Source organism: Amia ocellicauda, chromosome 5 (genome assembly GCF_036373705.1).
Source record: "Amia ocellicauda isolate fAmiCal2 chromosome 5, fAmiCal2.hap1, whole genome shotgun sequence".
NCBI lineage: Eukaryota > Metazoa > Chordata > Actinopteri > Amiiformes > Amiidae > Amia > Amia ocellicauda.
Genome location: NC_089854.1, coordinates 43,224,422 through 43,346,906, shown reverse-complemented (window position 1 = coordinate 43,346,906; position 122,485 = coordinate 43,224,422). Strand labels below are relative to the sequence as shown.

At 38.8% G+C, this 122,485-nt stretch overlaps 1 protein-coding gene and 2 long non-coding RNA genes across 4 annotated transcripts; 1 reads left to right on the top strand and 2 right to left on the bottom strand.

The window, feature by feature from the left end:
* Nucleotides 1-6,317: 6,317 nt before the first annotated feature.
* On the bottom strand, nt 6,318-79,317 carry shisal1a (shisa like 1a). 2 transcript variants are annotated; one of them, XM_066705326.1, is made up of 5 exons: nt 79,082-79,317; nt 58,997-59,177; nt 47,694-47,907; nt 38,689-38,982; nt 6,318-13,201 (listed from the first exon to the last, which is right to left on the bottom strand). In XM_066705326.1, coding segments are annotated over exons 2-5 (576 nt in total). In that variant the 5' UTR covers nt 59,064-59,177; nt 79,082-79,317; the 3' UTR covers nt 6,318-13,200. The 2 variants fall into 2 exon arrangements, with proteins under 2 accessions (XP_066561423.1, XP_066561422.1); XM_066705325.1 differs by lacking the exon at nt 6,318-13,201 and having other exon boundaries at nt 38,685-38,982.
* Nucleotides 79,318-101,790: 22,473 nt separating this feature from the next.
* LOC136750603 (uncharacterized) lies at nt 101,791-102,634 on the top strand. The gene is made up of 3 exons (XR_010816909.1): nt 101,791-101,875; nt 101,988-102,080; nt 102,160-102,634. It is a non-coding gene; the product is annotated as an uncharacterized LOC136750603 (long non-coding RNA).
* Nucleotides 102,635-104,376: 1,742 nt separating this feature from the next.
* On the bottom strand, nt 104,377-104,915 carry LOC136750338 (uncharacterized). The gene is made up of 2 exons (XR_010816859.1): nt 104,637-104,915; nt 104,377-104,417 (listed from the first exon to the last, which is right to left on the bottom strand). It is a non-coding gene; the product is annotated as an uncharacterized LOC136750338 (long non-coding RNA).
* Nucleotides 104,916-122,485: the final 17,570 nt, after the last annotated feature.

Sequence of the window (122,485 nt, the reverse complement as noted above, 5' to 3'; positions counted from 1 at the left end):
CTCCAACAGTCACCTTCCTTCCCTCGGTTTAATAGTCATTGCACTGCCTTGTCTTTTGCGGTGGAATAAAATGAGTTGGAGTAAGTGTGTGTGTGAGGAGGGGATTGGGTTCCAGTTTTGTGCTAAAGGGAGGAACTTCATGTTGGTCTGGACTGTACCCAGGCACTTCCAAAGGCAAGATCTGGGTGCATTTGTACCTAGAACCATAGGTGGAAACATTCGGAAATGATCAGCATCACCCCCCAATCAGTCTGCTTGATATTGACAATCCTCAGCACTTATATTTCCATTCATGTTGATACCTGACATCTATTTTTGCATGAATACCACCTCACCTGGGCTCTCCAGTCTGGGAAGTCTTGGGGTTCAGCCGATGGCTCGTGACATTGTGGAAACGCACACGCTCCCTTTGCATTCAGGACGTAAAGAGCAGCAGGATCCACAAATCTAAAGCAAAAGAGGCGGCCATTAAAGCTGCTGAAATCTGACATGCCCCTAGCGGAAAGCACGCAAGCAGGCAGGAAATAATGAAGAATCTGAAAGCACACAATGAAGCCTGACAGGGAAGCCTATCAGTTTGGAGCTAAACCTCTTGCAGATAATAGCCTGTCCAATATTGAGTTCCAAGCTTCTTTTTTAAGTGTGCGCATTTATATATATATATATATATATATATTGATCGTGCGCAGAGAGGCAAGCATCGATTAGACTTAGCTCCTCTGAGAAAAACTGTTTCCGACAAAGGCGACAGGACTGAACTTTCCTCAGGATAGGAGGAAATGAAACAGTCATTTACACTTTGTTCCTAGGAAAGATCTTTTTGCCAGTGTCATTTAAGCAGTGGTGTCCATGTATTTGGCGATTAATTAGTATGGACAAATGAAGGCCGAGGGGCAAAAGCCATGATTACAAAATAGCAAACCGAATATAGTCATAAAAAAACAAAAAACAATTGCCTCACTCTTTGTGTGTGTGTGTGTGTGTGTGTTAGACATTGACCTTCTTCAACTTCCTCAATATAACCCCCATCTTTTCTTTTCTGCTATCCTTTCTTTCTCCACTGCTGTGCTTTCAATCTACCTGCTGTTTAAGTAATTGCACTTTGAGGAGATTTATGTACCAGTCTATATCTACCTCCCTGGCTTGTTTTTAGCATTTGTTCAGAAGATATAATTCACTTCGTACTACAGAGATGGCTATATTAGAACACTCACCCATGACATGAGAAACAATGAAAGCATTGAAAGAAACCCAAAACAATGATATCTGTTTTACCATTGTAACACTAAGTTTATGAATGAGTGAGTCTTCAGCCCTTGTCTTTTGCAACTATGAAGTTTCCTTCCATCATTCATAGCTTTTTGAACACATTGTGGCTTGCAAATGACTCAAAGTGGTAGTCAGACACACATATACATTTACAACTCTTTCAGTTTTGCTACCAAATGGTAAATCTGAATATTATTCCCAGGCTTCGTTATCCTTGTAATCGATACACGTTACTTTTTCTGTGCGGCTTTGAGAAATCACAGGTCCACTTTAATTAACAAAGTTAATTCACTTGCCTGTCAGAAAGAAAGACTAAGTGGTTTCAATGGGGTGAGTTATTAATACAAACTATATTTTTCTAACATGAGCTTTTCATATGCTTGGGCATGGCTATTCACTTGCATGCTTTAGAAATGTGTTTTTGTGTGATATGACTTTGAGTCACCAGTGACCTTGGGATGAAGAAAGCATTTATTATACTGACCTATTATGTAATTGCAAGCCCTTGTAACAGAGGAAGGGCTGAAATAGTCTTCTAAATACAATGGATTAAGTCATGGCTGTATAATGTCTGAGAAAGTATGCATTAACAGTGCCACTTACCGTGAGACATGTTGTTCTCTATATAGTCAATACAATTGCTTTTCAGACATCACACATGATGCCATCACTGTTACCTTCACACGCAAACTACACAGGTCCCAGTGGAGTTGGTCATGAAGCAAGCACACTAAGGGTTTGAATGAAAATATAAAGAAACTACCTGCCGTGTTTTTCTCACATGTGAAAAGCTCTAGGCTGATGTCATTAGTGCGAGTCCCTCACTGACCTGAGAGGATCGGCTCGCACCTGCGCCTCTGATGTCATGGCTGTCTGCCTTCTTCACAGACACGCCCACGGTAAGACATCAGAGAGGCACGGAGCCGCCTGCGCTGCTGTCCAACAGGGGGCGCCAATGAGAGGCCAGTGCGCTCATTAGAGGCTAATGAGGACGAGCTCGACCCGGGGAAAGAGGGGCGGCTCTCTCTGCTGGCATGGTTGCCCAGCGGGCTGAGCTTAACTTCTAACCCAAAGGACTTGCTGCTTAGAGTCCTAAAACGTTTTCACAGTACTGTATATATATCTAGCACACCAAGGATATGAAGTAAATAATATTAGTGAAACGAAAATTAACAACAAGGGTCAATTGCAACGAACTTGCAGAGTTACTACAAAGCTACAGTAATTGCAGCTTTTAGAGCGCCGGTGGTGACATGCTTACATGATGATAATCGTGTTAAAATGCAAATGCCATATAACAGCACAATATAATGCTACATTTGTGTTAGTAGCATGGTCAATCATTTTTTCATAATTATTTTTTGTTTGAATAATGTACCTTGAATTCTATAGTGGCTTAATATTTCAGTAACACTTCACAAAAAATAAATGGTTACATTTGTATCTGTTAGTAATCTGTAGTTGATCAACATAATTTGTTACAAGAACGTTTTGAGATCACAGTAGCAAAAGTCCTAGACCAAATTAAATCTTTGACCTACCCACAGATTTGAAAACCCCAAACTTGTTCCATATTTATGGTTTAATGTATGATCAGAAGCCACCACCTGCAACATGTAACTAAAAACACAACAGAGCATGTCATTTGTGGGTAGGTCAAAGTTTTCATTTGGTCTGCAGTCAGATTTTTTGAGACGTTCCTGCCACTATTTTTAAAACGTATCCATTATGTTTAACCTCCAAAGCTGCATTTTAAGGTTTCTCTCTGGCCTAGATTTCTGCGAGCGAGTGTGTGTTTGTGTGTGCTTCTGCGTGTGCACTTGGTATTCCTATTTTGGCGGGGCACCTTCTCATTGCAGAGACAGCACAGCGGGAGCTCCTGTCACCTCCCAGCTCCTAACGATGTGTCAGACCTCATGCTTGCTGCGTCTGAGTGTCAGCTGCAGCTGTGTGATACAGCGGAGAAAGGCCAGCTCTACATCCACTGTCAGGATCAAACAGGCTTTTTCTGGAAACCCAGAGGAAATGACTGTATGTCTATATATTTATCTGCTTTGAAAATTTAAATAAAACCTTTTTCTAATCTTGTTGGAATTACTCCTTTGACCCTGTTCAAAGACTGCAAAGTACTGTGTGTGTCTGCTGCGAAAGAAAAACAAGATCTTTGGAGGGTGTTAAACACACACACAAACACACACTCACTCATCGCTACATTTTCAGTGACCTGTGCAAGCTGAGCCAGGACAAATCAAATTTTGAACTGAGAATAAAGCAGCAGTTTTGTAGAAGAATGGGTGGTCTCACTCTGTCTATGATGTCTCCAGGTTACACCGGCAGAGCGGTACACTGGGTGGCATCTTGTGAAACTAGTCTCACCTCGTCACTCATCCTACCAGGCCAGGAAAGTCTTCATCACAACTGTGGCAGAGACAGTCCTGGAAGAGAGGCCTGGGGGTGGTGGGGGTGGTGAAGAGAGACAGCACCCAAGATTATTTACACATGCACAACAAATCCAGAGAGGAAAATGACAGGGTGAGAAAAAATTCTGAATGGTGTTGCCAACAGATATATATTATATGTCAAAAATAGTTTACCAAAAGGCAGTATGGTGTCACTATCAGGAAATGCTGATGCCTCATAACAAAGCTGTCAGCAGGCGCCTGTGTGCTCTTATGAACTTGGCCCTTCCCCTGCCACTATTTTGCTTTAATGATCCACTTAGCCATGCAATTTCAAACAATCCCCCTACAGTCTATTACTGGAAAACCAACGGCTGCCCCTTTCCAGGTGTTGGTTTGGATTTTGGCTGCTTTTCTCCTTCTTTGTTTTCTTTGCAGGGAAGAGGCAGAAGCAGTCAAGCCCTCCCGTGACCTGAGACACTGCCGGCACCAGACGGCACCACCTGCTGGGGCTAGGAAGCAAGTGAAGAATAGCAGACTTCCCCAGTGCTTCTGTGTGCCCTATGGTGCCCCTGTTCAGGGAGAGAGACAGAGTGAGTGTGTGTGGGGGTGTTTGATAAGGAATCAAAACAAAATCTTAAACCATCTTAAAAGTTACATATGGTCCTGAAGGCCCACAAGGTCTTATGGTCTTTACTTAATTGCAATAAAGTGTACATTAGAAAAGCTTTCATTCGAACAAGCAGTGATGAATGTTTGATGACATGCCATTTTTGTTTTCAATGTGAAATAGTTTGCAAAAGGTTAACTGAAGATTCTCATGAACTATTTGTAATTCACAGTCTTCTAAGAACTTGTTGAATGATTTCCTAGAAGGGTAAATTAAGCCTTCAATAATACTGCCTTCAAGGAAACGGAAGTTAAATGTAAATGTGATCTTTATCTTTTTCAGTACTATTCAAGGCCTTCTCCACATTTACAAGATGCTTTATATAGGACCACTTACATATCTGCTACCTATCCTAGAGATGACAATCTATTTCCTGTGCACATTTATTTCTTCTGAAGTTCAGTTTCAGATCATGTATTTCTATGCCAGTTGATGTTTCCCAACAGACTTGTTTCAAACTTACTTGGCAGCACAAGGCTCAGTCAGTTGTGGGAGTTCTTTGCTTCCATAGACCTGGTTATGTACTTCTGCCACAGCACTTCATTCAGCAGCAGAGTGAGATTTAAATACATGGTGATCAATGTGCAATGGTGCAAAACCTTAGTCTCTGTGTCCTTTAGTCAACTTATCCAGACATATTCTTCTTCTCCTTCTAAAATCTTAAATCCTAGGCATACGTTACTGATCATATTCATTGTTCCCAGAAATAAAAAAAGGTCCTGAACAAAAGGCTGTGCACATGTTTTGATGTGATAATAAAGTGGGGAAGAAATCCTTGTGCGTGAGTGGCAGCTGCGAGTGACTCTGACAGCATTGTGGCTCTGGAGACGGGGCTGTTATCAGCACCCGCTCCCCACTGACTTCTTTCACATTCAGCTGGGGACAGTTCAATGTGACAGCGCCGAACTCAAGGTGGCAATATAAGCAGGGAGATTAAAAAGCTTTGTCTCGACTCGGCCTCTGCATGGTCTTGCTCTTCCTGCCTGAGCTACCCACGCTGACGGTTTGAGCTTTTGTCTTCCTCCCAATGTGTGTGACGGTTCCCACTGCGTGTGCCATTAGGACCGTGTGACAGGCTGCCACATTTATCTCCACGAGACATATGGTCCTTGATGGAAGAGTAGCACAGCTCTGATCCACCTGGGAAGCAATTCTTCAGGTTTCACACGGAACCTTAAATTACCTGTCTAAGTCAGCGACACTCATACGCCCGGGCCTGGAGAGATGCAGGATTTATTAGGCAAAGTCAGATGCGCAAAAGGGCTGAAGACCTGGACACAAGTGGGTAGAAAATACCAATTACTTCAGTCGTGGGTTTGATTAAGTCAGTAGGAGCCTGGGTGGTATGAACAGCCACAGACCCCATGGCTCTCCAACTGCTCTAAGACCTGTGCAGTGGCATTCACAAGTTGCCATTATTATTTCAACTATGTGATTGAGACAGGGAATTGTGCCAATTTACTCTTTTTCTTTTTGGACTGCATGCTGTTTCATTACATCATCGTCCCACTCTTCTACCATTTTGTAGATTAAATCAAAGTGGGATGCGATTTCTACTGCCCTTACGGCCAACTCAGGTCTTCATAGATCACAGTGTCTTTCAGTTTTAATCCAGCTCTGCTCTGTATTACACAATTGAACCAGTTAAACATATTGCCCTAGGTCTTAAGGCTTTGGTGACTTAAAAAGCTCTATATAACCCTACTGGGCTGTGACTCCACATGATCAGAGTTGGCCATCACTGTTTTAAAAAATGTATATAAGTCTTGTTCCTTTTCCTAAGGTATAATATCAATCATATCTAATACCAGACTTGTTTCACTATCACTCTGAATCCCATAGCCTTCAGATTGAAGCATAATTTTATCACAAAATCTATTTTGTCCCACCGGCTAAATTATTTTATTTGATCTCTCCTACGATATATTTAGACATTGTTTCACATTACTCTTTTTCAGAAAGACGCAAAGACAATGAAACACACTGGAAAAGATAGATCTTTATTTCTCCCTGTTGTAACAATACAAAGTTTACAAGTGCAATTACAGTTAAACTCAAACTGTACATTCTATCTAGTAGTAAAACATATACAGTCTCAGGTGCATATTAACATTGCACCTGAACTGATATACCAGCCACTACAAAGCTATCGGGTTCAGGTGTAGATAAGCTGTAAGGCATCTGTTAGCATTGCAACCTCGCTATCAATACAATGTGCTCCCTTCCCTTATTATAAGGCAAGGTCAATAACTGACTACCTCGATGAGTGACTAGGAATGATAGAAAAGATCTTGCTAAAATACACCAATTTATACTCTACCAAGGATTGGAGAGAAAAGGATGTTAACAAGATAATGTTAACTTTTCCAACTCTTCCAATCGAAGCTGTTCACTGTTAAGGTTAAGAGAGTATGTATAGTTATGTAAATGTGCTTCTCACACACACGTCACTGCGTGCTGGCTGACCATCTTGCACAATTTCTTTATCTTTATATTCTATTGACTTCACCCTGCACTACAAGGCCAATCTCATGTTTCTTTAATGATCATGGGGGGAAAAACGAACAAAAAGAGATCTTTCAAGGTATTCTTACACTGCCCTTCCACCAATACTATAAAAGTAACCGTTTATAATAACTTGCTGCTTATTGATGTTATTAATACTTTATAAGTGCTTAATAAGTTATAGAATACTAATGGAGTCTAGCAGATACATTATCACTATATAATAATGACCCATTCTACATGTTATGTGTATTGTCATATTTAAAATTATTACCAAATAATGCATGTGTATGGCTTCGTTAATACTCTATAATTATGTTGTGGAGTATCTATTACATGTTAATAACACATCAATAAACAGCAACCAGATTGTGTTACCACATCAAACCACGTCGACAGGACCCTCTAAGAAACTAATTCATAACAGTAATATAAAAAATGACTTACCATGAAATAAGTCAAATACAACCCCATGGTGTAATATTTAATCCCCTTGCAGCTTTGCTATAATAAAGACAGCAGAACCCTCTCCTCTCACTTTCTGCCCAGCCCTCAAGTAGGCAGGTTACACTGAGAGTTTCTCAGTTTCAGCTGATGCATATTGCTTTAAATGGAAAGGCATTTATCCCCAGATCCTCTGTATACAATAGTGTCCTGTATACCATGTGGATTGAGAGCCTATTAAACAGTCTTGTAGCAGCTACTTGCAATTCAGAATGGCCCTACTTTTACTTCTGTTCTTGATGTCAATGGGGAGAAAGTGTTTCCATAGTTCACTGTTGGATTTCTCGTCCTTTCTGGTCTTTTGTTTCAATGAGTAAAACCACAACCCCCCCTCCCTTTACATCCACCTTCTCTGCAGCTCAGAACACACAGTAATTGTAGGTTATTTATCTTCTCTAGTCAAGTCTCCGGCATTAAAATCTGCTTGTGCAGCTGAATCTCTCCTTTATTCCAGCTAATGACCAGTTGTTCTGTCAAAACTGTCCTCACACGCTATGACTTAAGAGACAGCGCCAGCGCCTGTGCAGTACATGCACGTACAAGGCCGGTCAGCACACTCATTAGAGAGACCACGCTGCCTCAGCATACTAATGCACAGGTGAGTTGATTCAGCAGAAACGATAATAAAGAAAAAAGAAAGCACTGTACCTGAATCAGATGGGGAAAGTTAAAACATTTTGAATTCCAAAGCGATCAATAGCCAGAACTGCGGGACTGAAGCCGAGTGAGCAAACCCAGGAATCCTGCACGTTTTGTTATTGCCGAAATATAAACCGAAATGGCTGTTTGTTCAAATGAGACGAAGACACTCTAGTGCCTGTTCCCATGTTCCATATATTTACATAATTTTTCGTATATATATATATATATATATATATATATATATATATATATATGAAACACATTTTGGATCCATTATAATAATACTCTTGTAAATGATTTTTCCTTTCAGCTTTTAACCCTAACCCTAACCCTAACGCTAACCCTTACCCTTTACAAAATGGAGCTGATTGTCTCTACCGATACCGGAGATCAATTCATTTTATCTCAATTTCCCCTGATTGTAATCATCCCTGTGGCTCCCGCAAGAAGAGGCACATAATCACACGGTAAAATTAATTTCCATTCAGCAAGGATTGACCTGGAATAAGTGATGTGGTTTAATCTACACAGCAATCAATTGAAACTGCACAATTTATTTATAAAAAAAACACTCAAGCTCTGAAAGATCTCCTGTATTGTATAAGCACTACGGCAAAGATTGAACTGTACCTATTTATCTTTCCTTCATTTAGCTAAAATCCATTAGCAAATGAATGTCTGTGGAGCAAAGCACTGAATACTAATTTAAAAAACATACTTTCAATTTAATTCTGGTAAATTCGGTTAATTTTGAGGGATCATTACACAAAGGGGAAAAAAATCAGTAATTATATACTGTATGTGAGGGCATTTGGGGGAAATGGGCTTACTAACCCAGAACATAATATGAAGTATATTGACATGTTAGTGAGAAAACAGCCTGGGTGAAGTTACCAGGAAATGCGTGCTGCTATTGAAGCTTTGGAGTTACAGCAAAAGCATAAGAATGCTTCTCAGCCTCCTTGTGGTATCAGCTAAATGTTTCGTTTTATGGATGTGTCCGTTTCTAATGAATTCACCTGAGTGCTGCGCAGTGGAAGTTTTTCTGCAGGCTGGCAGATTTTTCTTACTTATCTCAGCAGGTGTGTTCTTGACATTCACGGTCCGAAACTCAGTACTGAGACAACACCCTATGGCCACAGCAGTGCCGGACTTCTTACCTAACTGGTTTTACAAATACAGCTTCTGCATGGGTTCTTCCTGAACCTAGTGTAGCGGACAGACCATGTGATTTCTTCTGTTCCTATTTTGTGCCACTTAATAATTGCATTTATTTATGTATTTGTTAATTTTTTTATTTATTTTTTTGTAGTTCCACACACCCTCATGAGAAGTCTTCATCAGAACATTCGCTTCCTCTTTGTCTCTTGATAAAACTACCTGGCCTGCAGAATATGTCAAAGATGACTTTCATAAAAAATAAAAAATAAAGACAATAACAACAAACAATGCAAGCAAATGTGTTTTTCATTTTCTCCCCTCCCTTCTGTTTTTTTCTGTTTTATTCACAAGTGAAAAACAATTGCAAAAAATATGCTTAATTAGGTTTTCAGCTTTTCTAGCTGCTAAATATGCAGCTAGATATTAACAGTAGAAACAATTCAGCCTGCTTGTGCATTATGCTAAGGAACTGTTGTCAGTTGTATAAAACCTATTATGTATTGAGTTAAGTTCTACATTCAGCTGCTTTTTCCTTCAGTAGTGCAATAGCTTTGTTGTGTTTAAGGTTCTTTGTGCAACACTCTTAAGCTTAAGGAACACAATAGGACAATGAACAAGTTGTTTTAGCCAATGGGACCCTGACTAACAGACTTCCACATGTCTAGGTGTTGCCTGTAGCCAGACACTCACTGTCAATCAAGAGTGTAACTCAGTTCAGGTGGATCTGATATGATTTCGGGAAGAAGAGGCTCAGTTTGCCATCATAATTCTGTCTTGACTGTTGCAACTGGCACTGCATTGCATCTGTGAAACATTGCAAAGACAATTTGTGTTTTAAAATCAATTCAATATGTCAAAGATGTCATAGAAACAAGGCCACGACCTCATTAAAAATACGTTCCCCAAAACATTTATTTTCCAGTTCTGCTTAATTCAATTAAGTGCAGTTTTGTTAATTTTGATTTCATTAAATTATCATATACATAATATACTCAATGACAGGCCAGGATAGCCATATACCATGTAACTGAACAATACTAATGAGAGAACTTTTGCAATTACATGATAACTAGAGTCAATACTGTAATACTTTTGAAGCTACCCAATCAATCTTGTGGATTTTGAAAAGCTGTTTTTAAAGCAGAAACTCATATACATTTATGGCAAGTCAAATTGTCATTTAGAAATATATGGAAATACAATCTAAGATAGCTTAAATTCAATTTGTGAAGTGTTATATGTTTTGTATCGACTTCCTGTATATTTCAAGATATCCCAAATAAAACAGGAAGTCAGTTTGAGATCTTTTGAAATGCATTTGAGATCTAGGGCCGGATTAAATCAAAACTACCACCCGCTAATAGAAAACTACAGAACTATACTCAGTTGCGGCTGCATTTTTAGTAAGATGCCACTTTCTTCTAATCATAAATGTAACTGCTTGAATGTAGAGGTTTGTAGTTTGCTATTAGCGGGTGGGTCAAAGTTTTGATTTAATCCGGCCCCTAGTTTAAAGCTCCAGTTTGAGATATTTTGGAATGGAGCTTTAAATGGGATCTCACATTATAATTGTCATTTTGAGATATGTTGAAATACAATTAGAGATATCTTGAAATTGAGTTAGTTTGAGATATCTGAAATTCAATTTAAGATCGCTTAAACTGTATTTCGAGATATCTCTACATGACAATTTGGCTTGCCATACTCCATTTGATGGTTCATCCAGGAAACTCCATAATATATCTAGGGGCAAATCATTTACTACCTGCAAACTGACTAACTGGTGTGTTCCTCCTTCCCATTGCAGATTGTTCATTATTCCTATTCAGTTCCTGTATATCACCCCTTCAGGGAATTCCCCACTGCCAATTAGAGCATGTGCTTCCCAAAGTATTCTGTCCTGGGGCTTATTAACACTAATGACAGGGGACTCTCCTTCCCAGGTGCAATGCAAGTCTCTTCAGCCGGCACCTTCACCTATAATTTTGTCCCAGTTGTACAGTGACACAAGGGAGGGCAAAGTTGGAGAACACTCACTGCTTCTGACAGCGGTAATGCATGTTTACATCAGTAACGACAAAGAAAGCCTTTTTCGCTGGATTTCTGAAGTCTGAGCTTCTGTGCACTCTTTGGTGGAGTCACAAAAGACTCTTGTCCCTCTTAAGCTCCACTCTTCCCAGCATTCATCCACCTTTACTGCTGTCTTTGCTGCTACACACATTCTACATCAGTCTTTGGGTACAACATTTTGAAATGGGAAATAAATCAATGTGTGTGGAATTCAATCATAATAATAATAATAATAATAATAATAATAATAATAATAATAATAATAATAATAATAATAATAATGCAATTCAATTAACATTTTCAAAGCATTTGTGTTCTTTTGAGGATCGTTCAGATGTAAGAGAACAATGGTTTCTATGCTGTGATTTCTATACCTCAACTTGTTGTGAAGTCTTCCTATACTATGTGTTCTAAAATTTGATTATTTGAACATGTATTTGTACAGCATTGTTACTCGGCAGCACCTATATAGAGAAACATAAGCCTTCTACTATAGGAGAAAAGTCAGTGTTCTGATAGGCTAAGAATAACAACATTATTTTTCAGTCCCATATGTATACATTAGTGATTAGAAAACGTGTACGCATACCACCATGTTTATACAAGGTGCACGCCAGCAATCAAATGGTGGTTTTACTACACTACATTGCAGCAAAATGATACGCCATTCACAGAGGCGGCTGCAACAGTAAGGACTATACCAACCCATTACTCTAAGAAATATTAACATTTTCAGTAGTTAACACATTTCATTTCAAACTTTACATTACAGGGTTTGAAGACACACTCATCTCCAACAGAAATAATTTTGCAAGAAAGAGTAATGTATATCTATATTCCAATGATTGTATTCAAAGTGTGGGAGGATCCTCCTGATGTGCCTTGAATATCTGTTGAAAAAAACAAACCAAAAAAAACAGTTCCTCCTACAATTGTTATTTCTGAGTTTTCCCCATCTTGGGACTTTGATTGGCATACCTTTGCCCATAGGATACATGCAACCATGGCAACCACAAGGCAGACGAGTTGTAAAATTAAAGTACTGCCTAATCAGAGTTGATTTAGTTGCCCAACTAGGTAACGGACAAGAATTACTTCTGTATTAGAAATATATCAAGGGATGGCGCAACATCATGTGCGGTAGTGAACAAAGAGGGTGAAACTCCAAAACAAAACAAGAATAGCACAAGAAACAAAACAAACCAAAATCTTCATGGCTGTTAGGCTGTAGTTACGGCCTACCGAGTGAGGGAGTCAGACACCATTATAACTCCTGCGTTAGATTCTCTAAATCTATTGCTTACTTGAATGTTTCATCCTGAATTTTAGTTTCTTTATGTGGTTCCCTGACCAGTTCACATGAAAGAAACAAATAAATAAATAATAACATCTCTAATAAAAGTAAGAAAACAAACAAATGTGCTCCACAGCAGTGCAAATTAAAAAACAAAACAAACAAATGAAAAATGCATGTAAGGGTAATACAACTTGTTTTCTTCTTCTCCTAGAATAGAAGTGAAAGAGTGCCCTCTCTTGGGGGTGGCCCCAGGTGTGGCCCCAGGACGAGAGCTGGGGAGCTGGTATTCGCTACATTTCTATCATTGACTAAAGGTGCCCAAGAGGGGGTCAGGCTGTTCTGTTGTTTTAAAGACCTTTGGGCTGTAGTATCCTGATATTCCCATTAGAAAAAAGAGCACAGGAGACTTGTTCCTCTCTCTAGGCTTTCCAAGCATTTCATAGCCAGTGTCTCCACAGGAGTGTCCCTGCGGTCGTGTGCCAATGGGTTGTGGGCACCAGCAGCTGGCACTGAAGGCCAGGTGAGTTCATGCCAGCTGCTGTAGTCTCCAGACCCATCCCCACCTGTGGTCCTTTTTTCAGTCCAGAGACGGGTGTCCATGCCGCTGGGCCAAACTGCGATCCCGTTTAATTTAGTTTCATTACTTTCTTTCTGTCTTCTTTCCTTTTGTTCTGGTTTCATTTTCTGTAAATCAAATAAACACAATAAGCAAATAACAAACACTGTGCACCAATCTGCATGTCCTCTTATGACACATCTGTTCAGACAATTAAAACATTTTTGAGCTAATCTTCAGGTAGCAGATTCTGACCATAATCAAATAATAATAACAACAACACTGCTACCACTACTGCTACTTCAGCTATTATATTAACACATTGTAAATTAAACTTATTCATCTAAAATAATGTTTTAGCATCTGTCTAGGTTCTCTGTGGTACTTTAAAATGACAGTGTGAGTGTTTAATGACTCCTAAACACTGGCACAAAGCAGCTGGCGGATCTCAGCGTGACCAGCCCTGAATCTGCACCAGAAGATTTAGGAGGCCTGCGATTGGCCACTTAAACTGACACGCCCACCTACATCATCCTGTTGCCATATATATTGGTAGCTCTGATTGGTGCTAACTGTTAATATATGACTTTTACTACGAATTAACATAATTTACTACAATATTTCTGAAATATTTTATTGATTTAAAGAAGATCAGGACTTTTTACACATAAGACCACAAGTTTTTTTTTTTTTTAAATAACACTAAATACCTATTTCAGGTTACAGTGGACTACTTGAGTTTGGTTTTTGTGGCCTTTGGGACAAAAATTAACAACAAACAAATAACAAAAGAAGCAACCAAAACCAACCAAAAATGCAGGGCATCCATTGACCTGTCTTCAGACGATTCGATTATAGTCAGATTTCGAAGTAACTAATTGCTTATATTATGAATGAGATGAAAGACATTATAGCAAATATATTGTCAAATATATGTTAATTAGACATGATTTTCAGGTACTACATCTCCACATTGGATTACATACCAGGGTTTCTATCCAATCAGAAATGAGATACTGTATGCCACTATCACTAAATAAGGAAATATAATGATGCCCTTCTTATTTCCTGAATAAGAGTACAGTGTGTACTGTACAGTTTCAACTTTGGTATCTAACCCAAACAGGTACATAAAGCTCCATAGTATAGTGCCACTCAATAGCTAACAATGGGTACAGCTTGGTGAGTAAATTAATTTTAATTATGTGCAAACATCCGCAGTGTCTCCACCCTCCACTCGCTGCCAACACCCAGTGCCAGGCTGGCTTTGTTATGACTGCCGTTTTAATTAACACTCGCCATATGGAAGCTAATTAGAAATGGCCCCCACTGGGGAGCCCAGAACAGTCTAACAAGTGGACATACCTGCATAATTCTCTACTGACAAGAGTTACAAGACTCTCAAACTGGGTGACAGATACATCACACCCGTTTTCAATGCATTCACAGATGGACTGTGATATTGTATTAGTATATATATGTGGACCTTTTCCTTTTTTTACTACTTACTACTTAATCTAATAGTGCTTAATGCAAGTGGGAAACAAACTGGATCCAAAGAACCATCCCTCAGCAGTGCTTTGATCATATTTTAAGATGTTTACCATTTATTGTAAAGATAAGATTTAATCTGTCAAATTAATAATTACAGGATAACCTCTACAGACATTTGTAGATTAGAAACTTTAAGATGGATCATATATAAATTAATAAAGTGCAAATTATATTTCCTCAAAGCATTTATTGGCATTGTGCTAATAAAACAGTTACACTGCACATGCTATGACAAAAGATCACAAATAGACTGAGTGAAGTGAAATTAATGGGTACTTCATTAATCAGATTATTTGATTTAACCAAACATATATTTAAGATTTCTTCAAGATCTTTAAATAATACCGGCTTGAAATACGCTGTTGATTCAAGGTGTGGTGCCTATAAACCATTTTTGCAGCCTGGGGGAAGGATTTATTGCATCTAATTAATCATGTAATCAGAACAATTAGGTGGTTAAAGACACTGCAGCCCCCAAGGACATGCGTGAGAGAGTACTGCAGCACAGAAGACATACATCCTCGAGCATTTCACAACAAGGCAGGAACACAAAGTTATACTAGTATTGTTTAATTTTTTCTTAGACAAAGCTTTAACCCCAGTAAGCTGCCTATTGAACACCCTTAGCATTGCATTCCAGGTAGTGAGAGGGGGTCAAATGGGCTGTCCAGTCCCAAGGCAGATGTATGGCACTGCCCGCATTGCCCAAAACACAAAGGCTCCGTTATGCCAGCGACAGTCTTGCACTTACATCACCGCACTGCTGTCACACTGTGAGCTGCCATTTAACAAGCCTCCTTGGTGACAGGAGCCCCTGGAACTCTTGTGCCTTGAAGCAGATGGGCCCTCGTTTGACTCCACGGCAGAAAGGATGGCCTCCATCAGCCCCGCCAAGCCCCACACCACCAGGAGGTGATGCTGCGTGGCACGGTGCCAGGCTGTGCCAAATGTTGCGCAAATCACAGGGAAAATGTATGACTGTGTTCTGCTACGAGGGCACTTCATAAACTACATGTGCGTAGACGATGGCCATATAGAAATTATGATCCTTATATTATTCCTTTCGCCATTATTTATCTACCCCATTTTTGTATTTTTAAAGTATATGAGATAGTATATTTTAGTCTGTCACCTATATATTTGGGTCAGTGACGAATAAGGATTTTAAAACATTTAAAATACAAATGAAAGCTCTCTCTACCTTCATTAGAATGTTATGTATATATTTCAAAAAGTTTTTATTCTGAAAATAATCACTTATACTTTTTTATTATAAATCATATGATTTCTAGTATCAAAAATGTCATACCGGATAACAATAATAGATTTGCAAATTATTTCACTTTAGTTTTTTGTTAGCATCTTAACAATCATATTCAGCCCAGAAAAAAATAAATCTGAGTTCATTTCACAAATATGGGCTTTTCTAGACACTAGTTTCTAGTTTTTTAGTCACTTCAAAAATTAGTGAATAGTGAAAAAAGCTGGGAAATATCTGATAATGCTATCTAGTAAAAATGATATGATTATTGTTGTATCCTTAACTCAAAGGATTATAGGATACAATGCATTAACATTTCAACAGATTAAAAAGTATATTGGATGTTTTGATATCATAACATTTTAAATGTATAGGAATTATGCTATTTTTGAACTTGGATTTATATATTCTCTAAAAACTTACAAATGGCTTCATGGCATCAACATAAATTAATACAAAACAATAATGACCATGTTGCCATCTCCTTTGTTATTTAAGGACATCCACACAGACAATAAAAGTATAAGCAAGTCACTCCAGATAACGAGTGACGTTGTTGGATAACAGAAAGTGATCATTTTCCGGTATGACAAAATACAAGTTTTAACTTATGAATCAGGCAAATATTTAACCATATATATAAATGTATTACTTTTACCTACAACTGTTCAATGTCATCTTTCACATTACATACACATTAAAAAAAAAAAATATATTATAAATGCTTTTTAAGTTTTGTCCCGTATGACACAGAATTTTGTGTGATCAAAAAAATCGAATTATCAACATTTCAGGAGAGACTTACTAAACTTTCTGCACAGCCTGGGGGTCCTTCATAAACTTCTGAACGATGTAATGTCCTGTCACATGGCTAGTGAAATGTTTTGTAGTTTTTTATGAGTTTTTGTAACATTTTTGAATTTTAATTTTAGGTGTGGACAGTTTTCCGGTATGACATTTTGGATGATTGGAGATAGCTCCTAAAATTGTAAATACTCTTGAAAAATACTCCTATCAGTGAATAAAGAGAGGAGTGTTGAGACATATTATGCCATTTTAATAAAACATAAATAAATGTAATATTTGTAATATACTTGGTTGGCTCTGGCTTCCCCGCGACCCTCGCCAGGATAAGCGGTTTTGAAAATGGATGGATGGATGGAATATGCTTGGGACACCAAAATACATGCGTCACGTAATTGACCCGTATATATGTGGATAGAGTGCGATCAAGCACAGTGTTGTCCTGGTTAAAGCTGTTGTCTGCAAATAAAAGCTGTTGGTCATTTCCCCGACATTTACCCTCTCTATTATTTGTTGTTTTGTTCGAGCACTTAAATCCTGTAGCAAAAGTCTAAACCAATACTATAGATATACTATACACCGATCAACCATAACATTATGACCACCTGCCTAATATTGTGTAGGTCCCCCTGTTGCCGCCAAAACAGCCCTGACCCGTCGAGGCATGGACTCCACTAGACCTCTGAAGGTGTGCTGTGGTATCTGGCACCAAGACGTTAGCAGCAGATCCTTTAAGTCCTGTAAGTTGCGAGGTGGGGCCTCTATGGATCGGACTTGTTTGTCCAGCACATCCCACAGATGCTCGATTGGATTGAGATCTGGGGAATTTGGAAGCCAAGTCAACACCTTGATTCATCAGACCAGGCCACCTTCTTCCATTGCTCCGTGGTCCAGTTCTGATGCTCACGTGCCCATTGTAGGCGCTTTAGTGGACAGGGATCAGCATGGGCACCCTGACTGGTCTGTGGCTACGCAGCCCCATACGCAACAAACTGCGATGCACTGTGTGTTCTGACACCTTTCTATCAGCACCAGCATTCAATTTTTCAGCAATTTGAGCTACAGTAGATTGTCTGTTGGATCGGACCACACGGGTCAGCCTTCGCTCCCCAGGTGCATCAGTGAGCCTTGGCCACCCATGACCCTGTCGCCGGTTCACTGCTTTTCCTTCCTTGGACCACTTTTGATAGGTACTGACCACTGCAGACTGGGAACACCCCACAAGAGCTGCAGTTTTGGAGATACTCTGACCCAGTCGTCTAGCCATCACAATTTGGCCCTTGTCAAAGTCGCTCAGATCCTTACGCTTGCCCATTTTTCCTGCTTCTAACACATCAACCTTGAGAACAAAATGTTCATTTGCTGCCTAATATATCCCACCCACTGACAGGTGCCATGATAACGAGATTATGAGTGTTATTCACTTCACCTGTCAGTGGTCATAATGTTATGGCTTATTGGTGTAAATATACTATATATATAGTATATATAGTATATATATATATTAGGGTTGCTTCGATTAATCGGGTCTATTAATCAACTAATGAATTAATCGACAATCAAAATTTTGGCGATTTTACGGTTAACACTAGAAGGCCAAAATTTCGAACTACCCACAATAGCCAAAACCGCTCATTTTAACCAATAGCTCTTTAAATGCTGTGGTATAATGAAAGGCAAATGACTGAATAAAACTAGCACAACTGGAGTAGGGTATTTAAATTGAAATATTAAATATTAAAATGTTTTTTTTTTCTAAACACGTACACTGCACAGTCAAAACTAATAAATGAAACAAGTGTTTATTTGCAGCGTAATCATTCTCAGTGTCCACTCAATCTGACTACAGTTGTAGTCGTAGTGAAGACACTTGTAATGCTATACAATGTGTGTGTTTTTCAAGCACATGAAAGACTGTAGACAGGTGAGGTACGCAGAGATTGCAACTTGATTTACGTTTATGCAGCTAAAATGCTGTAGGCATATTTTATACATATATTTAGGAAAAGCCAAGAATGGGTATGCACAGTGTATTCAGGAAAACAGAGAAATTCAAATTAAATCATTCAAACTAACAGCTCAGCGCTTCTAGGCTAGGATTAAATCAAAACTTTGACCCACCCGCTAATCAAAATCTACAGAACTGTACTGTACATTTTCAGTAAGATGCCAATTTCTTCTAATCAGAAATGTAACCGCTATGATGCACAGCTTCGTAGTTTGCTATTAGCAGGTGGGTCAAAGTTTTTATTTAATCCGGCCCCTAGGGTGAAATTTTAAAGGCGAGACGCAAGATATCACATCACGAGAGCTACAGTACAGTATCCATGCACAAACTGAAGGGTTACAAGCTGCTAATGGGTAAACTACAGTCTAGTTTTGGATTCAAACTGGATTCATATTTTAACATTGAAGACAAAGTAAAGGTTGTTTCATTTGCAAGCAATGCTTTTCTTACAAGGGCAGTGTTAGTAGTTTACAGTATAATTTGTGAGCAAAACATCTGTTTGCTGTAGCGATTATAATTTTGCTGATTATAATGATTTAGTATTTTTTTATAAATATACATTTCTATTTTTTTTACAATTTCCATTCAGTGTTGTTATACTGTAATATCAATGCCTAGTGTTTATTAAAGTATTGCTGTGTGGCACAACAACTTAAAAACTGTTTTAGATTATTTTAAGTGCACGATTAATCTACCGATTAATCAACTAATGGCCATTGATTAAACAATCAAATATTTTAATCGAGTGACAGCCCTAATATATATATATATATATGACATTATGTGGGGTTGGACACTGCTTCTCTGGCTCTCAAAGCTGGGCTCAAGAAACAGTATGCAGGAATATGGTACAAAAGATGTACTTTTCTTATAGTTACAGAGGAAATCAAATAAATGGAAACCAAACAAAATCACCTAGCCTCCTTTGAACTAAACATTTGAACAGGGTTCCTAAACTACACATATACTCAAACACAACACAGTGGCAGTCAGTCCAAATCACAATCCTTAATCCAAATCCAAGTTCATAAACACATCAGTTTCTCGCCCCACCCCCCTTTCATTATTATTAAGACCTACACACGCCATCTTCACCTCCTGTGATCTCAAATACACTTCACAATACAGAGTACAACATGCAATGCTTCCTGTGTCAAGCACTTCACGTGTCAAGAGGGCTCTATTCTACAAAGCCAGTTCTGTTAGTTACAAAACACCATGCTTTCTTTTGGAATGAACCACACATGAACTGCTAAAGATTATCTGACTCCTGCCTTAACCTTAGAATTTTTTCCCTCTCTGTTGTTTTTGGACTTCTGATTTTGTTTTCAGCACGGAAAATTGCATTTCCAGTACAGCCTAGCAGCCAATCCGGTGTACAAAAAAGGGCTAGCAAAATTAATCAGTGAGGGAAGATCTAATTAGGTAATGCATGTTTTTGTTTGGTGACTTCTGTTGCTATAGGGAAGCTCTGAACCTGGAGGTTTTCAGAACAAGTTCTCAGGCGCCGCAGCATGATAAGCTTCTGAATTTATGGCAATGAAACACTCCGGTCCTGTTTAAATCTACCCACAGAGCACTGCCTGATAAATAATGCAGCTCTGAACACTTTAAAGCAATATGTTTTAGAATTCGAGGAACAGCTGTGTTTACTGATGTATGTGGATAGTTTGATAGTCTCCAGAGTATAACAAAAGCAATATTATATTGTAGAAGCACAGCAATCTCATAGTTTATGGTCAGCATGGGTGGTGAAATGCAACATACAAACAGAGAAATGTTCCTCCATTTACTTTCCTGTCTCTCTGTCTTATTTGCTTTATAGGTGTCTTTATGTTCATACTTGTAACCTAAAACCATTGATTTAGAAGTCACTATTAAGCAAAAACAGCATTCTTTCATGGATCTGAAGAGCTGTCTTTGTATAGCCCTTTTTTCTGCAAAAGGGTTGGTAAATGCCTGGTATTTATCCACAGCTCTGTTATTTAACAGCTCTTCAGTGACAATGGGTTGGTCTTGTGAGAGAAAAATAGGTTCTTTTAGTACATCACTCTCTTTCTGTGTGAATAAAGGCAGAGTTCGATGGCCAGCCAGCTCTTTATGTTGTGATCAATGTCCAATCCAACATGCACTCCTTGATGATACTTAAATACGGCAATCAGAAAATAATATGAATTTCTAATCAGTTTCCAGAATATGTATTCCGAATGACATATGGCTGTGCCAAGGAACAGTTGGAGGAAGGACCTGTGCTGATATTATTGGATGGATGTTCTGGAGCGACAATAACTTAAGCTCAGCACCGAAGTATACGTTGGGGAAAAATACAGATCGAAGGCTCATTACTTAGGCTGAGAAAATGAGGTATTCAGCACCTGTACAGCTGCACCAACAAGGAGTGATGATAGATGACCAGTATGGGCAATTCATCACCTTTTTAAAAGCATTTTATCAGTGCAGATGGTAATTAAGCATTGTGTTTACCCCAGAAGCCAGAGGCACAGTGCAACAGCTGCAGCCTGTCTCTGAAGACCCCGGCAGTGTGAGCAAACTCAATAAAACAAAAATCTCATTGGACTAGTTACAAGTATTCCCGTCACTGTCCCATTTGTTACAGACTAAAGCATGTAGAGGTTTCGTCCCCCGTGCCTCATTTCCCAGGACACTTTAACTATGATCAATAACACGGCAGTCATCTTAGAAGGTGAAAGATGGTCATTCATCTATCAAATGCATGTCTCTGAATGGAGGTGCTACAAACTTGCTTTGAAGCAACACCTGCATTATGTCACTGACAGTGACCGACAGCATTCTGACTCTCACTGGTGATAGATACTGATAACCTCAAGGGGCCATAAGACCATTAAAGGAATTGGTTTGGGCAGAAAAAGACACATATAAGAAGAAAATTAGATTGACTATGATCTCTAATGTGATATCATGCAGCCCCTGGAAACTCTGTATTTGATTAAGTGAAACAAACAAATGGCTGTAGATCAAATATTATTTTTTTGCTTTAAGGTCTTTATCTAAAGCATGTATTTAAAGTATTCTGAATATTCTTTAGTCATTGTGTTATAATTTTGTGTCAGTCTCACTGCTGATGATGAACATCGAAAGCCTTGTTCTGACTGCTCTGAAGGTAGGTGTTGTCAGAAGCATTGCTCAGAATTGGCTTTCACATTCAACAGGACTTTTGGTCATTCTCGAACTGCAGGAAGGCTCTGTTGCCATGGACAACACAATCCTACAATGGAAAAGATGACTGGTCCTTGCACTTTCAGCTGAGTGATGTAATCTCGTCTCTTCACAGAAAACTGAGTATGCTCCATTGATCCTGCATACTCTATAGAGATCGCATTGGCTATAAATCCAAAACACATCTACATAAAAATAAAAGGTCCTTTAACTTTTCTCATAACCAAACCAAACCAAACACCATGGTTAGCCTTTTCTGTGACTCCATTAGTTTATTATTACCGTGTATTCTTGCTATGACTGTTGTCCCAACATTGAGCATAACAAACACCTAATATTATTGCTCAGGCTGACGAAAGAGAGGTTCCCAAGAAAATAATCCAAGTCCATTATAAGGCCCATCAAGGCTTCTTTATTCTGGAGTGTAAGTGAATGATCTCCATTATGCACCAGTAATTTCATTACCAGATACCTACTATTCCATATTCATTATAGACATAAAATTGCATTACAAGTCCCTTATTGCAATTTTACATTAGACTTCTCACTCATTAGGTTACAGTAATTCTTCTGACAAATAGATGCTGTTAAGGGAAAACTAAAACTCTGGAGTGCATTAATTTACTGCTGATTTCAAACTAAGCTAAGCTCCATTTCTGTAAACCTTCACTGTAAGTGTACATATTTCCTGTACAGTAAAGTGATTCCCAGTTAGCATGCAAAACCAACCTCAGAGACTTGGCTCAGTCCCTCTAAAGTGATTTTAACATGATGGCCAAAGCTCAGGTTATTCCATGAGGCAATACTTGTTCTCAAACTGTTTTTATTTCTGCACACTGCATGTTTTTAATCTCATACTGTGAATTATTTAAACTGTTCAAATACAGTCAAAGGAATGGCTTGGACAAAAATAAAATAGATATATCTTAAAGAACCATAAACATATAATAGAAGACTGCATGGCCCTAAGCAGATTCAATACTGGAAGAGACAACAGAATGGTTCGGTGTAGAATTAATCTCAATGCCAAAGTGGAAAGAAGAAAACAAATGAAGAAACCAAACCAGACGATCGACATCTTGAACCTCAGAAATCATCAAGCCGAGTACAAATTAGAATTGATGAACAGTTAGTGTACTTCATGACAAACAAGAAGAACTAGATGCATCACAGTTATGTGACTGTTCAAGCAACACCATGGAAATTGCAAGAGAATTTGGAGGAACAAGAATATCACAAGAAGATAAAAAGATCTCTCGAGAAACAAGAGAACAGGCAGAAAAGAAGAGGAATAGAATACAGTCAAGACTCCAAATGAAACGTCAATTACATTGAGCTGTGCAAAACCATAAGGAAACATATTACTGAGGATGTATGAAAGTTTTACAACAACCTAATTAAAGAAACCATCAAAAATAAAAAATCCTCAGAATAGGAAATTATAAAATCATTGCTCTGAAAAATTATGATGGCTCAACGATCAAAAACAGAGATGGGATTATCAGAAGAGTGGAAGAATTCAGTAAAGAAGATGAGGTCTCAGTGAACACAAGTGAAATACCAGTTGTGATTTCAGAAAAAGTTGAAAAGTACCTGGGGATGAAGGAATAACGGTGGAGATTCTAAAAGAAGCTGGATAAGAAGTAGAGAATATCTTTTCACAGTGTCTCAGAAATACACATACCAGATAAATGGGACAATGCAACATGACAATGACAATGTCATTCTCCTTCACAAGAAAGGAGGCAAAGAAGAGCTGAAGAACTATAGGCCCATTAGTCTACTTCCCATCTTAACAAAGTTTAATCTTCAAGGCACACTGGACTTTGCCCAACCAAGAAAACAAGCTGGATTCAGAAGTGGATATAATAAGTGGATACAATAAGTGGATAACATACAAGTTGTATGAGAAGTACTGGAAAGATGCAGAGAATATGAGCTTCCTCTGTGACTACAGGAAAGTACTTGATTCAATATATACAAACTCAGTCATCAGAGCTCTAGGAAATGAAAACATTGAGGAAACCTATATAACGCTTATTATATATATCTACAACAATGCCACAAGATTTGTAAAGGAGTGTGTCAAGAAGACACAATCTGTCCAAAACTCTTCACAGCTTCACAACTCTTGAAGAAGTGTTCAAGACTTCGTACTGGGAAGAAAAAGGAATCAAGTATAATAGAGATTATTTGAATAACTTACAAGAAAACTGTCCATGTTTTGTGGACGGTTAACTATCTGGTGCTGGACGCATCCGTAAGCGTCTATCCCCACTGAGGACATGATTCGCTTTCAGGAGCGGAGATGTGCGCTTGACTTGTAGAAAGACAGGGAAGAGATCAGATACATTGTGTCGGAAGATATAATCTCAAGTGCCGTGTGCGATCACGAAGAAATTGCAGTTTTATTAGCAGCATGGAGTGAAATCAGTGCAGTGCCGTGACTAGTTAAAAATAAACTTAAGGATAATGATAATTGGATCAGTAGCAGCCGATTTTATTAATATTTTATGAACAGCTGGGCGGTGTTTCAGGCCGTGGTTTTGTGAATGGTGTGCAGGACAATCCGCAGAGACAATCAGTATGAAGACGAAGACGATTATGTTAACGTGTGCCCATTTAGTTAAATTAATGAATAAATAAATACAGCAGATCTGGGTTTCCCTCTAAACACCATGACTGAGATGTGCACACTTTAGTTAAATTATAACCTGCTATATTGTAGTTGGATGATTAATTGTTAAACGTGTGTATTTTGTTTCAACTGTAACTTGCCCTGGTTAAGGACGTCTGATAAGTATATTATAAATACAGCAAAAAGTATTGTTCGCAGTTACAAATCTGCAGAAAGAGTAAAACGTTAAAGGAGTCACGCTGTGCCGTTTAAAATACATATATACTAGCACAAATGATGATGATAATAATAACAATACATATTTGCTATTTAGTATTATTGTTGCACATGGAAACATATTCTTATGGGAACATGCTTGTCTGAATATAATGTTGTCTATAAACGTTTAGCTCTTCCTAATATCTCTTAACAGAAACGTGTATTTATTATGCTGTTTACAATCATGTAAAGCAGAAAGAATAAAATAGACACACAAGTCCTCTCCACGTCAGGCTGTGTCGCTCGTAGTGTTGTTCTCTGTCTCTGTTTTTAACACAAACACAAACCAAACACACAGTCGCTGCTCCTCCCATCAGAGGGACGGACTTCACAGCGGCCCGGTTTTGCAGAAAAAGCTCTGGGACACGTCTGAGGATGGACACGTCTGGCACGACATGGCATGGCACGGACGCTTAAGCCAGTGGAACCGAGGCACTAGAAAACAACCACATAGAAGATGGGAAGATGACAGTAATAAAAGTTGCAAGTGTGACACTGAAAATCTGTAGATCAAAGCAGGTGGAAGCATCTTAGGGAGGCCTTCATCCAGCAGTGGATTGATATAGGCTGATGGTTATGATATACACTCACCTAAAGGATTATAAGGAACACCATACTAATACTGTGTTTGACCCCCTTTCGCCTTCAGAACTGCCTTAATTCTACGTGGCATTGATTCAACAAGGTGCTGAAAGCATTCTTTAGAAATGTTGGCCCATATTGTTAGGATAGCATCTTGCAGTTGATGGAGATTTGTGGGATGCACATCCAGGGCACGAAGCTCCCATTCCACCACATCCCAAAGATGCTCTATTGGGTTGAGATCTGGTGACTGTGGGGGCCAGTTTAGTATAGTGAACTCATTGTCATGTTCAAGAAACCAATTTGAAATGATTCGACCTTTGTGACATGGTGCATTATCCTGCTGGAAGTAGCCATCAGAGGATGGGTACATGGTGGTCATAAAGGGATGGACATGGTCAGAAACAATGCTCAGGTAGGCCGTGGCATTTAAACGATGCCCAATTGGCACTAAGGGGCCTAAAGTGTGCCAAGAAAACATCCTCCACACCATTACACCACCACCACCAGCCTGCACAGTGGTAACAAGGCATGATGGATCCATGTTCTCATTCTGTTTATGCCAAATTCTGACTTGTTGTAGCCTCTTTTTCCTATTTGTAGTGGAGATGAGTGGTACCCAGTGGGGTCTTCTGCTGTTGTAGCCCATCTGCCTCAAGGTTGTACGTGTTGTGGCTTCACAAATGCTTTGCTGCATACCTCGGTTGTAACGAGTGGTTATTTCAGTCAAAGTTGCTCTTCTATCAGCTTGAATCAGTCGGCCCATTCTCCTCTGACCTCTAGCATCAACAAGGAATTTTCGCCCACAGGACTGCCGCATACTGGATGTTTTTCCCTTTTCACACCATTCTTTGTAAACCCTAGAAATGGTTGTGCGTGAAAATCCCAGTAACTGAGCAGATTGTGAAATACTCAGACCGGCCCGTCTGGCACCAACAACCATGCCACGCTCAAAATTGCTTAAATCACCTTTCTTTCCCATTCAGACATTCAGTTTGGAGTTCAGGAGATTATCTTGACCAGGACCACACCCCTAAATGCATTGAAGCAACTGCCATGTGATTGGTTGGTTAGATAATTGCATTAATGAGAAATTGAACAGGTGTTCCTAATAATCCTTTAGGTGAGTGTATATACATACAAGTATATATAGTTTTTAACTATTTTTATCTATCTATCCATCTATCGCCTAGGCTATATGGTTAGGATTGCAACAATATTTAACAAATACATATGTAAAGCAGCAGTCATTCACTCAAAGATATCCAATCCTTTAATGGCTTACATCTAACTGTTTTGACAGGTATGGTGTATCCAGGGCTATGGGACTACCAGAATCACTCAAAAAGAGGAGCTGGGAAGAATACAGCTCATCAGTCAACCCAACAACACACGGCCAAGAGCTTGTGCCACACAGGCTACTGAGGCTTGACTGAAGCCAATACTGGATTCCCAATTCTGAAACAGGCTGTTTGGATACTGGTGTAGCACCGTAGTGCAGGTACAGCCATCTCTCCTCCTCTGAAGAGAAGGGAGGATAATGAAATAATTTGCAACCAATCAGTCAGGCACCCTCTCAGCCAGGGAGCGGCCGTTGATGCACACTCTATTTCGCATACCTGCCACCAATATTTCAGCCACTGTAACGATCTCACAAAGGTTTCTGCCAGGTTGGCAATGTATAGAGCCAGCAGGACTCACGTATCTTTCTTCAGTATGCATGTTCAAGGCTGAACTTGGCTCCTTGTCTTGCTCATTTGGACATGCTTATTAAGTATAAGAGCATCCTTATATGTAGAGTGCAAATTATCCAACAAAACATATGAAGTCTACATATACTACAAGAGGAAGGTTCAAATGTTTTAACACAGGTCTCAGCTGAAGTGCTGATCTTTTCACTTTTGAAATTTTGTTCTTGTCTGGTAACAAAGCAAGATCCACCCATCTCCTGAGGGAGTTCAGTAAATATTCTTAGACATTTGGGTTACTTTGGCAGGAGCCTACAAGAGTGAGTAAATGGCCAATTAAACATCCAATTATTGCAATTAAAGATAAAGCAAAATGCAACTGCTACTGACTTTGGATCACAACCCCAATTAAACTTCATTAGGTAGCACCAAAGGAAGATCACCTTGTAAGCCCAGCACTCAATTCTCATTATATCGTTCACTTTTGTGCCATTGAACAGGTGCATGAAGTGAGAAGTGAGTGAGGGAGGCTAGTAGGAGTGTGACTGTGGGTTAAAAAGGGCAGCTGAGAGCTGAGAGAGAAAAAAGAAGCAGAACACCAAACAAGGAAAAAGAAGGAATCTGAACCTGAGAGAGAGGGACAGAACGACCAAACAAAAGGAGCCTCTTACTCCGGCCCCCGATAGACTTCATTACTACCCTCATAAATATTCCACCAGTCCAACGACTCCTAAGGGAGGCCTGAGACATTAACCTCATGCTATTGACACAAAGAGACCCATGGACAATCAATAGAAACAATGTTTAGTTTAATGAGAGTGCTCTTACACACACAACTAACTTTTATTACTAAACGTAATAACTGAGAGGGCAATCTCTGGGGTTCAGCGAGGTTTACAATCTGAATTTCATTCTGTTTTAAGGGTAGAACAGCTTTGGCTATAGCACTTACAGGGACTTTCATTGAGGCCATGTTCTCATTAAATGCTCTGTATTATAAACAGACCAACTAACTGAGAGGAACATTCAGCAGTTGCTTGATGATGTATGGTACTTGCAGGGCCTCTGATTTTCAGCCTGCTATCTAAGGAATGCATGAAAAAACAAATTAAAATGCCTGGATGAACAATGTGTAAAATTGGCCAGGCATTTAACAATTTCTAAAATTGTTCAGATTGCACACAGGTGTGTCATGGAAAGATCCCACTGTGACAAACTTGTGTAGCAAGTGTAGCATCAATAACAATAAACACAAGGTAGAGGGAAGCATTCTGTATATTCATTCTTATAAAAACAGCACTAGAAAAAATGAGTATAGTGAGAGCTATAGATTTTAGTGTTCAATACTGAGATGGATGAACTGTAAATAATTCATAAGCAGAGCGTCACAGTAATTATTAACAATTGGATAGCCATCGTTTGAATATCCTGTACACATTTTCTCATCGATTTTTTAAACAGTTTTGATCTAAAGCACCAATTTTACCTCTTAACACTAATGGTCTTTAACATATAATAATAATAATAATAATAATAATAATAATAATAATAATAATAATAATAATAATAATAATAATAATAATTTTGTACAGACATTATTGGACATGAAAAAAAGTCATACATACTGGCACTATATGTTATTTGTTTTATACCATCCAAAATACCCAGGTATTATACAGGAAAACAGAAAATTATAAAAGTAACTGCATAAAAAAAAAATCATACAAATTCAGAGAGAAGCTGAAGTAAACGTTACACAGTATCACACAGCCATTCCCTGCAATATAAATGAGTCTGGGAGTGGAGACCGTTTTGCATAGCAGAGCACGATCAATTTACAAGACTTGGATGATGATTGGGTCCATGAGCATCAAGGGAAAACTAGATGAAAAGGCCTGGTTCTGGGGCTCCTGCAGGGAGAGCCTCCGGGAGACGAGAGACCGCAGCGCTGGAGAGACAGGACTCCGAGCAGGCAGCGGGCGCATCACCCCTGGGGGCTAAACACTGTGACTTCCACAGATACAGCCTCTTCAAAGGAGCCTTGCAATGGGAGATATTCCTTTTCTAAAAAAATGTAATAAAAGAGAACCAGCTTCCAAAAAAAAAAAAAAAAAAAAGCGAGAGACATGGGGGGCCAACAGGAGACCAGAATACAGGCTTTAAAATGTATTTAAATTAAATTAAAACAAAACAAAAACACACTGGTCTCATAAGAAATGTTTGCCCAAACTATAGTTGCAGTTTCATTAGAATCCTTCAGGAGCAAATTAAGATGACAGGCTTTGGGATTAAGTAATCACCAGGAATTATTAAATTATGCCAGATAATTATAAACTTGTCTTGATGTCGCCGAGGCTGAAAGGACCGTGCCTCTCTCAAAGTATGACAGAAGCCAAAAAGGCACGTAAATACACACACTTGCATACAGAGTACAGGGTACAGAGCTAATGATTTCCTCTTAGAGCCATTTTGAGTTCACCTTCAATCATATTTAGGCTGTAAAAAAATATATTAATCATGTTTTGGGATTTACATAAACAAATTACTGTCAAATGGTTTAGAAAATGCAATTACCAGCAATGAGTAGTGTTTTTTTTTCCCCAGGTTGCCTTTTTTTAATGGATGTTATTTATTCACCTCTAGCAATTTGGACAGTTCATTCTTGAAGCTGGTACTAAATAATCGCTTTGGTAATTTGTTATAAATTGTAATGCGGGAAATTTGTATCTGTTAAAATATTCATGTTTTGATGATGATGTTTTTTCTCCCTCATAAAACAAATGCCCTCTCCACAAAAAGGGATAAATTGGTTACTTTGCTGTTTATCACAGTATGTGTGAGTGTATAGAGGTGTATGAAGCTCAAGGATTAAACCTGTGAGTGAGTGAAAAAAGGGCTCCTTCTTGGCTGGGTAAAATTGTTGTGCCAACGTCTCATATTGCTAGTTGTTTTCATAGTGCATCTTAGGTATTGCACTGAGGAAAATCAAATATGTTGGTTTGTATTGCTTTAAATGGTTGTGTTTATTGCATTTGAACATTATCAAATCAAGTAAAGAGATTTGTACCACACCTAACCCTAACCCTGACCTTAAGCCTTTAACCATTCCAGATATTAAATCAATGTACTTCAATCAATCTCAAGGTGTACTTTTCAAGTCAGAAAAGAGTTCTGTTCTAAATTTTACCTTCTACACTGACAGTCTTAAACAAGTTTAAAAAAAAATAAAAAAAATACATAGATAATAAATAAATAAAACTGTGTACAGGCAACATTGGACATAAACAAGAGGCATACAAACCAGTACTGTATCTTATTTTTTATGACAGCCAAAAAAACTGCAGAAAAATAAATAAAGCAATAATACAAATTCAGAAAGAAGCAGAAGTAAATGTTACACAATATCACACGGACCTTCACTGAAATATAAATTAGTCGGGAGTGGAGACATTGTTTTGCATGGCAGAGCACGATCAATGTAGCTAGCTATAAACAGAGCTATCTAAACATTTATCATGGTATATCATGGTATTCCCATGGCTGGAAAATGCAGTAAAGCATGGTGAATTCATTTTGAAACTACAGGAAGCTAAAACAATAGTGAAGCCGTGTAAAAAGTGCTGAAGTGTTAAAGAAACCAAAGTGTCTGTGAAAACACAAGAGCTGCATGCTCAGCGTTGAATTACAACATGGGTGGAGACTTCATTGCAACAGGAAGGCAAATAAATAAATAAAATGAACACTGTCAGGTTTTACAGTACATGTATTGCAAAGGTAATGTGTTAGATTACATTTCTCCCAGCGTTTGGCAGTGGTAAATAGGTGCTTGTAGTTTTGAGTCTGTGACACTCGCAGATTTAATCTATTCTCTGATCCACAGTGATTCAGTAGAATCTCTGCTAAGAACCAACACCACCTGGAGGGAGTCTAGGCAGGGCAATTTCTGAACAAGTGTTTACAAAGATTTACTTATTTTTTCCATAAGGATGTAATTTATTAAATATGGCTTTCCAGCAATCCCCTTTCACGATTAATTATTTAACGACAAGCGTGCTTATTGCATGTGCATTTGTATAATTACACAGCTGCTCTTTGCTCAATGAAAAATGGAACCTTCATGTTAATATTTGAAAGCACCAATCTTGTTTGTAGCAACAAAATAAAACAAGCACACAAAACAAAACAGTAATGGGATTCCTCATTCTTAGATGCATGTTCAGATCCTGTCAGTTGTTTTAGCAGAATGATAAAATGCAACTTAATATAGTACTCCAATTTAGGCTCAGCACTGTCTTATTATACAATAGTTTTGTTGAGTTGTTTGCAAACCTTTGACACCATATTCGTTTTCAGCCAAGAAAAATCATTAGGCATAATATTGTCTTACTTCTCTGGAATTTTATATTTCTTCTGGGTTTGCTTTTTTCCTAACAACAAAATGTGTTTACTAGATTTCATTCCAAACCCACCCCCAAACTTCTCTAGCCTGCATTTCTTGAAATACAATGGCAATAAGATGAGAATTTATTTGCATTTTGAGGAGATGAACACCCCACGAATCTTTGAAAGGCCTATGACACTCACCTATGAAATCCAAATGAAACCTAGCATTGCATATGAAGGAAATCTTTGATTTGGTTTCCAATTCTTAATAAAGACAGAGTGAAATACGAGAGCTGCAGATATTTTAGGCAGAGCTTTATTGCATTGGAAAAGCAAGAAACTTTTTTATGAAGCCCAAATGCATGGCCTGTCTCCAGACTGTTACATTAAATATCAAATAATACTGTAGAACATCTTGTAATAAGAACAAGGATACGTGCCATGCTTCAGTTTCTGAAGTAGCCAAAACTACTGTCCAAAGACAAACATTGAATCATTCTGAGATGCTATTTGATCAAGCCAGTTGAGTAATCTAGACAGCAAGCCAGAAAGGAATCATGACATTCCCCATTCATCTGCCAGATGAGACGCACTTGGGCCTAAACCAATTCAAAACCTTAAATTGTTCTTTACCCAATCACGGTTTGATTTATTTATTGTCAGAATCCACCTGCTACTACTAACTAATTCATAATAAGAAAGGGTAGATGTTTTTCATTTGTAATTCGCAAGGTAGGTCAACATTTCCATTTGGTCTTGGCCAACTCCTTATGGTACTTGTTCATGGGATTATAAAACCTTCCTTACTGAATCTCACAAACCCTGCCAGTCAATTCAATCTGTATCTAGAACCTTCGGCCTTTCAGAGTTTTACCACAGAAGTCATTCCTGTGTGAAGTTCCACTTAAATTAACAGTGAAAATTCCAAGACCAGTCTGAATAGGCCAACCTCAAGGCCCCTACTGACAAGCTGTGGAAACAATGCTTTCAAACAAGAATAATCTGTACCTACCTAGGAGGCACAGTGGGTGGGAGCTAGCGCACATCCAGTAACAATGTCATATATCATGTACCACACAAAAAGGCTCTTTAAATATGCCACATATGAGTCTCTGGTTTATTTAGAGAAAGTTTTAAAGACTGATTCAAGAACTGGGTTAACCTGTCAGTGAAAGGAAACAAAAGCCCCCCAAGGAGCTCCAGTTTAGTGTGCAGTCTGTGGTGTAAATTAAGTGATTAATGTTTATCAGCCATACTGGAGGCAAGCTACACAGTTGAGGGCTTACAACAACACTATATGACAAGCGTGAAAAGTTTACAGGCAAGAGGAGATATGGATGTGGTGACAGAAGTAGGAGGGATACAGTAGCATATTCCCAGTCACAACTTAAAACATTATTTTTATTATTAGATTTGTATTTCTCTATATAAAGCCATGCCCTACTCAAATGAGTAGGCAAAAGCCTGATATCTTCCTTTGGGTATGTACACATTGTGTGTTAATAATACCAATGTAAAGTAAACTCCTCACAGTTATAGATAAAATGCAAGTACTAAACATGTATTTACATCACAAGCTTACTTACACTTAAGAAGAGAAGTATGTGATGTAATTACACATTAGATATACACTCACCTAAAGGATTATTAGGAACACCTGTTCAATTTCTCATTAATGCAATTATCTAATCAACCAATCACATGGCAGTTGCTTCAATGCATTTAGGGGTGTGGTCCTGGTCAAAACAATCTCCTGAACTCCAAACTGAATGTCTGAATGGGAAAGAAAGGTGATTTAAGCAATTTTGAGCGTGGCATGGTTGTTGCTGCCAGACGGGCCGGTCTGAGTATTTCACAATCTGCTCAGTTACTTGGATTTTCACGCACAACCATTTCTAGGGTTTACAAAGAATGGTGTGAAAAGGGAAAAACATCCAGTATGCGGCAGTCCTGTGGGCGAAAATGCCTTGTTGATGCTAGAGGTCAGAGGAGAATGGGCCGACTGATTCAAGCTGATAGAAGAGCAACTTTGACTGAAATAACCACTCGTTACAACCGAGGTATGCAGCAAAGCATTTGTGAAGCCACAACACGTACAACCTTGAGGCGGATGGGCTACAACAGCAGAAGACCCCACCGGGTACCACTCATCTCCACTACAAATGGGAAAAAGAGGCTACAATTTGCACAAGCTCACCAAAATTGGACAGTTGAAGACTGGAAAAATGTTGCCTGGTCTGATGAGTCTCGATTTCTGTTGAGACATTCAGATGGTAGAGTCAGAATTTGGCGTAAACAGAATGAGAACATGGATCCATCATGCCTTGTTACCACTGTGCAGGCTGGTGGTGGTGGTGTAATGGTGTGGGGGATGTTTCTTGGCACACTTTAGGCCCCTTAGTGCCAATTGGGCATCGTTTAAATGCCACGGCCTACCTGAGCATTGTTTCTGACCATGTCCATCCCTTTATGACCACCATGTACTCATCCTCTGATGGCTACTTCCAGCAGGATAATGCACCATGTCACAAAGGTCGAATCATTTCAAATTGGTTTCTTGAACATGACAATGAGTTCACTGTACTAAACTGGCCCCCACAGTCATCAGATCTCAACCCAATAGAGCATCTTTGGGATGTGGTGGAACGGGAGCTTCGTGCCCTGGATGTGCATCCCACAAATCTCCATCAACTGCAAGATGCCATCCTATCAATATGGGCCAAAATTTCTAAAGAATGCTTTCAGCACCTTGTTGAATCAATGCCACGTAGAATTAAGGCAGTTCTGAAGGCAAAAGGGGGTCAAACACAGTATTAGTATGGTGTTCCTAATAATCCTTTAGGTGAGTGTAGGTATTCATGTTAACTACGCACTTGTAAACACAATTGTTACAGTGTAAATACAGTGTAGTTATATTGTAGTTAATGATAATATATTATAACAGGTTTCCTAAGTTTGAATAGGAATGACAGAACTTTTCAACAGTATTTGAAATTCAATTTTATTTAAGTATAAGACATTTCACAAAACACCCCTTATAATAATGAGGTCCTGCAAAATGTTCAAGAACACTAAATATAAAAGCTACAAGAAGTGCAGTTCATTGGCTGTCAATTTCTAACCGAAGTATAACAGTTGTACATTTCAATTCACGCAGCCTTTCTTGTACATATTTGGTAAGCGAGGCATTCATAGAAACCTTCACTTCACAAAGTTTACATGATTAAAATAGAAAATGCAACAAAAAGCAGCAGGGCCAAGTTTAAGTTTTAAAGAAAAAGTAAGTGCCACAAAGAAGCAACAAACTGATCTCTTATTTTGTAACTAGTTATGTTTTAAATGGAAAAGTATTCATGTCTACCAGTGATTAATTTACAGTCTGAGAGCCTTCAGGACCTGACACATGTAGGAAGAGGGTCTGACCACAAGGCAGGGATACATGCCTGGCCAGAGGAAGTATTAGAATGAGTCACTATTATCATCGTAGCATCTTTAAAATTAGTCAGATGAACTGGAAAGTGTAGTGAAACATTTTGTTTGCACATAGCTTTACATAAAGTTCAAGACGTGGACTTCTACCTACCATTACCTCCCTCCAGACCTTTCTGGTTCTCCTGCGTCAGAAGACTCACTTTGCCTCTTCTCCGCTCCCCAGAGCCACTACTTTTCATTCCTGGCCCCTAAGGAGTGGAACAACCTTCCCACTGAGGTCGGGACAGCAAAGTCCCTGACCACCTTCCAGCGATTACTCAAGACAAATCTGTTCAGACTGTACATATAATACAGCAGATTATTCTCCTGAGCTGTTCAGTATTCTTGCTATTACGTACTTTATTTAATTATGCTTCCTTATGCCGTATATTTGTGAACTGTTAGTACTTCTGTTGTATTACTGCAATATTTCCTATTTCCCCTCTCCCACGTTTAGCACATAGATAGTCCTCAACAGTAGTATACACTTGTTAACTCATTGAACTAGGATGTATGCTTATTGTATTGCATATTGATGTAATAATGCATTTTTGTAATGCTTTAAAATGCTTATTGTGTAAACTAAGTTGCCAGAATGGTGACATAAATAAACTGTGTAATAATAATAATAATAAAAATAGCAATGATAATAATCAAGTTTTTCTTTTCCTTTTTTAAGATAAAAAAACAAAAGCAAAAAAATAATCTGTGCATTTGATCTGACAGTTCTCCAAGTTTTGACTTTCATCAGGCAATTGAAACCAAAATTACAGGTTATTAAGAACAGATGGATTTTTCTGCAATTCCCCCAAGAATTTATGATGTGATCCTTAATAAAAAATGTGTGGTCTGTAGCCAGTGATGAAATAGCTGCTTTTCAAACTCTCGAACCGAAGCACTTTAGAATGTATCTGAAAATTAACAACCTGCTTTCAAAGTAAATAGTACAAAATTGTATTATATCAATATTATTATTATTATTGTTGTTATTATTGTACCGTCACTTATAGTAGTGGCAAGAATTATAGAATGCATGGTAGATGTATAAGTGTACAGTTGGACAATTATTATTAACTTAATCTCTTCATATATATGGGCCCTAAAATGAAAAGCAAGCTGACAGGTTTTAATGTGGACCTGAGAGTTGTTTCATTTGAACAGGTTGCCATCTGCCCATCCTGCCCACCAAGGTGTTCTGAGCTCAGCAGTGACAGACTGCCTTTGAGATCTCCATTGAGAATTCTCCTGATAACTTGCAATATTCCTCATGGTCTACGTGCTTTAATTCTTATGGTTGTTATTATGTATTTTTGATATAGTGGGTGATGGATTAGGTGTTATATTGATAAGATAAACACGAAGACACACAATAACTACCATTTTCCTCTAGTCAAACACACTGGCTACTTCTTCACACAAAGACTCACATTGGGGTAAGGAAGAAATTGCTCAGCCAGTTGATTGAAGGAGATTTAGAAACAGCTGGAAGGTTTTTTGGAAATAAGAATACAGCAAATGAGTGAGATGGACTGAATATCTTTCCCTGGCTTGTTATGTTTCACAGGTTATTATATATATATATATATATATATATATATATATATATATATATATATATATATGTGCTCTGAGAGGTCGAAAAATGCAGGCACAATTCGTAATGGTCTCTCTTCACCAACACAATATAGCTTTCCATTTCTTTCTTTGTTTTATTCTTGTGCATCACTTTCTTTCTAAGAAGGTGATGTTTATTTCTTCTTTTTTTTAAGGCAGCAGCTTGTTAGCCAGACTGGAGAATGAGTCACACAAGCCTATTAGTAAACACTGGATCTAGCCTTCTTTCGAAGAAGACAAAAATTACCTGACAATAATCTGAACCCAGAGGAAAATACCCCAGAAATGTAATAATAAGCTTGTAATTGATGTGGATTATTGATATATATATATATATATATAATTTCCAATGTAATTTAATTTGTATCCTTAGGAGGAAATTATTTTTAATTGGATTCTAAAAGAAGGTGGTTGGTTTGTGAGCTTCCTTCATGCTTCATGGTGGCAATGTGATTGCATTGCCAAAGCCATTATACTGCCAGCATGATGCAATAACCAATATACTTGCAGTTCTGGGGGGTGGGCAGTGCCAGTGTCCTGGGCAGGTTGTCAGGGGCCCTCCTTGGTAACACTGAATTTGTCATTCGGAAGGTTTTCTTTCATGAAGGAGGCAACAATGTAATTTGTGCACAATGTTTTCATAAAATTAATTGTTACTTGGAGAAGGGGCAGCTTGCCTTCACAGTCCTGCCAAAACAGATGCCCCTGTTCCAGAAATGGAGAGAACATAACAGTCACTAAGCCATTTTACCCTGACAGGAGGCTTGAGCTCCTATCTTCTCTAGGCCAAACTTTGGTTCTGCCATGGTTTTGATTTTTTGTTGGTTTATTTCAGAAGCAAAATAATCCAGGGAATAAAGCTTGCTTCACAAAAAAGGAATACAATTGATCTAAAGCATTATTTTTCTCAGGTCTGGAAAGATGTAACATTGAAATGTGTTTAGACAGGATGCGTTAAAGGCATGATCCACTATCAACACATTAAAGTCTAAACACAGGCCTCCAAACTCTCCTTCTAGGACGTGACAGGTAGGTGGGACACAAAGGAGATGTGAGGAGATGGCAACAAACTATAAAAAGATGCAAATCTGAAATACTCGCCATGGTAACTTTTGCATAGCAACAAGATTATGGGCTGCACCTTGGCAATAGAACAGCAGACAGATGAAGGAATTAATGTGATGAACTTCTCAACCATAAGTGACTCCCTCATGCTTCCATAGACATTGCCAGGAATCAATTTCCCTACAGTCTTCTAGCTGTGCTCGTGGCATCACTCATCACATGTAAAGCCAGTCAATATAATTACGGTACTACTAATCTGAAAGACTGAGAGCTATTTACACTTCCATTTCAAGGGGTTAAAAAGGGACCATACTGATCCAGATTATGGTTAAATCATTATGAAATAAAAGAACAGGTATATAAAAAAGATGAGTAATTTATTACTCAAAATTAACATTGCAGTAAGGCGTGGCAGCATATAAAGAATGTGATGGGGAAATTGAAATACTGGAGTAATAGAAATCTTACAAAACAGGTACAGCATATTGCAGAGTTACTATACCTTTACCTATACAATAACGTGACAGATTCTCCCTCTTCTCTCCACTTCCCCATATTACTTTAACTAAACCCTGGACTTGCTTTAACAGTGATTAGACTCTATCCAGTGGCTCTCTGTATTCACTCACTTATCAGGTACCAAGTGGACCGAAGTTAATCGTAATGCAACCATGTGAGTGATATCAGAGAGACACCCCTGCCCTGACTACTGGCTCTGTTCAGATCAGCTCCCTGCATCTACCTCAGGAACACATCACAATTAAAAGAGCCATCTTGTTGCAAGCTGTGTCAAACCAGTCCTAGGAGAATACTCTCTAATAATCTTTAGTTATTGATCTCAAAGTCCTTCAGGGATGTCAAATGGACAGAGGGAGAGGCAGATTGGTCCTCCCCTTTCAAGCATATCCCAGGAAGTTTTTTCTCTAGACTGAATTCTTATTTGCATACTATAATGAACAATAAACTAAACGAATCGCCAAAGGACTCTGCTTCAAATGTGGGTGTGGGTGCTTTTGGCTTCAGCAATACTGCAAAGCATTTATTTACAATAGTTCTAATAAGAACAAAACAAAACATCATCGCTGTCTTACCAGGCTGTCGAGGTGTGGAAGGACATGAGCGTGGGACTTGGTGCTTCTGCCCTGAGGCTGTGTCTTGGCTGGGGGGCCTGAGGGAGCAGCTGTGGCAGTGGCTGGCTCTCCCCCTGTATGGGACTGTTCCACTGACTCCTCGCCTGCTTCAGCCAGCGGCCACCAAAGCCCCACTTGACCAGGTAATACCGACACAGTTCGTAGTTCATGGCAGAGTAGTACAGGAAGTCTAGGGCAAGCAGGACCATGACGAAGAAGCCATAGATCCAGACTCCCACCAGCGCTGTGTAGTTACTGCACAGAGAGAGAGAGAGATTTTGTTTTTAAACAATCAATGTATCAATTTATATTTTACAAAAGTGAATTTCCAACTGGAGTATCATCTCGAAAATCTTTACAATGACTCATGTTACAGCAGTGGCAAAATGACAGCGCAGGATCTGGTGCAAGAATTGTGTCGAGAAGATCAGCCTGTTAAAAATGAAGCAACACGAAGACAAAGAAAAACACCAAAGAGTGAATTTGTTGGAAAAAGGTTAAAAACAAGAAAAGAAGCATACAAAAATAGGCAACAAGTTGGGGGAAATATGAAAAGAACTGATGTATCCAAAGTTTATATTTCAACAGGGTGAGAATAAAGGATAACAATCCAATATATTCAGACGGTTTTGTGAAGATTTTCCAGACAGGGCGGAAGGGCTCATATGGACAGGCTGACCAAGGTGAGAACATCATAGTCAGCTTTCATCTCAAAAAGAAACCCTTTGAGGGTTTATGAAAATGTCAGAAATCAGCAAGAACACTAAACCCACAGCTAAAATGAGTCGTGAGTTTTCCTGTAAGGGCTGATTATCCCAGAGTTCAAACAGTTAGAGAACTATCTGAAAAGTTAACAAAGGCTTTCTTTAAAAAAAAAAAAATGCCCAGTGGTAAGGACAAAGACCCCACACAGACCGGTAGCCTTAGTATCCCACAATGTCAGACTAAATATTGATGTTGAATAAGTAAATGATGATCAGATATCTCAGAAAACCTAGGGACTACAAGAAGAAAATGAATATTAATGTAGAATATTAAACTATAAATACAGTTAATACAAATAAACTTAGATTCTGCAAAAAATTCACCTCAAACTGTGAGGCATTTTTAAATATTGATGTTTTGGGGGTTTATGTAATACTGCTTTGTGGAATACGACCTTTTCTTTATTTAAAGGAACTATATATTGTATGTATTGATTTATAAAAAATGTAGGATTGACAGTGAACTCCATGACATCCGATCCACAGACGGATTCTGATGGATGTTTTTTAGAACATGACCAGCTCTCTGTGCCTCCTGAAGCAACTACATATCACTTATAACCACGGAAAACAAACAAACTAGGATGTGACGCAAGAGTTGCGAGGCCAAAAGGACAAAAACATTGTAACAGGTGAACTATGAAAGATTTTAAGTAGCTTACTGTGAAATCTAACATACTAAACAAGGGATTGTCTTTTGTGTCAACCACAACAACCAATCCTTTCATCTTAAACATTTTTGCAACAATAGATTGAAATATTGGTACAAGAAAGACATTACCCAGAATGCAATGGTTTCCAGTACTGATGGCATTACATGTTCACAATTTATAAGTTAGAGAAAATGTAGTCCACAGATCCAAAATTCCTCCATTGATCCTTGTTCCGGATTGGTAGAGACACTGACAATATCATGTGCTAATTGCACTAGTAGTGAACAATCAACGGCATCAGACAAGGAGATTATTATTATTCCAGCTGACTAAAGGAGGGGGGTTTGTCCTTGTGACCAGATGTGTGTACAATTCAGAAATTAGAAGGCAGATAAATTAATCCAAATGTTATTGAAAGTTGTCATGTGATCCTACAAACTCCTTTAAAAGATAAATGAATTGCTTTCTGGCCTCTGCTTTGTTATCAGCACAGATCACTACAGAATAGTTTGACTATTTAACTATGAAATATCATTGAAAGCCAGTAGTGTACATTCTACCTAAAGCTCATGAATCTGTTATTAATCCGCAAGGATGGCTTACAGTCGGGGGTTGGTTCTATTTTGGAGCCTATTTCTAATTTGGTTGATTTTCATTTGAGACCCTGGTTAACACCTTGCCATCTTATTTGAGAAAAACTATTGTCTTTATAAATCAGATGTCTAATACAGAGAACCTGAACTCTGACATTGTACTTTTTACTCCAGATATTGTTAGCCATTATACATACAGCCTTTATATTACTATACCACATTCTTAGAGCTCAAGCTCTTCGATTGTTTTGTAATCAGAAATCTGTAAACAGATATGGCCTCTCTTGTAATTTAATTATTTTTGTAGGCTCTCTATTTTTTAGTTTTACAAGTAGAGGGTTCAGAGGGTTTGGCCACAGATTATGAAAATGTATTCATGGAATTCTTGGCAAGTCAAAATATATTTACCTCCCCCTTGTTTAGAGAGCGTGTTATTTTAGGAGAAGGTTTATTTTTGATATTTTTAGGATCTGGCATCTCTCAAGCACTACACGCACTGGATTAATTTCCCCCTTGAACACTATGGTTCCCACTATGGTCAAATTTGAACATGTCATGACTACTAAAGAAGTAAATTTCCTATTGGATACCCATAATGGTTTAATTTGTTCATTTTTCAATGAAACGTGAATATTAGAATACACAATTGATTACACATTACACATTGATTACTCTTCTTCTGTAATATATTGAATTACTTGCCCCTGTGGTTTACCATATGTTGGAAAAACAAAAAGACAATTATGTCTTCGAATCAATGAGTATAAGACACGGGATTTGAATTCTCCTCTTTGTCATTTTCAAATTGCCTCTTTCACAAATTACTTTCTGTGGTATTGAAAACATGGATCCAGAGGAGAAAATCTTGACCATTATCTTATACAAAGGGAACGTACATGGATCTACAAAAATAAATGAATTCATATTTTCATACTACTCGTAACAAAACATTTACTTGCATATTACTATGATTTATTATGTACTTTTCAATACTTTTCATTACTGCACATTTACTTTGATTTACATATTCTATCAGGATTGCTTAAACCAAGTAACTGGATTACTTGAATTTCTTATAAGCGATTCATTACGTTTTCTTTTTTTTTAAGTAACTTCACTTATAATATTAAACCATAACAAGTATTTGTTTTGTTTACTGAACATAAGATAAATAGATTTTATATCACTAGCAATTTCTAACAAATATTGTACATTGCTAAGAACTACTTGTAGAATGGAGAAGTTATCTTACTAGTTCTGAGTAATTTTATTTGTTAATTTAAGAACAAAGTATTTTTTTACTATACACTATACATTAATATAAGGTATTAATGAAGATTTGGGTTAATCTGTAAATATTATTGAAGCAAATTGGCTGTGTTGGTTTAATGTCATATTTTTTAGTATGCTGTCTATGCTGTCTATGTGTATTAATATTTCATTTTTTTTCCTGTTCTGAGGCCGATTGATTTCTGCACCTGATTGTCATTAATGGAGAACATTGCAGGTAGTATTTAAGGATGACAATGGGTGTGTGTGATCATGCAATGCACTGATGACAGTCGCAAAGCTGACTGCAGCATTTGTGCTAGAGTTAGTGAAAGAGCAACACACACAGAAAACTTACTTTTATTTCATAAACGATAGCAGAAGTACATAAAAACTATTTTAGGGCACCAGAACGTAAACCATTTTGATTCAGAATGCATGTCAAACAGTTTATCTTTAAAGTTCCTGTAAGGCAGAAAAATAACTGAAGATAGGAGGCAATGAATGAAGTAATGAATGAATAAATAACAAGTCCTAAAGCAAAGCTGAATGTCAGACTTTGCTTTTGGGAAAAGTCTATTGTGTTAGAATACTAAATACAGCGATCATAATGAGAAACCCCAGAGCTGAAATGAGGAGAAATGTTCATTTTCAAACTAAGCATTCTAGATAACTGTACAAGTGTGTTTTATGCTCCTAGTGGAACTTTATTTGCATATACGGTCGTTTGTGTTGGGTTTGTCCTGAATACTTTGAAATCCCCTTTTGAATCGCAAACAGGGAAATAATTTCCAAAATCATATCAATTCCCTCCAAAGGCCTCAATTAAAACACAGTTGTGGAAATGCACATATGTTCTCTGGAGAAATTTGATATTCCTCCAGAGCAGGTACAAGGAGAGATTAAGCCTGGACCAGCACAGAAGGAGAGAAGTGAATGTCATTGTGTAAAATCTGCTTAATTCCTCCTCACCTCACTTCACCCACACTGCATCTACCAGGTGATGTGACATGGTTAATTGTCCATCCCTCAGTCTGTTTCTACAAGTTGCCCTGGTAAGGGTGTCTGGTAATAAAACAATATATGTGTATATATTTGATCATACTTCAATGCTTGCATTAATGATTGCAAAGAGAGCGTCTACCATTAACTGACAGTCCTACAGGAGAGCTTCCCATTATGTTCAAATGAGAAATACCGTAAACAAATAGACACAGTGTTTGAACAAAGTACATTTTTACAGAGAGCTAAGTGAGTATGTGGTACCAGATGTGTTTTGAAATACTGATACAACAAAAAGTGTTTATTGGACAAAAAATAAATAAGACGATCTTACATTCCCTTTCACAGAAAAGTAAAGATCTAATGTCACTAACTGTAAATGCTTTGTGGCAGTGTTCTTCAAATCTGCTCATTGAGGGCCAGATCCTCTTCTGCTTTAATTCCACCTGAGCTCTTAATTAGTAAGTTGAACTAATTATTCACTTAACTGCAAAAAATGAAACCGCTTTCCTAGGTCTAATGCAGGCAATGGTTTAAATTGCCCTTAACAAGCCAGCTAACCCTTGAGGACTAGATCTGAAGAACACTACTTGTGTGATTTTTATTTTGGTGTAGTATCTGATACCAAGGCCACAGATTATTATATATATGTGGGCAGAATATTTATTCTGAGAATACATCTGTACCCAAGTGAGCATGCAGTTTATAGTACAGTTTTATGTATTTTTTATAAAAATGGTAGCGTTATTCTAGAAAATAGTGTTTCACACCCTTTTCCCTCGAGTTTCACAAGATGAATCAATCATTTGAAAGTGAGTGCTACGACACATCACTGGGGTCACATTACATTATAAGGTTTCTTGGATTAGGAGGCCCTTCAGCCAAACATATTAAGCGCAGGCAGTCTTGTGTGTGATTGTTTATAGGATCCGAGTACATTTCGGTGCAATGGCTGATTGTCTCCATGTGCAAGCAGGCCAAGCTAGAGAGGATTTGAATGGGAAACCTCAGAGTGCCAACTGAACGCAAACACTCACTCACACACAGACACACACAGACACACACACACGGACACACATACAGTGATTTCTCTAAGGTGCAGGTACTGCAGGACAATGTCCACTCATGCCAATTAAAGAAGCAAAAGGAAAAGCACATTGAAGGAGGATGCATCACTAGGAGGTTTTCAAGCCATGTCTCCTGAACTAATAACCCCCCAAACCGATAAATAAGTGATAGGCTGGAACTGCCTCCTGCTGTTCAGTAACATCTCTTAAATTCTTTCCTTTCTTTTTTATTCTTCACAGAGCCAGAAGGGTGTTTGCTTGTTCTCTGAATTCTGCCCTAAACTCCTACACAGCTTCCACTGGGAATGCGATATAGTAGTGAATACAGCCCTGGGAGCAAGAGGCAATCATCAGCATTGACTCCCCACTGTGACAAAGCTGGTGTGTGAGAAATGGCAAACCAAGCTGGGGGAGGAGGTGGACTGGAGAAATGGCATTGTGGCCGATTCAGAAACATCTCAACGGTTGCTTTTCTGAAAGTGTAAAGGACTGTGAAGTGAGCAGTGTCGCTTCCTGGCAGGCCGTATCTTTTACATAACCTTAATGAACGAATGGAATAATGTATTTATCGGATCCCTTTATCTACCACAACTCACTGCATTTTAAATGCAGTTTAAAGCAGGTTCCATGCTCAATGTATGACACCATGAAATTCCATGAAATTAACTTAATTCCAAAGTAATTTCCAATGTTATGATGTATCCTGAGAACTGTGTGTAGATCTCAGAGTGGAGCGATGACAGGACAAAATGGGTGCAATTCAATGGAGCCATTCATCGGGCATTGGTCAAGAGAGAGAGCAGTGTGGTGGTGTTTGTAGCCTAGTGCTCTCTTCTAAATAAATCACCACTTTGCTCTGAAATACATACATGTTGTTTCCTGAGCCCCGCCTTACAGGGCCTGGTAGAGCCAGCACTAGCCCCCACACTGTCACAATACATACATACGTATATACTTACATAAGGGAATATTGATATTTGTTAAAACAGACCGCTTTCACCGTCTCTGTGGGTCTGTAGTTTCCTGTGTATCATGGAGCGCTGCGATAGTCACAGTCTCTGCCTTTACGCCATCTGTTCCCAGTAAATAACATCTGCTTCTGTCTCTAATGAAATCCATCTACATTGTAATTGAAATAAAGCACATCACTGTGACAGTGATCGCACCATTACGCATGCATGTAACTGCCTGTACTGCTTATTATAGGCATCGTGCACATGTCATCAGAGCGCAATAAAGACACGGAGAACAGCATAGACTGTGGCCCTGTCATTGTCACTCGCTCCAGTTCTGTGGCATGTCCCACACGCATTGGCCAGGATGTTAAGGCTAATTGGAAGCTGTTAGCCACTATGCCTAAAAGTTCATAAAAGACCAACCAGACTAATTCCAGGTATGGAGGGAAAGTTTTATTGTGGGTGAACAATGATAAAAGGACCTGGGAGACAAATATAGAAAATATGACTAAAGACATTCAGAACAGACAACACACAGAGAGTGGTGGAGGTGTGGAACAAATTTCACAGCCACCTGTTTGAAGCTGACTTGGGGTCAGTCAAAAACACCCTGGATGTGACTCTCCCCTTTTAACGACTACAAAATTAATGTGATGAGTCAAATGGGTTCTCTTTGTATCTATTTCTTGTGTAGCATCACTATACTTCTAAGTAAAAAAATGAAGTTTCTGATGTGAAAGATAAAGCTCTGCTGGAATATCATGACCCAGCACAGTGCTTCATACAGTGTGCTTAAAACTGAACTGTTTACGCCACAATATTTGTCAGAACTGCATCAGAAGCGCAGTGCGAGTAATGTTGGTGACCTGGCATCAGGTCACACTCCCCCACAAAACATCAGACATTTAAATCCTGCTCAGTGTGTTTTGCTGAATAGATACACAAAAAAGAAAATATACACAAACAGTTTCACATTGGAAATTTATTTTTGCCCATGGGGAGTACACTGTTTCTCCTCATTCACAGGCAGATAATTTTAAGACATATATCCACAGGCATGAATAGAACCATATAATTATCAGCAAAATAATGAAAGAAAAGTCTTTGCATATGGGGTCTGAGTGAGCATAATTAGCATAAAAAATCTTACAGTGGTGAATGGCCAGTTTATATGGTTGGGATTCCCATATGAAAGACTGCCCTGGTACATTTACCAGATTTTTGCACATCATTTTCCTGTGGTTTTTCCATAGTTAACTTTCAACTCAAGGATACTACTCAAAGGGGAATGGGCCTATGTCATTACCATGGGGACCGCAATGAAAGTATTTTTGTAAAGCAAAGCTGTTCACTATGGTAGATCATGAAGAATGCAGTAAAGAAACAGTGAAGGCATGTTAAAGCCAGAGGAAACTACTGTAAAACTATGGTAAACTCACTTAAGGGTTGCTTCCCCGTAATGTATTTCTTTAGTCCTCCACATGCCCAGCCAACCCTCTCACAGACACCTTTTCTAAGAATGTGGCTTGATGCCACCTGTTCTGTCAGCTGGCCTTCTTTTTGCTTTAATGGATTTTTTTTCGCACATTGCAATGTACATTGCCTTTGATCCTGCCAGCTCAGGAGGCAGTGTAACAGACACGGCCGAGAGCCAACACACATTGTCAACTTCATTCTCAACTTGGAGGTTGGCTTCAGCAGCCACAGGAAGCTGGTTACAGCTCGCTATTGATATGACAAGGTGTTTCCATACAATTTATTCTGTAGTAGCTGCGGGGACAATACGTTTTGGCAGGTGCTAAAGTCAACCTGACAGAAAGGTCTCAGGGCTCTGTTTCAGTATCATCATTTCTCAGCACCCTGTGATTTACAGCTCCATTGGTATTTGGCAAGATTCTGATAATCCACTTTTGAATGCAGCTTGATCTATAAAAAACTATATATATATATATATATATATATATATATATATATATATATATATATATATATATATGATAGCTGGTATTGTGTTCTCAAGTGTAACTAAGCACTTAGCACCCCCCCCACAATTCAATCAACTCAGGGTTATTGAACATACTAACAGCCCCTGGGCTCTGGTTCACTGAAGTTCATCAGTCTGTAAGATGCGCATCCACTTGTCTGCACTTTGGGCCAGCAATGTAAAGATAGGTTTTAACTGCTGCTAATTTAAAGTTCAGACTGGAAAAACACAGCCTGCGATTTTAATATATATGGATATAGAGAGCAGAGGTAAACAAAATGAAATTGCTAAAAACAGGCTTCTCGATCCCTTTGCAGTTGGACGAGATTAGTGTATAAAACAATATTGTTTCAGGTCTATCAAATTGGGTGAGTCAGATTCAGAGCTACACCTGACCACATGCATCTACTAAACATTAAGCTGTTGTAAAGGATGGGGTGCTGATTTGCTCTGCTTGTGAGATACAAAGGTAGTAGTGTCCAATAAACTCCCTCCGTTCCACAAGCACAATAATGTGTTTCTGAAGGGGGTGACAGATCGGCAGATCCTGCAATGTGCAATTAGGTAGAAAGCATCCCAAAGCATCCAAGGCATTCAGCAACCCATCAATTTTACTCCAGTTTGGAGGATTGGCATGCATCCCCCTGTCGCTCACCCCTGGCAACAGTGTCCACTTACTTGTGCATGAGACCGTCGGTCGTCCCTGTCAGGTTGATCTGCATGACGTTCTGGAACTCCGTCTCGTTGCAGCAGTATTTGAAAGCGGTGTTGTTGTGGTGACAGCAGAACATGTAGGTCTTGTTGTCAGAGAGACGCGGGCAGTGGAAGCCGAAGTGGTAGCGGCCCTTGTGGTCCGAGTACGGCTCACAGACTCGAAAGTGTGCGGAGAGAGCTGGTGTGAGGAGAGAGGGAAGGACAAAGACACTCAGAAATAAATTGTTTCAATCACATGGGCCTTCTGGTCCTCACTCCACCAGAGAAAATCACTTCCTTAATCAGTCTTAATGATTTGATTAACCAGGACCTATTCTGACATTAATCCTAGGAACCCTTAATACAAATTTTATAGACTGGTGACAAAGTACCTTGAAACGAAATTAAATTTGTAGGAGATTATTCTACAAATATGGGAAATTATTCCTGTGGTCCTCTGCTTCCGAATATTTGATTAGATGTCTGGATTTAAAACCCCATTTAAAAATAGCAAATATATACATGTGTTTGTATTTTCTAATTGTCTTATTATTTTCACCCCACAGGGCATTGCTGAATAGCAGAACAGAAGCATAGAATAGGGAGATATAAATAAATGGTGTAGTACACATTCCCCCAGTTAATACAAATCCAGCAGACCATTACTCAAGAATGGATTTTGCTAAATGAAATTTTCATAAAAGCAGAATCTGATCCCTATGGATTGCATTTTTTTAAATGTGTTTCTTTCTTCCTAGTTTACTTGTCATAATACATATGTTTATAAGCTTATAAATATATGGCCAAACAGTGGTCTTTTATGCAAAATCCCTGCATCCTTCTAAATCAATTAGGCACTGTCTTGGGATCCTTTAAAACAAAGTCAGTGGGAGGTCTATTGCACAGAAGAGGCTGCTTGTGTTCTTTCCTAAACAGCTTACATATGTATGATGCTGTTTAATAATATGAGGTTGAAATGTTTATGCTGTTCTTTCTCAGTGCTGTGGAAAATAATATGATGTCACTCATTCAGAGGAATCTCTCATAGGGTTAAAATATCTGTTCATTAATATCGCTTTATATTTGTTTGGTTTTGTGTATATATTTGTGGAGAGCACAGTTTTGGTCCTGTGGAGCCAATGAGTCTTCAAGGGCTCATCAGCCTGAGCATCTATTAAAAACCATTTTTTTGTTATTTTCCAGCAGTTTTACACATTTTTCACCCACACTTAAGGTGCTGGCGATTCAGAGAGACCTCACATGCTGAACTGGAATTATTTCGTATTTAGTTCAAAGATCCACTGAACTCTGACTTTTTGGTGTGTTGTCCTTAAGCATATATTATAAATCAGAGATCGCACTCGACATAATAGTTTCTTTTCAGTTCATTTATTTAGACACAAAATTGAAGAATTAAAATGTATTGGTTTAGAAAAAGTATTGCAAAACTATAGCGGTGGTGGTATTGGAAAAACATGATTAAAATATAATTAATTTGGATACACATGTTAAAAACTCTACAGCCTATGGTATGAATGTAGAATACAATCTGACAGTTTGTCTTTATGAATGCATTTATTTTTTAAGTATTGTATTCTTTGATTAATGAAGAGTGACATGTACCCTAGTTTGGTGCTATTTTTAAACCACTTGTGGGGTCTCTATGTTGTGGTACTTCTTTTCGTGTGGTTCAAGCACATTTGGGAATTTGGATCATTTATTGATTATCTAATTTTGCACATATATTGACGTAATGAGAAACACCTGAAAAACCATAGACATTGATGAAGGCCTGATGACAAAACACATTTTGTCATTGTTCTAAATAAATGAAAAAGTAACTAATATGTCAAGTGCAATCCCTCATTTATAATATAAGGACTAGAGTTAAGCACTACAAATGTTATATAATCTGAATACAGAGAAAGAGAGAGTCTAAGCTGCATTGTCATGTCTGGAGGTGGAGGTTCTGTCTGTGAAGCTATAAGAAACAGGGCTTTGTGAGCAAAGCTAGACACAGTGATATATATTACTCGAGGTTGTTCAATCACTGTCATCTGATACTTAACAGAAACATCAGTGGCACAACTACTCTGCCATAGCCGGCTCACTGATGATATTTATTTGTATCATGTTCTAAGAGGCCACTTAGGCTCAGTACTACGCTGTTGAAAACAATAGACTCATCACATCAAGGCTTTCCTCACTAACGGTAAAAACACCAGAATAAAAACGTCACTCAGAGGTGTATTGGGGGCAGCCAGCAACATAAATCATAATTCCTTGTCAGTGACTTCAGACATTTAGCAGCGAAAGTTTTGACAGTACAAAAATAAAGTAATCAATCAGGGGGACAGCCCTTATGCATTTTTACTCTTTGCTGTAGCATTATTGCATGCTCCTCTGTTGGTTTTGATGGATGTATTTTGCAGTTAGTGACCTATCATCTTGTTTTTTATTTTGTTTTGTTTTTGTATTTGATTTTGTTATATAGTCATTTAGGATTCTGGTATCATTTTAACTTTAGTGACTCTCTGCTGAGAGAGAGAGAGTGACAGAGAGACAGAGAGAGAATCAAAGGAACATGTTAATTTACTGTGGCAAGACAGATGAGCAGAAGGTATGTCATGTAAAAAAATAAAAGATTTTGAGAAACAATGGACGAAGTAAGACAAGTTAATAATCGCCAGTCTAAAAAAAAAAGAAACAATTGTTACAAAACAAATACAGAATCAATTAACTAATCAGTCAAATTGATTAATGAATCAAACAGTCAGGATTCAGGGCTAGTCCTGCTCCCAACATTAGACAACCTTGTTGAAACATTGCCAATTCTCCAAAGTCAACTACATTTCCTCAAGGTCATAAATACAGTTGCAAAAAAGGCTATTTTTCCTGGAGAAGACCTTTCTTATCAAAACTGAAGAAAAATCATGGAACAATTCAGATTTCTAGCATGACAATTCTCAAATCAAGTCCACCCCTTTAACTTTTCACAATAATGGGTCACTCCCTGCACTCTTTCTCTCTGGTAACTCCACCATCAAATCAGAGAGTGAAGCAAAATAACATCATCACCCAGCCAATCACCGCTCTGCCATATAGTCCAGGATTCATCCATTGTATGTCCCATTAAAGTGTTAATGTCAAGCCTATAAGCAGTGGTTCAGATTTGTTGGTTCAATTTTATTTAAAATACAGGTGAATGATTTTGAAAAAGCAGGTGAAATCAAGTGTATTTTTAAATATTTTTTAAAAAATGTAGAAATATCTGGTAAGAAAATGGGTTTTATTCAGAAATAAATGGATAAACACTAAAAACTGCTACACTAGGTACTGAATAAAGGATCAGATGGCCTCCCAAATTCATCATAACCTCGATGCAATATTGATTAAGCATTAACATTCAGTAGCAAACTCCACAATCAAATTATATGATGGACTGAATGATATTTTTCTATAGCACATGTGTCAAAAAGTACATTAATAGACACTATAATTTCTAAACACTATAATTTCATAGCACTACAATCATCATACTAAATCCCATTATTAACTGTTTTCATTTTCTGAGATTTTATTGGGCTTAATGACAGCTGAAACACTCTCAACAAGAAAAAATATCGGGAGCAATTTTTCCCATTCCTTTATTTCATATTTTTTAATGTTGCAGGTATAACAGCAGGTAGAATACCCATAATAAGAATGCGATCATCAGTAAAAATGAGAAAAACATACTATTTTTTACAAGACATGATCAAAAGTTCCCAGACAATACTTCCCGTTAATTGTACAGATACAAAAAGTATTTGTTTAACCTTTTTATTTTATTTCATACATACATACACAAAATAGGTCAATTTCTGCTAGTTATTAATACTGATATTCAAACAAGCACCACATAACAATGAAGGCTTGGCAGGGAACACTAGAACTTTTACTATTGAGAGGTACTGATCTTGAAATGCTCACTTTAAAAATAGTTTGGCACTAAATACACATTCAAATAAATGAAATAATGAAATACTTCAAAAGAAATATTGATCTTTAAACAATGAACATAAAAACAAGTTTGGCAACACTTGAAATATAACAGTTTAGTTCTTAGGATCTAGACTAGAGGCACAGAACTGAGCATATGATTAAAAATAGGTTGGCACCAGATGCATATTAAAGTATATGAAACAGGGAATTATTGACATTCCAATACATGTTGAAATAACATCTTGTTTAAACAACTGCTCTAGAAAGGTGTATTACTGGTATTGAATATATGCTGAATGATGTTAGCAATCTTTTTATAATTACTTTCCCCAAAAAGGTTTTGGGGTAACACTTTATATTACGGTGTCATTAAGAAATTATTGGTAAATAGTTTATAAAACAGTTAGGAACCATTAATAATTCTATCAGAATACTTTTGTTTCACATTTTCATTATAAATGAAACATCATATACTATATAGGTTTATTGATAATTTATTAATTGAATTATGAATGGTTCCTAACAATTTTTCACGTTGAGATATTACTACCCCATTACTAACATTGTGTTTCACACACAGTTTACATTTAGATTGATCATTTACACTTATGGACTAGTTTTAAAACATTTATTGGCTTTTACTATGAGGGGGTTTCTCTTCCTCAAAAATAACAAACCTAAAGTTAGCATGACTTCCAATAAATACTAATAAAGGAGCTTTGTTCCCAGAGGATTGGTTAACCGAGGTATCTATACACCAGATCTATATAGACTACCAACAAATGTATAACCCTCTCTGGGCTTGTTTAGCGTATTCACACACCCGGCTGGCACATTTCTTATGCTGTACAGTCAGAAATAATCACTGATCTTTCACTTAAAGAAATAAAACAACAAATCAAGCACAGACCATGTTATCCCTGGAAATAGATACCTTTTTATATACCCAGGGCAGGTGGACTCATCAGTTAAGGGGCAGAATGCCTCCAAAAGCACTGGTCTTTCCAAATCGCTTACCATTAGATTTTTAATTCCCTCCAGCAGACAGTTTATCATCATTTGCTTTTGGAAGATTCATTATACTGCAGCATATGATAACCCTGCGGTATACATTACAGTGAAATTCATCCCCACACAGTGCTAGATTGCTGCTACAGGACACGACATGAAAAGCAATGAAAACCAACAACAAACATCCTTTCCAGACGGCTCCATGGGGCTCTGACAGGCTCGAAGGCTGCCTGAGCTGATGTCAGAGAGATACAAATGCAAATCTGCAATGTGCAAGTGGTACTTATTCAGCTGGGAGAATAAATACTTCCTCTAGAAATAATGAGAAAAATAAATTCTCTAATTCTGGTTCACTCAAAATATCAAAAGTTCAGATGCATTCTGGGGAGGGGAATGGGATTCTTGACTGCCCTGGCCATCCCATTCTGTAAACACAAGGCATCCTTTGTCACATTTATTTGAAGGCAGTATTTGAAGGCTTTTGCTTTGCCTTTAGCTACTTCCTAACTCAATCTACTCAATCTACCAATTCAATGCAAGTCCTGCTGACTTGACAGAGATTTCTGTTGGCAAACTGGTGATGAATTCCCAGAAAGCTCAATTAATATAAAATCCTCAGATGCTACACATTGAGAAAATGCCTTACTTGGTTACAATGCATTAATACATTACTGTTTAATGTTTCCCTGCTACCGGCATTTTCCAGGCAAAAAAAGTTGCAACCTTTTGCAACCATGACAGAAAATGTAAACCTCACCTAGTTCTAATGCTTGGAGTAATTATTAATATGACTGTTTTATCTTTAGCAGAAAAAACAATCAGTGCTGTCCTTAAACCTAAGCCAGCTACTGGCTCGGTGTTGAATGTGGTAGCTTGGATTTCAGGTTAAACATTGCTTCACAAAAGTTAAAACCATAGGGTTGCATCTGAGAAATATAGACAGATTAAAGATACATAGATTGCTAGATAGACAGCGAGTTAAAGAGTTCGGAGAATTTTAAAGTGACTCACAGAAGGGGGGGTTGTGTCTCTACATTCCAAAAGATGTTTTTTAATCAAATTCTAGTGGCACTCTGACAATTCTACCATTAAGGGTGAGATGTTTTGCTTTTGGATATTTATACAGCGCAAATTAGATTTCTACTTTCAGGAACATGGTTGTGTTATGGTAAGCTGGGCCAAACAAGTAATTTGAAAGAGGTGAGCAACCTGGAAAGAGATTTGATATTTCAGTTTATTTTATTATTTATTCTTTTGTAAAACACTCACAGGATTAATAAATACAATATGTGATACATAATGAACAGAAATGTGCCTCTACACATATTAGACCTAGGGCACTATTATAATTTTTTTTTGCTCTTTTTTTATTAATTTTAATGGACAGGGCTGTAGGTTTCTGTCCAAAACAGATTGTTTCATACCGGTATATTAAAATGAAAATAAGTGAATATGGTCGGAATTTGGTGCCAATAAAGAATGAGTTCGTCTGACATGTCTGTAGTTATTAATTTTTTGGCTCCTTAGCGCGTGCTCTGAAAAGTTTTTCTAAAGGAATGTGCCATATCCTGTAAATCACATCCAATTTGTCACTGACTTGCAAGAGAAAGGAGGTGCTTTTAAATAGGATTAAAAATGAAACGAGCTATGAAGCCATGCAAAAAAAGAGCAGAATAGTCTGAGAGCTGTCCTAGCAAATTTAAAAATATTTATGAAAGCTGACAGGTTGGAGAAAAAAGCCTTGACTTTCAACAACATGACAATTTCTAATTTAAACAAAGATCTCTTTCTTCCTTTTGCTTTTCTTTCATTTAGTATTATTTTCTTCTCACTTATACGCCCCGATCACAGAAAAGCTCTTACAAAGTACAAATCTCATATACTGGTTTTCAGATCAGGATGAACACTAAATAACGGAATCTTGGAAAGTGTGTTTTGGCTCAGTAGATGTTTAGGTACACCAATACAAAACCCAAAATGACATAATGGGACCAGAATTATTGTAGACAACTACAATTTGAATAATTTAGTCAGTTAAAGATCATCTCAGATTCCCCATGTAAGATTAGAAGCTGCGCCCTAGCACAGAATTTGAAGAGATACAAAACACATATCTGGACGAAGGGTTCTTTTGTCACAACACAAAGTCCTGTGTGCAATCTTTGCTCTTTACAAAAAAAAAAAAACACCCAGCACATCCTGGTAAATGAATGAGAGTTCACTAGTGATGCTCAAATTCCTTATTTCATCTGAGCTACTGTATCTATAAGAAGCAGTACCTTGAAACCATGTGCTTTTTAATTTGCATATATATTACTGTTGTCAGGGAATGCGGGCTAGATAAGTGGACGATGTAGAAAAGGAAGGGTTTCATTTTCAAAGAGTCGTGCTCACACATCCATGATGCGCAATTGGAATTTCGGTTAATTACAATTATATAACATCATGCCGCCAGATAATGCACAGAATAGAAAATAACGTACATCACTACAACATTGTATACATATGTATTATGTTAATCCAATTGGCCAGATTATAATACATCTGCAGTACGCTGTACACCAATCAGCCATAACATTATGACCACCTGCCTAATATTGTTTAGGTCCCCCTTTTGCCGCCAAAACAGCCCTGACCCGTCGAGGCATGGACTCCACTAGACCTCTGAAGGTGTGCTGTGGTATCTGGCACCAAGACGTTAGCAGCAGATCCTTTAAGTCCTGTAAGTTGCGAGGTGGGGCCTCTATGGATCGGACTTGTTTGTCCAGCACATCCCACAGATGCTCGATTGGATTGAGATCTGGGGAATTTGGAGGCCAAGTCAACACCTTGAACTCGTGATTCATCAGACCAGGCCACCTTCCCCCATTGCTCCGTGGTCCAGTTCTGACGCTCACGTGCCCATTGTAGGCGCTTTCGGCAGTGGACAGGGGTCAGCATGGGCACCCTGACTGGTCTGCGGCTACGCAGCCCCATACGCAACAAACTGCGATGCACTGTGTGTTCTGACACCTTTCTATCAGAACCAGCATTAACTTTTTCAGCAATTTGAGCTAAAGTAGCTCGTCTGTTGGATCGGACCACACGGGCCAGCCTTCGCTCCCCACGTGCATCAGTGAGCCTTGGCCGCCCATGACCCTGTCGCCGGATCATCGCTTTTCCTTCCTTGGACCACTTTTGATAGGTACTGACCACTGCAGACCGGGAACACCCCACAAGAGCTGCAGTTTTGGAGATGCTCTGACCCAGTCGTCTAGCCATCACAATGTGGCCCTTGTCAAAGTCGCTCAGATCCTTACGCTTGCCCATTTTTCCTGCTTCTAACACATCAACTTTGAGGACAAAATGTTCACTTTGCTGCCTAATATATCCCACCCACTGACAGGTGCCATGATAACAAGATTATCAGTGTTATTCACTTCACCTGTCAGTGGTCATAATGTTATGGCTGATCGTGTACATTGGTAAATTATAGAACGACAGAAACAAGAATTATAACATTGATTTCTCTACTGCATAGCTACAGTAATTAACAAGAAGAGTGATAAAAATACAACTACAATACTACTCATAATGCTACTAGTACTACTAATACAATGTACTGCAGTTAGATTACTCTAAATAATTATCTGGTATTAAAACATCCTTTGAAACACAATTAAACATGCATCATCAGTTCCCTAATGATGACTGCTTTAAAATGGTCTTCACATTCACAAATTAAATCATCATGCTTAATAATGGGAAATACTACAGATTCACATGTTCTTCCCTTCCCTGTCTAGGCAAGTGTCAAGATGTTTCTTTGGAAAACACTAAAGAAAGGACTTCAGAATGACTCCTGCCACTAAATAGATTGAGTAATGAATACAAGAGTAGCTCTACTTTTATATATGGATTTCTTTGAACACCTTTTCTATACTCTAGTGTGATCTCTTTCCTCCAGGCATGGTTTTCAACAATAAAAAATAAAAGTGCTTTTCTCATAGCCTTCTGTTCTACACGTTTGTCTGACAGTTTCCAAGCTTTAGATGCATGTAGAAGACTGGTGCAAAAAGGTTGGAGTGCAATGAAGAGGATTCTAGATTGCTCTAGATTTGCCCTGTTCCATTTGGATTGGGTTGCTATTGGGTTGCTTATTTTAAAGCTAATTTGCATCTGCTTATTTTTTAGAATAATTTCTAGGTTAAAACTATTTTAGTCAACTGGGATGTGTATTAATAAATTCAAACAGATTCCATATTGATTACTTTATTGTACTTTTTGCATAAGGTGTACTTTGTTCATCTTTCCTGGTCATTCTTGATGACAATGTCCTGGTATTAAGCTTAACTTTTTTTTTTTTTTCCCATGGTTGAAGCCTGAATGAATGTATGAAATAAATGAAAGCATGAATGAAAAAAAAACTATAATGAATTATATCAATACATTAAAACATTCCTAAAAACTATATCTTACAGGAACCCACCAGTCATTACAGTCGTATGATAATCAACATAAAAACGTACTCCATATAAATAATCATTGACTGGTTGGTTCAATGTTTTTAACCTGATTACAGAGATTAGACCAATCTGAACTGCCTTGGCCCATGTCGAATGTGCACTAGAAACTATTTGATTGATTGGGTGATCAGCCAATGAGGAAGATCCTTGCTTAGGAATTCTAGCCAATAACCAGACTCCAATCAGACAAATAACATTGTCTAGGAGTTTTACCTTTCATACACACAGATGAAAGCGACTCTTGCTCTTTCTCTGTGTGGTGTATGTTTAACTGATATCCAGAGAGAAACTATGGCACCTAACTAGAAAGTATATTGTTCTCAAGAGTAACAAGAGTACTATATCCTCAGATCTAATATGTGCTGTGTCTGATTATTACACACAATTTACCAGGGAGGGTGATTTATTTACATTTGGAATTTGCACCTCATAATGCTGGATGACAAAGGGAATGTATGTGACCTTAAAAGTCAAGATGAACAATCAAAGAACCAATTGTGGATATATTTGGCTTTAAAGTGCAGCCAAGTGATTTCATAAGGCCTTATCACTGACACAACCTATTTACTCTGAGGTCCCTTAATCTAATGGAAAAGCATCTCACTGTAATACACTCTGTAAATTGGCCTGCCTTGTGCCGGCTGAGATAAATTCCGTACACTTTTGTCCTCACAGAAAAATGAACTAAGTAAGCTTTCTATCATTTATATATAGTTCTGTTGGCTTGTCTGTTTACCTAGTGTGTAGCTCATTTATCAACCAATATTAATGAATGCATTCTTTTTATTATAATAACTTAGTTGAACATGGCAATGTTATGATTATTATTATATTTTTATGATCAATTCACACGTATTGTGGCATTGTATGCAGGACTTGTAAAATCCCTCTTTCATACAATACGACAGCTAAAATATGATTGGATTATTATTGTATCAAAATAAGTCACTGTCTTTTTTTCTAATTCGCCTCATCAGGATGTGTGTTATCATTGCCTTGGTTATTGACCTTATAGGCAGTAAATATGTCAAGTTTGCATTGAAGTGTGATGACTGAGATAGTACCTTGCAAGATAAGAGGCTCTCTTAGGATTCAAGCTCACCTTGGACACAGCAAACTGCTCTGACAGCATCTTGTCATGCATAAGCTTTTAATCTTCTTAAAGTCATGGCTTTTTAGTTTCACATTCACACTTTCTTGTTGCGAGGACAGAAAACGGGCAATTATTTAAGATACAGATTTTTGTAAATTGCTTACAGAGTTCATTTCATCCATATAGTTAATTTACCAACATCCAGATGCGAATGTGCAAAGAGGATATTAGCAGTGATTTCAGAAAAAGGTGGCAAGTTCAGAAAAGCCTGGCATTGGAAGAGGACTGGCTAATTGTGTGATGTTGGCAAGTGTAATGTGGACTTACTGTGATATTCATAATGGGCAGAGTTTAAAAGCAGTGACTTTTGACTGGGGTCCTGGAGAGCCACTTATCCACATGGCAATAACTCACTGGCTGCAAACCTGGAAATAATTATCATTTTATGTGCATATTTCTTGAAGTCAAAAATGGATTTCATCAAATATCTAACAGCTCAGACAGAATGAGAACCAGAAGACCCCCCTCCCCCTGTAACTGAAGTAGTGCAAGCCATGTTTTTAGAAATGCTCCAGGATACACCTTGCTCTTAGAAGGAGAATCACAAGAAAGAAGAGAGGGAACAAACTCATCTGCCATCAGAAACCCCACATTCATATTCAGTCTTCCTGACTTTTATTAATCATACTGCTCACCTGCTGTTGACAGCAGAAGGAAAATGACTGCCAGGACATTGAAGGACTGCCGACTGGTGATAGTCATCTTCTTGTCCTCATGTGTATCTGTGGCAGGGGGAAGCGGGGCTGCTTAACTGAACTCAGACACACCTCTGTTCCTGCTTGTGTTCCTCATGATACCAGCTGTTCACTGCTCCACCTGCAAAACAAAAAAGCACCAACCAGGGCATTAGATTCCACGGCAGAGCAAAGCGATTCCTGCAAACATTTACCAGCACTTTGCTTTTCAGATACTTAGAAAATGCACAAGGGGGGGTCTCTCTTGATTGGAGTGTTACAGGGAAAGGAAGGGAAAGGAGTCATTCCACTCAACAATCCTGATCTCCCTTGGTTGTCATCAAAACAGATTTGATGCTTGTTGAAATTATATCTTGATCAGACTACACTTAAACTGTGATCATTATGGACACAAATCAGCTTTAGTAAGGACCTGGCTCGGTGACTGGAACATTAATATTGTTGGACAATTTCCACATCCTTTGATTTTCTTTTTCAGTTGCCGTCAGTGGTAAAGTGTCAGAGATAAGTATAAATCGTTTGGGCTCAAGGAGGATATAGTTAATTCCTCACTCTTTGACGTGTAGCGTTTACGGTTATTTATTTATCTTTTCGCTGTGTGAAGATAACAGGATCGAAAATGTTGCGCTGGGGCACAAAAATCTTGAAAATAGACCCTAATTGAAAGCAATATATATCAGCTCTAACAGAAGGTGATTGTATACACCCAGTGCTTAATTGTGCCCCTGCGTTGGGTGCACGAGACAGGTCTGAATGACAGCTTAACCTTGGGGTTCAAGAGATTTTCTGGTCCTGCAACTCATCTGTTAGAAAAAGGGACATCAGCATGAGAATATGGTTCTTCACAAGTTTCTGTACAGTCCAAACTAATAAGAACATAAACACAGCAGGAAACTCCATAATGGGGGAAGGTCTTTTCTGTCTACACTCTGGATAGGACCCAAAAACTTTTAACAGGGTCATTTGAGGGAAAGAAAACCTCTGGGAATTCATGATTAAGAGTCATGGCACTTCTTCTGTGCAACCACTGTATTTGCAAGTCAGATTTCTCGATGAAACTGATTATGTGAACATTTATCTATCAATTTTTTAATTTATTTTCTCAAATATCTTGGTAAAAAAAAAGGACAATGGCTAAGAACAATGGGACGGCCGACACATGTGATTGCAGTCATCATTCCCAAATCCCCCTTTTCCTCATGCAGGACTCCCATCTACTATGAGAAATAGATAGATTGCATTGGTGTATTAAAATTAAATTAGATGTCTCAGAAAGTCAGTCAGGGTTTTTCCACAGGGTGCCGATGCACTTGGCTGCACACCCAGTGTATGAAATATTTATCAGGGGAGAGCTTGCCGGCTGCAACTCCTCTGGTTCAGAAATTCCGAGGTCATTGCCACACCGTTCCTCTGCACAGCAAACACAGTAATGGAGTTGTTGAGTAGATGACTGCTGGTAATGCTGCAGGGAGATTCCTTGTGTTTAATGCAGGGTGTCTGAGTAAGGTTACCATTAAACAGTCACCGTGCAGAACAGTTTCTGTCAGTGCAGTGAGCTTAATGAGACAAATTTCACAAGAAATGCTTTTTAAGTGGAATCAAAAAAGCCTCTACCCACAGTTTAATTTTATTCTTACTTAATTTTACGCCTGAAGAGGTGTAATTAGTATTTTTAAAGATCAATATTATGCCGAGGTATTATTACTTCGGATGTTTGATGGGGGAAAATTGGTTTAGCTCCGCATATTGTCTGTCTGGCTTTGTTTTGCTTTTTTGGTTGAACAAAAGGCTCCACTTTCCACCCCAACCTTCACCATGCTTTGACTCATGAGGGTTTAAATTCTATTTTTGAAGAATACTGCAGAAGTCAGTTAGGGAACACTAAAAACAGACTGTGGAGATTTACACAATACAGATGTTTGTTTTCCACCAAACATTTGGGTTTCAAACAATACATTTTGTGCCTCCTTCAAATAACGGATTTGCGTCTTGCATTTTCAAAATGTTTTGGAGTTTGCTCCCCCAGGGTCCCACCCCTGAAACACAAGCCAGAGCAGCATGGCTCTGTGTACTGTAAGAGTTACATATGAATGAGCTGGCAGGAAGCATGTCTTCAGAATAGGTTCTCCTGTTTCAGTGCATTAACCAAATTAAATTTGCGGTCAGATCAGTAGTTTCTCTCCTTTCTGGAAAAGCCGGGCTCTGTGCCAGCTCAGGTCACAAGAGAACGTGGCGGTCAGCTCAGACCCCAGGGATCCTCCAACCCACGTCACAAAACTACAGCCCACTTCTGCTTCTACACACTTGGGAAAAGTTACAAGTAGACTAAACCCAAGTTCTCTGGTACGTCTGGCTATTGCGTGGGCCTGGTCTTTCAACTGTGCCTGCTTTAAAAAACTGCCAGTTGCCTGAAATAGCACAAACTGTAAGTGCATTCAATTATTATTTTTTTGACAAGAGATTTTTGTAATATAATGTAATATAAAAAGCACCAATCTTTACTTTTAAGTTTGGAAGATGAAAATGTTTTTCACTCAGAATACACTTCACCAGCCGCTTAAAAAAAATTGGACTCTACATTTTAAGACACAGATGACAGCCGCAATTCCCCAAAAGGAATGCACTGACTGTTTTCCTTTTCATCTTTTCATCTTTCTTCTGTAGAGATAAGCCATAGCACCTCGGTATCTGAAGCACTAGACTTTTACCATAATGGCCAGACTTTATTTCCCAGTTATTTGAGTTTACCGTGATTAAAAGCATTGGCATTTTATCAGCATATCAAATCCACCTCCTTGTTTATTCCCAGATTTGGATTTCACTTTAGTCAAGATTAAGTGGGGACATGTGAGGACATGGCTGGGCCTGTGACACACTCTGCTTGCCTTTCATTACCTCCCAGTTACAGTACCACATCAAAGTCATCTAGAAGCGCTGAGTGTTTAGTGCATTGGTGGGGTTTGTGCAGTTTCAATAGACTGTTCTGAACACACCTGTTCGAAAATGATGATCCACATTTCCTACATGCTTATGTGTCTGTCGTTTACCCACGTTTTACTAGTAAAGATTTAGTAGTAAATATTTACATATACATTGCAAGAATATCTAAAGAGCCATAACAGACCACCGCTGTGGAAAGTATTACTTTTTATTATACTTTAATCAAAGGCCGATTCATTTGGAGAAAAAAATAATTTCATGAGTAATGTTTAAAACCTTATATATCCGAATACAAAATATTTTCAATAGACAATAATATCTCAGGTTTTTATGGTGATAACATCCTTCAGATTCACAAGACAACAGTAACAACAACACAGGAAAGGACACTGAGAAGGCCCAAGCCATATGAAGACCGGCTTTCTGACTGGATGGTTTGTTTAAAGAGAAAGTATGTACGAGAGGGCAACTTTGTTTATGTGCAGATTGGGAAAGTACATTCCCCCCAGGCTGTAGGATCCTGGGAGCCATGCTGTCAGAGGAACATAAACCTTGAAGATCCTGGACTGGGCCGCAAGCACACAGTGGAAAGAAACAAATTCTGTAATACGTAACACAGGACAAATAGCAATAAACCAAAATATATAAAATATTAGTCTATACAATTTAGTTTGAAGGTTGACTAAATTAAAGATAATCTGGTTTTCTCAGAGGGTGCCATTCATTGTAGTGAAGTGCAAATATCAGAAGCTGTCCTGTTTTATAGCCTCCAGAAATAACGGTTAGAGGAGCCAGGTAGGAGCTCTAAGGCAACAAATCTATTTTCCTCACTCAGGAATAACTGGAGTCATATTATATACAAGAAAAGTAATCTGAGCTGATATGAACTAACACTGAAACAGTTTCTTTTTTTAATGAAAACTTGTTCAACATAATTATATATATATTTTTCTAGTATGGATTTATTAATGGTGTATCTTCCTAAAGCTGACTGTCCATCATACCTCATCACCGAGGCCATCATTCTGCTTATTAGGCAGAGACTGTATAATGGCAACATATTGCATTAGCGCTCACCCACGGAGCAAGAGACATTCATCAGACGTTTTTAGTTTCAATATGCACTCTCTCTGCGGAACGAAAATGGGAAAATGCTTTTTACTAAGGCAGCAGTGACAATAATAAAACAACAACCAAAATAAGAAAACCAATCAATCTATTTGTGTCCAAACATATTATATATTGTAACATTTTTAAACTGTAGACATGTTGGTTAAAAAAAAAAGTGTGACACAAAAATTATATATAAACAAAATGATAACAGCCCACACAATATTAGCTCAAGTTTGAGTAACAAATTATTGTTTTCAGAGTGTGACAGCTAATGTTGAAATTAATTCCTTGGCACTGTGGGGTCACTTCTGGTTTCGTGAGCCACAGCTCTACTTTCTCAAAACCGTTGCACCTTGAAGGCTGTGGCCACTGAAGTCTCTCTCAATATTACAGAATAACAATACTGTACAAATGGAGAAAAGAGGGAAAAAAGACACTTCAGTCAAAACTCTGAGCTATCAAAGCACTCTGGAAGCTATCAAACAAAAGGTACAGAGTTTGAAAAAGAGCCTCTTTGGGCACAATAAAGCTTTTGAGGCTCAGACAATTCTGTTTGCTTTGTGGTGTTTTAATCACCATTCCTACCATCCCTGTGTGTGCATGCTACCTTCCCACAAAAAAATATGAAAACTGTCAATAATAATAACAATAATAATAATAATAGAAAGAATAAGGAAATGCAAATAATAGAACTGACAATGTACATGCACGCCACCGTTTTGAGTTTAATTAGCACTCCACCAAGATGAGTGCATCGCTGCCGATCACCGGCTTGCCTGTCAGAGCCCGCACTTCACACAGACAGCAGGTGCGAGAGGCAGATACGCTACAGATAGCTGGAGTTTCCAGGGAAAGATAATGATTGTCCTCCCATCACAGTGTGTGCGAAAAGCCTGAACCCTCACTGTTATGATCAGAAGTCCCCAATGCTCAGCTGTTTCTATTCCACTCATGAGGGCCCAGGCGTTGAGAGAGGAAAAAACAGTGCCAGTGCTGCAGTATTTTAGACAGAGGCTGCCTTCATATCTGCATTAAAGAACTGCTCTAACAGCAATCACATAGCTTGACTGTTCTGTGTGCGAGAGAATACACACAAACATGTACAGAGACAGCCAACCCCTTCCCCTGTCTCCACCACACACATACACCCAAATAAAAGGTGAGACGAAATAATCGGATGCACAGAGCCACTGAAAGAGTAATCCTAATCGGCTCCACTGCTGTTGTTGTTTATTACCGCATCTCCGACTGCATAGGAAAGTCAGAAGAATTACAAGGTTTAATCATTCGGCCTCTGAATCTGCAAATAGTATGACTCAGAGACAACAGACTCAAAAATAAATCATTGTCTTTTATTGCCAGCTACGGAGATATGTAATCTCAGAAATGTGTTTGTCAGAATTGCTCTGTGTGTGTAATCTTTGGGGAAATAAGCTATATTTAATAAATAAACTGAAAATTGGATGCTGCTTAATGGGAACTAAAAAGAAAAGTTTGAGATATCTATTCATGATTACGTGTGTTATCATTCATCATTTTTTTCTTTTTCTATTTTGCTTTCCTTTTGTTCTTTCTTTTGGTATATTTGTATATTCTACAACACTTTGAGCTGCATGAGAGAAATGGAAAGAGAATAAACAACAATCTGTCAGATATGGCAAGTCTTCGCAAAACTGTGCCCTATCACAAATTACGCACCTGTTCTCTATCGTAGCTGAAGCAAGTATCAGAAGTAACTTTCTCCTACTTACAAATAAAAACACATTTGGGTACAAAAGTGGTTCACAGGGATGTTAAGGTCTTGATTTGCTCTAGGCCCCATGTCTGTGTTTTGGGGAATGAAAAAAGGCGGATAAAACAGTTTGAAATAACAGAACAAGGAAAGGCAGAAAGAGCTTGCTTGGCTGAGTGGGAGCAGAGGGATAATAAATTATATTCAGGCCTGGGCTTTTGTTTTCCTTGAGAAAACACGTGGGGAATTTATTTTCAGAGTGAATCGAAAAAAGTAGAAATTAATAAATCAATGCATTTTGTTTTATGAAAAACAAACAAACAAAAATACATAACATCGATATTTTATAAGCAGGTCAAAATCATAACAGGACGTGGAATATTGCAGTTCATGTGAATGTGATGGAGAAAATCAGCCATGCTTTATCTGAGCATGTAACGAGCAGCTGGTAGGGCAATGGTTTGTCTCAGAGGCAGGTGCATGAGGTGTTTAAAAGGATCCAGACAGAATGTTGACCTTTACTCCCTGGGAGCTGGTCACAGTGGGGGGCGCTTTGCAGATGATGCTCTCCTTCCCAATGAGAAATCGAGACGGGGCTTACAAAAGTGGGAATGGATGAGGCTGGAGTCTCTGTGCCTGAAAGGAGCCTGCATTGCTATACATATTTGTAGTGGTGTGGAGGTGCTGCCAAGCTTCTTTCGTGCTACTGCCGTCTAAATTGGAAACAGTTGGACTCACATGGAAAAGGTCTTAGCATTGCTCATCAGGGAAGGGTTTCGCTTCTTAAATGTTTTCCAGTTTTGAAAGCAACAGAAAAGAAAAGCAGAAGAAGCTACTTGGCAACCAGCTTACACCAACTGATGTTTGTTTCCTAACCTTGCATGCTGTTTTCATAACTCCGTGTGAACCCTGAAGATGACAGTAGGAGACATTTTTGCCCTTAACTATTTTTATTTAGTTTTCCACAGATTTTACGGCTCAGTGTTTGAAGTTCTGGATGAATTGAAGGCAGAGGGGGGTTTCCCGTGCCAAACTGCAGTCCCCAGGAGAAAGGGGGCTTGGCTCAGCTGGTCTCCACCTGTTCAGCTGGAGTGGCTGTGGGATTTGCTCTCATTTTATCTTCCTAGAAAGAATTTCCACTTCACAGTGGATAGCAGAAACTTGACTTGGTCTGGACTACAGCCAGACTTGATGCATTTCACTATTCACCTGCAACTTCATAGCCTCAAGGTATTAGGCACACACTGCCTGTATGTTGGGCAATAACTTAAAGCACTGGGCATTGCTGTCAGTGCCTAAGAGAAGCAGCCAAAGACAAGATAGACATCACTACCTGTGTTATACCGGCCAATGATTTGTAAGTGCTACAACATCAATACATGGATGGTATAGATTATCTATTACATCCCTTACAAGGTGCCATCCAGAATATCATAGGACCAGGCCTTCTTTTAAACTAGCATATTAAAAGAACTACAGCCTATTAACCCTTCAACTTCCTGACACCAATCATAGAGCCCACCCTACATTACTTGAGATCAGTGCTGTATAGAACTGGGCATCAGTGCAAGAATCTGCAAGTAGAGGTGAAGTCTGTCGATGAAAAGTCAATGATCTCACATTAGTCGTGTTAAATGCATAATCCCCACAGAGCCCTTTCCAGGGACCCTCCGCATATTACTGCATTTTGAATGAGCACTGAATGCAGTCTGGGGCTTTTACATTTAAATGACTAACTGGGTCAGAGGTGGCAAAAGTTGCACTCAACATAAAAAACAGAAAAACTATGCAACTTGTGCAGCTGGACTGCCATGGAGGCAGAAAGAGGCTGGCCATGTTACCGTGGAAACCAGCCACGACAAAAGAGAGCGAGAATAAAAAGTAAATGTAATCGCAGCTGTTGTTTTTTCTTTTCTTTTTTCCTTTTTGTCTTAAATTGGCTCAGCAATTACCGTATCTGTGTGACATTAAGGAGAAAATTAAAACTGTACATTTAAAAAACAAAACCCCCAGAAATAAAACGGAGATGGAGAAGTAGTAACAGTAGGAATACCAACAGCTGCCAGGAATATATATATATGAATATAAATATAAGAAAGGAAAATTCTGGGGGTAAATTTCCTTGTGTGTCTACATGGGAGTTCTTTGTCCTGCTTTGTTAACTTGACACAAACAGGAAATGCAATTACAAAGGTCATATTAGACGTAGGCGTACTATTGCTGAGGACTGGGAAGGGAGACATGTTCCCTCTTTTCAAACTTGTCGTTCATCTACCATTCAGAGGCCGAAGGATGGAGATAAAAGGCAAGCCATTGGGGAAGCATGTCGTTCACACACACTGACAAGCTGTGGCTGCTTCACAATTTGCACAGCACTTTAATTAAGACTTTGAAGTAGCCAGAGATGCACAGACATATCAAAATGTGTTTTATGTTGGCATAAAATGAATTGATTTTTCTTATTCGACTGCGCACGGAACATATTGTCTGTGTGTCTATTTATGCATTTTCTGTTTTAATTTGTGCCTTAATTACTATTGGAGTTGAAATAGAAATGACATTTCATAAGGGTAGCATGCACAATGAATAATACCTTTAGAGATCATTGAGAAGTTTATCATTTATTCTGATTCTCTAAAAGCTTGGCTTCCTACCCAGCATCTTCTGTTTGTCATAGCTGTTCCAGCTTCACATGACTTAACCCTTTAATGCCTGTGTCCATCTTCTGCACAACAGGGCAACTTAACAACATTCCCCAGTTCTGCTTATTCAGATTGCGACCCACCGAGACCCTCATTGCATAGCCCTATAAGCAGAAGACACATATATGATGGGAATGTAGTTAACATTGTGAACTACCCATTTTCTTTATCAGACCTTTTAAAATTTGTTTTCAGTGCCTAAAATGTTGCAGATTACTTGTGTTGTTAATTATGAATAAGCTACAAATCTCTAACATCTGAAACGAATTCAAAAGTTCTATTGGGAAATCAGACGTCAGAGGTTAATCAAATAGTACGATTTTCATTTTGACAGTAAAAACAACAAAAAGAAAAGCTCTGAAAAATGTCTGCCATCAATAAACAGATCTCACACAACTGAACTCTGTAACACCTCACAGCATCACATCAGAACCGAACATTTGACTGAGCCTCCCCTGAGGATTCTCCTTATATAGCAAAAGGGAAATAGGCCACCTAGCACAAACCACAGGGAGGTTTAAATATATCATTTATATAACATAATTGTTTCCAAGGTGATGAACTACCATGCTCCTTCAAATACATACTTGGAACAGAGGAACTTGAAATAAGACAGAGCACACGTTTTGCTAAGGACTACATTCTTGAGGGATATTTTCATTGAAAAAAAAAGAAAAACAAAGATGGAATACCATGTTTCATTGGCCTGTTATCCTATTTTTACTATCAGGAACTAGTTTCAAATCTTTCATCTCAACCTAAATATGTAATTATCTACATTAGTGGGAGAATCTGGGCTGTTTTTTTAATTGAACATGACAAAGACCGAAGAAAGTGTAAAGAGAATAAACATATTGTGTGCACAGTTCTTCCTCATTGACATACTTTACTAACCTCATTCACAGACACCTACAGTGTGTGATACTTTCAAACACCTTCAACATTGAAATTCCCCTGGCAGTACAGTGAATATTAGATTCCTTTTTAAAACAAGGTACAACTTATCAGCACTCAAGTTTTTATTTTCTCTCACCAAGGCTATTTTGTACTTGTATTACAATAGAAATAGTAGAAAAGTTTACTGGAGATATATTTTTTCTGCCAGAAGCATTTCATTTTAGCATTAATAATCTAGTGTCTATGTGTTTTAGACATAAAGTTCTAGACATATTAGTATTTAGATTAATAACATTGTTTTGAAGTTCTGGATATTATTGTCTTGGTAATAGAATGTTCTAGATTGTTCTTTAGTTGTTTTTGCTACTGATTTTCATTGTATTCCATTACTATCGATAATACAAGCTTCTGGAGTTCATACAAATTCAGCAACTGGGGTTGAGAGGAGTTTCCTCAAGTTAGTTACAAAAAACAATATCAAGTAGAGATGCAGCCCTGTGTAGAGAGCTGTTGCAATGAAGGTATTTGAAGGCCAGTATAACTGCACTGTATGAAGGAAATTAGGAACTGATGTTCTGATAGTTATTGGAGTTTTACTAAGTGTGCGAGTTCTATATTTGGAGTTAACAGTCTCACATCTATTAAAGAATGAATCTGAAAGTGAAAGTGAAACACTTTTAACTAATTACTTTAATGGATACCTAAAAAAACAAACCAAATAAAAGAAAAGAAAAAGAGTTCCCCTGAAGCTTTCCTTAAAGGAGGAAAATTATCAAATTGTGTGTAATTATCAAATTGTTGTTGGTTTTTTCCAGATGGTGTATAGAAACACTCATTGATTGAATTTACCTTGGATTACTTTTCTGCTGCTCTTAACAAACTGTTATTGCAATTCAATCATAGTTAAAGATTGAAGAATTCTATAGCTTTTTCTCATGCCTTCAAATTTTTGTAGCCTCGTTTTCCAATTTATGATAGATCCTGAATCAAAACATCAAAAAATACAAATACAAATAACTGAAGCTGCTGGAAGAACTACAAACGGCACTGAAGTATCAAATTTATGTTCCAAATCACATGCAGGCAATGTAGCACAGTGTGGTTTTGAAGTACATATAAGCCAGAGAATTTAGTGTTCGAGTTAATGACTCTTCTTATGTTTGAAAAGGCTTTAGATTTCACTGTGGCAAACGGAAGTACTTTTCTGAGGATGACAAAGCATTCCAGTAAAAGACAAGAATGGTAAGGTTCTCTGCTCATTGTGAGGCAGATCTGTTCCTCTATTCCAAGGGGTATCAAACTCAGTTCTGGGGGACTTGGGGGGGCTACAGTGTCTGTTTAAGTTTGACATTTTTTATATTAACTTGTTTATTACAGATTCAAATATGAAATTGACTAAAGATACATGTTTTTGGAGCCTGGAGAAGCCTGACTCAATTATCATCCACTTCATCATGAAGAAAGACCAATTAGTAGCTGCAAATTAGGCTGGGACAAACAACTGGAAGAGCACTCCTCAGGAATGGAGTTTGACAAACCTGCTGTAAATCCTTAATGCAGAGGTCTAACATGATCGAGATCTTAGTTCAGTGTTGGGAACCCTTCATCTTGAACAGTGGCAGTGTCTTCTGGTTTTAATTTCACGTCAGCTTACAATTAAAGCATCCATTTATAATAAACAACCACTTAATCCATGACAGGGTCATGATGAGCTAGTGCCCAACCCACAGTAGGACAATTTATAGTAGTCAGTCAACTTAAGCTGCATGTCTTTGGGATGTAAACTGTACACTGGAGCAACCAGAGAAAACCCATGGGGATAAGGGGAGAACATGCAAACTCCACACATGCAGACACGCAATGGCAGGATTCAACTTGGGCCCCAGGAGCTGAACCTGTGTGCTAATTTGAACCAGTTAAGCTAAATTGAACTAATTAAGCATTGCTTCCATGTTGTGATCAGATGGGGATATGAAGAGACTTACCTGCAGGACTGAAAGTGGCCCACCATGACAAGGGTTAACTGGTCACAGATTGCTGTTAAGAGCCTGACCAACAAACCAAGGATGCCCTAACAGAGCAGAGCTCAACTTCACATGACCAGTTTTTAAGGAAAGATAAGATCTAGCTAAAGTTTTAATTTTCTAACTTATTTTAGGCCACACCAGGACCTGATACAAACAATACAAACACTACTACTACCACTAATATTAATACAGTACATATTATATTATGTTTAATAAATTACCATTTTCTGCCATTAAAGTGAGGTTTTGCATAATTTGATTTTAATTAAGTTGCATTCAGATAAATGTTGATAGCCTACTCTACTTCAAATTATATTTATATACATATACACTAGTAAAACACCAAATAAATTAAAAAGATTAAATTATTACATTTACAAGTTAACATTTGACAAGAAGAACAAAACCTAACAAAATCTCTATAAAAAGTTATGCTCTAGCGATGGACTCTTTTGAAAAGGACCTCAAATTGACTAACTTCCAGACTGACATGGACCTCAAGTAAAGGCTATATCTGAATGGCATATATCTCCCAGAGATTTCAGAGGGGTCAATGAAACACCCGGTTGACACCGGTCAGTGAGTCAGCAGATTGTGAGGGCGTGAAGCACAAACCTACATTCCCACAGGTCTGCTTGAGCACAACACACAAAGGTTGTGAAGATATGCATAACTCAATAATATTTTTCAACTTGAATGCTAATGTAAATTTCCTGCCAGCCATCTCACTTTAATATGCTCTGGATCCAAACAACGAGGCGCCATTGGCCAGGAGCCAATAATCTCTATAGATAGGATGCCAAAAAAACTCCGCCCCCCCCTTCCCAGGGCTGCCCTAATGGAGCTTCAGCCCTCAGAGGACCAATGCTGAGCTGTGAGCTTATGTGACTTGAACTGGAAAAGTACCACATTGCTCAATAATTCTTACTGTAAGATCAATGCGTGCCTCATGAGTTGCCACATGACAAATGTCTTTACTGGTGCTTCATTGCTTTTTCTACTTTTTGGTTTGGTTTGTTTGTTTCATTATATATTTTAACACAACCTAGCTCACTCAATGAGTTCAGAGCCATACATAGACCTTGACAGTAAAATCTGTATGTCAGACAATAACCACTGAACTTCCTGGTGTGCAATGGAACAATTCCTGGTAATTTAAATGGAGTGTACAACAGCCCCTTAAAAGCAAGTTCAAAGCCAGGGCATGTGTTATAGCCTTAGTCTATGTACTACCACCCCCTAGAGCTTCCCCACAGGTTGAATGACTTATGGCTTGATGGTATTTGAAGGCCCATATATTTCATGACTGATAGACATAGATCTGCAATCAGGTCTGCACCATGAATCCCGTCCTTTTAGTACACCTCCAAAAGCCAGATCATCTGAAGACAACAATAAAAACAACAAATACATCTGACACTAGCAAATACAATAAAAAAAAACACTATAATAATTAAGGGTGGAGTTACACAGTCATTTTTTACAGTAAGACATAGAAGGATGCTGTATTATTATTATTTGTTATCTGTTAATAATACTTATACTTATTATAATAATAATAACAATAATACAGGATCCTTCTACGTCTTACTATAAAAACGACTTAAGACGAACAATTTAATAGAAATAACATGGAGTTCACATAATAACATCTGCACTTTAATTAATTTTTCACCTCTATATCCAAGCTATCAGGTGTAAACTTTAAGGTTTTATTGTCTGTTATTGTCTATGACTGTTTGCAGTTGAAAATAGAATGATAACAAATGAAAGAAAGCAAAAACACTTGATTAAATAAAAAATGTTCATGGGCTGCGAACACAAAAAAGTTGCAGGAGAGTCGCAGGAGGGAATCTGGCAGTGCAGTTTCTCGCTGAATCTAAAATATCAGGACCTGCAAACAGGGAGGAGACACGTTTTGCTAGTGTGGTTTCCGAAATGGGCGGGTAGCACAAGAGGCACGACGAGCCAAACATAGTGTTTGTTATTCAAGAGAAAATGGAGGGTGGAAGCCGCAAGGTCCCTGCGAGAGACAACAATGGCTCATGAAGGTATATAAACCCAGAAATCTAGCATTCCATGCTGTAAATCAAAAGCATTAATCTACCCGCTGATATAAAACTACAAACGTGTACTCTGTAGCAGTTACAAATATGAATAGATGAAAAAATTCAATCAAAACCACACCTGCCATTGATGACAGCTGTATAGTTATCTATTAGCAGGTGAATAAATGCTGATGTGTTTGCTTGTATGTGAAAAACAAATCTTTAAGTCATCATCCACACTTTGACCCACTGGCTAACAGCAAACTACAAAACTGTATATCATAGTGGATACATTTATAATTAGAAGAAAGTAGCATCTTACTGAAAATGAAGCTGTAACCGAGTACACTTCCGTAGTTTACTATTAGTAGGTGGGTCAAAGTCTTTATTTATTCCCTCCCATTGTGTGAAAAAAGATCTGCAAGAAGGTCATTTGGCAGCGCAAATCATTTTAGATTTAATACCACGAAGTTTAGCAGTGCGAACTCCACAGAAATACCGCTAATGTCTTTGCGCGGACATTTTTAATTGAATTGTGCCCTTACTGTTTTTAAAATTCCGTTTTTTTGTATGAGCTTTTTCTTTTCTTTTTCAATTTAAGTTGATCTGAAAAATGTGACTGTAAATGTTCATATTATACTGTTTTTTAAAACACATGCTTTGTCACACCAATGTGAAATGTACAACACAAATATGAAATTCGAGATTTCTAAAGCATTGCCATCACAAACTAATTTGAAAACGGATCTTGTACCTATCAGGATATTCAGTTAGTTCATTAGTGGGCAGCTGTGTGCATGTCTGCCTTTTTTAGTCCCGGTTTCTATTAGTTAAATGGTGTGTGAGCTCCCGCTGAGACAAGCCGAGTTTACCTGAATAATCTTCCTTCAGAATCACGCATCCTGTTTCTGCATCACACAAATGTCTGTTTTCTTAGGTGGTTAGTATTCCAGTAACTGGTACCAATTAGTCAACAAAAAAGATACAGTTGTATGGGGACCATGATCTTAAGTCAGGAAGAGATAATTATGTAAGCTAGGTGGATTTTTTTTTTTTAAAGGTGGAAGTTCTTTCTGGCCACCCAAAAAGGCAGAAACTATTTATATTGCTGCAGGCGCTGGCTGGTATAGGCACTTTCAATCAACCTGCCAATGTCTGACTTGGGAGGTTACTGTCTTAGCAACAGTATTCAATACAACTTGTGCAAGTTCAAGTGATATTGAAATTGAACATTGATATAAGCACTGTTATTTATAAAACACTACTTTTAGGCAGTTTTATTTTTGAAGATTCTTTCAAAAGGACAATGGATTTGAAATAATGTCAGTGGGATCATTTCAATTTTCACAGCTGTATTGTGCTACTTTTTTTTACCACTATATATAGAGCTAGGGAGAGTGTTGAAATAGCAAGCGAGAGCTTTTGAGAATGGGGATTAGAGGCTGGTATCTATTGTAGGAAGTTTTCATCTGACATCTGCCCGGCTTAACCAAAGGAGTGCAGAGAGAACCCAAACTGTTTCCATTGGGAATTCTTTATGGTACAAAATCAAGACCAGAGTACAGAACATCAGAAAAGATGCATAATGGTAACACCCCAAAGGTTGTTGGATATTACACACAACAATGGTTTTCCAGGCCTATGACTTGACACATTACTTGATACACAAAAAACAGCAACCACAAATAATAAATAAACAAATAAATAATGGAGCCACTGTATGTTTGTGTTGGGAACAGATCTACATTTTCAGCAACCCCCCCACCCCCAAAAAAAAGTCTCTTAATACCAACTCTCTAGGGGATTTGCACATCCAGCCTCTATTTTCTTCACCTATTATTTTTCCCACATGAACCTAAATCCCTCCCAATGCTCTCTGTTATCCATCACGGCCACTCCATATGATTGAGAGTGAAAGGGCAAAACCATTTCTTAACAGCAGTTATGAAGCAAAGAGTTGAGGTGATGGTAGGGAACTAATGGGCTTGAGTAAGGTGCCAGTTCTAATACAGAGACCGTGGCTTCTGTACCCAAAGATTTCAGGTTAGCATGAAAGACACATTGTCATTTTTCGGAGCTGAGGAGGATTTTCAAAATTGCACTGAAGCCACTTTGAGTTGGCAGGAGCACTGTTCTTAAAATCCAATAAACTTGAACACATCAAGGGCCCTCCACAAAAATGTTAGCGTTGCATGACGTTTCTCCCTCTGATATAACTGATCAATCAGCTACTGCACGAGGTTTATTACTCTCTTGTTTCATCACCTGCAGAGGAGCCACTGATCTGCAACATGTGGTAACACTTGCAACAGGCAACTGCTTTAGATTTGGTGTCATTGTAGGAATTACTTATGATCAGCCTTATTTTATAATATTAAAAATAAAATAAAAAATCGATCGCATATTCTGACCAGTTAGTGAAGGGTTGTGGTGTGCCAGGACACTTTAGCTTGAACCCTATTGGTAAAGAAGTATATTTCTTAATTAGTGCAATGTCGTTGCAAGGAATATAACCTCAGTTGAATAGTGAACATTACTGACTATAATCTTTGCCCACGGCCTTTACCCAGGCTGGATAAATCTGAACATTAAGACTTATTTACTGCGCACTGTATAAATTGCATGCCTGGAATTGGTGACTGCAAAGACGACATACGAACAAGTCTTCCTCCCTGTCTCAAATTAAAGCATTAAAACGTGTTCTTTCTTTGAACTAATCATTTCAAATTGTCATCAATATCTCCCAGTAGGATTTTATTTTTCTCCACCCAGGCTATCAATATTCTTACATGCCATGAATAAAATATAAATTAATTCAGAAAATGAGATGACAAAATTACCACAAGGCAAAGACAGTATCTTCCTGAATTTCAATAACATATGATATAGCTTATCTGGACCCCTTTTTTAAATAAAGCAATCTGCAAAGGTCTACCATTGCAGATATCTTTCTGAAAATAAAAGCAAGCTATTAAATGATATTAAACCACAGAAGCCCTGTCTATCCCAGATATAAGGTAATAATTGTACAAAACAATAAAATAGTGTGTGAACAGAGAGCATTTGTTTAATCACAAATTAATTCTTAGTAACAAACTGCTAGATTAATTTATGTATGTCCTATAAAATACAAATGTTTGCATAATTTATATTTACTTTAAAGGAAGGGTCCCAGTATATCAAAAATCACGGTTTTACATTTCCACAAGTTGCTTATATGTTGGACTTTTTCTGGAAGAGTGGTATGTATCTAACACATAAAACTGTGATTTTAGAACTAGTGGGACCATTCCTTTAATTCAGTGGATCTGTGTCCTCACACAAACTCACACCGATTTACATTAAATGTCTGCAGAAAAAAAGGTAACTTTGTGGCTCTTGTTCATGTTACAATAAAAGGTATACATAGTCTGCTTCCCACCTTGACAAGCATTTAGGACATCTAAAAATGCCCTACTGTGGAATACAGGATAATATTTTTAGCAAGGTTAACTGGGGACCGATATTTTAATTGTGACATGCTCAACACATCCAGCAAAATACATTATTACAAAATGACCACAAGGCAAAGACAGTATCTTCCTGAATTTCAATAACATAATTCACCCAACAAAATTCACCCACCAACCCTGTCTGCCCTCTGCTGCGGCCACTATGGCTGGATTTTAATACATTTGATTCCTTTCACATTCCCTATCAGTTTGCTATTGCCAGCTAAAGAGTACACAAACTGTGCCCTGATGTACAAGGCTACAATGCAATTTGTTCTTTCCATTCCATTTCGATCAACTGGGTTTCCCTCACTCTCATTACGGGAATGGCTACCTCCTCCTTCATGAATCACTGTGAGAGAACTAGAGAGAGAGGCCTGCTTCTGTCGTTTTATGTCCAAGGCATGGTCAAACTCTTCAAAAGCAGCCTCTTTTCAGATACTATGAATCATTCATCATTGTCAGAATGAGATCCAAACAGGGAAACATTATTTCTCTGTCTCCACTAAGAGCAAGCTTTTGAGAACACCCATATCTCATTATGCTCCCAGAGCAAACACAAACACTAGATCTGTTTTCACACAGATCAATCTTCAGTTTTTTTCTGCTTTACTTTCATTTGCCACCAGAAAAAAAAAGTACAAAAAAAACTGCAAAAAAAACAAAGTGTTGACCTGAACTGAGAAAAAAAAAAATCTGTACTGGTACAAATCTCACTCTTTTTTTTTTTTCCCCGCTCCTTGTTAAATATGAAAACTTATTTCTCACCTAAGACTAATAATGTCTGGGACCTAAAATTAGTTCCCCGGCTATATTTGGGGTCTTGTGACAGCAGCTCTGAACACGTCTCGCTGAACAGAACATTCTCAATTCCCTGCAATGAAGGTCTTGAAAATAAATCACATCAAATCTTTGCAATTGAGGGAGTAAAACTCTTCTTCTTCCCTGAATGATTTAGTAGGGCTCTGTTTCTTATCACCCCATTGTCTCATTTTGCAACAGCTATGTTATGCCCCACAGCAACACTCAAAAAGTTTAAGATCAATTAGTGTTTCCAGGGCTCAACTCACACAATCTCTTCCTAAGATTTACAGCAGGCATTGTGCAGAACATTTCAACGTGGCTTAGGAAGACAGTTCTTACATGCCCCCTCTCCTCTCCAAACCCCAAGGGACTATGCTCGGGAATGTGGGTCGCAGGCAGGATCAGACACTATGCAGCTTTTATTCCTTCCGTGTGTGTGTTTGTGTGTGTGTGTATTTTTTCTACTTTGCCGGATGAGTGACTGGCTACCCTTAGGATTTCAAGTCTCTGTGATCCCATTCTGAAACTGCAAGCGAAAAGCACAGCTGTCACGCCGATGGAATTTCTACCCACAGCGTTCACTCAAAAGGTATCCCGCAAACACTGGATTGCCCTATGCTATAATCACATCACAAACTTAACCTGTCTAGTATACCTAGCTAGACAAAATACATGAACAAAGAGAGAAAAAGAGTCACTCATATGTCTCTTAAGCCCGAGTGTCAACGAAACATGAAAGAAACTGAATTGATGCTCAATTGAAAATGAATGTATAATCACCCCCCCAGGTTAGAAGGGCTAGCTCCATATATTGCTGCACAGAGAGGGTTCCTTCAAGGTGCTGCAGGTAACCACAGCTATTGTTTATAATGTAGAAGAGTCTTGCAAAACAACAGACTGCTGAACACGTCAATCACAGTTGCAACCGGCTGTTGTTGGAACTCCTGTGAGAAAAAAATGCAGACGTTTTCCAAATACAGGCACATCTTTCATGCTGCAAATAACCGACAGGCATTAGTATTTCTCATCTTCCTTTGCATGAGATTTGCATGAGTACTATGCGATTTTAAACACATGAGCTGTTGACAGTGCTTCCCCATACCCTTCATCACCAGCCTGTTTAGCAAGCAATTGCGATGTTAAGAACACACGGTATGTACTGAACAAGTGGAGAACTGCAAAACAAATGCATCATAGGTAATTGCAGTGAAAGAGCCTGTAAGGGTTTTTAAAATGATGCAATGCTTCCAAATCCAAACAACGGCTCAGAGGAACTTAAAGTTAAGTTTGAAAATTACATTTAATAATACTTTCTATTCTATTCAGCTCGGAATAACCTAGATATGATAGAGATATAAGCTGACAACACAAAGCCTTTAATACAAAAGTTAAAAAAGCTTTTAGATATTGCATATAAGCATGTGTTATTTTCATCTAGGTCTATGCACTTCAAAATATAATTGCTCATAGATTATTTTCATGCTACTATAGCTGGTACTTTACAGTGATTACTGAGAAAACGTATCACAATTAGATGTCTTAACTGTAATGAATTAATTTCTGCTTGATGAAACACTGAAATGTACACGTATGCTGCCACACATGTGGAAACTGGAATATAACAATTGCTTATTAAAACAAAGCCAAACAAAGAATACAAAAAAATCTCTTTAGCTTTGAATTTATGGACACTTTTATCACCAACACTCCAATATGTAAAACACTACACAATGTATTCAGTCCTGCTAATACGATCTTAATTAAAATTCCTCTGAAGTGTACTTCAATATATTTATTTATGTATTTGTGTACTATATATTCCTGGGAATCAAGTTATAAACACAGAGTGACAATTCAGTCTACTCAAATAGACTCAGTTTTCAATAAACAACTATCAACACCTGTTCTTAATAAAATTAAACATTAGGATCTTAGCTTCCATTGCTGATTTGAGGTTTCAAAAACTGATTTGGGTGGCACAACAACAAGACAAAAAAAAATGTGTGATGCCTGTCTTAAGGGTACAGGGATCTGTAGTTGTCATGGTCTAAATATTGCATGATTCTTCAACAGAAAGGCAGTTACTGCACTACCTGCACCAACAGTGATGATTGAAGACAAAAGGAAACTTTACTTATATATTTTGTCTTACTTTCCTGTTTTTCAAACAAAGTCTTTCATCGAGTGTCAGGAAACCCAAAGCAAAGAAAAGAAAGGTGAAGTACCTTCCAAGGAAACTGATTGAAAACAGCTTGGAGCACTTTCACTCACCTCTGGGGAAGCTGAGGGGGAACCTCCTTTGGTCAGTTGCTCTCCTGTTGCTCAGTGTTCACTCTTCTCCAGTTACAGCCAAACACAAAGATCGCCATCCTGCCCTACCCATCCGAAGAGCAAAGGATTCAGCCAAGAGGACAGGATTAAAAAAAAAAAGCAGTTTGCGCGAAGGAGGAGAAACCACACTCCCGAGTCTATATGCTCAGTATCCAAGCAGTTACAGCACAGTGAGAGGGAAGTGGGGAGAGAGGGAGAGATAAAGCCAGAGTGAGTGAGTGAGAGAGAGAGAGAGAGAAGGGAAGTCTCTGTTGCTCTGAATACTGTAATGTGTGTGTGTGTGTGTGTGAGGCAGAGTGAGTGGGTAAATTGCGTGCTCTCTCTCTCTTGCTTTTCTGGCAGCTATAGCTACATAGCTACAACACTAATGAGAGACATTCTCTAGTTCTGCAGATACTGACAGCAAGCAAGAATCTGATCAATCAGGCTGTCACTTTAAGGGAACCATATCCACCTTCTTCAAAACTACCTCCCCTCTTCTGGGGAATGGACACGACAGGTGACTTAATTTATCTGTGTGTCATGGCTCCCGTTTCCAACTTCATGACAGCCTCATTATTTGTCCAGGGGTCACTCACTGACCCAAGACCAATAATACAAGTCTATGGATTTTTCATCATGAGAAATTGAGAGATACAGGCAGGGGCGGACCTTTAATTTCAAAAGCAAGTGGGACATCCAGTGAAACTGTATCCCAATCTATTGAGAAGTAGGGGGGATGAATTGCCAGAGTTCAAAAATGTCCCCCCCATGTAAATTACACCTATGAATAAAGGCAACTGGTTTAAGACACTACCAGACTACATTTGGTCTTCACTATGGATATAAGACAAAGTCTTAACTACCTGTAATTTAACGGTACGATTCAGTTTTGATGTGGTGGATAAATCATTCCGCTATGACCATTGTGATATATCTATGTTACTAGGAGCCTGTATTATAAGGAGTTAAGACTTTTAATAAGAAAAGCTTAGATCAGAATCATTATATATTTACAATATGCAATTATTCTTGTCATTTTCTAGTCAAGCACAATTACATTTTATGTAGAAATTTATGTTTCAATTAATCCAAAGTATTATTATTTTTGCATCTAGGAAAATTGAACTATGGTATTAGCTTATTGCACAACAAACACCTAATTCACTTTTAACTTACATAGAGGTTAAAGACTTTTGAATGTTTAATTGGAAAATGATCCGCAAACAAAAAACATGTGCCAGTGCTGACTGATGAGAAGTCCGCTCACGCAACATTGATTGAAAGAGCTATATTTGTTAAATGTATCCATTCTGAGGAAAAGAGCCTGGAAACATTGCATTCTTCCAGGTTTGATTTGACAGGTAGTATATTATTGAAGCTATGCATTAATGCAAATATGCCACTTGAGCTATTGATATTAAAACTGAGATTCGCTCAAGGAGATTCCAAAGGGCACTTGTGTCAATCAAATAAATGAAATGTACTTCAGATATGCCTTAGGAATTGTAGTATGCCAAATCCCTCTTTAACACAAACACACATTTATATATAATCTGCAGGTCTGTGCAAATATATATTAAAGATTATTATATATGAAGGCAGGGAGCTTTCTGTTCATTAGACACAGCCACAGGTGCCCACACACACACACACACACACACACACACACACACACACACGCAGTCACACTCAATCTCACACTCACAACCAAACACGGGCACATCCTTTTAGTATTTTTGCACATTGACAAAGCAGGGAAAAGGATAACAAAAAGATAATTACTCTCCTTCTCCATGTGAGCTGTAGCATCGCAAAGACAAATAAATACAAATAATAACATCTTGGTAGTAGAAGAGCAACTGGGTTAATGTTTCTTCTTCCTAGTCTCTACCCATTGGATGTGACAGGAACACCATTTTACTAACATGATACAGTGCGGTCACAATTGATCGAACTAATAGGGTGACTTTAGTATCCGGTCACTGTAATATACAGTACTGTGCAAATGTTTTAGGCAGGTGTGAAAAAATGTTGTAAAGTAAGAATGCTTTCAGAAATAGACATTAATAGATTATATTTATCAATTAACTAAATGCAAAGTGAGTGAACAGAAGAAAAATCTAAATCAAATCCATATTTGGTGAGACCACCCTTTGCCTTCAAAACAGCATCAATTCTTCTAGGTACACTTGCACAAAGTCAAGGATTTTGTAGGCATATAGTCAGGTGCATGATTAAACAATTATACCAAACAGGTGCTAATGATCATCAATTCAATATGTATGTTGAAACACAATCATTAACTGAAACAGAAACAGCTGTGTAGGAGGAATAAAACTGGGTGAGGAACAGCCAAACAAGGTGAGGTTGCTGAAGACAGTTTACTGTCAAAAGTCATACACCATGGCAAGACTGGACACTTACTGCAGCAGATGAAAGATTACTTCTCTTCACAATCGGAAGATCAGAATTGGCAGAAAACAGTGGGACCCTGGTACACCCATCTACTGTTCAGAGAAGTCCAGTCAGAAGTGGCCTTCATGGAAGACTTGCGGACAAAAAGCCAAACCTCCGACTTGGCAACAAGGCCAAGGGACTCGACTATCGAAAACACAGGAACTGGGGTGCAGAAAAATGGCAGCAGGTGCTCTGGACTGATGAGTCCAAATTTGAAATATTTCGTTGTAGCAGAAGGCAGTTTGTTCGCCAAAGGGCTGGAGAGCGGTACATGAATGAGTGTCTACAGGCAACAGTGAAGCATGGTGGAGGTTCCTTGCAAGTTTGGGGCTGCATTTCTGCAAATGGAGTTGGGGATTTGGTCAGAATGAATGGTCTAATCAATGCTGAGAAGTACAGGCAGATACTTATCCATCATGCAATACCATCAGGGAGGCATCAGATTGGCCCCAAATGTATTCTGCAGCATGACAATGACCCCAAACATACAGCGACAGTCATTGAGAACTATCTTCAGTGCAAAGAAGAACAAGGAGTCCTGGAAGTGATGGTATGGCCCCCACAGAGCCCTGATCTCAACATCATTCAGTCTGTCTGGGATTACATGGAGAGAGAGAGAAGCAACTGAGGCTGCCTAAATCCACAGAAGAACTGTGGTTAGTTCTCCAAGATGTTTGGGCCAACCTACCTGCCGAGTTCCTTCAAAAACTGTGCAAGTGTACCTAGAAGAATTGATGCTGTTTTGAAGGCAAAGGGTGGTCACACCAAATATGGATTTGATGTAGATTTTTCTTCTGTTCACTCACTTTGCATTTAGTTAATTGATAAACATAATCTATTGACATGTCTATTGTTGAAAGCATTCTTACTTTACAGCATTTTTTCACACCTGCCTAAAACCTTTGCACAGTACTGTATGAATGGTCATAAACAAGTTCATAAAACACCTTTAAAAGACTACAGTAACCCCTAAATAAGTAATGCAGCATAACACACACTTAATATAAGCTATATTAATTGCAGAACTTTTCCCTTCCTTTTGTAAGTACATAATAATTATTACAATTAATTAATGAACTGATTAATTGATTAATTGTTTGCTCATAATAGGAAACTTATTTACTTGTCACCTTGCTGTTGTCACCAATTAAAAAATGTCACCACCCCCTACCCCCTCCCTGATACAAAATCCTGGCTACAGCCCTGGTGAACGGACATGCTCTGGCTCCCTCAACAGCTGTCAGGGGATTTATGTGACAGTTGCCGCCCCCGAGGAGGCCTGTGGCTGTGGCAGACCAGTTCTCTTAAGAGTAAGGACCGTCTCCTTCTGGACCCCAAAGCCTCTGACGCAACATGCCACTCTTACTGTACTCTGTGGCCTTTCGCCAAGCATGACTACAATTGAGCTGATATCCCTTTAACGAAATTCTGCTTGTTGTCCACCTCCGTTACCTGGCAATGCTGCAGCTCTCTGCCCATGTAAAGTCACTTTTTATCAAACTTCTTCTCTGCTTCGAGCAGCAAATCAAGCACAACAACTTGCCTGCTGCTTGCTGGCTCAGCATGTTGCTTCTCCACCACACAGAGTGAAAGAGAGTGAGAGGGAGACTGAGATTAGACTGTCAGCTCCCTGTCAAACAGCTTACAGGAGAAAGTTTTTCTTACACATACCAGCCAGGACTGCTGGAGTATTGCTAAGCCACAAAGCTCTACCAAAACTGGTTTCCTCACACCACTCCAGCACAACCACCTAACGGATAGTACAGGCACAGAAGACAGGAGATTTGTGGGGGATCTAGGACAATCTTGGGGAAAAAAAAGAAAAAGAAAAACAAATGGATGATAATCTTTAGAACCAACACAAGCTTAGATGAGCCTCTTCTTGTTTGTGAACTTTCTTATAATCTCATGTTCTTGTTTCCCTCACTTTCACCAAAGCCTTCAATTGGTTCTCAGTTTTTAGGGAATGGGGTTTACTGTGCTGTCCATCATCTAATGCTAGTGCCGCATGCTTGTTTAATGTGGTTTGTGACGCCCACACAGGGTTGCACTGGGGGCTCCACAGTCATTTCACTTGTGTCCAGTGTACCCAAGCCTGCAGGGGGACAGTGTGAGGTGAAAGAATTAACCAGCTGTGCCACCCACTCCTGCCACCGAAGCCTACCATGAGCCTGGCTAATACACAGCATAATGGAATTTATAAAGCTTCAGTTAATCACAAGCCGCTTTCTCAAAAGAAGTTCAAAACTAGTCATTAAAATCCACTCTGAAGTGATTACAACAGCGTGGACCAACTATGAATTATAATCATGTTTATTCTTGTTTGATCAGTGTTTTGTTCCTGGCCACAGCTTGTTTCATAATAGATTAAATACAATTTGTTTTTCTTGTAATGCATTGGTACTTTTCTCCTTCTTGACCAGCTCTACCTGTGCTCAGACTGAATGCAGGTTAAGCACTAGGCAAACACTCTGTAGGAGTGCACATTTCTGATTCATACATATTGATTGTTTGATTGTTTAAAAGGGCTATGCGTCACTGGACACCACTTTCATTTCAAAGGTCACCGGATAGGTGTTCGATCACGATTTAATCACTCACACAAATTATATTAAAAGTGTTTTAATCAATAAGAACCTCAATGAAAGAGGCATTGAGAAAGATAAAAGCTCACTGACAAAGCACATTTCACAAATACTTTAACAATAAGAAACAATTTTTTACTTTCTTAATTTAATGCCATTTAATGCCATGTATTACTTGAATGATGCTTTATCTATAACTTCATAATAAAAGCATCTTTATTTTTCTTTGTTAACAAAACCTGTTGATTACAGTGCAGCCATTTTGTCTCGTAATCCCACTAAACAATTAATTTAAAGAGCACGCCCCCAAGAGACTAATGTAATTTACATACTGCCACCTAGTGGTAGTAGAGCTAATGTGTTTCCATAATATCTACAGTACTGTGCAAAAGGTTTAGGCAGGTGTGAAAAAATCCATCCCTTCGGTGAACAAACTGCCTTCTGCTACAGCCAAATATTTCAAATTTTGACTCATCAGTCCAGAGCACCTGCTGATTTTCTGCACCCCAGTTCCTGTGTTTTCATGCAGAGTTGAGTTGCTTGCCTTGTTGCCATGTCGGAGGTATGGCTTTTTGTCCGCAAGTCTTCCATGAAAGCCACTTCTGACCAGACTTCTCCGGACAGTAGATGGGTGTACCAGGGTCCGACTGTTTTCTGCCAATTCTGAGCTGATGGCACTGCTGGACATCTTCTGATTGCGAAGGGAAGTAAGCATGATGTGTCTTTCATCTGCTGCAGTAAGTTTCCTTGGCCAACCACTGCGTCTACGGTCCTCAATATTGCCCGTTTCTTTGTGCTTCTTCAAAAGAGCTTGGACAGCACATCTGGAAACCCCTGTCTGCCTTGAAATTTCTGCCTGGGAGAGACCTTGCTGATGCAGTATAACTACCTTGTGTCTTGTTGCTGTGCTCAGTCTTGCCATGGTGTATGACTTTTGACAGTAAACTGTCTTCCGCAACCTCACCTGAGTTTGGCTGTTCCTCACCCAGTTTTATTCCTCCTACACAGCTGCTTCTGTTTCAGTTAATGAATGTGTTTCAACCTACATATTGAATTGATGATCATTAGCACCTGTTTGGTATAATTGTTTAATCATACACCTGACTATATGCCTACAAAATCCCCGACTTTGTGCAAGTGTACCTAGAAGAATTGATGCTGTTTTGAAGGCAAAGGGTGGTCACACCAAATATGGATTTGATTTAGATTTTCCTTCTTTTCACTCACTTTGCATTTAGTTAATTGATACATATAATCTATGAACATGTCTAGTTTTGAAAGCATTCTTACTTTCACACCTGTCTAAAACTTTTGCACAGTACTGTATATTCAATAACCACTTCACCCAGTGGACACAGGGGCAAAGAAGGGTAGACCCTATATGGGATGCCAGTCCATTGCAATGTTATATCCTCATTACAAAAGTTTCAGGAGTAAATATCTACGGATTTCTTGATCATTGGTCTGAAATTAAACAAAATTAATGTAGGGTGAACACAAAATTACTGACTAATACACACTGCAACAACATGCAATAGATCTACAAACACAACAGTCATAAACAGTTCAGTTTAAATACAATTCTGTAGACTATACTATATATTACTACTACATACAACAATTAAATCTAATATTAAGTTAAGTACAGGTTGTTTTGCCTTATTTATTATTTTTTATTTAATTAACTTTAGTTGCAAGTTGAGTACCTTTTTCTGTACCCAGCAGAGGCTTGAGTACCTGTAGTGCATTATACATACATGTTACACAGGAGCTCCAAAACCACCTACTGTAATCAGATAAGGTTTCATTAACATACTAGCAACCTACTTTTTGAGCTCTGCTATAGTGAAATTATTATTATTATTATTATTATTATTATTATTATTATTATTATTATTATTATTTATTTATTTATTTATTTCTTAGCAGACGCCCTTATCCAGGGCATTATTGGCGTTATTGGCACATTTCTCTGTAAATGGTAAAAGGCTTGATAATTGTTGTTGCAGTCCTGACTTTCTGAGAGACTTGACTTTGGTAGCAACATAAGATCACCTACAGCCATGACCATCTATCCCATTCCTGTCATCCTGTCCTCACACTCCCATCCTTCCTCTCTCCTACTGCTCTCTCCCCTCCCTCTCCCTCTCCGGTGGCCTCTGGGACTGTCATTCAGCTTCCAACAAAGCAGATTTAATCTCTGCTTTTGCCTCCCACCTCTCTCTTCAATTGTGTCACTCTCACAGGTAACCTGGATCTCCCCTGATAACGCTACTAGTCCTGATGCCCTGGCCTCTCTCTTTGTCCTGTCCTATTCTCACACTTACCAGGTGACATGGCATGGTTATTCATCCACACCTCAACCTCTCTTAACAGGTGTACCCCAAGGATCTGTCCTGGGTCCTCTCCTGTTCTCTCTTTATGCCTGCTCTCTAGCCCACTCATTGCATCCCATGGGTTCTCCAACCACTTCTATGCAGGTGATGCCCAGATCTTCCTTTCCTTTTCTTCTTCTGATCCTCTCTTCCCCTCTTGCATCTCTTTGTGTCTTACTGCTATCTCCTTCTGGAGGCACTCACTTCATCTCAGAACTTCTTTTTGTTCCCTCCTCTCCTTCTAATTCAAATTTCCCTGGAATCTACCACACCATAATACCATGATAATAGTATTAGGTGCATCACTTAGTAAATGATTCACTTGCTAAAAAAATCTTCACAGTTGTACAGCACTGTTAATCCATTCTCATTATGGAATGTCAATTTGGTGTAAAGTGATTTCTGTGGAAAACAACGGAGACAGACCCAAGCCCATATAAGCGTCTACTGAAATTAATATAGATTTCCAATGATCCAGAGGAATAACAAGCAACACAGTTCGTGGCCAGTTAACTACAGCTCAGCTCATTAAAAAGGCGCGGTTCTCCTTGCAGTCTCATATCAACAGGACGGAAATCAAAAGGACGAGGTTGGTGGGGCTGCAAAGATATGGTTTTCCCATGTAGAAAATTATGTTAAACAAAGCACTTTTGACCTGAGAATAACATATTCATAAAAATAAAAACTACAGTTTGCAACCCCCAAATTGTTTGGAGACGGTAACTATCCTATATGGTACAATATTGAATTCTCTCCCGTGCAGTTTAATGAAATATAACATGTTCACAAGGTATTCTGCACTCTGCTTGAGTTCTCTCTCACATTCGGGAATTCCTCCAAATAATAGGGATATCTCCAAAGCAGACTTCCAAGAATAAAATCCATAAATGACAACTTGATATGACACTCAGGGAATCAAAGCCAAATACCATCAGCAATCCATGTATTGAATTATATTATAAAATACCAATTACACAATGTGTCTGACAGATTCTGAAAACAAAAAGGCATCCAGGAAGAAAGTCATGGAAAAAATCAGAGAAGAGAATATAACATCAAGTTTTGGCAGACAAATACAAACGTTAAGCAGTAACATTCAGCTACAAATCACAGAAGCAAACAGTTTTGTTTTGTCTGAGAAATCGGTCTTAATAAACACCTGAAAGCAGACTGTCGGTTGGCTGGGATTTATGCTCAAACTGGACATCTTTTTTGTTAGAATTTTTTTGTAAAGAGAAAGATACACAGATGGAAGTGAAGGAGAACAAGAAAGATATGTTATATATTATCCCACCTATAGTTTTTCAATTCACAACTAATCTGTTAATTGCTGGATGACTCTGAGATGAAGCCGTTTACAGCTGAGTTTTGCCTGGGGGCTGATGCTGGTGGGGGGGAAGGGCCCTGGGGCTCAGAAACAATTTGTATTCCTTCATTAATGCATTGTTTCAGAAAATAATTTCATTCACAATAATAAGAAGAAGCAACAGGCTCATTATGCATATAAGCCTGTTGAAAACAAAATGTGTTTACTGTACAAGAGAGTTGCCAATGCACTCCCTTTGTATCCAGCACGATGGCCAAACAATAAAACAGCATGCTATATGGGGATAAAATAAATCTAGCATGCTTCAGTAAATGAATTGATTTGGAGGAAAGTTAAGGTGCAATTAGCTAAAACTGTGAAGGGTACTGTAATATTATGACTATGAGTAACATTTCAAGCACTTCCCACTCTCTGTAGGTACTGTATCCAGGATGGGGATGAAGCTGCCATCACCAATCGAGCTAGAAACATCATAGTTTCTTGCAAAATAATATATCACATAACAATACAGCCCAGTTTGCAATTTGCAGTGAGTGCATCCCTCTGTGGAACTTCGCGAATGTCATTTAATTGTCCGAGGCCAGCCAGAGTGCAAGTAATGCTTCCATTTCTGCTGATGTCTGTCTCTACCATCACCTTTGATTACAGACTATAAACTATAATTCCTCCATAATTGTAACCTGGAAATCAAGTGTGTACAGGAGCAACATTGATTAAAAAAAAGGGAGCCAACACGGAAAGCATTAACTTTAGTTTCGGAGAAGAAATGGACTGAATCTATGAAGCAGGATGTAGAAAAATATCCATCCTGATCAACTCTGGAAATTGAGATTAGGTCTTAAATAAATATTAGGTTTAACACAAGACACTGTGTGCACCCAGGTCCTTCCCCTTAACGACACAATTGTCCAGCTGCTCTGTGTCAATAAACAGGCTGGCAAGGTGGCCATCACTTACATAACCCACAGACCAGTGCCTCCATCAAAATATATGTGATAACAGATAATAGCCCTGGATGGACATTGTATAATAAAACTGTGTATCAAAACTGATAATGTCAAACAATGAAATAAACAAAAATAAACATAACAAGTAAATAACTCAAACAGACCTGCAGCTGTAAAACTTAATCAGCACAGTGCAAGAGTTACCCTTCATTGTGAAATAAACTGAATTCAAATCCAGACAAGAATAGATGTTATAAGACAGCAGAAGACTGTTTTAAAAATAAAGATAATTCAGCCTAGCTGTTTTTCAGCTAATATAGTTTTTAATACATGTGTGAATTTCTGCTGGGCCTGTGTGGACTGATGTTCCTAGTTACAGGACAAGACAGGAGGTTACAAATGACACAAAGCTAGCCCTGCAGAGAAGTTAATGTCTTTATTAGGAGTTATGTACCAGCAAACCAGAAGTAACTCCCTCTCTCTCAGTTTCCGTTACTCTCTCTCAAAGGCAGTGTCAGACAACGTTTTTCTCTATCAATTCTTTGAAGGGTGCAGGTTAGGATTAGGGTTATATTTCCCAGTAAATGTAGGCTTCTATTAAGGGGCTGCATTTGCACTTTGCAGAACTAAGATGCATGGAGTTGCTAAAGGCACCATAACACTAAACATCACAACCTGCAGTCTGTTTGTTGCAGAAGTTTCTGGAGAGAGAAAAAGGGAAAGCAAAGTACAGCTATTTTTTTTTTTCTTTTTACTTTTTAGGAGTGGTGCATGCAATAACTATAATATTTGAATCCTATGAATCAACAAAACTGAATTTCAACCTCTAAGAATAATGTGGGTTAATCCCTCCTCGCCATATTTTCCATATTGCACATTGTTAATTCCAAAATGCCTCTGGAGATTAGACTAGTGTAAAACAATCAAATGCCACGCAGGCTTCGGTATCAAATGAAGGATCCAACCGAAATGCATTAAACATTGTATTTCAAGTATCAGAATTTAATCTTTTCCATCTAGTAAGCAGTTCAAAATAACACTTAACTGTTGTTCCACTAGTGTCCAGGGAGACTCCATTTTTCATTATAATGCCTGTTTCGTGTTCCATTCGGATATAAGCAGAACATTTCCAGCACAAGACCTTTAATGGGATTTTAATGGCTAAATCTGTTTAAAATAGCTAACTTTTAAAAACTCCACAACACTTGTCTACTGTGCACTGAGTATTACAGTTTGAATTGAAACTGTAGATTACATTTTTTTACTTTAGAAAAGTAGACTAAATGCTTTTTTGTTTTTCATAGTGCAGAATAACATGCAACGTATTGTGCTGATTACTTATGGATAATGTAATTATGCTTGTGTCTGTTTTGTATTGAAAGGATATATATGTGAGGTGAGACAGTGCCAAGGGAGTAATCGTCTATGTGTTAGTTTGTTCTTTAAAAAAAACTTTAGACCAGTCTTTCCACCTGGCTGCTTCTTTATAAACTACTTTGGTATTATTCTAATTAAATCGGTGTTCCTTGTCTGCCTATCTATTGAGGGAGTACATTTCTCCTTATCAATATAAAAGAAAGAGTTGCCATGGTCTGTGTAGACAGAAGAGCTAGGTTCCATTGATGGAGCCAGCAAAAATAAATTGCCCATTGAAATCTGATGACGGGACACAGCTGGAGCTCTTGTGAAGATGATATTTGTCTAGTGATCTGTAGTTCATAGAACACAAATGGTGAAGATGTGGTTTGTTTTTGTTTTTTGAATCATACTAAACTTCATCCAGTTCACCTAAAGGACACTCCAGATTTCCCTTTTACCTTGGTTATTCTACGTAAATCGATAGGTTCATAACAGCAGCAGAGTAAATTATTCATCCATTTGTAGGCCTATGTTTACTAAATAAATTATGCACTTAACTAGACAAGTGTGCTGAGGTGTAGAAGACAAATCTCCCTTTTTCTCAGTGTATTAACTCACTGGCAGCAAGATGAAGTGAATTTGCAGTCTATGTTCCAACCAATTCCTGAGACAACTTCTGTGTGAGTCCAGCTGTTGTGCCGCGAAAAAGATAGCCAAAGGAAAATCTTAGTTTGGGTTAATGTGACAATGTACAGATTATAGTGGTTTTGTTATTCAAGATGTATACATGCACACACGTACGCACACACAAACACACAAAGCGAGCATGTAAAGATTTATTTTTAAATGTCAGTTAATTGCAGCATTGAAGCATCATTAATTTGGATACTTTTGGTAATGTAATTTCTTTACTATTTCTGTGCAGTACAGTAGCAGTAGCAGTACAATTGCAGTCTTCCAATCAGAACTTGCTGTGGAGTTTGGTTGGCTGGGATAGAGGAAGTGTAACTCCCATCCCATCCCATCTAAGAACACGTCTCATACTGCCAAATCACCTCCCCACAGATCACTTTGTGAAAGGTTAAACTGAGATGAATCCCTTCTAATAATATATTGACACTTCAGCAGTTGCCAGCTCTCTGCTCCAAACCTCCCTTCATGTCACTTTGTGTTTGGAGACAGATTAAAGGATGCAGGTTGGTGTTAGACCATCATCATGAATTTGTAAGTTTCATTCCCAACAGAACATTAAACGTAGAAGGGAAATTAGCACCCCTATATAAGTCAAATATGAGTTTTTTAAATTTCCCAATTAGAGTATAAATTGTATTAACGCTTTGTTGAAATTAAAGTGTCATTAAAAACACCTAAATGAGAAAATGTCTTCATAAATACACAAGATGTACAATTTAATAAGATAACCTTTCATGTTCTGATTGAGGGCTGTAAAACAGGCCCAATTTACATCAAATGTCAAAGTAATGTGATCAAAAAAGATTGCTGGGAGATGTCAAAATTAATAAATTAAAACTTTTCTTGTTTGCTAGTCTGAATTCCTCTGTCTACTGTGTCTGCAAGTCTGCAGTAAATGATCTTCAGTGTGATCCAAAAACATTTTACAATTTCATAATCAGGCACAAAAAACACACAGGTATGACAAGGGAACAAATTTGGCAAAATTCTAGTCTAGTTCTAGCCCACAAAGTAGGTGTATCTAATATAAAAACTAAACTTTACACACAAGTGGTTCTGTAAGTGATTGAATCTGAAATATTCATGTTCAATACATTAAAAAAGGAAACAAAAAGGACTCTGCAGTGCCACCGTCAGGAGCTGTTTCATACTGCAAATTTTTTCAAAGACTTATTCATTAATCAATCAATGCATTTATTTATTTTAAGTGGGTTATATTTCTTAGGCAGGATGTATTATTTCTTACTGTAAAATATTTAGAGAACAAACTGACACAGTAATCAGTACAGGTGCCATTACTTTCTGAAGGTAAGCCACTAATTATATTACTTTGTTAGGAAATGTGTTTGTCTCGTCACCTTTTTTCAACTCCAAAACAGACCATTCTAATCTTCTCTTTTGCCCAATTATATTCACTGTGGTTTGCAGATACATTTTGATAGTGATGTCTGTTACCTTTGCAATACTGTGTACATGGAAAGCAGTGTATGTTAAGCCAAGTCATCTGGGATAAAAGCATTTGTTAAGGAACTTCAATAAAGGTAAACAGAAGGACAATGCCACTACACATGGAGCTCCAAACCACTACAACTGAACGCCTGCTTTTAATTTCACATTTCTATAAAGTGTGTCTGTTGCCAGCATTGACCTGCCTTGGTACACAGTTCCAGAGAGACTGCCGAGCCAAGCTGTATCTGTAAGGTACTAATTGATAGATAGACTATTCAGCAGTAGACACACCAGAGATAACATATTTATGTACACTAATTACTCTTCTTCTTCTTCCATGCATTGCAAATGACAGTTCTTGACCAGTCTAGAGTCAATGCATTTTGTATATAATAATAGTTAATACTTATTATTATTATTATTATTATTATTATTATTATTATTATTATTATTATTATTATTATTATACTACTACAACAACTACACAAGGCTGCTCTTGGAGGTCTTTACATACTTCACATTAATCCCATGGTGGCTGGGATGCAGACCGGAGCAGTGTGGTTGCCATGGAGAGAACAGGCTGGTTCTTGGGCTCTGGTGCACGGAGGGGCAGGCAGGGTGTACCAGGGGAGAGGGAGTGGGAGGACAGACTGGGAATGCAGCTGTGAAATAGGAGGAAGAGGTGAAGATTTCTGATCAGGAGCTGGATGACTGGGGGGTTTAAGACACTAACTGTGTGCACCTTCGCTCTGGGCTTTCCTTGCTAACATGACTTAGGGCCAAAACAACCTCCACGAAAGTAGCACAGTCTGCCTCAACACTGTCAATTACATACAAAACAAATACAGATCCACTGCAAGACTGTGCATATTTGCTCGTTCACATATCCACAGCTTGATATTTGTCTTTTTTTTTCCCCTTTCATTTACCTTTTTGTCTCTGAGTGACATTCATATTCCAATTGAAACATTGATGACACATTTTAAAAGGTATGTTTAAATATAAACAAATCTTACTATTTTAACATATTGGTGCCTATTGGATATACTGTACATGTATATTTATATGGAGTTTTGTTTCATATGGAGTTTTGTTATAGAAGATAAATCTGAACAAAATATGAAAAACAATTTGATGCTGTAAACCAAAATCAATACTCTTTGTTGACCAATGACTCCTGCTATTCCCAAAGAGAACCAAAATGCCAATCTGAAACCGATCGACATTCAATCTGTACTCACAACCGGGTCCTGTTATTTTATATGAATTGCTTTACAGTGGAGCAACAAGAAAGTCTACTGAATGGTTTTATGTCATGTAAACTCTTATATCCATTGTACAGCACATTGCTGATTGGCTTTGTTTCACAAAAGGCACATCTTCACCGGATTTCGTTATGAAAGATTTTAAACAATGTCGGAGGATTTAGTCAAGTTAATTGCTCCCTATTTGGGCAGCTTAACTTTTATAGTATATTTGTTTTTTTCCCATTGTTATGCTAACTGTCTGTGGAAACTCTGGTCTGTTTCAATTCAATTAGTCTTCTCAGGACCCAATTCTCCCAAATGTAAGTCTCTACATTCAAATGTACACTGATGTTTTCTGGCCTTTTGGCAACTCCAGATCAGGTATTCATTACAGCAGTAGATGAAGCCTCTGTCAGATGTCCTCAGGACTAAAGTTAAAAACTAGACTGATCGTCGATAATCCTCAAAGCTCAAGGCTTTTAGTGCATTTGCAAACAACCATTCAACAAATGTAGATTACTTTAACATTTTTAATTTGACTTATTTAGCTATTCATTTATTCAATTTTAATCTAGTATACAATATGGGTTATGCTTGGGGTTTGAAGAGGTACAACAATCCCAAGGGCAATGAAAAAGGCAGCTACAAGTCATTGGCATTTGGAAGTCTGTCAGCACCATCAAAATGAAAAGAAAGCAATGCCCATGAGAGGTGATACTTTGGCTTGTGAGCTCCACTGAAATGGCAGCACGGGCGAGTGGAAAGGTTAATGGTGGGTGGATTGCATGTATCGCCACCAGTACTGCAGGGGGGGCCCTACCTGATAATCCAATCAGATTCTCACAAATCAGACAGACAGGGAGATAGTATCAGAATGACACAAAGAAGGATTTTAAACCCACTCTTATGTGATTTGTTCAGTTGATTTTTTTATATAGATCAGTTTGTCAATTAAATAATAGAATAGATGGAAATCAAGCCTTAGGAGAGCTGTAATATATTGTAAGCATTAGTTATGTGTTATCTGGCACCCTGCAGTTCTTTATATATATTTGAATTCACATTAAAAAGGTAGTATTGCTTTAAACATATTTAAATCAATTATTTCAAGGCGTACCTTTGATCAGAGTAGTATGTGGGGATACTGCAAACTGAATGCAATTAGAAATCACACATCAGTACTCTTTTGATGACGGGGAGAGAGAAAAAAAAATGTTTGAAGACAACAGCTATTTCCTCAACGAGGCTTAGTTGCCATGGCTAGGTTGACGCAGACGGTTCAAAAAGTGTTGATTTTATTTTGAGTCACCATGCGTGCTGTTTCGCGCTCACTAATTGGACGCCTGTGTTTTCTTCCTTGCTGAATACTGCAGGGGGACTGTGTGGGGGTACACCAGCATCTTTGGGGCAACATCAGCCAAATTGACTTTTAACTAAAGGGGCAGGAAGTGTGTCAGAGGCAGCTGAAAGCCCATCTCCACTCCTCTGAGACGTCACCGTTCACAACGCTGTCAAAGGTTCACGGCAGGAGTTAATTAAATGCACAGCCACCCTGACAAGTTAATTAAAACTAAAAATTGGTCAAAATGGTTTATCATCTAAATATTGTCCTGTAGGTGCGGCTCTGCAGTAGCTCAGCTTTCTGACAAGCTTCAACAAACTGCCGAGTTCACAGCAGGGTTGAGAGGGGGAAAAAAAAGAAAAAGACAAAGAACATTGCCAATTCCTCCTTCTTAAAAGGGAAAAGGGCAACAGAAGAAAAAAATCTGGCTTTTCTATTCTGATTCCAATTTCTTTGAAAATGTGTGCTTCGTTATTGGAACAAAAAGGTTGCTACCCATGCTGTAGGCAAACACAGAGACTCAAGGAAAACGTGTGTTAAATTGCTCTTCAAATGAAGCCAATGTAATATCCGACATATTGAAAATGCACACAGCTGTCCTGCACAATGCAAAGTGTGTCCTGTCCAAGAGGTTGCATTTGCTAAGGACCACTCCACAACCAATTTTGTGCAGTGATTATTGAGGGTTTCCACATATTTAATTATATTATTATTATATTAATACATGAAACTGACACATTTAAACATAGTACAAATAGTATCCGATTCCAGTGACATTGCCCATCATCAGAGATTACCTGAAATGCATTTGTGTCTAACAGAAAGTACCAGTGGGAAGCTCCTGAGAGGATTATTTGGCAGCCCTGTGTGGCTTGCGGATTAAGAATAAAGTAATTAAGATTAAGGATAAAGTAATGTGTCGGACTGAACAATAACTACAGCAGTTTGACCAGTATCAAGGCATCAGCCAGGTGCAGCTGATAAAATAATCAGCCTCCTGCAGGTTTGGATAAGACCTGCGAACTGCTAGTGTGCAGATATTCGAGCCAGTCAATCGATAAAGGAAAGCAGAAGAGAGAGTCCTGCACAAGCCCGCCAACTCTCAGATACTAATGCAGTGGTCAGTCAGCACAGACCAGGAGCCATTATGGAGACATTAACATTGCGCAAAAATGTCCACCACCAAATCATTGCATTTTGGTGCCAGGAAGTTTTGAGTCCAGTCTTGTTAAGTGATTAAAACAAACACACACACGATTTTCATAGTTTCTTGTCAAATAGTTTGGTTTATTTTTCCACTTATATACGTAGTTCACTTGAACGGAAAAGGTACCAGTTCTGTTTTGGTCTCTCCTTTTCTAACACAAATCGGCTGATGTTTTTCCACTCGCACTGAAATATAATTGGAATTTTTCATGAGGGAGCCCGCTTGCTAAACCTCCTTGGCGTTTCGATGTTACACTTAATTAAAAGGAAAACCTAGGCAGGCAGGTTCCTGGAAAACATGCATTTCTATTTATGGAGAAATATCATGAGGCAACCTCCCAGGTTTGCATTATTCATTTGGCTCTATTAGCAAAGCATTGATGGAGACACTGGAGACTTCAGTGGTCAAATATTTCCACATGACTCAGTAAAAGAAACAGTATTTAAACGATACATAGCGGGGGGGTGTTTATGGCAGTTTTATTGAACTGGAAACTGTACTGCTATGCTGTGTTTATGTGTTTATTAAAATACACCAGCAGAAAGAAAAAATATATAAATTTTACTTCAAATGATTGGGGGGAAGGTGGTGGTGGCAGGGATAATCTATTTTTGTCCTCTTGTGCATTTGTCTGTGCTTTCTGAGTTTGCAAGCATCAATTAGACTCAAAATAGACTTGATTGCAGCCATGAGTGCATCTGCAAATGTAGAAGAGAACCAGACACCTGCAGCCCTGTCACTGTGGGGGTAAGACTAATGGTGGATCAACCCCCATCACTTTGTGTCTGCTACTTTACTCAGCTGACAGCCTCCCACTTTTCCTGACCTTAAGGTAAATTAGGTACACGTTAATATTATTTTTGATCAAAGCTCAAAATTGAAATGGGAGATGGATTTTTCTTCTCTTTTTTAGGACCGAAATAGATTCTGTTTGATAGAAAGCCACCCTAACAATCTATTTGCAGAATATGCAGACACATATAATTTAGTTGCTTTCCAATTGTATTGTTTTGTCCCACATGTGCGATTCACCAAGTACAGCAGCTCCTCTGTTCTTTCTGAAATGAGTCACTGATGGATCTGAGAGATTACAGCTAAGTGAGAGAAATCAAGGTGGGGAAGTCTGGGATTACAGAAGGTGCACAGCACACATGATGCACCTGATTTGCCGGCAAACTCTAAAGTGAAACGAGATATACTTCTCTTTGGTTTTGAGGTGGTGACCTCCTGGATAACCTCTCATGGGGGCTGCACTCAAAGATATGATTGACAGGGTATTGCTGGTAAAATATAATTAGTCTGTATATCATTAGCAAGAACAACAAACATTAATAATTTAACAGATACATGCAAACACACATTCAAACACGCACACACGTGCACACGCACGCACACACACACACACACACACACACACACACACACACACACATCATTAAACTACTACGTACAAGATCATTTAGCTAGATTCTATTAAAGATTTGAGTATAATTAGAAATAAAGACCACATATGAAGATCACTGGAGTGAATAAATAGTTTGGCCATATTCTAATTTAGCCATCTGCAGTATGCTAATTGAAAATACTTAAAAGCGTTATAATAGCTGCCAGTTTATTGTGTTTACTTGTGTTCCCACTACGTAGCACAGGTCCCCATGCTGGCTCTCAGCTCTCTGCTTTCACGGCCCCTGGAGAATACAGGCAACTAATGGAACTTCAAGATGCAAAATAGAATAGAAGCTTGACTTCAAACACTTCGAACTCCCTTGAAATTTGAGAGGAAATGCAGCGGAAATTAACAAAGTAGTTTAATTCAAAAGTAGTGCTTGCTATTGTTTTTTTTTTTTTTTTCAAAAAACAGAAAAACAGCCAAACATTTTTTTTCTTCTAAGGAACAACCTTCAACTCCCATTAACTATGCTGACATGAATGTATATATTTTTTTGTTTCCTTAAATTGGATTGGAAGTGCAAGAATAAATACATGATAAAGACTTATAAGCATTATGACATCCTTAAGGTCATCCTTTATGAACACAATGTGCTGTTTAATCATATATATATTATTATTATTTTTTAAGTGGTTATACAATATATAAGTAAATCAGCACAGGTGGGTCCTTTACAATTACTTCCAGTTCCTCAAACTCTGACTTTCCACTCATCTGGTGCAACTCTCAAGACAAGACAAGAGCTGAAGTAAATGCTCCTCAGGATGAGTGATGTTATGCCAGAGAGAAGTGTAGCAGAAAGTATCCTCTCCAGGCAGTCTCAATAGGCATCTGATAAGAACCTGTAATTTAATCACTGAATTATACTAAATGTCTAAGATAGCAAGTGCTTTGGCTTTTCCTTTTCATTCTAGTCTGGTGTCAATTTACATATTTTTTACAGAAAAAAACACATATACCGAGTTGTTGTAAAATACTCCTAATTTCAAAAAAGCGAATAATTAAATACATCCCTGATAGTTTGCAACCCTGATGTCACATGCAGATATATTCAACTAAACATGTACTTTGTGTTTCTGATTACCTTCTTCCCAGCATGCTACAATATAATTGCTATTATTGTATCACAAGCATGAGGTGTATTGATACAAGGAGTAAAGTGGCAATCTCTGCCACAAATTTTAGGTGAATATCACCTCATGTAAACTGTAAGGGGCATCTTCAGGGATATCTCCTCTTAAGTCCCTTTCTCTGGATTGTTTCCCATTACAAAGTGTAAGACATTGTGACTAAGTATATCCTTATTTCCTTTCTGTAAACTTTCTTGCTGCTGAATCCAAAACTTCTTCAAAGCACTTTTTCCCCCCTCCAAATCAAGATTCCCCATTACTTCCCCTAACGGTTTCAACAGAAAAACAACAACTTTCTGCCAGAATAGTTTCTCAGAAGTATTCCATGTGCCCATCCCCCACGGCTGGATGTTAAAAAACAAAAACGCAAAAACTGATGGATCTCTCTTGTGTTGTAAAGCTGCTGTTTAGCAATGTCAAAAAACGATACATGAAAAATGAATGGGATACAAACAATGTTTATCAGTCGTCAGGAGGGGACATATTTCACTTTGGAATTAAACTGCAGAAGTTTAACCAATGCTACAAAGCCACCAAAAATTACACACCCAATCCAGGTTATTCTTCAGTCCTAGAATTTCAATTCTCACTTCTTAAAAGATCTTCGTGAATCAGAATCTGTACACTCACTAACTGTATCTATAAAGCAGTGTTTCTGCAGACTACTGCCACTTCATCTCCAGCTGTGACTCTTGGATCCTGCTCTCTTTGCAGTGCTATCAAAGGGTTTTAAAGAATTTGGAGAGTGCATTGCAGCCCCTCCAAAGTTTTAAATCCTCGAGTCTCCATTCAATACAGACTGCGGGGAGTGACTGAGGAATGGAGCAGAGATGCATAGCACAAGGACAAACAGAAGGGGTGGGGAGCAGCAGATTTAATAAGATGGCATCTTAAATTACAATTAACTTCCTTTCATCAGATTTCCCCCCCCCCTCAAATTAATAAATGTGAAAATGAGAGTTCAAGTCTTAATTAACAGACAGCGTCAAGAGAATAAATTAAGAGGATTAAAGGGTGACTTTTTCAATTCAGATCCGATTTGGGAGCATATATAACAGCTCCTTTTAAATCCGATATTTATAGTGACTGATTCACTTTCAGATGTTTCTAGTAACTGCATGAAGATGCAAAAATAAATAAATAAATATGCAAGACTGTAGATTGTACTGGGATAACTAAAACTCCATCAGTGGAGTGTTAAACATCAAGAGGCACAAAACACTAGTTATCCCTCCACCTGCCTGGCAGTTACACCTCCTGACAAGAGAGTCAAACCAACATTTTGTTCTATTATATGTGTGGATGTATATATAGAGTCTGCTTTTGTGTGTCTAAAGTACTTCAAATGGGTTTTGACCTAATCCCAAATGGGAAATGAATCTCTAAAAAGGAGTTTACTGAATTATGGCCTTAAGTTGACATGCAGATTTAGGAACTACAGTGGTGCATGCAGTAAAAGTCATCCATTCCTATGCGATTATCTCCCTTGCTCTCGCTTACTTTTTTTCTTAACTCTAAAATATTGTGATGGCTCCCATCAGTAATATGCAAACATGCTCTTTCGCTGGCCTTTAGAATAGGACTATTAAGTGAATCCTTTTCTGTTTTCAAAGGTTCATTTGAATGTAATTTTTACGGAACTTGCCAGGCAGCTAGAGTCATAAAGGTCAGTGTTTGGAAAAACGAAGGAGCTGACGAGACTAATCTCATTACCTGGCTGAAATATTGTGCCGATCCAAGCCCATGGGTTACAGAGAAAGAAATGGAGCACTGAGAAAAACGACTGGAATTTAATCTGTTCTTTATTACTGCCAAGCAAAGCATTGCACTGGTAAACTGAGCATGCACTAACAGTAGGGCCTACACGCACTGTCACTGTTGCACACTGCTTCCCTCACACATTGCGGTTTCCCTGTCAGTTGAGTCTGACCCTTGGTCCTGGCCCCGGCACTGGGTTGGCCCTGTATCTGCTCCCGGCCTTATTATGGGTTTGCTGGTCCATATTTGTTCCTGCACCATTCTTCTCATTAATTTTTATTTGGAATACAATCCATTCCAGTAGAGCATGAGTGTGCCCTGCTACTGTTGATATTTTGGGATAAAGGGTAGTTCTGTTTTTCTCTGCCTCTCAAACTGGGAGCATGCTCCCTGACCGGCTTCCGGTTTGAGGTTTGAGTTGAGTCTAGTAGAGCAGAAGTTGTGTCTGGTTCCTGGGAGTCTGATAGGTGGGGTGTAGGCCCTCTTGCCCTCTCCCTTGTGTTGTATTTTGGTACATTAGCCCTTGCTCCTGGTCTGTTATGGTAAGTGTCCCTGTTGATTCCCCGTTTTTTCATTATTATCTTAATTATGATAATGTGTGAACGCAACCCCGGTTATCTGAGAAAGTAGACGCTTCCAGCAGGGAGGTCACATGTTCCAGTTAAAAAGAGTCACTGTATACTTGCTTTTACATTGCTAGTACTCGTGTTGTTTATAATGATTTCCCCTATGTCCCCTGCCCCTGAGCTATTAACTAGGACTTTACATCTTGTCTGCAATTATTAGCTCTAGGATGTAGGACTTGTATTAACTGTATATTTTCTTATGCACTTCTGTATTTTTTAACTTGTAATTCTATACTGTTTCTGCAATTGTAGAGTATTGCTCTTGTATAATGCTCTTATGTTTTGTTAGTCACCCTGGATAAGGGTGTCTGCTAATAAATAAATAAATAAATAAATAAATAAATAAATAAATAAATAATAATAATAATAATAATAATAATAATAACAGATCCCATGGCAACAACATAAGCCCCACCCCCTTTTGGTAGTATCCTCTTTCTTAGGTAACCGAGGGTTGCTTTCTCGTTTTTTTTTTTTATCATGTGGAAAGAAATTAAATACTTATACTACTACTACTATTACTACTACTAATAATAATAATAAGTAATCAGAATGTGTGGTAAAGCTGTGCGGCAGGGAGGGGGTTAATTGTCCCTCCCTGCATGCTCATGGACTGCAGGTGGCTGGGGTGATTGATCAATTAAGGTCAATCAGCCCCAGCCATCTGCTATATAAGGAGGCCTCAGCCTCCCATTAAGGGGGTTGGAGAGTTGGGTGTAGGAGGAAACCTGTCCTGTTTTGTGTCAACGTGTGGTTTTGTTTAGTGTTCTTTTTACACAGTGAAGTCCTTTGACTAGCCTGTGGGTATTTTGGTGTCTTTTTGGTTACCTGTTTTGTGGACCGTTTTTGTTGGCCCTCTTGCCGGTTTATTTTGTTTATTTAATAAAAGTCTGTTTTTTTGTTTACCCTTAGTCTGTCTCCAAGCCTCCATTAGTGGCTACCCCGCCACAGGCTGCCAAACAGACACCGGTTCTGACGAAAGGCTCTGAATTTCAGTACTAAGAGGTGAAATTACCTATACTATACATGAAATTTAGGAATAAACTTGGCCTTAAAAATTGTGTCTCTCTCTTTCTCTTTGTAGCATATGACAAGGTCTGTCACTGTTGCCATGGAAACCACACTGCTGTCATCACCAACCACCAAAAGAAAAGTGTACAACTAGTGCTTTAAAAAAAACTGTTTGTTTTCTTGTTCATAAATTATGAGCATTAGGACCGTTGAGCCTTGTAGTTGCTTGTTTCTCATCTGACCTAAAAATGTCAGTTCCGCCTCACAACAATGGTGAAATAATTCAGTTTTTCATGTTGCCGTTGTCATATATTTAAGCAGAATAAGTAAATGGCTTCTAAACAACATGTTGTGGGGAAAAATGACTGCAATTTTCTCTGCTCTCCTTTTGAAATGCACTTCGCTCTGTGGTAAAAGCAGCAGCATGTCGGGCTACATGCCATGGTTCCTTTAGGAAGTGTTATTCAAGAACTGACAAAATCAGCACTTTCAAATCTAGAAGCTGCATTGTCAAGACATGACTACCATACACCCTCTCTGGGAAAAATGTATACATGTATTTATCACCTAACAATGTTATAGATTATTCATTTTATGTAATACATAACATTCCTTAAACTATACCTATTTACCAATTGTGTATGTGAATATATCTATCTATCTATAGTATATATTTATATGTAGCATGTGTATCTAGAGCCCCCATTGGAACAGTCATCTCCAGTTCACCTACAAACACCTGCTGTAAAATAAGAATGCTTTCAAAAAAAGACATGTTAATAATTAAATAATTAAAAAAATGTTAATGTTAATATTCATCAATTAACTAAATGAAAGTGGGTGAACAGAAAAAAAAATCCCATCAAATCCATAATTGGTGTGACCACCCTTTGCCTTCAAAACAGCATCAATTCTTCTAGGTACACTTGCACACAGTTTTTGAAGGAACTCAGCAGGTAGGTTGGCCCAAACATCTTGGAGAATTAACCACAGTTCTTCTGTTGATTTAGACTCAGTTGATTCTCTCTCTTCATGTAATCCCAGACAGACTCAATGATGTTGAGATCAGGGCTCTGTGGGGGCCATACCATCACTTCCAGGACTCCTTGTTCTTCTTTACGCTGAAAATAGTTCTAAATGACTGTCGCTGTATGTTTGGGGTCGTTGTCATGCTGCAAAATAAATTTGGGGCCAATCAGATGCCTCCCTGATGGTATTGCATGATGGATAAGTATCTGTCTGTACTTCTCAGCATTGAGGAAACCATTCATTCTGACCAAATCCCCAACTCCATTTGCAGAAATGCAGCCCCAAACTTGCAAAGAATCTCCACCATGCTTCACTGTTGCCTGCAGACAATCATTCATGTACCGCTCTCCAGCCCTTCAGCGAACAAACTGCCTTCTGCTACAGCCAAATATTTCAAATTTTGACTCATCAGTCCAGAGCACCTGCTGCCATTTTTCTGCACCCCAGTTCCTGTGTTTTTGATATTTGAATCCCTTGGCCTTGTTGCCACGTCGGAGGTATGGCTTTTTGTCCGCAAGTCTTCCATGAAGGCCACTTCTGACCAGACTTCTCCGGACAGTAGATGGGTGTACCAGGGTCCCACTGTTTTCTGCCGATTCTGAGCTGATGGCAGTGCTGGACATCTTCCGATTGCATAGGGAAGTAAGCATGATGTGTCTTTCATCTGCTGCAGTAAGTGTCCTTGGCCGACCACTGTCTACGGTCCTCAACGTTCCCCGTTTCTTTGTGCTTCTCTGAAAGAGCTTAGACAGCACATCTGGAAACCCTGTCTGCCTTGAAATTTCTGCCTGGGAGTGACCTTGCTGATGCAGTAGAACTACCTTGTGTCTTGTTGCTGCTCAGTCTTGCCATGGTGTATGACTTTTGACAGTAAACTGTCTTCAGCAACCTCACCTTGTTAGCTGAGTTTGGCTGTTCCTCACCCAGTTTTATTCCTCCTACACAGCTGTTTCTGTTTCAGTTTATGTTGTGTTTCAACCTACATATTGAATAGATGATCATTACCACCTGTTTGGTATAATTGTTGAATCATACACCTGACAATATATCCCTGACTTTGTGCAAGTGTAACTAGAAGAATTGATGCTAAGGGTGGTTTTGATATGGATTTGATTTAGATTTTCCTTCTGTTCATGTAACGGGTGTGCGTGGTCTGCCGTATATCTGGCTAAATGCACATCCGTTGACGTCTACGTGATCTGCGTTGTGTTCTGTGATTGTGACTGTGCTGACGGAAGGAAGGACCCGGACTACAAACAGCTACTGGTTGCTCCTTTAATGCAAGCCGTATGGCGGTGGTATCTCCTCTCAGTGAGCAAAGCGCGAACTCCTAATTTACACTTACATAGGCAATCTAAGTTAACATAGTTCCTACGTTAACACAAGAGTGATTTAGATGACTTTAAAAATAAAATGAAATAAAATACATTTCCAATACATTTGATTACATATGGTTTTCAGAATGTTAAACACAACCAGTAAAATATTTGTGTAAATAATGAACTAACTGAATAAACATACCTGTACAAATCAGTAAAAAACAGAAAAATGTTCTTTAACATGCAGTCTCTTCCACACACGTAGTTCGTCAGTCTCCTATTAGCAAATAAACACACAGGTAACCCCGTAGCACTGAAAAACATGTGTCTCCCGTATAACTTGTAAAAGTGTATTTACAGGGCTTACATTTTGACAACACGGCTGCATGTTTACACTCTTAAGACTAGCATTCACTTTATAACTGCATATGGTTATATTATATTATCTACAAAACGAAATAAACTCTTAATGATAACCAGTGGAAAAATCATTACCTCCTCTCAGTGAGCAAAGCGCGAACTGAGAGAGGCGCAGAGTTGACGTCGTAATACTGAGACCTCTTAAAGCAACAGTACAGGTATTAACACTTCAGTTTGAATATACTCTAAACCGTACAAAACATGTTATGAACTTAATAAAACACATATTATTCAATATTTATCAGGATTTGGTGAAGTTTCAACAACAAAAAAATAATAATTTCAACCTGGTTACATTCACCCCTCCTAAAATTCACCAACATCCTGATTGAGGAATGTCTTACAGGAGGAAATGTCTACTACTGACACAAACTGGCACAAGTGAAAAGGTAGACCTAGTCCACAGTTAACTTAAAAGTTACCTCAAATACAAGGTTCAGGAAAGAAAGAGGTTGATCAGGTCTCTAAATTCCCCTAGATTAATGTGACGCCTAGTACGCCACACAACACTTGACCTCAGAAAATATTATCCTGTAGACATTTGTACACATAATATCACTCAAATTTTGCACTAAACCAAAAATCTCAGCGCATACACATTTTAAACATATGTTAAAGCTCAATAGTCACTAAGTAAAATATTTGGACCCTTTTGGAATGGTTTCTGAATCATTGATTCTATCAATCTGTTAACTGACTTCACCAGTCTCCCTGCACGTGTCCTAATGTGGCTATTCGATCCACTGTGTGAGTGTGAGTCAGTGCGAACTGAGGTGTCAACATGTGGTGCAGGTGCAGTGGATGGACTGTCAACAATGACCCTAGCAGGACTAGGAACTAGACCGGGTGGGACTAGTTCTTGTGAATCAGACAACTTAGACTCGGGACAGTCTCCAGGCGACAAGACTGCAGGCTCCGTCTCATCCCCAGAGCATGACAAATCCTGTGCAGTGTCTTCCTGAGGCATCACTCCGACCATAATAGCTGTTTCATCACCAGAGTCGCAATCTTCCTGATCAGACTCCTCACTTTCCAATGACACGTCACCAGCATGTTCAGATTCATCTTGACACATCCCAGGGAGTGGCAGGAAGTTGACCTCAAGTAACAGATTCCTATGCACAACTCTTGTGTGTCCATTTGTATCTTGTATTTTGTAGACATGGATGCTGGGATTCGCACCCACAACTGTGTATACCCCATCCTCCCACTTGTCGGCCAACTTTCTCTTCCCACGTTCTGTCTTATTTGCCACCAGAACACGATCACCTACAGACAGGGAAGTACCCTTGACACGTCTGTTGTATTGCTGGGCCTGGTGTTGCTGCTCGGCTGATGAGTGTTTCTGGGCGATCTCCATAGCACTTTGCAGGGAGGAAAGCAGAGACTTGCCATACGAGTCATAGTCAACGACTCCAGGGTCATTCAACCCCTGCTTGAACATGACGTCAACTGGCAGTCTAGGGACACGCCCAAACATGAGGAAAAAGGGCGCGTAGCCTGTAGTCTCATGAACAGTGGCGTTATAAGCGAACGTGAGGGTCTGGATCTGTTGAGGCCACTGGTGCTTTTCTTTGAGGGGAAGAGTACGGAGCATACTGCCCAAAGTGCGGTTGAATCGCTCTGTCCCCCCATTGCCCATTGGGTGGTAGGCTGTTGTATGGGATTTCGCAACACCAGCCAGCCGGAGTAGCTCTGCAATCAAACTGCTCTCGAAATTGGCGCCCTGATCAGTATGTATCCTTTCAGGGAAACCATAAACGCAGAACACATTATCCCAGAGCTTCTTTGCGACCTGCTTTGCTGTTTGATTGGGACATGGGAATGCATGAGCGAGTTTGGTGAAGTGGTCGGTGACAACTAGAACGTCCACAGATCGCTGCTTGCTGTCTTCTGCCGACCAAAAATCCATGCACACCAACTCCATTGGAGCAGAGCTCTTGATGCTTTCCAGGGGTGCACGAGCAGCAGGTTCCGGTGTTTTTCCAACCACACATCTTTGGCAACATCTGACATACGCCCGTACATCTTTCTCCATATCAGGCCAATAAAAGCGCTGCCTCGCAAGTGAAAGAGTACGATCTTGACCCTGATGACCTGCCAAATCGTGGATGCCTGACAACGCTTTATCCTTTAGACCCTGAGGCAACACGTACTGGGATCTTTTCTGCTTGGAAACAGGGTCCCTTGTCACCCTATACAAAACACCATCACGGACTTCCAGCTTGTCCCATTGTTTGAACAACCTGAGTACATTTGAGTCAGCACCATGCCTTTCTCGCCTAGATGGTCGCCTCCTGGTGGCAATGAAGGGTAAAACCTGAGAGATGACAATGTCCTGCTGTTGACTCAACTGTAGCTCCTGGGCAGAGAGCACTGGCAAAAGATCCAGACCACTTGATAGCTGCTGAACGTGTTGGGCTAAACAGAGTGCTCTGAACTCTGCCGCATCCACCCAGTCACAGTGTGCCTGACAAAGAGCTCTGATCTCGGCCGCATTACACACAGAGTTGTTTATAGATCTGTGGGTCTGGGACTGGCAGCTGACCCTGAAAACATCCTGCACAGAATCCTCCTCCACGGCATTGGCTACCTGAATCAGATTGGAATACGGCTCCTTCAGCAGCCTCCGTCCAATGGATTTTGAAAAAGGGTCACGGCTCAGGGCATCGGCCACCACATTTCTCCTTCCAGGCAGGTGTTTGAGATCAAAGTTGTACGATGCAAGTTTAGACACCCAGCGGATTTCACACGCGTCAAGCTTTGGCTTAGTTAGAAGGTAAGTAAGTGGATTATTATCCGTCCAAACAGTGAAGCTATGCCCCTTCAGCCAGTGGCTAAACTTATCGCATACACTCCACTTCAAAGCCATGAACTCCAGTCTATGGGCAGGATATTTCCGCTGTGATGCACTGAGTGTCTTGCTCGCAAAAGCAATAGGTCTGGCCTTGGATTCCCCTTGGGGCACTTGAGACAGCACCGCACCAAGCCCGTCCAATGACGCGTCAACTGACAAGATAAATGGTTCATCGAAGTCTGGGTGGGCAAGTACGACACATTCCAACAGCATGGTTTTCAACTGGTCAAAGGCGACCTCACATTCCACAGACCAATCTGCAGGAGTAAGCTTGCGATAAACACCGAGAGACTTCCTGTCCTTCGCCAACTTTCCTCGTCTCTTTTGCCCTGCCGTTAGTGCAAACAAAGGTTTTGCAATGGAGGAACAGTTTGGGATGAAGTGCTGATAATAAAACACCATGCCAAGGAATGATTTAATCCTCCGAACAGAGGGCGTGCACTCATCATTCTCCATCAGATCTTGAACTTTCATTTTAGAAATTACCTCCACCTTGGTGGGGTCAACGGACACACCCCCACCGTTGATGACATGACCAAGGAAGCCGACTTGTTTTTGCAACAGATGGCACTTCTTAGGGGCCAGTTTTAAGTTGTTCTCCCGTAACCTCTGAAACACTGTGTGGAGCCTGGACAGAGCCTCTTCCTCTGATGGTGCGAAGACTAAAAGATCATCAAGATAACACAGGAGTTTCGTGAAGTTCATGTCCCCAAAGATCCCAGTCATCATCCTCATGAAGGATGCCGGACTGTTACACAGCCCCTGTGGCATGCGGTTGTATTCATGCAGTCCAAGGGGAGTCGTGAAAGCTGTGTATTTCTTGTCGTCTTCGTGCATCGGAATGTTGAAAAAGCCAGAGGTGAGGTCCATTGTACTGAAGAGGCAGTTGCCACCAAGGGCAGCCAAGCAGTCAGACTGGTGTGGCAATGGATGGGCGTCCTTTAAAGACCTGGCATTCAACCACCTGAAGTCGGTGCAAATACGCAACCCACCGTCCTTCTTCCACACCATCACCAGTGGCGAAGCATATTCACTTGACGACTTCCTGATAATCCCTCTCTCCTCCATATCAGTGAGAACCTGCCTCAATTTCTGGTAATGGGCTGGGGGAACTCTCCTGTATGGTAAGCGAAAAGGCCGATCATCAGTGAGATGAATGCGGTGCGTATACCCCTGGACTTCACCACAGTCCAGTGGGTGCTTGGAGAAGATGTCCTGGTATTCGGTTAGCAGCTGCGTTAGCTGAGACCTACAGGCTTCACTAACCTGACATGAGCTTATGTCAATGTCGCCAAGGCCTAACTCAACCAAACTCTTTGTCAGCGGAGTATCAGGACAGGCACTGGAAGAGATGTTAGTTCCTGGATTCTCTGCATCTGGTTGTTTATCTCTATTAGGCCGTTGCTTAAATGCCTGTGATTGTTGTTGCTCTGTGTCCTTTGGTTTCTCTGCAACCTGTAGACCCTGGAAAGCATCTAGGTCTTCGATTGCCAAGCATGGAGATACATCCGCCAATTTGCAATTCCTCTTTAGGGTGATCGCTTTCTCAGAAGGGTTCACAACTGTCATTGGCACCCACCCATCACCCCAGAGAGGTGTGACAAGACGACCTACGAGCACACCTCGTGGCACGGCCTTTGAACCGGTCGGTTCTACAACAACTGTGCTGCCAGGTGACATAGGTACATTAGCAGGGAGTCTGCCCCAAACCAAGTGTTCATGTCTGGGTAGGAGTGTCACCGCCTGGGTGAGCTTGACAGTGCCTATTTTTTCCGGGGCTGCAATCCCTCTCCAGCGTTCGACATTGGTGAACATCGACAAGAAGCGATCAACCTCAGGTTCAGACTGATGGTCATGTCTGGATGCAATATCCCAGTAACCGTCGTCACTTTTCAGGACCCGTATCAGATGTTTAATGACATTGGAACCCAAGATGAGATCGTCGTGCTGACCGGGCACAACCAAGGTGGGTACAACAATGCGAACACCGTAAATCTGCATCTCCAAGTCATAAAAGCCCTCAGGTCGAGCCTGCAAGCCACCACAGCCAATCAGGACAATGTTCTCTTCAGGGTGCTGTTTCTCAGGTAAGACACCGGCAGAGCTGAGTCTCTCAACTGCGTGTTCACTGATGCTACATGCCATCGAGCCAGAGTCTAACATGCCTGTAAGTTGCACATTGTGATTGACAAGGACAGGTGTGTAGAACAGCTCGCCAAAGGCTTGGATCTTCTGAGCAGCTTGGATGACTACGCGAGACCCCTTAGGTGCAGCAGCGCAACTATCCGCATATAGGTTTGCCAGGTCGCAGGTGTCAAAGAGGGATTCATCTACGTTACCCACACCGCCCCTCCCCGGGTGTGGGTCTCCTAGTTTAACTGCTGATTTTGCCCACCAGCACCGTCGCCAGGCTGAAAGCGGTTGCGTTGGTTGGTCCGCTGACAGTCCCTTTTCCAGTGACCAGGGGATAAACACTTCAGACATCTGTTTTCCCGTCTGCAGTGAGACAGTGTTGAATGATCAGGAGTCCCACAGACCCTACATGCCCTCTGGGAGAAATGTGGCACAGCCGCTTGAGTGACGAATTTAGCTGGCACTTGTGTCTGTTGTGTGACTAGTCGGTCTAACAAGCTTACCAAGCTCTTCATGCAATCATTGTCGACACCAGCAATATTCGGGGAAGTTACAGGAACAGCGATGTGCGGAACATGTGAGTCAGTCACAGGCACCTGACACTGGGAGTGAACTTTGTGCACTGCTGTGCTTGACTCAGGTGGCTTAACAGCTGCAGCTCGAGCCTTCTCACCCTGCATGTGCTCATCAAGCCTCTCTTGGATTTCACAGGCCGACCATTTCTCTGCAGACTTGAACTTGAAAACACCTGCGAGAGACTCATCAGGACAGTGTTTAATAAACATCATGCTGACTTCATGGCCTGGGTCATCGATGCTACGGCCCTGTCTCTTTAGGCACTCAACTGCTACATCCACTGTCTTATTCAGCCTGATCCAATACTCCATAGCGTCTTCACCTGGCATGGGCAGTGTATTATAGAAATCCGCTAGAGGCATGCTTGAGTACGTTAGTTCGCTAAAGTATTGTTTCAGAATGTCAAAGATTATGTGAGGATTGGCAGTGTGGTCAATAGATTTGTCATTCCGCAGCTTTATCCTTACCACATCCCCTGCTTTGCCCATAAGCCTTGCCAGGATTTCTTGCGAATGCTCAGAGACTGGGACTGCTCGCTTCGTTAAGTACAAAGACATTAGATTTTCCCATTCGTGAACTGTAAACTTGTCTGAGCCGTCACCTCTGAATATAGGTGGCTCCCTTGCATCTGACCGCATGATGACACTAACATTAGGTAGCGTCGTCTCTGTAGGCTGTATAGGGGTGGGTGTTGTGGTGCTATGTGAGGCCCTGTCAGATTGTAGCTGAGCTGTAATTGACTTGCCTAGCTGTTCAGCTAACTGTGTAATTAGTGAACCTAAGTCTGGGCTCTGCTCACCCTGCCTTGACCTGACATGATCTACATAGCGGGTAGAGGCAAATCGTGGAGAGCCTAACTCTGCAACACTAGGCCCTGGTGTTCTGGTCTCTAGAGGTCGATGGAGAAACCCCCTACCCACACCAAACTGGCACTCAAAGGAAGCACGTTCGGCATCATCACCTTCACTCTCAACTGAATATGTTTTACCTTCTGCCATGTTTCAGTCACTCTGCACACAAATGAAACTGAGAAAAACAAAATCAAATAGAATCAGCAACAATGTGGCAAAAATCAAAGAGCATCAAATAACAAAGTTGAACAATCATATCATTCAGTCTCATAGATGTTGTTATATTGGCCAATATTTTTTTCTCCTTTTTATGTCCGGTCTTCGCTGAAATAGCCCAATTCGTGGATTTAACTATAAAAAAAAAAAAGTCCAGTGAAATACTTGGCACAGTCCAGAGAAATACCTGAGTACCCAAAGTGATAACAGCCTCCCTCGGTGAACGAGCTGACGTCGATCTTTAGACCAATCCTTGAAAGGTCACGGCACCATTGTAACGGGTGTGCGTGGTCTGCCGTATATCTGGCTAAATGCACATCCGTTGACGTCTACGTGATCTGCGTTGTGTTCTGTGATTGTGACTGTGCTGACGGAAGGAAGGACCCGGACTACAAACAGCTACTGGTTGCTCCTTTAATGCAAGCCGTATGGCGGTGGTATCTCCTCTCAGTGAGCAAAGCGCGAACTCCTAATTTACACTTACATAGGCAATCTAAGTTAACATAGTTCCTACGTTAACACAAGAGTGATTTAGATGACTTTAAAAATAAAATGAAATAAAATACATTTCCAATACATTTGATTACATATGGTTTTCAGAATGTTAAACACAACCAGTAAAATATTTGTGTAAATAATGAACTAACTGAATAAACATACCTGTACAAATCAGTAAAAAACAGAAAAATGTTCTTTAACATGCAGTCTCTTCCACACACGTAGTTCGTCAGTCTCCTATTAGCAAATAAACACACAGGTAACCCCGTAGCACTGAAAAACATGTGTCTCCCGTATAACTTGTAAAAGTGTATTTACAGGGCTTACATTTTGACAACACGGCTGCATGTTTACACTCTTAAGACTAGCATTCACTTTATAACTGCATATGGTTATATTATATTATCTACAAAACGAAATAAACTCTTAATGATAACCAGCGGAAAAATCATTACCTCCTCTCAGTGAGCAAAGCGCGAACTGAGAGAGGCGCAGAGTTGACGTCGTAATACTGAGACCTCTTAAAGCAACAGTACAGGTATTAACACTTCAGTTTGAATATACTCTAAACCGTACAAAACATGTTATGAACTTAATAAAACACATATTATTCAATATTTATCAGGATTTGGTGAAGTTTCAACAACAAAAAAATAATAATTTCAACCTGGTTACATTCACTCACTTTGCATTTAGTTAATTGATAAATATAATCTAGTAACATGTCTAGTTTTGAAAGCATTCTTAAGTTATAGCATTTTTTGACACCGGTCCAAAATTCCTCCTGACTGTTGTGCAGATCTGATCTGAAACTACAGGAAACATTTGGTTGAGGTTATTGCTGCCAAAGGAGGGTCAACCAGTTAATAAATCCAAGGATTCACATTCTTATTCTACCCTGCACTGTGAAGGTTTACACAGTGTGTTCAATAAAAACATGAAAACATATAATTGTTTGTGTGGTATTAGTTTAAGCAGACTGTGTTTGTCTATTGTTGTAACTTGATGAAGATCAGATCAAATTGTATGACCAATATATGCAGAAATCCAGGTAATTCCAAAGGGTTCACATACTTTTTCTGTACATACATACGGCTCTTCAAAAAAATATCAGTTTCTGGTTTTACTATTTATAGGTATGTGTTTGTTAGTTCTATAAAATACTGACAACATTTCTCCCAAATAAAAATATGAATGGAATGGAATGGCTGTCATACATTTAGAGATGCTGATTTAAGAAAAAAATGCAGTGGTCTCTTTTTTCAATAGCTGTATACACTCACCTAAAGGATTATTAGGAACACCATACTAATACTGTGTTTGACCCCCTTTCGCCTTCAGAACTGCCTTAATTCTACGTGGCATTGATTCAACAAAGTGCTGAAAGCATTCTTTAGAAATGTTGGCCCATATTGATAGGATAGCATCTTGCAGTTGATGGAGATTTGTGGGATGCACATCCAGGGCACGAAGCTCCCGTTCCACCACATCCCAAAGATGCTCTATTGGGTTGAGATCTGGTGACTGTGGGGGCCAGTTTAGTACAGTGAACTCATTGTCATGTTCAAGAAACCAATTTGAAATGATTCGACCTTTGTGACATGGTGCATTATCCTGCTGGAAGTAGCCATCAGAGGATGGGTACATGGTGGTCATAAAGGGATGGACATGGTCAGAAACAATGCTCAGGTAGGCCGTGGCATTTAAACGATGCCCAATTGGCACTAAGGGGCCTAAAGTGTGCCAAGAAAACATCCCCCACACCATTACACCACCACCAGCAGCCTGCACAGTGGTAACAAGGCATGATGGATCCATGTTGTCATTCTGTTTACGCCAAATTCTGACTCTACCATCTGAATGTCTCAACAGAAATCGAGACTCATCAGACCAGGCAACATTTTTCCAGTCTTCAACTGTCCAATTTTGGTGAGCTTGTGCAAATTGTAGCCTCTTTTTCCTATTTGTAGTGGAGATGAGTGGTACCCGGTGGGGTCTTCTGCTGTTGTAGCCCATCCGCCTCAAGGTTGTACGTGTTGTGGCTTCACAAATGCTTTGCTGCATACCTCGGTTGTAACGAGTGGTTATTTCAGTCAAAGTTGCTCTTCTATCAGCTTGAATCAGTCGGCCCATTCTCCTCTGACCTCTAGCATCAACAAGGCATTTTCGCCCCCACAGGACTGCCGCATACTGGATGTTTTTCCCTTTTCACACCATTCTTTGTAAACCCTAGAAATGGTTGTGCGTGAAAATCCCAGTAACTGAGCAGATTGTGAAATACTCAGACCAGCCCGTCTGGCACCAACAACCATGCCACGCTCAAAATTGCTTAAATTACCTTTCTTTCCCATTCAGACATTCAGTTTGGAGTTCAGGAGATTGTCTTGACCAGGACCACACCCCTAAATGCATTGAAGCAACTGCCATGTGATTGGTTGGTTAGATAATTGCATTAATGAGAAATTGAACAGGTGTTCCTAATAATCCTTTAGGTGAGTGTATATACACACATTCAAAAAGCTCAAAAAGATATTTGCTTGGAATAGCAAGAAAAACTGAAAAACAAATAAATGGATCTGAAAACAAAAGGGCATGTGACATCATGGAAAGAGAGAAGTTAATATGGCAAGGGTCTGGACACATTGTAAGAAGAACAGACCAAAGATGGACAAAAGAAGCTACAGAATCCCATTAGATGAGAAAAGACCAAGAGGAAGATCATATAGAAGATGGGAAGATTAAATCATATGCTTTGCTGGTGTGACCTGGAAAAGAGATGGTGTAAATTGAATCAAGTGGAGACATTTTGGAGAGGCCTTCATCCAGAGGTAGATTGACATTCAAAAGTTCGAACTATAAACCAACACTACAGTGGAGTTTCTTCCATAGCAGAACTTTAAAGTGTCCCATTCATGTCCTCAAGTTCAAGTCTTTATCTACATCTTATTTTCATATTGATATACATACATTATACATTCTTCCGTGACTGTTCCCTATTTTCTTCTTGTAGTGTGGAGCATTTGAAGAGCCTCTGAAGGTTTCTGTCTCTCTAGAGCATCCACCTTGCTTATTAGCACTACTTATTGCTGAGCCCTTTTGATTACAGTGTTTTTATATTTAATTCCCTCCTGACAGGTCTTTGGAAGTCCTTTTACTTTTGTTTGTTTGTTTGTTTTTGTTCCATGCTTAGTGTTATCTGGACAATGTCTAAACAAGTTAATCCAGCCATGACTGAAGAAACTGTTCTTTTAGATATAGTATACTGTATGTACTCTTAAAGAGAGTACTTAGTAGCTTCTGCCAAAAAATAACTTTTGCATCAAGCAAAATTGAATTATAGTTAATTTTATCAGTGTAACAGCAAATACAGGTCAATTTCTATAAGCAGGGGAAAGGGATAGCAGCAGTGGCATGCCGTATGTGACTTGGATGAATGCTATAGTTGTCATTCCTGCCAAGGAGAGAGAGGGGAAAAATGATAATCTAGCAATCGTGGTGATTGAACATGTGAATTAATCAACTACTAATTACATCCTGAAGCCTACATCGGTCTCCTTTACTTACGACATGCTAATTAAACATTGCAGGTTTGCAGCTCATTTAGATACCCCACTAACAAAGGCTAGGAGGAGGCGATGTGATCCAATAGAAGTTCCCTATGACAAAACGCGAGGAGATTGCCAGTCTTCATTTGCAGATTCATTAACCAGGAGGGAATTGAAGCTTGACAAATGGCACATCGGATCGTGTGATAGTAAAACAAGCCCCGTTTGTAAAAAGTAATTAGGCGATGTCAGAAGTGTAGTATTTCCAAGATGACTGTTATCCAATTTCTCCAAAAACAAAAACATAAGCAGAAAACTAAAACATAGAAGTATTGCTGGTGGACCTTTCAGTAGACTGTTTGGTACGATGGGACAAAGTCCTTGGAAGTGTTGTCTTTTGTGTAACACTCTTGGGAGTATCCTCTAGTAAAATGGTTGATTCATTTCTCACTTCTCTACCATATCAGTTGTGTAGTGGGCCGGTACTCAAAAAGATGATTTATGAATGAATACAGATAGGCAAGGTTCCCTAGAAATTCAGCAGGAATAAAAATACATTCCTGCTCCAAAAAATGACAATGTATTGTTCAAAAACATTTAGCAGCCACTTAAAAATAGATCTCATTCCTTAGGTCTCAGTTACCTAATTTGTTTTGATATCCCATGTCATTTGTGCATTTTTTCAAATTCTTTACAGGTAAACCCCACATTGCATGAGAGATTTCCAGAACAATTCATGCTTATCAAAATTAATTCTAAAAGGGTTCAAAGGTTTTTGTTCGTTTTTAACGTTCTCAACTAAAATAATGAAGTTAGACAATGATTGATTCATTTAGCAATTTATTTAAAGGTAGTAGGAGTTAGTCTGATTGCAGTTAAGGAGCGTGCACTGTTAGATTTTTATTTTGACACATGGATTTGAATTATTTTGTTTTGAAATAACTAAACATAACTGAATATTTATTTTAAACAGCTGTAGCGGGATCGTGCAAAGCAGGGTATACCTGCAGATGTTCTAAATTTAAAATATCCCAGTGCAAGTTCTGCTCTTTGACTAACAGTGGCACATCTGCAAGATTCAAAACTACTCTTACATCTGAAGGTTGGAAACATGAAGTTACCAATGCCATAGATATGAGACAGACAGGGTTACTTTAATCTTCCCTGATTCTAGTATTATTATAAGGGAAAGGATGTATCCCTTTGAGAAGGGTTATCATGCTTGGAAATGATTTACTTTCAGCTATATACGAGGAATGTGGAAAATTAAGCTCCTGTGAGGTGCAATCTTAATCTGCCCTTGCTGAATTCTAATTATTATTTGAAGATTTAGACTGCCAGCAGGATGTTTTATGTTATCCTTCTCTCACACTGAGCAGATTAAAGAAAAAAAAAAGTCAGAAAACTGAGTCATTCTGCAATTTTTAGCATCAAATACAATGTACGATTTTATTCATTAAATATTTCAAGTAGTAATTTACAGTAACAATTGCCTCCACATGTCATATGTGAATTAAAATTTCAAAGAAATGATAACGAATAGATAGACACTTGAATGCATATTTTGAAAGAAATTGTGTGTTACCCATCCACTGTAACTCATTTTATCACTTCAGTGTAGGTTGCCTTCATTAAGCCCAGCAATAAACTCCTCTTCGTCTTTCTCCATTCTTTTAAAAATAACCTCCCTGCTCCAATTATGGAATTAATATAAACTGCTCATTATATAATGCAGGGCTGTACCTCCAGAATGTGTGCAGGTAGTTTTTGGGCATGCTAACGAGCATTTAAAAAACAAGGTCGCTGTGAGCAGAAGAATTACTTAAGACAAGGTAATTAAGAGCTGCCTATTGATTCAGTTGCTGCCATTCTCTCTAATTGTCTCTGGAGAAGTGTTAATTTATTCTCTTAAATTTTCTAAGCCAGAAGGTCAAAAGAAATATTGAAATGGGTATTCTCCACATAGAGCAGTGCCCCTCGGCCATTTGGGAGACAGCTAATGTGTTTGATGAGGACAGAGGAAGAGATGTAAACAGACCCATAGCTATTGAAATATTCTTCTGGAAACTTTCAGGAGGGCAATTAGAGTGAGTGAATACGTGTGCAGAAAAGAAACTCCCACCTAAACCACTAACCGTGAGGGAATCGTCGGCTTATGACCCTGCTTTGGAACCAGACTACACCAAACCTCTGCTTGTATGAGAATACTGCCCTCAGAAAAGACCCTCGCCTGTACCATCGACTTGGAGTTCAGCTAAAACCTTTTGTGCCGTCACTGATCCCAGCCAGTCCCGTTTCTTGGTCCCAAGTAATCACACTGCCCCGCGCTGTATTACAGTATGTATGAATTATGTATGCATGCATGTATAGATATGTATACAATGAGTCTGATGTATTTTATGTGGCTGCCCATACATCAACCTGGTTCCTCAACGGTGGCAAAATAAATAAAACAAGACTGAAGACTTTTAGGGGTAATATAAGTTACAGTAATTGACAGCAAAAACTAAAGTGAAAAAAGGAAAAATGTTGATTGCATAAGTATTCAGACCCATCAACTCAATAAGTCTTTAACCGTCTTTGCCTCTACTTTGGTCCATCAATTTTTCCTTCACTCCTAACAAGCTTTTCAGCCCCTGCTGAGGAGAGCATCCCCAGAGCATGATGCTGCCACCACCAGGCTTGACTGTAGGGATGGTGCTGTATTGGGTCTGTGCCAAACATAATACTTGGCACTTAGACCACAGAGTTCCAATTTGGTCTTGACGGTTTTGCAGGATTACTCAGGTGCTTTGTTGCAAATACGCACATTTTGAGATGTTTGAGATACACCCGCCTTTTCCATTTCTTTGTTGTACTTTTCAATTACTTAATCCATGACTTGAATTAAAAGCTCCTTGGTCTTCATTGTTGAGACTTTGCTTGAAATGCACTACCTGATAATGGAACCTCACAGATACAGGTGTTTTTATTCTGAAATCATGAGAACCACTATTATTGCACACAGATATAGGCCATTCAACTGTTGTTTGGCTTGTTAAGGTCAGTCTGTGCACATAATTTAGCTTTGTATACCAATCTGTCTGAATACTTATGCAACTATGACTTTCCATTTTTATTTCATACTAATTCTCTATTGTGTATATAACATGTACTAAGTTCCAAGACTGCGAACTTTAAAGCAAGAAAAGGTTCTGTCTAGGTATTTAACTACAACATACATTTGATCCTTCTATACTTTGTAGTTAAAGGTAATCCGATGAGGAGAGATACATATGAAGAAAAGCACTGTTAAAGAATGATAACTAGCATGAAACCTATTACTGAATGCAATCTGCTTTTTGTTCTTGATGAGTAGAAGGAGATCCACAGTGTACATGGAATAATTAGACAGATGATAAAGCTTCTTTGGCTTTCTCTGCATTGTAATGTGTCATTTTCCATCACCTGTAACTGGTAATTACTCGGCATGAACAAAATGTAAAACACAGTCCCACAAACTGAAAGCTTGTCCACAGATGATCAAATTGAACTGTCATGGGACTGTCTCAGATCAAATGCATAACTCATGTTATAGGCTATACTAAAAATGTTTTAAAGATGGCAGTTATTCTATTCTGTAGTACAAATATTAACTTTGAGGTGCATCTCTGCCAACAAAGGGGGCAATTCATATTAAATCCTTGCACATGTTACTTGCCTAAATGTATTTAGTAATAGGTTACCATCTGGCATAGTGAACTGTGGCTGAGCATATCTACAGCTTTGCAAATGTTATTTCTAAATGGCAACAGCTGGAACACAAAAGCAACTCCTCAGCGTCACGCATGGCTTGTTTATCTGCATCTTGAGACAGAAGCTAGCAGAAGCCAAACAACCTGGGTCTGTGTCTCACAAGGATTCCTTAACTTACCTCATCTCATCTCCATCGTTGATGAGGTTTCTATGACAACCAATTTACAGGCAATCATGCTCAAGTTGGGGTGCACTATCACTGCTTGACAGAACTTTCATTCTTACATTCTTTCTCTCTTGCTTTCTCTCAGACATTTCCAGATTTTCTGTAATTACTCATTATACTAAATGGATGCGTCCCACAGTTGCCCTCATGTGAGACTGTGGGGGTTAAACCTAAGGTGAAAATCATAGAAATCTAAAACCCTTAATGTAACACACACTAAGCCTCCCAGAAGTGGAGCTCGTCTGGAGGCAGGAATGTGGCACCTGTTTGGTGGGTCAGTGCATCACGTCACAGATCACAAAACATGGAAACTGCTGGGAAAGGGGTCAAGTTGCAAACAGATCCCAATAATCTATCAGTCACAGCACAATTTCCCTGTATAGAAGATTAGTTCCCAGGTTTTTTTCCCCTCAGTACTAAGAATTAATTTAGTTTAGTCTAGTCCAAAAATGATTTTATTTAATTGTATTGTTACAGATAGACCCAACTTGATTCATACCCAATCTTCACATAACAATGATAATTCATATTGTATTTCTGCTTGTATCAGAACATTCCCAACTTTCCAACAATTATTTTCATATACCTCACTTATATCCCTTAATACTTAACAATGTAACTAAATCTTTCTGAAATTCATTACATTTCCAAGACCATTTGATCAAACACATATTGTGCCCCTACTAGAGAATAATTGTGCTTTAAAACATATTTGCTTTCTCCATAAACATTTCAAGCATTAAAATTTACCCATCCGGGGATGACAGAAAAATCGAAGAGGTAGAAAAACAGAAGGCAACATGTCAACAGGAATCTTTGTTGTAGTGCAAAATCACGGCTGCCACCAAACAGACATGGAGACAATGGAATGTTGAGGAAGACAGATTTCTGGAGTGGAGCACATTTTTGTTACAATGAACCTATTTTGTAACCTGCCAGGAGATGTTGCTTCTGTGGAGAAGTGAAAGAAAACACACCATTTAATTTACACATTTCTCTATCATCATTTTGTGTTACACCTCACAGGCATCTTCATGCTTCAAATCACTTAAAAGTTTTTAACAAAAGTAAGCACCATAAAATATTCTGCATACCTTGTGATTGAGCGTTAAACATTCCTGATGAGATTAAATTACTTTTTAATTAAATTAAAGAAATTCAAATTGATGCCAATCTCTTCTTCTCTCATCCAAAACTCTTATTTGTCAACAATCATACACCTGTCTTGTGACAGATGTCATAAATCACCCGTCACATCAGAGACTGTATTCTTTCGATTCGTCGTGTCTCATGAACACCCACGCCCGATCTTTTGATGAGGTGGGCCCATGCTGAAGGAAAGGGTGAATTCATGCTTGGCTGAATGTATTAACCTCTCTGTTATAACGAAATTGGGAGTGTGAAATTTTCCCAGGACTGCCTGTGCTGGTGCAATATGTTAAAATAGACAGACAGAAAAGAAAGGTGTTGTGACAATTTTGAACTGTTTCCAAAGATCTAGTATGACAAAATTCAAGTGTAGTGGAAATACTATACTCCATTACTGTATTCAGATACTTTCTGAGTTATTATCACATGCCAAATTGTAATTTAAGATAAAGAATGTTTATTTGATAAAGAATAATCACTCCTTTGTCCTCAAGATTTCAGATCTCTGGATTCCGGTATTATTTATATCATTATCTGATTGTATTTATATCAATGATTATGATGGACATGCTGTTTGTGATGTTCTTTGTTATTTATTGATTGATTGTTGTATTGTTCAGTGATGTTTTTATGTGTCTGAATATGCATGGTGTTTTAATGCTTTTTTTTTTTTTTGCTAACTGTTTGCAAAACAAATTGCCCTTTCGGGACATTAAAGAAATTTGGACTGGATTGGATTGGATTTGGATCTAGTCTTCATTCAAAAACATTACAGTTAAGACATTGGTCAGGGGGCACTTTGGTTTGGACAAATTGTTTTGCAGGAAAGTCATACGAGATGGAGGACACAAAACAAAACCTATTTAATGCAAGAATTTCAAACGTACCTTGAGAAATTCTAGTCAAGCAACATTGTCCCGAATTTCAGAGCTCTTTGTAGAAAACATGATTGGTTTTGTCACTGTGCTGAAGCAGCTATCACGATATTCATGAATTAGTGGAGAGGGAAAATACAGAGGAAAAAAGGTTTGCTGCTACAGCCTTAATCCAGTAAGATTATGGTAACACTTAAACTTAAAATTTCAAGCTGATTGCCACCATTTTCACTAATTCAAAAATGTTCAGTTTGAAGTGCCAGATATTTGTCTCATTTTGAGCAATAAGCTGTAAATTTACCGAAGTATATTGTACAGAACCATGCACTGTATTCCCCACTTTAAGGTTCAGTACTGATACAGCAGGAAATTTCATATGATCAGCATCTGCATGCATAATCTAGTTTTGAATAATGCAGATTGCAGAATTCAAATACTTGTCACAGGAAGGCAAATACAAAGGCATCTCTGCAGCAGACAGTGATGGTTTGGTAGCAGAATCAGAAGCAGAACAACAATGAACAGAGAATCAAAGAGCAAACAGCATAGGACCACAAAGGTAAGCAGAAAAATGAAAAAGAAAATGACTATCTTGCTGAAAATTCCATTAATACATTGTTATTTTATAAATATATATGAATATTATATAATTTATAATTATCTTATATATACACTACTGTTCAAAAGTTTGGGGTCACTTAGAAATGTCCTTGTTTTCGAAAGAAAAGCAATCTTTTTCTCCATTAAAATAACATCAAATTGATCAGAAATACAGTGTAGACATTGTTAATGTTGTAAATGACTTATTGTAGTTGGAAACGGCTGATTTGTAATGGAATATCTACATAGGCGTACAGAGGCCCATTATCAGCAACCATCAGTCCTGTGTTCCAATGGCACGTTGTGTTTGCTAATCCAAGTTTATCATTTTAAAAGGCTAATTGATCATTAGAAAACCCTTTTGCAATTA

Excerpts from the sequence above, each read along its gene's own strand:
- shisal1a (XM_066705325.1), bottom strand. The coding sequence starts at position 59,063 with ATGACTATCACCAGTCGGCAGTCCTTCAATGTCCTGGCAGTCATTTTC. Across the intron at positions 47,908-58,996 it reads CCTTCTGCTGTCAACAGCAG|CTCTCTCCGCACACTTTCGA; the intron begins GTGAGCAGTATG and ends TCCTCACACCAG. Across the intron at positions 38,983-47,693 it reads ACCGACGGTCTCATGCACAA|TAACTACACAGCGCTGGTGG; the intron begins GTAAGTGGACAC and ends CTCTCTGTGCAG.